This window comes from Mesocricetus auratus, unplaced genomic scaffold (assembly GCF_017639785.1).
Source record: "Mesocricetus auratus isolate SY011 unplaced genomic scaffold, BCM_Maur_2.0 Super-Scaffold_4256, whole genome shotgun sequence".
Classification (NCBI taxonomy): domain Eukaryota; kingdom Metazoa; phylum Chordata; class Mammalia; order Rodentia; family Cricetidae; genus Mesocricetus; species Mesocricetus auratus.
Genome location: NW_024429182.1, coordinates 38,824,628 through 38,968,806, shown reverse-complemented (window position 1 = coordinate 38,968,806; position 144,179 = coordinate 38,824,628). Strand labels below are relative to the sequence as shown.

Sequence of the window (144,179 nt, the reverse complement as noted above, 5' to 3'; positions counted from 1 at the left end):
GTGTGTTGAAACAGGATCTCACGATGTGGACCAGGTGACCTCAGACATGTGACAATCCCTCTGCCTCTGCTTTCCAAGTGCTGAGATTACAGATATGTGCCACTGTACCCAGTGGATCTGGAATTGTGAGCTTTTATAATTGTGGAAAAGAAACCGATTTCAGTGGCAATGTGATTGATTGTTCACCGTTTCTGTCTGCTTTCTACTTATATAACTTCAAGATACTATAACGAAGAAAATTACTTTAAAAATCAATCTCTTATGACTCTCTTTGTATATTTGCAGTATAGAACACATGCAATTGTGGTTCAAGGAGTCCCATGTTGGTTTTTTTCTACCTAAAGTAACCATCAAGTATTTTAGACCTGTTTTAGAGTCTTTTTATATAATTGCTGCCTATGAACACATAGTAGAAGAATTGTATTTAATTTATCGTGTTCTTATATCAACTATGTTGAGTTGATACCTTTTGAAAATATGTCAGTGGTATGCAAAAAATAAAAAGGACTAATTGGATAAACTGGAAACTTATTTTCTTTTTTCTATTCTACTTTTTTGTAAAAATATTTAAATTCTTTGAAAATGTTTTACATTCATACAATGTATTTTTATCATATTCCCACCTACTCCACCCCCTCCATTTGATTTCAAAGTCAGATCAAAGGGGAATAGATTTCATTTTACAGCACCACATCCTGTGTCATCTGGGGCCCTAAGTCCTGTGAAGCAATTAGTGATTTCAAATTTACTATCCACAATCTGAGAGGTCTTAATTGCTTGGGTAATTACTTATTTATGCAATATTTATTTAGTTGCTATCACTCCACTTCATGTGAGAACCTCAATGAGATTCATAAATATTAACTTACTATAATTACATTTCATTGCAAGAAAAGCATATGATACAGTTATCAGTCATTTGAAATCATTATTGTCCTGGTAGCTGATTCAAGGTGGTGTCTTATCTAAGTTATGTAGCAAAGCCATAGTTGTTTGGTGCCATTGATTGATTCGTAAATTGATAGAATTCTGGATGTCATTCCAGCACGGCCAGATGACACACAGACCCCTGATGCAAGTTCATTCTCATCCCCTTAAACACTTCCAGTATGCTTCTCTTTCTCTTGCTTTGGTTTTGACACTGGGTCTTGGTGAGTGACTAGCCATGCTGAACTGGAGCTTGTGATCTTCTGCCTCGGTTGCTCTAGTAGTGGAATCACAGGTATGTGTCACCATGCCTAGATATGAGAGACATCTTATATGAAGCACACGAAGGTTCTTCAGTATTTATTAAAGATGAAAATCAAAATTTTACACTGACAAGGTGGTTGTACTTGTTTATTTTTATGCAGAGAATAAAATTCTGACTGGATTTTTGAGTGTGTGGGATGTAGAGCATTTACATTTTTTTCCACAGTGATGAACATTTTGATTTTATAATTAAGAATGCTGAGAACTTCATCTCACATAGGAGGGGAAAATGGCAGAAGTGTGTTTAGGACCATTTCAGAAATGGTTGGAAACTCTGTACTAAACCCATCTAAATTTATTTCATATATTTGTGAGTGTTTGTGAAACTCAAGTAAGCTACTCAAAAAAGAAAAATTTAAAACCAGACATTCTAACACAATACAACCCGAAGTTATACTCATTTGATACCTACCTATTGAGGAATGATGATAGGAAAACATTAGAAGCTTTGTTTCCTGTAATTAAGCTAGTGGGAGCTGGGAAGAAGAGAGGGAGAGAAGAGGAAGAGAGAGTAGGTCATAGGGGAACAGGAAGGTTGAGTGGGGGCTGAATAGGAGGAGAACAGGATGAGAAATACCATAATAGAGGGAGTCATAGGTTAGAAGACAGATCTGGCACCAGTGAGACCTCTAGTGATCTGAAGGGATGACACCAACTGGCAAGCTAAGCAATAGTGGAGAGACCACCTTAAATGCCCATTCCTGATAATGAACTTGACGTCTACACTATACGCCATCCTAGAACCTTCATCCAGTGACTGATGGAAGCAGAGGCAAACACCCACAGCTAAACACTGAACTGAACCATGGAACCCAGTGACAGAGAGAGAGGAGCGATGAGCAAGTTGGCAAATAATGGGCTGGCAAAACCAGCAGAGACAGCTAATCTGAACAAGGGGGACCTCTTGGACCCCAGACCAACAGCTGGGAGGCCAGCATCGGACTGATCCAAACCCCCTGAATGTGAGAGTCAGTGAGGAGGCCTGGGCAACCTATGGGGCCCTGGGCAGTAGATCAGTGTTTATCCCTGACATACAAACAGACTTCGTGTGTCCATAACACAAAGAGGGATGCTCTCTCAGCCTGGACTCTTAGGGGAGTGCCTGGACCCTGCCCTGAGTGAAATGACAGACTCTAGATATCCCCTATGTGGAAGGAAATGGGGATAGGGTGGGAGGCTGGGGGAAATGATGGGAGGGGTATGGGAGGAGGGGAGGGAGAGGGAACTGGGATTGACATGTGAAGCAAGCTATTTAAAATTAAAGTAATATTAAAATAATGAATGCATTGTTAATGAAGGGAAAAAAAGCTACTGTGCTTCTGTGGGACTGAACTGTGTGTGTGTGTGTGTGCGCAGGGAAAGCTCTGTAATTCACAGTACTCAATAGTCTTGAATGTGAGCTACTTTTTCTAGCAGCACTGTTGGCACTGCACAGTGTGACACCATGCACAGAGCAAAGTGCATGAGTTGTGTGTTCAGACCCAAGGCTGAGGTAAAGTCATACAGTTCAATGTGGGTAAATGCTGCCTCTGCCTGATGGGTTTTGAATTAATTTTTGATCGTACATTCAGAAACCTTTTACTGTTGACCTCCACATTCAGTTATGTGACCCCACATAGGGTCATGGCACATCCTTTGAGAGACTTGACTCTAAATAACCTGTGTCACACTTCCTAGAGTAACCTTTAGGAGCCAGTTTACCAGGTCAACAAACAAGCAAATGTCTATTAATTACAAACACCGTGATTGGCTGAGCATAGGTGGTGCACGCCTTTAATCCCAGCGCTGGGGAGGCAGAGACAGGTGGATCTTTGTGAGTTTGAGGCCAGCCTGGTTTACAGAGCAAGTGCCAGGATAGGCTCCAAAGCTACACAGAGAAACCCTGTCTCGAAAAACCAAAAAATCAATCAATTAATAAATTAATTAAATTAAATACCACAATTTAATTAAAAGATTAACAAACATTTTTCTGTCTGGTTAACATGTTTAGACTCTGCCATTGCCCTTTCCACTGAGTCCTCTGTACACTGCAGAATTTTTCCTTCTAGCCCTCATATCTCTTGTCTGTGTTATTTCTTGTCACGTCTCAATCAGCATTCTGGTCAAGTGGAACAGCACCATATTGTGGATTGTAATTACTATCTCTGGTCATACTTTTATGACATTCTACCTTTTTTTCAACATGATTTATTATGAATGTTATTTTTAACATTTGAATGCAAGGCTTTTAAATCTCAGAGCTCCCCTTTGATGTTGTGTGTATCATATTTTGTTAGTCTTGTACGATGGATCTGTAGGGCCACAGGGAAAAGGATTTGAAAAGGGTCCGGAAATGCAGTGGTGGCTGCTACATTCTGCAGCCAGGGTGTAAATGCAGCTGCCAAGCACCACTCAGAATAGGAACTGGATTGGATTGTCAGTGTGACTCGATACCTGGTCCATTAATACTCTAGTGTCTCTAAGACCACAAAAGGGTCTCCAGCATTCTTCAAGAAGAAGATCTACTTTTCCAAAAGAATAAATAGAGGAAGAAGGCCCTCCCTTGCTTCTCTGAGCTATGCACTCTTTCTAGTAGTATATTAATTTAACAAATCAGTACCTGTACGTATCACATGCCAATCATTTTAGTCATTTACCATTTAAATGTTGATAACTACGTTATTCCAGTTATCACTATAGGACAGATGTGTTCCCACAAGAACATACTTAGATGGTTTTCTGAATGCTTCCAACCTAACATAATATTATAAAAGTAATTACATTATAAAATTACAATTCCCCAAAGGCCTTTGAATCCAGGTGGCAATTATTTGTCTTTGGTAGACCTTAGGCTCTGCAATTTTTTCTAGGATTAATTATATTGTTTGTTGGCTCATCCCATTTTCTGTCATATCTTCTTAGAAACTTATGGAACTTTCTCCAGAAGCAATGTTAGTCTGGTATTTTAAATTTTCATATTAATCTTGAGGAGCCCTCAGTGAAAGCAGGAAGGTGACCATTTTCCTTCTGTAGTTCTTTTGTTTCCTTCTTCCTGGTCCACACTAGCTAAGGAGTATACAGGAAACTTGACTAAAAGCCCTGTGGCTTCCAAGCCAGGTTTTATTAGCATCTTTATCGCTTTTACTTTTATCTGCTCAGAGACCCATCTAGCATCTACCACATGAGGGGAAAGGTGTTAGATGTAGATGCCTGTATCTTTATCCATGGTATCTGTACACACCTCCATTTCAACATGCATAAAAGGGAGAAAACAATAGTTATCTGATGTTAATTAATGGAATTGCAGTGAGAGTAAATCAGATAAGGGGTTTGAGTAATGTGCCTTTCATCTGGAAGACGCTCTGTGTGTGGACAGAAAGTTATTAGCTAACCTCTCAAATGCTTCAACAGTTCTTATTAAATTGCCTCTCTCATCCTCCTCTAGTAACTAGCAAAACACAACAAGCTCTTCTTTACTTAACAATAACCTCACTTTCAAAAAGAAAAGTGCCTCCTTCTCTGTCCCATTACAATTATACCCTATTCATCTCTCTTTGTGTAGCCAAAGAAGGATGTGGTAATGAAAACCAACGGAGAGAAATCAGGATGTTGCCTTTACTTGGCAACAGTTGACAATGAGATTTCAAATATGAATAATGTTGTTAAGCAGAGTAAATTAGAAGATCAAACTAACAAGTGATCCAGAAAAACAAGAAGTTGAGTGAAGTGTGTGAAGGTAACAGCTTAAAGACATAACATGCGGCTCAGGCAAGGTGTTCCAATGCACTAGCAGATTGGAAGATGTTGCTGGACTAGTTCTCAGCAATTGCTTAACTTAGAGGAAATGACAGCACAGAAGCCCCATTCGTGACATTGCTTAAGAATGTTCAAAAGATGTGATTAATGCCGTCAAAGGCATGAATGGGAGACCAGAACAGGAGTGACACTGATTACTCAAACACCTTTCCTGTGTGGTGTTTCCGGTTTCTCAGGGGTACCCTGAAAATCAGGCACACTGTCATTACAGTCAGATGATTTACTCAAGTCACACAGCTAGTAAGGGCAGTGGCCAGGATGTGAATGTAACCTTTCCATTTTATGTCCACCCCAATAAGGTGTTAAGGCATGTCAGTCAGTTGTGGTTGTTTTGTTGAAAATAACTTTGATTATTGATGTGTGATATTTTGATCAAATTTTGACAATAAAGCTTGCTTTGAGCAGAGGGAGGAGCTAGCCACTAGGTTTTGGAGGACTGACGACAGATAGAAGACAGGAAGCAGTAAGGCAGGGCTGAGAGAGGATCTCTGCCCTTTTGGATATAGGGATCGAAGAGATAGGGGGCCACTGGTGGCTGTTCCACTGCTACTCTGATCATTCAGGTTCCTACCCCAATATCTGACTCCCCATTTTTATTGATAAAGAATAATTAGATAAATGCATCTGATTATGCCACTTTGTAAATAATAGAGAAAGTTTTATTTATTATTTATTCATTTATTTTGTCTAAGTAGTCTTACCTAGTTAATTTAGGGAAATGCTTAGAGGCCTTCACACCAGACATGATCTTTCAGGTTCTTCCAGTCTCTAAATGTGTTCTATGTCAACAGATTTGGTTTCTGAGCAAAATACAGCCATACACATGGATTAAGCATGAGGACACATTCTAAGACACATGGCATCATTCAGTTTTGTTACACAAAGATGGCTACAATATCACTAGGTGACATAGTCTTATTGGTCCCTCATCATGTGTATGGCCCATCATTGGCAGAAATATTGATATATGGCACATGACTACATATATTCAGAAAAGACCTTGGGCAAGGACATGCAGAGGAAGACCAAGTAGAACTTGAGCCCCAGACCCTACTAGGTTTTCTTCCCTGGTAACCTAACCTCCACTTCTTTACTTCTGACCAAATAAGGTTTTACAAAGCTAATGAAAGAAAATAGGTTTGATTACAATGGTCAAAAATCACACAAACATTTAATAATCTTGCAGGAAATAAAAAAGATTAACAACAGATCTTTACACACAAAGCTACTCACATGGAGAAGCATACAGATTTTAAGTGTAGCTTGATGCATTTTTTACATGTACACAAGAATAATCACCACCATCAAGATCCAGAACATTTCTGGCAACTGCAGGGAATTTTTCCACTCTAAACTACTTAGAGGATGGCTTTGTCTGTGGACTTAATTGGGCAAGTCCTGTGTGCAGTACTTTTTAAATTTCAGGGTGTCCAGAATGATAGACATCTAAGGGACAGGACAAGCACACACTTAATATTACTTTCCCACTGTTGATCTGCCACAGCTCTCTTTTCTATGGCCTTGTAGCTGCTGTCTCTCCAAGGAGCTGCTCTGGTCCCAAAGTTTTGAGTCAGACTGTCTCCACCCTTCCAACTTCAGGACTTCCCTCCCCTGTCACAATGATAGGCAGAGAGACAGACTTCAATGTGTTGAGTTAAGCAGACTTGGGTTGAAACTGAAGACAGAACTAGACCCACCCTTCGGACTGGTGATGGATGTTGAAGGCTGGAAGATGGGAGACTTAGTGAAAACATCTTGCTACAGTGAGCAACAGACATCTGAGAGAGAGCCAGGATCAGGGAGAAGGGAGCCAACAGACCTGGGGAAGGAAAACTGATCTAGCACTAAGCTCCCGTGTCCACCCACATCTGAAACAGGATCCCTCTCTCAGCGTTTACTTTACACTGCTCAATAGAGTCTCTTAAGTAAGCTGGTTTCAATGGGGTTTCTGTCACTAGCTGTCCAGATGACCTGATGAGTATCTGAAAGAACAAACTCATTCTGTATGAGAAAATAGGGTGTTTCTTCTTCTTCTTCTTCTTCTTCTTCTCCTCCTCCTCCTCCTTCTCTTCCCCTTCCCCTTCCCCTTCCCCTTCCCCTTCCCCTTCCCCTTCCCCTTCCCCTTCCCCTTCTGCTTCCCCTTCCCCTTCCCCTTCCCCTTCCCCTTCCCCTTCCCCTTCCCCTTCTCCTTCTCCTTCTCCTTCTCCTTCTCCTTCTCCTTCTCCTTCTCCTTCTCCTTCTTCTTCTTCTTCTTCTTCTTCTTCTTCTTCTTCCTCCTCTCCTCCTTCTCCTCCTTCTTGCTCTTCCTGTCCCTCTTCCTCTTCTTCCTCCTCCTTTTCTCCTCCTCCTCCTCTTTCTTTCCTTTTTCTTCTGATTCTTTTCACCTCTTAAAAGAGAGTAGGCAAGTTGAGTGTGATGGCAGACACTTTTAATCCCATCACTGCAGAGTCAAGTGAATCTCGGTGAGATCTAGATCACCATGGTCAGTTCCAGGCCAGTAGGAGATACATAGTAAGACATTCTCTCAAAAGAGAGAGGTGGGGAGAAGGAGGAGCAGAAAGAAGATAAGGAGAAAGGGGGAGGAGGGGACAGCACCAGGAGTGGTAATTGAATTGTTTGTTGAAGAAAAGGATTGAAATTTTGCTCTTCAAAGACAAGAATGGAAGATACTGTACTCGTGTGTTTGGTTTTGAATATAAAAATCTTTCACCTCCAAACTCTGTTGTCAGTATTGTGTATGAATGCTGAGAGAGAGAAAGAGAGAGAGAGAGAGAGAGAGAGAGAGAGAGAGAGAGAGAGAGAGAGAGAGAGAGAGAGAGAGAGAGAGAGAGAGAGAGAGAGAGAGAGAGAGAGAGACTGATGAGGTGGGAGGTTCATGGGTATGAATGAGGAAGGAGGGACGAGGGAGTACCAAGTGCTACAGGACACTGACATGGCACAGAAGAAACAGAACAGGAGGCGGTGACCGTGACAATCCGCAGACTCAACACATTTAACAAGAGGAGCCAAAGCAGGTTCTTAGTTCCACAAACTCACCTCAGTTTCCCCATAAATATGTAAGGAAACACATTGGCAAAGAAAAACCAATTTATTGACAGTCTGGCCAAATTCCCAGTTCTCTTTTTCCTGTCTCACTGTTACAGTTTTGTAAAGTCCAGAAACATGCATATTAACTATGAAATATGCATTTGTAATTACATGGGCATGGGGTTCCTGGGGAAATTTTAAAATTTAATTATTTCAAGAGATTGGGCCAGGTGTTGGCCTTGGCCATGCAAGACCTCTGGGGACACAAAGGAACAATGCCAGCGACTCCACAAGCAGTGAGATGGGGATTTGAGCATCGCCTTTAGAACCAAGGGTGCAGTATGGTTTCCATTATTCCCCAGTCTGTCTGACAATAGCATTGTTTTCTAATACAGACTTTCTTAGCCAATTTTAATAAGAAGTAAAAGAGGTCATATATGGTGATACATGCCTGGATACCAGTTATTTAGGAAGCTGAGGCAGGAAAATGGTTAGTTTGAGGTCTGTCTGAGCTACATTGTGAGTTCAAAACCAGGTTGGGCTAGGTAGAGGGACTCTGTTTGATGACAAAATTTGGGGGGGACATACAGGTATATGTGATCAAGATATATAGCCTACATATATTAAACTGTCCAAGAATAGATAAAAGATGTTATATTTTAAGATATAAACATTTAAACAGCGGCAGCCAAGCAGCATAAAGTACTTGCATAGCTGTGTAAGGCCCTGTGTTCAATTCTTAGTACAAACAAAAATAATAATACCCAAAGCCCCAAGACAGAAGTATTCTGTTTTCAATGTCAGCCTGGGCTACATAATCCAAACCTAGCAAGTCCCTTTCTCAAAAGAGCAAAATACATAAATAAATATCTATATAAAAATAATAAGGCAGTTTTTTCAAAAATGTTTTGAAATAGTGAATTTCTTTTTCTTTCTTTTTTTTACTTTTGTCTGTCTTATTTTTTAAGTAAGGAATATCAGTCAACAAAAACTTCCACTTTACTGACGTGTGACGTTGACTTCCCAGCTTCAGAAAGAGATGAAGTAGTAAATCTCACTCTGAAGGGAGGCTCTGAGTGAGCCTCACCCACACCACCTGTTACGATTTCAGGTTTTGGAATCAGTTAATTCGCTGACACCCAATTATACTGTTTTCCCATTTTTCTTGCCAGGGTGGGGTTGGAGGCAGAGGGAGTAGGACAAGGTTGGGTGCATCTCCTTTAAACAGGAATCCTCTCCGGGTGTTGTCCACTTATTAATTCATCTGTAAAAGTTGCCACAACCCGGGGCAACATTATAGCCAGACAGTAGCCACTGTTACCTCACTAGGAAGAATAATGAGGGTCATGGTATTTGGTATTTGTAGTCACACAGAACAGAGATGGCCCCAGTGCTTTGCATTGTTTCTGATACAATGATGCATCCCATGGCGGAACTGCTTGGTTTTTGATGGCCACTTGCCATTCAAACCTCTGTAAATGAAGGGAAAAATGTCATCAAGCTTGTGGAGTCACGAGAAGGGAATAGTAATATTGTCTTTCAATGACCTCAAAATTCGGGTGGTAGTGGTGGCACACACCTTTAATCCCAGCACTCGGGAGGCAGAGGCAGGTGGATCTTGTGAGTTCGAGAGCAGCCTGGTCTACAAGAGCTAGTTCCAGGACAGCCTCCAAAGCCACAGAGAAACCCTGTCTCGAAAACCAAACAAACAAACAAAAAAAAATGAACCTCAGAATTGAAAAAGGTAGATTTCAGTTGTACTGATTTTTTTCCCTTTTCTTCTCTATTATGGGAAGAAAAACAAAAACAAGATCTCCTTTTCATTCTTCTGGAAGAATTTCTTCAGTTTCTCATTGAAATGACTGTGCAGTCCATAGATTTTTGCAGGCGTGAGGGAACATGTTGCCGGGCAGATTGACAGCAAGGGTCTCTGTGCCTTATTGCTTCATGGGCCGGTGAACAGAATGGTCCTCACCACATTATAAAGACCAGATTCTCAGTAATGAGATCTTCATGTTGCAGAAGCAAGTGACAATATGCAGGAAAGACAGTGTGGGCATGCCTGACGATCTGATTCCTAATCACCTACAAATTAGGAACATCAAAGGCTCTCAATTAGACATTTTCTTCTTTAGAAAAAGATGCTTGCCATATTTCTGCTGTTACCTCTGTGGAGTTTGTAGAGAGTTTGAAGACAGATCTATGCAAATTTAATCATAGCCTGCTTCCTTGATTATAGCATGCATTTGGCTTGTTTGTCACGTGAGGAGATGGAACTTCAACTTTGTGACATGAAAGGACTGGACGTGCCAGAGAATTATGTATTCTGTTATTTGCTGAAGTTTACAGCTGAGCCTCGTGCTTAATGCTGAAAACCTCTAATCAGCACGAGATTGTTCATATTCAAAGCTGTGTTTATAATAGCAGGGAGTAGGACACAGGCACCTCTGTCTGCAAACTGAATAGAAACACACGTTGCAATTGAAAGCCCTCTTAGATGTCCTCACATGATGGACTTGATGAGTTTGTTTCAAGGAAAATGAAAAGGTACTTTCGAAAAGGACTCAGTCCCAGCACTGAAAAAAGCCAAGAGGACAGAATTCAGTAGTAGGGCATTTTCTTATCATGTAAAAAGCACTGGATTCAATCTCCAACACTGGAAAACAAATTAATAAAATATAATAAAGGAGCAGGGGTTGTGGTTAAGAGTACATGCTGCTCTTCCAGAGGACCTGAGTTCAGTTCCAAGCACCTATGTCAGGTAGCTCCAGCTCCAATGGGGATCCAACATTTTCTCCTGGCCCCCATGGACACTGCACTCAAGCGCACCCCCACATATACACATGATTGAAAGCAAAGACAATTAAAAATTAAAATTAAAAAAATCAAATAATATAAACGAATATTTCCTATCTCTGCTACCAATGCTCCACAAAAGAGCCACAGACCATCTACAAACATTTTAACACCAATTATGAGAAACCCTCTTCTAAATTGTTGGTCAGAGCTGTCCAAGAGACTCTAAAAACAGGTAAGTCCCTATTGCTAAAGATATCGTGCACTTAAGACATGGGATCCAGGGACCCTGAACTGGATCTGACCTGAAAGCCTCCTGCTTAAGGACTGCCTTTCCGGGTACCTGAACGCACCATGCAATCTTTGAAAGGAGGTAAACAACCAATAATTCTACCCAGCCACAGTGCCTAGGAACCACAACAATGACTAGCATGTTGCAATTAACTGTCAGGGTGCAATAGGGGCACGAATTCATTGGTGGTAACTAGCAGCTGCGATTGGACTTAAGGCCCACTCAACAACAGGCAAACCATGCAACCTGGAAACCAACTCCCAGGGCCAGTGCAATCATGAATGTTGGAGAACTTTACTAAAGCAGCACAATCGCTAACTACATTCTCAATAGTTATCCTTGTACCCACAAACAAGCACAGTCCTCACTTCTCATCAAGGAGACTTCTTGTTGTAACAGACAGAGACCATCCAGGAAATTAACTGATGAAAGTGCAGAGTTGTGGAGCACATCTGATACATCTACAACACAACTGCAACTAATAGAATTCAAAGTCCTCTGGAAGGGCAGCCAGTGCTCTTAACCACCAAGCCACCTCTCCTGTCCCCAAATTGTATGTACAACATTTGTAATTATGCTAATCCACAAAAGAGTGGAAGAACACATCCCTTTATCCTGCAATACTTTATCAAGGTCTAAATCACTCAGTAGTTGTTATTTAATGTGCTATAGTAAAGGGTAGTGAAGTGTAGCTTCCAAAGGCATGCCTGAAAAGTTTAAGGACATCTTGCTTTGTTTTACGTTGTTTATAATCTTAGCAGTCACTTTTTTGATGGGTGATGAGGAGGATTCATTGCGTCATTTACTTTGAATATTTATTTTAAGCACAATTAAAAACCGGGAAAATGCTGAAGATGACTTTAAAATCAGCCCACTTGGTTTACAAGTCTTGTATTGCTTCTGAGGTTGTCAGTGTTTCTTTTCCCTCTGAGCTCCAGCAACTCTATTTCCACAGGCAGCCAGAGAACATCTTCCTGAGACACAGGCATTGCAGCCTCACCTGAGGAAGTGGGGTGAGGTGACTAGACGTGCGCACACTCATGCACACATGTGTGTGCACATGCACACACACACACACACACAAACACATGCACACACATATACACAACACATCATTGTTCTGGTGCTGCTTGGGTCTATGGCTTCTTTCATTTAATCTTTACTTCTGAAGTTCTGTCTCACTTGGTTAATTGGAATATGAAATAAACAAAGAAATCTGACCAGGTGGTGATGGTGCGAACCTTTAATCCCAGCACTCAAGCAGAGGCAGGTGGATCTCTGTGAGTTCAAGGGCAATCTGATCTACAGAGATTGTTCCAGCACAGCCAGGGCAACACAGAGAAACCCTGTCTCAGAAATAAATAAACAAACAAACAAATCTTTGAAATACTTTGATGAGTCTAGGATTTAAAAGGCAAAGAATACTTTTATTCTCCTTACAGGACTGAATTCATTTGTATGTTCATTTGTTCACTGGATACAAAAAATATATATACCTTGAAAAACCATCCATATCACTTGATAGACCCTGGGTGAGGACGAGGTCTTTGAGCTGACGGGGTGGAGAAGCCTGTCCTCTCTTGCTGCCTCACATCTTTGCCTTTGTGGTTTACCTGGTGGATACTTGCCTAGGAAGTGGCGGCTGGGAACTATTTGTTTCCTTAGGCCCCACTGAACGTCACTTTCCTATCATTTTATGACATGGCCCAGCAGTTATTTAGGAATATTTAAAAGTATTCTTAAGAAATCATCTGGCTGTGCTGTTTTTAGGAGACCATGGAACCTTTAGGAGGCGTAGTCTAGTTGGAGGAAGCCGGTCACGGTAGTGACCTTAAAGGACATACCTCATGTCTAAACTCTGGAGTGAGCTTTGTGATCCGGCTGTCATGAGACGACAGTGTCTGCCACACAGCCCACAGCCATTGAATGTTGCCTCACTGCAGGCACCCGAACTTGGAGATAAATAACACTGCTGGACCAAGCCCAATCCTAACAGCCTTGCTGTACCTTAATCAGGTCTGCCAAGGTCCTATCTCCCAAACCTAAGATATGAAGCAGAGTTGGAACATTAACAAATGACCCAGAGGACGAGAGAGAGGTAAGAATCAATTACAGTAAACCAGGTTCCACTTCATAACACACATCTGCTGAAAGCAGAGCTGAATCTCAATGTGAAAGCTCTTCCAAGTCCTCACTCAGGGCCTTCCAGTTTTCCCACTGCCAGGAAGCCATCTGGGGCTTTTCTTTAGGACCACAGACGCCTGGGCCACCAGTAAGTTATAGAGGTTGGCATCTAGGGTGCCATGGCAACTATCTGGGACACCTGGATGGGGTAGCACTCTCTGCAGCTTGGACTGAAGCCCAGCCAAGCTCATTCTGCTATATCTAGTCACCAGTCCTCTGTAAATCCCAATAGCGAGAATAAGACCACTACCACAATTTGGGCCAAATTTGAAGCAAGCTTGACTTTTTTTTTTCCTTTTTATTGGGGTGTATCCAAGATCTGACCAACAACTCTCTCCTAAGTCACGTTAAAGAGAGCAGTCCTCACATGTAGTTGCAAAGCAGATTTACAGAAGAGAGAAAATGGGGCAATAAGGGACAAATAAAGAAAAAAGAATCTCAAAGCACATCACCAGGTCACCATGTGATTAGGAGGGTTTAGGAAGGGCCAGGGAGAGTCAGGGAGGGTCAGTGAAGGTCAGGGAGGGTAAGGGTAGGTCATGGTAGGTAAGGGTATTCTCAAAAACAAGTCAAGGTCATATGTTGGGGAAGGTCAGTTTCCAGGAAACAGAGAGCAATTCAGCTATTAGAGTAAACAGAGACTTATTTTTAACAATACAGCATAATGGCTCCTGCCTTCAAAATGGAGTGAGGCAGGTTCCTCACCTCCAGTCAGGCGGTATGGGCTTCTGTCCCAGAGGCCTTCGGGAGTACAGCTGCTTACTCAACTGTCTGCAGTCTATTCTGCAGAATTCATGTAGAGCCAGCTGTCTATTCTAACCCCCACTTGTATTACTGTTATTGAACATATGACGAAATACCGGACAAAGGCTGTTTAAGGCCTTGAGGGTGGGCCTCTCCTCTTTAAACCTTTCTGCAAACACCCTTGTAGACACACTCAGAAGCAGGGTTCCACGGGGATTCTAAACCAGTCAGGTTGACAAGGAAGATAAAAACCCTCACACCAGCCACCCTTGTTTCTTACACCCTGCCCTTCCCTGATCTCTATTCAGCTGAAACTGTCATTGGCATCTGAGAACACTCCCTCCAAGGTCATTCACAGGTCCCAACAAACCTGGATACCAATTCCACCCCAGAGGATCATTCCCTTACAAACCTTCATACTTCCTGGTGTGATACTACTTTCTGTAGCACCTAGTGTCCTGTATAGTTAAGCAGCCCGATTCTGTAGTCATTGCCTGAGGTAAATCCTGTTCTGTGGCCTTCCAGTAAATATCTCAAATCTCAGATTACCTATATTACATATAAAAAACATATACTAATAGTTTTTCCCTTGTAGGTGTGAATGAGTTAAACCAATAACACACATAAAAGAGTTTATCGTTTTGCCTAAGATTTTCCTGAATTCCAATTTATTTGAGTTTTGGTTTTCTTCCTTCGGTATTTTCCCCATTCTCAAACAGTTCCACAAGGGACATACTTTCTCATTTCTATATCATGGGTAGAGAAACCGTCAAGTTTATACCCCAGGATCTCCCGATTATCAGGCCTCCCTGGATAGATTATGGCCACTCTGATCCCACATAACTGTTTCTAACCACCGATCAGTGAATGGTATTTATTAGTCACAACCAATTACTCAGAAGATTTTATGTAGATGTTAAATGTGTTTCAGTAGGTGGAGTGAGAACAAAAATGCATAAGTAATGTTTTTCTTCAAGACTTTATAGATGGGGTCTCAGTACACTCTCAGGCCAGCCTCAGACTCTTGGACTAAAGTGGTCCTGCGTCAGCCTCCTGAAGAGCCAGCAGCCTTATCCAGCTTTCAGAGGTCTTGTGACATTGTTGGGAAAACCAGATGTATACATATGAAAAGCAAAGTAAAATAGCAAATCACCAAATGCAAACAAACAGTGGGAGTGAAATTCATTGTTGGTTCCAAAGACCAAGAGGGACAGTTCATAGTGAACCAGAGTAGTCAATGAAGGAAGGCTTCCATAGAAGCTGCTCAGGCTTAGTAGAAAACATCCCACTGGCTATGTGTTAAAGTGTAAGTCCCCAGATGGTGGTGCTATTTGTGGAGGTAAAACTTTATTGTGGGTGGGGTCTAGCTGAAGGAAGTAGTTCACTGGTGGAAGGTCCTTGGGGTTATCTCCCTGGTTCCTTCCTGTTTCCCTCCCGTCTCTTCCTGTCCACCATGAGTTAGCAGTTACCTTCTCCATTGCTTCTACCTATGTGATTTTGCTAAAGCACACGAGACCAAGTGATCTTGGACTGAAATTTTAAAATCATGAGTTGGTATGAATATTTCCTCCCTTAAGGTGTTCTCTCAAGCATTTGGTCACAGCTACACAAAATAAACTAACATGGAAGATTTGCAAATGTCTCATGGTTGAAAAAATAGGCATATATTGAAGGAATGTCAGAAAACTGGTTTATTATGAACAAGAAAGCTACCAAATAGGAAGAAGTAACATGATGGTTCATATGAATAATTTAAAAAAGACCTGGAACACATGTATTGTCAGATACATCTAAAGCAAAACTGCGTTAGCAAAGCTCCAATGCCTTTAACTTCAGGGCACTTTTGAAAGCAGTAGCAGTTAATGGCATGGAGCCCTGACCCAGCAAGGCCACATCAAGTCGCCAGAGGGCTGACAGGAATCTTGACACACATGCTGAAATTCTGTTCTAAACAGCTTAAAGAAAAAGTCCCTGGGGAGAATAAAAATGTGCTACTGTTTCTCAACGTGTTTTGCATAATTATAACCTGAAAGTGTCTGAAAATGACAAGCTGCATATTACTAAAACAACCAAAGGCGTGGTTGCAATTAATTTTACATTAACCCAATGACTAAGCAAGTCCAAAGGTTTCAAAACGAGCCAAGGGAAGGGAAGCCAGCCATTGTGGTTGAAAATAAGGCAAATCTAAATGGCTCTTGACCTTAAACACTCTACCAAATTTTTAAAGACATTAAAAAGCAGCTTTATTAGGCTGCATAGCATGCTGGAAACTGGAGCTCATTGAACAAATGCTTTTCTAGAACAGTCCACCTGAAATAATGGGATGGTACATTTGTGGCAGTTCTTGATGGATTCCAGCACATGGGCTCCTACCTCCAGGCTGTCTGATGAACATTCTTTGTGTTCTGCATGATTAGGACATTGGAGGAGAGCGGGGAGACCAGGACATAGAAGGAAGAGGCCTGTCTTGGGACTAATAATGCAAAGCTCCAGCTTTGGGTCCCAAGACACATCCCCCTCTGTGGAACTGGGAATCCATGGGCATTCCTTTGGACTGCCGCATCTGGAATTCAGGAATCTTCAAATATTCTGAAGTGATGGGGGGTGTGTTTCTTCAGCCTTTGTCTCTATATCCGACCTTTGGAGAAGATGGTGTGAAACCTCTAGCCTTAGGTAACCAACGTCTGACTGTCCGGGGGAGGTGGACAGAGTTCAGAGGGGCAGGCTCAAGATCCAGATCACTGACATAAAGGACCTGGAGACCCATTCATGACAAAGTGTTCCTGGATGGGCATCTCCCCCCATGCTGCGGTGCCCCAACAAAAAGTAGGGAGTCTATATTCCAAATGCAAACCTGAGGCACTACGTGACTAGGAAGTGTGTCAGTGGGAAGCTTTTATCAGTTTGCTTTATGTATGAATTATAGGCTGGGAGGTGGTGGTTCCATGCCTTTAATCCAGCACTTGGGAGGCCGAGGCAGGTGGATCTCTGTGAGTTCAAGGCCAGCCTAGTCTATGGAGCTAGTTCCAGGACAGCCAGAGCTGTTACACAGAGAAACCCTGTCTCAAGCAAAACAATACAAAACTAATTATAAATACTGAGAGAACACTTAAAAGTATTTGGGGATTACAACTAGATATAAAGTATGTAGATTCCTTTTATCTTTTTTTTTCCTGGACCTATCAGTATTTGTGGCAGATACAGATAACAGAATTTGACTAAGAGCAAAAGGACAGAGAAATACTCGGTTTACTTTCTCTTAACCCAGGCGGGGCGTTCTGTGCTCTGTGTACACATGAGCATGGCTTCTGCCCTTTCTCCTCTTTCCTTTACCTTCTTTGTCACCTCATTTCTCTCCTGCAGGGACTGGAAGACCCAGCAGTGTCCACCTTAGGCATTACCCCAGTGGTCATCAGCAGATGTCAGACTATAAATTACAGTCACCGAGGCTCCCAAACACAGCAGCTCTGTCCTAAAGGCAGCCCTGCTCCCATATGGTGGGCTCATGGACTGCTCCGTCTCACAGTCTAAGGCAGCTGTGTTCCCTTTGTCCTTTACACCTGAAGCTGCCATTGAAAGCCTCTGCGTTAGTTGCACAATACCGTGGGTGATCAGTAGTCTGCTTTCAAATCTTTATCTGCTACCTTGTTTTTTATTAGTCTCTCACTTAAATAGACATTAAGCCAGAATCAGTGTTACAAATTCCTATGTCTAAACAAAGCTTTCATTTAGAATATCTGGAAGAAACTCCCATTCATTCTCTCTCTCTCTCTCTCTCTCTCTCTCTCTCTCTCTCTCTCTCTCTCTCTCTCTCTCTCTCTCTCTGTGTGTCTCTCTCTCTAAAAGTATTTAAGATTACACTTATTATTTTAATATTTATTTTATGTGCATATGTGCATGTATGTTTGCAGATGTACAAGGGAGTTAGAAGAGGGAATGTTTAAATCCCTTTGAGCTAGAGTTTCATTTGTGAACTGCCAGATACGGGTGATGGGATCCATTCTAGTGCTCTGATAGAGCATTTAGGATTGAGTGTTCAACAGCTGATTACTCTCAGCACTTTAACCAGTTACAAGTCTCTCTATTAACCAATGGCCAGTACTAATCTATGGGTATAAAAACTATTTAGAACACAGTTTGACAGCATTTCTATTTAATGCCATTACATTTGTAGCCCCCCACCCCACCCCAGGGCCTATGACCTCTTGGATCATGAGCTTTTGACCAGATTTATAGTACTAGGCATGAATTCCCTCTCATGGAACACACCTAGGATCCAATCACAAAGTAGTTGGTTGTCCCTATAACCTTCATGTCACTATGCACCTATGGGCATATCTTGTCTGTATTGTAGTGCACAGGGCCAAATGTTGTATAGCCTGTATAGCACTTGCCAGCTCTCCAGAAGGTAAGAAGCTTCCTGATTGGCTCTAGCTTGATTTCTATGTCCTGAAACCAAAGTGTGCTTTGTCTTCAGCAACAGTGTCTTACCTATGAGTTATGGTGACTGTACTTGTCAGGGTTCTCCAGAATAACAGAATTTATAGAATATATATATATATATATATATATATATATATATATATATATATGGGATTTACTAGAATGACTTATAGGCTGTGGTCCAGCAGTCCAACAATGCCTGTCTACAAACAGAAGGTTCAAGAATCAGTAGCTGAGGGATGGAGAGGAGACTCAGTAGTTAGGGCATTGATTGGTTTTCCAGAGACTCAGGTTCAACTACCAGCACCCATGTGACAGCTCACAATTGTCTGTAACTCCAGTTATAGGGGATCTGATACTCTCACATAGACATACATATAGGTAAAACACCAACGCACATAAAAAACAAAAATAAATCATTTTTTAAAAAGCTTTGATTTTTAACCTGGGCTCATAGGGGCTCACAGAGACTGAACTGACAACTAGGGAGACGATATGGGACTGACCTAGGCCCTCTGCATTTATGTTACAGTTATGTAGCTTGGTACTCTTGTGGGACTCCTAACAGTGGGAGCAGGGTCTATCTCTGACTCTTTTACTGACTTTAGGACTCTATTCCTCATACTGGGTCACATTGCCCAGCCTTAATACATGGGAAGGTGCTTAGTCTTATTGCAACTTGATATGCCACGTTTTGTTGATATCTGTGGGAGAACTGCCCTTTCCTGAACATAAATGAAGGAGTGTATTGGGGACTGGGAATGGGGTTGGGTGGGGGTGGATTGGGAGGAAAAGAGGGAGGGGAAAATGTGGCCATGATGTAAAATTAACTAGTTAAAAAAAGAGAGAACCAGTAATTTGTCAGTCCACAGGGATGGGTGTCTCAACTGATGTTCAGTATATGCTGGAATCCCAAAGAAGGTTCCTCTAATGTTCGTGAAGGAATGGCCTTGCTATCAAGGAGGGAGGAAGTAAGCAAAGAGCAAAGGCTTCCTGTAGACTGAGTTTCTGTTCTGCCTAGTCCTGCTGCCCTTCAGTCCCAAATATACACACAGAGGCTATATTAATTATAAACTGGCTGATGGCTCAGGCTTCTTACTGGCTAGCTCTCTCTTAATTATTAACCTATAGCTAATAATCTATGTATTCCTACATGGTCTTATCTTACCGGAGAATGCCCAGTATCCTATCTTCCTGGAAGCTACAAGGCATCTCCCTCGAGACTGTCTCCCTGTCCTCCTCTTTCTGGTATTCTCCTAGTCTGGTAGCCCTGTCTATACTTCCTGCCTGGCTATTGGCCTATCAGTGTTTTATTATACCAATAAGAGAAACATATATTCACAGCATACAGGACATATTCCATCAGTTTCCTTCTCCAGGTCCTTGAATATGCTTCCAGCAGAAGGGGTGGCCCTGATTAAAGGTATGTCTTCCTGACTCAAGATCTGGATTAAAGGAAAGAAGATTTATTTTAGCTTCTAGCTTCAGAAGTGTCAGTCCAATCTAGGGACAAACATGACAGAGCAGAGCACTGCATATTATGGTGGCTAGGAAGCCATGAAAAACAATAGAGAAGTCCAGGCTACATATAGTCCCCCAAGGACATACCCACAATTACCTACTTCCTTCAAGTAGGCCCTACCTCATACCTTTGATCACTGCCTATGCATCATGTTATGATTCCATCAAGGATTAGAGTCCTCATGATAGAATTGTCACTGAAAACACATCACAGACTCTCCTAGATGTGTGCTTCACTAATTCCCTAGACATTTATTAATCCAGTCAGCTTGATAGTCAAAAGATATCACTCTACCTACAGGCTGGAGGACCGTTGCAAGACCAACTGTTTCTTATTTTCAACGTAACTTACATTATTTAAAGATTTATTTATTTTTATTCTATGTGTATGACTGTTTTGCCTGAATATTTGTTTATGCACAATGTATATGTGATGCCCTCGGAGGCCAGAAGCAGGCATCAGATATCGTGTAATTAGAGTTACAGACAGTTACTAGTCACAATTTGGGTATTGGGGACCAAACCCAGGTCCTGTGCAAGAATAATAAGATCTCTTAGCTACCCAGTCACTTTTCCAACCCAACTTAATTCTTTTAAAAGCTGATTATAGATGCACTATTGTTGTAACTAAAAAAAAAAACACCATGGAGAGAAGTCATGCCATGCAACAAGGATCACATAGAAGGTTTATTTGAAGAGGTGAAAGAAGGGGCAGAGGAAGGGCAGAGAGAAGGGCAGTGAGAGGGGCAGAGACCAGTCCCTAGGGGCAAGAGTTATGGAAGAGAAAGAGGAGAGAGAGAGAGAGAGAGAGAGAGAGAGAGAGAGAGAGAGAGAGAGAGAGAGAGAGAGAGAGAGAACAGATGGGAGATGGGCAAGGCTCACCTTTTAAAAGGGAACATGGTGAATGTAGACAGGGGATGCTCTTAGTGACTGTAGCTGAGGACATATCCTGTCAGGACCCCAAGGGCAGGCCAGTATAGATGCCTAAATACTAACAACTGTCTTCTTTGATTAGACAACAGGTCCTGTGAGATAGACAACTGATTCTATTTTGTGCTTGACAAACTAAGGCCTATCAAAAGAAAGTGATTGAAGACCAGTAATAAGGGAAATATAATAATCAAAGGTGGGTCCCTGAATCCCAATCTGATCTATGAACTCCACCAAGATGAATGTCTGCAGCTGTAATCAAGTCATTGCTTACTTGTTTATCTACAAAAAGATCTTTAGAGTAAAGACAAAAGCAAGAACACCAAAACTTCAACAATTCAAATTAAGCCAAAGAAATGTTTAGTTGAGTGTAATATTTTTTAAAAAGACATTGTTTTTTGCTCAGGTATCCTGAGTAACTGCCTTATCTTTACCCTAATATTGCCCATGCTTGAACAAAAACCCGGATGATGGCTCTTGACAGCTAACTGCCCATAGCTGCCCATTCTCACTCTGTGGGAAGTGTTCCTTGAATACTTTATGACTTATGGATAAACTTTACTTTCTGTCCTTCTGTTTCAAACACCCCAAGCACCTTGTGGTAAGTACGCTAAAAAATAGAATCTATGAAAAAGGATGTTAAATCTTATGAAGAAAAATAATTTAAAATTGTGTCCTCTGCTGGAATAGTGGCACCATGATAACAGTGGTGACCAAATTCAAAAGGAATGTGTATAGTTACAATTAAGGACCATTGTAAACCCACTTGCAAGGCTTTATTGCTTTCAGTTCCAGGAACTACACATCTTTTTACCTATTTAAACTTACCTCAATTGCATACTTACTCTCACAAGTTATTTATGTGGGCACAACAAAAGCAAATAAAAATTTTGAAATGAAAGCATATAAAAGAAAACATACATATTATATATATATGTATATATATATATGTTACACAAATTATGTCCCTATCTTGCTGTCTGTAGCTGAGAAACTCCTATTTACCTCTTGGAATTCTGCTCAAATCTGTCTTTCTACTTAGCCATACCCCCCCTTTTTCTTTTTCTTTTTTTTTGGTTTTTTGAGACAGGGTTTCTCTGTGACTTTGGAGGCTGTCCTGAAACTAGCTCTTATAGACCAGGCTGGTCTCAGACTCACAGACATCCGCCTGCCTCTGCCTCCTGAGTGCTGCAATCAAAATCGTGTGCCACCAATGCCCGACTAGTCGTACCCTCCACAGGATTGTACACATTTCTGTGCTTCACCAAGTAGACTTTGTGTGATCATGTTGTGTTGAACTAATTCACTTATCTTTTGCCCCCAAATAATTTCTGAGACATTAAGTGAGGTGTGAAACAGCATATAAAATATTCTCTTAAAATCTGAACTTCATGTGATGTTTTAGAGACTTTAGTTTACCATGGCTGGAATATGACTCCAAGAACATTGACCATGCCCCTGGGCTGGCCTTCATTACAGAGATGAAGAAACAGAGCCCATCAAATAACCCAACTGTACAGGTTCCCTTGTGTAGGAAAAATAAAAGTAAGAACGACAACCCTGTCTTTTCATTCCAATCAGGGTTTCCATTTTAATTTAACCTTTAGCTTTTCACAGGATAGAAATAAGAGCATAGACCTTTGCTTCTAAAAACTCATTTATATGCATGTGTATTTATTCAATAAATATATGCCAATGAACTATGAACAATCCTCAAAAATAAAATGATTATACAGAGTAACTAAGTGGGATTCTTTCCATCACAAAACAGTAAGTTGATACAATTGGAGGGGAAAATCATGATCCTGTCACTGGACACAGAAAGACAGATGGCAGGGTGGGGGTTGGCACACACCTGTAATCTCAACACTTGGGAAGTGGAGGCTCAAGATTCCAAGGGTAGCCTCAACTGCACAGTAAGTTTGAGGCCAGTCTAGTTTCATGAGCCATCTCTCAAAATAAACAAGAAAAAACAAAACAACACATCTTTTAAGAAGAGAAAAAGCATCAAGAAAACTCAATATAACTTCATGATAAGAATACTCAACCGACTAGAATTAAAGGGCATCTTGTAAGCCTGATCAATTTACAAACCACATGTACTCAGTGTGAGAGACTTGATGGTTCCTCCTCAGATTATAAGTACAGTCACCGCTTCTGTTTAACTTTATACTTTAACATTTTTCTGGTCAGGGACTTGTGAAAGAATTAGAAACAAAGAAACACCTAGACTGGAAAGGTAGAAGTAAAATTACTTCTTTCACAGATGGCATGATTCTGCATATAAAAGTTTTAAAGAAGTATATCATCTCAAACTTCGCACTTCAGATACATCCCAAACTGAGAAAAACTAAACACCAAGTTCAGCATGTTCCAGAATACAAAATCAATATGCAAAATACAGTTGCATCTCTATGCATTAGTAAGGAAAATATGAAAGCGAAATTAAAAGCATCATTCTATTTATCATAGCACCAAGTGGAATAAAATACACAGAAATAAATTCAGCATAGGAGTACAGAAATTGTTGAAAGAGATTGAAGAAGAGATAATAAGTGTGAATGTATACCATGTTCATATACCCAAAGGCACAGTGCTAAAATGGTAATGATTTCTAGTTGATTGTGGACTATATGAAATCCCCATCACATTTCCGTATGACTTTTTGTCAGAAAGCCTAAAATTTATGCAGAAATTCAAGGAGTCAAAAATACACAAAACAATCCAGAAAAAGAATAAATTTAGAGGACTCAGGCACCATGGTTTCTAAACTTATTGTAATTCAGAAACCAAGATTGTGTGGTCCTAACTTAAAGGCAGACAGAAAATCAATGGAATAGAACAGGCTCTGACATTTAAAGCCAATTGATTCTTAATGAGGTACTGTAAGATTCAATAGGTAAAGGAAAGTCTCTCAGGCAAATAGCAGACATGTGCAAAAGAATGAAGTTGAACTTCTACCTCATGCTCTATACATAGATTTACACTATGTATAGTGTAAAAGGATTGAACACTAAAATGAAAATGCTAAAAGAATGAATACTAGTGGCCTTGGATTAGGTAAGAAACAATTTCTTAAATATAACAGCAAAAGTAGAAATAATAAAAGAATAAAAACGATTGTATTTCAACAAGATTAAGATTTGGGGTTTGAAGAGATGGTTCAGTCAACAAAACACTTGCTTCACATGCATGAAGATATTTGTTTGATTCCTAGCACCCATGAGAAAATGATACTTGTAATCGCAGCTCTTGGGAGGCAAAGACATGAGGACCCCTGAGGCTTGCTTGTCAGCCAGTCAGCCTGATCAGTGACCTTGAGGCTCAACAAGAGATTCTGTCTCAAAACAAGGTGGACTGCAATTGAGGAAGGTATCTGATCCCAACATCTGACCTCCTCACACATAAACACACACATGAACATGTACACACACATGCATACATACAAAAGCTTTTGTGCTTCACAGAATATTATCAGAAATAGGAAGGAAGCTCACTGAGTGAGAGATTTTGCAAATTAATATCCACTAAAGGTTTATCTCCAACGTATGTTAAAACACTTAAACTCCTATACATCATCTACATAAACAACAACTCTGTGCCCTCAATAATTTTCAAGGGTGCTAAGAGAGCCAAGGTTTAAAAGTTTGAAAACACATTGCTTTTAAACTTTGCTGTGCACTGGAACCAACCTAGAAAGTTTTAACAACCCCTGTTCCAGAGTTCCATGCCTATAGATCTTACATAATTGGTCTGCTGCACAACTGGGAATATGGAGATTCACTTTTAAAACTTTCAGTAAGTCTGATGAACAGCCAAGGCAGAGGACCACTGCTTTTATTGGCTTGCCTAAGGCTTTTTGTTTGTTTGTTTTTTGAGACAAGGTTTCTCTGTGGCTTTGGAGGCTGTCCTAGAACTAGCTCTTGTAGATTAGGTTGGTCTCAAACTCACAGAGATCCACCTGCCTCTGTCCCCCTAGTACTGGGATTAAAGGCATACGCCACCACCCGCCCGGCAACTAAGTCAAAGTAAACATGGTCATGGCCAATTATATCAGTTACTGTTTTGTTGATGTGATCAAATGTCATGACCAAACTTACAGAAGAATTTGTTTTGCTTACAGTTTCAGAGGGAGAATCCATAAGGGAGAAGGAGGCATGGTATCAGGTAATCCAAGCAAGAAGCTGAGAGATCACATCTCAACCACATACAGGAAGTGGAGAAATCCAGCAGAAAGTGGATTGGGGTATAAGCTCTCAAAGCTTAACCTCAGTGACATACTTCCTCCAGCAAGTCTGTACTTCCTAAAGCTTCCTTAACCTCCCCAAATAGTACTGGGGACCAAGTCCTTGTGGTTGACCTCGTGGGTGCTGGTCAGCTGTTTTCAGATTTGAGTTTTTCCTACTCACACAGCTGATATTACAAGCCTGTTTAGAAAGATGACAGTTGGTCAGGACTTCAAGGACAACTTCCCTGACAAACTGGCTCTTGACTACATGGCTAGTCTCGTCTGTGTAAAAGGAAGAACCAAGTGTGGTTTTTTTTTTTTCCGCTTGTTTGGTTTTGGTTTTTCAAGACAGGGTTTTTCTCTATAGATCTGGCTGTCCTGGAACTCTGTGGACCAGGCTGGCCTCAAACACACAGAGATCCACCTGCCTCTGCTTTCCCAGGGCTGGCATTAAAAGTGTGTCATCACCACCTGGCTAGTTTGCTTGTTTGTTTGTTTTTGTTTTAACCACTACAGAAAACAGGTTCTGTAGACTTACTGTAGAGATTTCTTCCTGGGGCCACAGCCACCTCTTTGGTCTTTAGCTAAATCATGAATATTTGCTTGCTGTCCTCAGTGCCATGGGCTTGACCTTTGAAAGGTCTGGACAACATTGTTGGTCCAGCTGATGAGTTCAAATGTGCCTGGAAGTGGGAGTGAGGATTGATAAAAGAAAAGAGACAATAAACAGTAGAGTCCAGAGGGCACTCAGTGAATACTGCAGGCATCCCAAGTTTATTAATCATAACCCTTATATATCCCCAAGCAAAAGGGGAGGGCAAAAGACTTCCTTACCACTGTATAAGGAACAAACCAATGTAATTACCTCTTCAATACCCAAAACACCTGGTAACCATGCCCTAAGTCAAACATACTATCATTTGGTCTTGAGGGTCACAATATCCAGCAGCCACACCTTAGGCCAAACATGCTGTTGTTTAGCATTGAGGAGCAAGAATAGGTTTGAAGTCTCTGACCTTAAGTCAAGATGGAACAGAGTCAATAACAATGGGCCCTGACACAACATGAAGGTTTTGGTGGGAGTTCTTAGCAGAGCACATTAAGCCATCAGGTCAACTCTACTCTGAGGCAGGCTGTGATGAAGGAAGGCATACAGGCTTTCTCCAAAGTTGCACCAGAGATAATCAGGTGTTAAGCATGTAAAATGTATCATTCCCACAGAAGCACTAATATCCCATGTCCCCAAACACCCTCAGGCTTCAGAAATTAAGACAGTTTGTCACATCACACTAGATATTTCTATTTCTAAGCTAGTTCTTGGGAGCCTAATAATCTTTGATATAGCTAAAAATTTACCCTGGGTCTCAGATAACTCCTGAGTCATGGAGAAGACAAGATTAGATACTGTAGTGAGTGAAAATTTCCAAGCTGGCCAAGGAAAAGACGAGATGATAATATTTCACAGAGAACTTGCTGAGACAAGGATAACTAAGGAAAGAAATGTTTCACAGCAGGGTGTCTTCTAAGGACAGCGAGGAGCACAAGACCATCACAAGAAAGGGGAAGAGAACAGGGGGGGCCCTCAGGAGAGATGAGAATTGGGGGAGTGGCTTATACTTCCAGTCAATATCTCTCAAAAAGAGGAATGTCTACCTCATAAAGTATCAAAGGGTCATGCTATGTGGGATTGTGTGTGTGAAGAGTGCTGTGCCTCACACCTGTCAGGCAAACACTCTGGCACAGAACGACACTCTCAGGCCCTCTGTTGGATTTTTGAAGTATTCTCTGTATGACCAGCAGGTGTCACGTGCAGTTCTGTAGGGCATGCAATGCCGGCAAGCTCTGAGTGGCCACATGCGTGCTTCTTCTGGGGCATATTAAGGCAGTGAGTGGAAAGCATTGTGTCTGGTACTGACAGGCTTCTCCCTGACAGTCTCCACCTGCCGTGAAGAAATCATTGGCATATGCAGGGCCCAAATTTGGCCTGTTTATGTTACTCACACGTTCAGACTTCCAGCCACAGACACGAGTGCATATAGTGCTTCTTTTGTTCCCTTGACAGTGACAACAACACTTTTCCCCTTGCCTCTTCAAACATCAGTGTGATGAGCCCCTTCACTTGACCTGGGGAGAAAAGTTTAACTGGAAGGGGAAGGGAATGGCAGAAGTAGGTTAGGAAGCAGAGTCGGTGATGGATCATGACTATTTAGATGAAATATTGGCACAAGCTAGGAACAAGAACATAAACTGTCTCAGGACAAGGAATTATTTTTAGGACAAAACTGTTGTCTGGGACTCAGGAGGCAGAAGCTAGAACCTGCCTATGGCAGAGATGGATATTATAAAGCTTTTATTTTAACTCAAACCCTATACCCAGTCCATCTGTCTCACTTCTAGGAATTCTCCAATCTACTTGGTGTCAGTAGGATGTGTTATCCAGCTCTCACTAAGAAAACTCAGGATAAAATCCTTGTTCTTCACTTCCATTACAGAAATGAAACCCCATGTTACTTCATTTAGCATCATCATAATAAAACATCCCAGACCAGGCAGCTTTCTAAAGAAAAGTAGCTTATTTAGCTTTCAGACCTGTAGGTTTAAGACCCACACAGTCCTAAGGTGACCCTGAGCATCACATGGCAAAGCATGTTATACACTCATGTCTCATGGTTGCCTGTGTGTGTGTGTGTGTGTATGTGTGTGTGTGTATGTGTGTGTGTGTGTGTATGTGTGTGTGTGTGTGTGTATGTGTGTGTGTGTGTGTATGTGTGTGTGTATGTGTGTGTGTGTGTTTGTGTGTGTGTGTGTGTGTGTATGTGTGTGTGTGTGTGTGTATGTGTGTGTGTGTGTGTATGTGTGTGTGTGTGTGTGTGTGTGTGTGTGTGTGTGTTCTGGCTTCTCTTCTTCTTACAAAGCCACCAGAATTTTCAGTTCTAGAGGCACCATAATCCATTTCTATTTCTAATCATCTCCTAAATGTCACACTGAGAAACACCACAGTGAGATTAAGTTCCCACCTTCCTGATGCCTCACAATGGATGGGAGTTAGATTCTCATTCATAAAACAAATCACTTCGGAATTACAATATGACCTATGGTCCACACTGGGCAATCAGATGAGAAGCGAGGACAGGTTCCATGGAAGCGCAGCCTCCAGGTCCCAGTACTCAGCACTGGCTGGTTCACCAGAGCTGTGGCCAGCAGACCCAGCACTGGCCGTTCTCAGCCTTGTATTGATGCCCACAGTCAGACCACACTGGGCCATGCTGTTATCTGGTTGTCAGGTTGTTCAACATCTTGTTTTTTTAAAGCAGCTATCCTTAAATTAGCCTGAGTTGTTTGCAAAGAATACTCCTGATTAGGTTACCACCACCACCACACACACACACAGGCTTTGCCCAAAATTGCAAATTTCTACATGTTTTCAGCAAACTCAGATCTGTTTTTCAAAATCTTAAAACACAGGCAGAACTAGTATTTATTCCCTAGAGACAAATTCTTTCCAAGGACTATTAATACTTGAATTGTAATGGCAATTCCCATTAGGATAATAGTATATTTGTCAAACTTTTCTCTTGGTGGTCAGGAAAAGAAAACATGAGTTAGAAATGTGAAAACATTTTTATTGACCCAGAGATACAGTACTGTAAGGAAAACAAAGCAATTGGCATTGTTTTTCAATTATTGTCACAGCAAGATGCCCTTGAATTGTGTATAATTGGATTGAGTGACACTGGTGATGAGTCTTCAGATATGGGCAGATCTGTCTATATGCACTAAAATTTGCAGAGACAAATCAATTTAACATGCTTTGTTTAATTTCTGAGATTAGCACGGTTCTAGCCCAACTGAATACAACATTCAGATGCGCTCTCATTTACATTTTGCCTATAAAATGCTTTCCAGTTCTGCCTCACTGCTAGCGTTATTTAGGACTGTGGCTGTGCCAGTCACTCCTTAGGTGGGAGGACATTTGTTGAACTCATTACTAGATAAATGATTCAACTCAAAAGATCATAATAAGTCACACTTGACCTAGTAAAGTGAACATTAAACTTTCAAATGCAGTCTGCTTAGACTGGGAAAAAGATGTCTCTCTTCACCCTGTTATTGTGTTCCCCCATAACATGATCTCAGTGGCATTACAAGACACGATTTTGTATCCTGTCTACAGCTGAGTGGGTGTATATGAATGCTTACATATACATATGCTTTATTAATAATGCCAGGATATTAATTATTATGTATTATTGACAAGGGAAAGTTTATATGTGATCATAAAAAGCAAAAAATGTAGGGTGGAAGAGATGGCTCAGTGGTTAAAAGCATTTTTGTACCCAAGTCAGGCACCTGACAAGTGACTCTAACTCCAGCTCCAAGGGCTCTGATGCCCTCTTTAGGCCTCCATGAGTACCTGCACTCATGTGTGCATTCAAGATGCGGATATAATTAAAAATAAAATAAATCTTCTTTAAAAATTCTAAGTGTCAAACTGTAGAGAAGCCCTCTAAGTTTAGATCAGCTTGTGCCCACCTCATAGCCACTCAGTGCAGGCAGCTAACTAGTTATTCACACAGCAAGGAAACGTAAAAGTAAAACTTACAGCCCTCCGAACAGTCTTGAGGGAGGTAGAAAGATCTTGCGGACGAAGGAGTAGTTTGGATTCACTGGACAGAGAAGTTCACTTGGTTGCCTGGTTCAGATCTAGTCCCTAGTCAGCAGGCAAACAGAATTCATTTTCCAGTCTGTGACCCCATTAAAAACAGTAGAAGAGACATAAGGAAGTCGTCATGAGGCCTAGATAGGGTTCTTAGCATCAAGTCATGGGGATGAGGCTGGCTGCCCACCCACAGTGGGGGACAGCACTCCTAAAGATGCTTTGGCACCAGGAGTTAGAGATGCCTCCCCTGAGCACAGCCTGGGCCAGGGCAGCCCGAGGCTGCTGGTAGAACAAGGATTGAGAGGCAGTTTCACCAGATTGCCAGGCCCTTAGAACTGTTGGTCTAGTGAAAGGTTCGGGAGACAAAAATCGAGACTTGGGTGGCTTCGCACTGTCCGAGACCGTTAGCCACATGACCACCGCTTTACTGATGAGGCCACGAAAGCACATAGTGCCCAGCTGCGGAGAAATCTTTGCCATGGGAAGCTGCTCTTCGGGAGCCTACTGAAGGCACCCGGGAGCTTTCCTTGGGCGCCTCTCTGGGGTCCTCTACTGATAAAACTGTACATTACACTGGATGTCAAGGAAAGGCTGTTGAGGGCTCCACTTCATCTTCACAGATGACACCAAGCAAGGGCTCGTTGAAGCAGGAGGTTGATAACTCCCACCACACTCTACTTACGGATCTCATTTCAGTTATCTATCAGACCGGAGAGAACTGTCTCAAGACGGAGTGCTTTTGATCAGTAGTTTTCTCCCGTGAGTCTGTAGGCCGGCGGAGTTCCGCTGGGTCTAATGCAATGACAATCTGAGGACTGAATAGATAGAGGCTCAGCTGGTGTACTCTGGAGATTGTTTGCAAATACGGCTCTTGCCGAGATACCTGGAAGGCAGGACTGTGTAGGTAAGAGCCCCCTCCCTCTCTCGTTCTGCCTTCTTCTTCTCTATCTTGTCTCCCTTCCCTCACTACTTTCGCTCACTCTCCATGAGATGCTAGGACTTCCTCATCTCTGTGTACCTTCTTGTATGTTCTGTCTATGCAGCTTCTTCAATAATAGGTCTTTCTTTCTCGACTTCTTAAATCATGGCTTATGCCTTCCAAAAGCAGACATTTCCAGGATTTCTCAAAGGCTTAGGCGCAGAATCAGCACGTCACTTCTGCTGGCTGAAGTGAGCCCCAGGTGTAGCCCGAATTTTGTGTGTTAGCGGACTACAGAGCAGGCACGCGAACTGGGAGTCCGGCTAGGTGGGATGCGGTCTTTGAACGACAGGTTTAGCCATCTGTTTTCTATAAAAATGAATTAATATTGCCTAACTTGCAATCATCACCATTTTTAAACAATAACCACCTAGTAGCTAAGTTTTCATAAAGATTAAAAAAGACACCAGGAAAGCCTCCCTCACCCCGCGATTGTATTTCAGTGCATCTATTCATGCCTTGGCCACTAGGTGGCACACTGGTTAAACATTATCTTCACTTCCCGTATTACTGTTGAAAAACCAATTTTACAAGTGTGTAGCAAACACTAGCTTTGTTCATTTTCAAATGATATATTTTTCCTAACCTCTGGCTCACATGGAATACTTCCCTTCAACTCGGTAAAGACTTTTTAAAATAATTTATGTTGTCCTATAATGAATGATTTAAACGAATTTCCCATCAGTGGATGTATACAAGTAAAAACTGAGCGATTATTTGGCACAGGAAAATTGGTAACAGACAAACACTTTAAATCTATCTCCATGTGTATTTTCTGAATACAAGGGAATTACTTTGAGTGTCTGGAGCAGAACAGTTACTACTGTTTTCTTACCCAAAGGTTAAACTGCCACCAGAGAGTGACATCAAGATCTTCATCTTTTTCTGAAGCTCTAGCTAAGAAGGAGTCTACACAGTTAACCGCTTAACACATGAAATTAAAATCTTAGTGTTTGTGAATTAATTTGCTTCAGACTGCACATGCCCATTATCTCCATCTGCTTCTGTGCTGACATCACAGAGCCGAGTAGCTGGCCAGCAACCCTTTGGGGTTCTCATTTCATCTACAGAACTCAAAACATGTATTCTCTGCCTCGTTAAAAGACAGATTGCAGTTCTCTGAGCTAACCTGCAAACCTTGACCAAATCTTGCTAATTGCACTACTAATGCCCCTTATGTGATCTAGGATCCAACCCAGTTGCTTAACCCCGGTTGTCTGAGAAGCTGACATGCCTTTTCCTAGATTTTTGTGAACATCAATTGAGCCAATACAATAAACCTCTGGAATGATGCTTTGCATGTAGAATCAGCATGCAGTGTGCTGGCTATTGCTACTGTTTCGGTTCTGGTTTTACTTTTCATTGTAAAATATGCATATATTTCAAAATGCAATACCTAAGATCACTGCAAAATTTAGATACTACAAATGCAAAAGAGAAGGCTGTGAGGTGAAATCCAGTCCCCGTAACTGCAGAGGCAACCACTCCAGAAAGCTGCAAGCAGCTCCATGGGAGCTACTTCTCTGCGTATGGACTTGCAGGCTGTTCATAATCTTTTGCTACCACAATTACAAAAATATTTTTGTGTTTGTGTATAGAAGAATCTCCCCCAGAGCTGAACTATAAGGTGAGAGGTCACAAGCACCTTTAGTTTTTGAAAACTGTTGTTAAATTCTCCCTCTCAGATTATTACCATTTCTGTCTCAGGGGTAACAAACAAGGACCTGTTTCATGCAAACGTAATATGCTGTGTGTGTGTTGTGTATGTATGTGTGGGTTACTGGGGATTGAAACCATAGCTTCATATATCCTAGACAAATGCTTGATTACTGAGGTATATTGCAAGGTCACATGTGAGATTATTATTTTATGGGCTTGAAGAGCCATAATTTATTTTTGATGGCTTTTATTTGTGAAATATTCCTGTGCACTGTGAATGAATATATGCCACTGTGATTTGTTTAATAAAGAAGCTTACCAGCCAACAGCTAGCTAGACAGGATAAGGCTAGATGGGAAAGCCAAACTGAGAATGCTGGGAAGAAGGGTGGAGTCAGGAATATCGAGCAGATGCAGAGAGAAGCAAGATGGGCATGCCATACTGAGAAAAGGTACCAAGCCACGTGGCAAAGCATAGATAAGAAATATGGGTTAATTTATACGTAAGATTTACCTAGTAACAAGCCTGAGTTATGGGCTGAGCATTCGTAATCAATATTAAGACCCTGTGTGGTTACTTGGGAGCAGCTTGTGGGTCAGAAATTGCTGCCTACACTTATTATTAGCAAAGATAAACACCATTTCTTTTTTTTTCTTTGTAAGCTTTATTTTATCACTCTTATCCACCATATATCAGGAAGCTACGGCCCTGAACGTGCCTGATCTCCCCTGGTAAACACCATTTCTTATGCAGATTCAACTGCATTTTTCTGTGAATTCACTGCTTCTATCCTTTCACTGATTTCAAAGAATAATTGAACATTTTCTGTTATTTGTAGACTTTATGGATTGAGAAAATTCCTCTACAACAGGAGCTGTACTTTTTTCCCAAGTGACTAGGGGTTGTTTAGCTCTGTTTATGATATTTGTGGCGTGCATTCTGTAGCTTAGGCTAACCTGGAACTCACTATGTAGCTAGGATGGCCTCAAACTTTTGGTGTCTTAGCCTTCTGAATTCTGGGAGTGCACTTGTGAGTTATTGTGCCTGTCTATTTACAATTTTGAAAAATCACTTTAATTTTGACATAATGTTAATATAATATTTATGGGCATTTTCAAATTAGCATAAAACTCTTGGATGATTATTCTCTTGACTTTGTTTTCCTCTTGGGAGGAACTTCTTATCTTGGTTTGTAATTTGCCAAACTAATTACACTATACTTAGAGCCAGCAGTAAAATCTGTGCATGTGTGTGTGTGTGTGTGTGTGTGTGTGTGTGTGTGTGAATGTGGGTATATCTGTATGAGTGTATGCGTCTGTGTGTGTGAATCTGTGTACTTGTGAGTGCATGTGTCTCTATGTATGTGCACGCACTTGTGTGTCTCTGGAATTGAGCCTAGAACCTGTGCATAGTAGGAAACCATTTCACTACTGTGCTACATGTTGTTATAAAGTATTTTGTTTTGTTTTGTCAAGACAGGCTCTTATTAACACTGGTTGGAATCTTGTGAGTTTTCCTGCCCCTGCCTCCAAAATGCTGGGACTATAGGAGTATGCTTTCATGCCCAGCATCAGAAAACATTTTGATTAGTATTTTCCTCCTTAAATGTGTTGGCTGTTTGCTATAATAACAATTAGAACACCCTATGCCAGAATCTCCCAGAGAGACACTCAAGGGAACTAAGAGTGTTTGAAACAGACATATACCACCACACAAGCTCTGCTCAGTGACTGAAGGACCAGCTGGCTGGGAAGACATTTTTGTGGCTTTCAAAGGCCCTTCTTGACTTCAAAGGACACTCATAGTCTGTTCCCAGCTGTCAGCATCCCGCGGACTACAGTCAACCACAATGAAGCCTGTAACTGTGCAGCATTCCACTTCCAATCCTAATGGAGTCTGGACTCCAAGACAAGCCAGCTGCAGGTGGGAAATCAAGTTCTATAACAGTGCCACCAAACTTTTCTTTTAATCCTTGTATGAGTAGAAAGTGCTTTGATTTGTGTAGTGCATTTGGAACACGAAAAAACTGCTAGCTACAGCAGGTGACCAGCCAGATATGAGTGCCATTCCACTTTTGTCCCAGATTGGCACTGACGAAAGGACAAAGCCACGCTGTGGAATTGCTCTTCTGTGAGCATGTGCATGTCAAGGCGTGCTCGTCAGGCATATTGCTGCGGAGGATCCTAGTAGACATGACCTGGGGTGACATTCAGTGTCCTCGGTGTCCTGAGTTCAAGCATCCTTCAGAGAAAAAACGACACTTCATCCTACAGAGGCCCTGGGATCTCCTCACACTTGGAGCTCCTCTGCTTGCTGATACTGAGTTAGTCTGGCTAGAACATAGCTCTGAAGGGCCTCTAGAGGCACGCACAGCCTTGGATCTTAATGCTACACTAACAGTGTCTAAAGAGTCCATGGATTGTCTTTGGGGCCAAATGTCCTCTTCTCTTTCCTGTCTTCCTGACTGGGGAAGAGTTCCCCAGATGTGACTGAGTAACTAAGGCTTTTACCACGTCTCCCAACACATTTAGTTCAAGCCCCCCCAGGTTTTCTTGCAACTAGTCATCAGTTCATGGAGTCATCTTCAAAAGGGCAATTACTCCTACAGAGGGAACTGGCCATTTCCTCAGCTGAATTTGCCCTCACTTATTTCTATAAATGATGGAAATAAGATTCTCACGATCTTTGTATCTCTCCCCTCCCCCATGCCTCTATCATGACTGACCCGATGTTAGGACATTTACCATAGGGAAGGAAGCTGGAGACCCCACCAATCAAAGCTGCTCTGGGACCCTGGAGAGCTAGGTTTGGGTGGCAGTTATTGTACAGGTGTAGAGGTCAGAGACCCTGGCGGACAGGGATGACATGGGAAACAGCAAAGTCCCTAAGAGATGGCTATTTTGTTGTGTAGTCTTCATTCATTTACTTGAATGGAAAATGGTATTTTAAAAGATTGGGCCAGATCTCCAAAGAAGTCAATAGTGGAGGGCACAAAGAATCTAAAGGTGCTCAATCTTGGCTCTCGAGTCTGAGCTCATCAGAACCCACACAGAAGTAGCTTGCACCACCATCAGATATTAAAGTATCTCATAGAATGTCAAAGCAACAGCTGTCTCTGTGGCTCTGGGAGCATGCTGGGAATCAGCTGTCATCTACTCAGGAACTCTACAGTCTCACGTCCCAGGGTCAGGAGAGAGCCCTGGATGGTTATGGGTAGAGGTATTTCCTTTATGACCAGTCTGTTCTTGTCACCTGCTGGTAGAAATTTCTGCAAAGTTTGCTAATAAGCTTCCTGCCCAGTGATGGCATAATGACCTTTGCTGCACACAAAACACACTTTCTGAACTCAACAAAGCCCTGCACGTTTCTTGAGTAGCTCACATATGATCCTTGCCACCCTCAAAATGGTGTGCATAAGAAACATGGTTGTAGACAAAAGTGATGCCTGCCACAGAGAGAAAATACATTATTTGTAAACATCATTTTATTCATTTAAAGAACAGAGAACCTTTCCCCTTTATCTATTTTTAATTAAAGATTTCACACAATAGATTTTGATCATATTATTTCACCTACCGCAACCTCCCTGATCTTCCCCATCTCCCTACCAACCCAACTTCATGTTCTTTCACTCAGAAAAAAAAAGCGATTAAAAAAATACCGAAACCAAACCAAACAACAAAAAAGTGGAGTTCATTTGCTGTTAGTCCACTATTCCTGGGCTTGGGGCCTGCCCTGGAGTATATTTGATATAACTGGTGACACTCCACTGTAGACAACAGATTTTTCCCTTTACCAGCAGGTATCCATTGCAAATAGCTTCTTGGCTAGGGTAGGACCCCACTTCTACTTCTGCCTCGCTATGCTAAGATGCTGTTTGGTTTGCACATGTGCAGGTCTTGTGTGTGCTGTCATGTGCAGGTTCATACGTGTATCAGTCCTGTTGTGTCTGGGTGAGGCTATTTAACTGGGCCCTCCACCACCTCTGGCTCTTACAATCTTTCTACCTCCTCTTCTGCATAAATCCCTGAGCAGTGAGGGGAGGGATTGGATAATAGTATCCCATTCAAGGCTGAGTGATCCAAAGTGTTTCACTTTCTGTACATTAGCCATTTGTGGGTTTCTGTTTAAATTAGCATCTACTGCAAGAAGCAGCTTCTTGGATGATGTTCTGATCTATGGGTGTGGCCATAGATCATTCAGAGTCATTTTATTGCGTGAAGCTTCTAGTTGGGCGCCAACTTGATTCCTCCATGTTTGATGACATAAGAAAATTGTGTCTTCAGTAATAGTACCTTACCCTTAGGTTATAAAGAGTAACCAATTGCCTTGGCAATAGCTTGCGATGCTTGGGGGCATCTATGGGACCCTTTGGCCAATGACTAACATGATGTAACCGATCTTTGCACTGTGTTTTACTTGTTATAACATGTCTAGTTGTAGCATTCTCCCAGTATATGGTGAATCTCTCTCTCTCTCTCTCTCTCTCTCTCTCTCTCTCCCTCTCTCTCACCATATGTATATATGTATGTGTGTGCACACATGCACATGCTTTAAGATTAAATATATATTTAGAATATATGCATACACACACACACTAAGAAGCATCTATGGCAGTAAGTTTCTCTATGGCTTTTCAAAAGGCCTTTGGTGTTACTTGTCCCTACATTTCCTCCTTACCCTGGCCTCCCACTCTCTCCCCATTTACCACTCCCATTCTTTAAAAGATTTAAACAAAAACCTGCTTTTGTTGGTAAGAAAAACTTGCTGTTCTGTTCCCCTGAGTAATTTCTTCATGAATCCCCGAAGTACCTTATCACAGTTCTGTATTTCTCTTATGTGTAAATCTCACTTTATTCAAATCTTTAATTCAGTGCCATAAAATAATGTTTGTGTGTCTGTTAACTGCTACTACAGAACACAGCGCCCTCAAACTGGGCATTGTTATTATTGCTAATTCATGTGCATGAAGTTTCTCTTCTGGATATTTTGCCTCGATTGTTCTTCAAAGGAAAAAGCAAAGCCAGAGTTGGATGTGGCTGTGTACTCATGTAATCTCAGGACTTGGGAAGTGGAGGCAAGAGGATCAGACTATTCTCAGGTACACAGTGAGTGTCAGGTACACAGGTCAGCCTGGGCTACATGAAACTGTCTCAACCCTCCACACTCCCCCAAAAGTTGTGTAACGTCTATCACTGTGATAGAACAGCATGACAAAAGCAGTCTGGAGAAAAAAAGATTTCACCTTGCAGCATGTAGCATATCTCCTGGGGGAAGTCAGGACAGGAACTTAAGGCATCTACCTGGAGGCAGGAACTGAAGCAGAGGACATAAAGGAATTCTGCTTACTGGCTTTGTTCCTCATGACCTGCTCAGTCTGCTTTCTTATATAACCAAGAACCACCTGCCCAGGGGTGGCACCACCCACAATGAGCTGGGTCCTCCCACATAAGTCATCCATCAAGAAAATGCCACACAGGCTTGCCCATGGACCACTCTGGTAGGGATATTTTCTTCATTGAGCCTCCCTCTTCCCAAATGACTCTTTGTGTACCCACTCCATTGTGGGCTGCAGTTCCTGGTAAATGCATGATTCAGGCAAGACAAAACCACCATACAGTGACTCAAATGAAGGGACTTTATTACGGTGGATGGTAGGAGACTATACAGCCAGAGGTTTTGCAGAGAGCAGGTCCCCCACTGGCCAAGAAAGCTGCCCAGGGTGTGCAGAGTCTTAATGCATTTGTTTGACATGTATCTCAGTTGAAGGTCCTCAGGCTTTCTACCTAAGGGACTGGATCCCTGGGCTATCACAACTCAGGAATCAGGGCCATTCCTCAATACCCAGATGCTGCCTGCCATTCCAACACATGCTACAACTGTTCTGAGGAAGGGGAGAAGCCATGAAGACTTGTCCTGAGAGCTGCTCAGGCACTGGGGATAGGGATAAATCTACAGATCAAATCTATGACTGACTTTAGACTTCATGCTGTAATTTAGAAACACGAACATGTAATACTGTTGAGAAATCATACATGGGAAGTTTTATATACAGAAGACCCTTACCTCAACATAAGATAAACCAATAAAGATTTTAATGGTTTCATTAATCTTCAGCGTGTGTTCAACTTTTCTGGTACTACCTCCTAAACTGTTTCGAATGCATATTTTTGACTCCTTTGTCAAAATAGGTATAACTGAATGGGTTTATTTCTGAGTCCTCTCTTCCGTCTCATTGGTCTGTGTATCTGTGATGGTTTGAATAGAATGGCCCCTATAGACTCACATATTTGAATGCTTAATCATCAGGGAGTTGCACTATTTGAGAGGGAATAAGTGTGGCCTTGTTGGAGGAAGTGTGCCACGGGGGTGGTCTTTGAGGTTTCCAAAGTTCAAGCCAGGCCCAATGGCTCTCTTCCTGAGGCCTGCAGATTCTGATGTGGCACTCTTTAGCTATGTCACCAGCACTATGTTTGCCTGTGTGCTACCATGTTTCCTACCATGATGATAATGAACCAAACATCTGAAATTGTAAGCCCCAATTAAATTAAATTATCTTTTATAAGCATTTCCCTGATCATGGTGTCTCTAAATAGCAACAGAACACTAAGACAATATCTTCTGTGCCAATACTTTGCTGTTCTTCTGAGTGTGGTTCTGAAGCATAGTTTTAAAGCAGGTATTATGACACCTGTCACATTGCTATTTCTACTCCAAATTGGGGCATATTATGTTTATTAGTTTAAGCTCTGTAAACCATGTTATTGAAATTTTGATGGGAAATGTATTGAATCTGGGCTTCTTTTGGTGAGTTAGTCATTTTTAGACCCTTCTAAAAATTATTTTTATTTATGTGCATGACTGTGTGTGTGTGTGTGTGTGTGTGTGTGTGTGTGTGTGTGTGTGTGTGTGTGTGTGTGTTTGGCAGGGGGCTGCAAAGGTCAAAAGAAGGCACCAGATCCCCTGGAACTGGAGTTATAGATAATTTGTGAGCCACCATGTGAGTGCTGGGAACCCAATCCAAGTCTTCTGCAAGAACCTCAAGTACTTTTTACTGCTGAGTCATCTCTCCAGGCCCTCATTTTTAAAAATTTCAAAAATGTTGCTAATCTGTGAACACAGGAAATCCTTGTGTCTTTGGGGACTTACTTTCTTCGGTGTTTTCAAGTTTTTATAATAGAGGTTTTTTAATGTCCTTGATTAGGTTTATTACTAGTAGGTTGGTTGGTTGTTGACTATTGTGAATGGAATTGTTTTCCTGACTTCTTGGTTGGTGGCTTTGTTATTGGTTTAGTTTTTATAAACCAATAATTTTGTATGTTACTTTTGTATCCTGCTATTTTGCAGGAAGCATTTATCAAATCTAAAAGTCTTCTGGTAGATTCTTTACGGTATTTTAAGTATAAGATCATATCATTTATAAATGGGGACAAAGAACTTCTATTTCCTTCCATTTATATCTCTTATTTCTTTCTCTTGCCTTATTACTTTAGCTAAGATTTTGAGTTATATATTAAATAACAGGGGCAAAATTAGAAACCCCATCTTGTGCTTGATTGTAGACGCAATACATTCTAGTTTGCCCTACAGTGAAATGCTGGCTATAGGTTTAATAAATGTCACCTTTGTTATGATTTTCTATTCCTAATTTCTTTAGATTCATTAATATGAAGCAGTGTTAAAACTTGCCAAAAACTTTTTCTGTATCTATTGAGATGATCATATAATTTTTGCTCTTGATTTTATCTCTAGGTGCTAACATGTTTATTAATTAATGAATGTTGGACCACTCTTGCTTCCCTAGAGTGAGACCACTTTAGTCATGGTTGTGTTATTGAACTAAATATATAGTATTTTATTGATCATTTTTGCATCTTTATACATCAAATAATTTGATTTTTGTTGTTGTTACCTGGACTTTGTATCGGTGTCTTCCTTCATAAAATGAGCATTTGTTTCTTCCATTTCTAGTTTATAGAATAGTTTGAAGCTCACAATTGACAGTTCTGTAAATGCCTGGTAAAATCCACCTGTGAATGTGTCTGTTCTAGGCTTTCCTCTGATGGGAGACATCCTGTTCAATCTTGCTTTTGTCAACTATTTGTTTAGATTGAGTATATATTCTTGGCTCAAGTGGTAAGCTTTATATGTCCAGAAATTTTCTACTTCTATATTTTTCCAGTTTGTGAGAATGTATAATTTCATGACAATCTCTAATGATCCTCTTGTTTTCCGTGGCATCCGCTGTAATACCTCAATTTCAACATAATTCATTAATTTAGGTCTTTTTCTTTTAGTTGACTTGGCTAAGGGTTTGTTCTTTTTCTTTTCTTCTCTTTTTTCCTCCCCTTTTAAGAATCAACTCTTTAATTGATCCTCTTTATTGATTGTTTTTGTTGTTGCTAGCTCATAAGCTTCAACTCTGATTTTTACTATTTTCTTCTATGGTTTTAGATTTATTTTATTCTTGATTTTCTAAGGCTTTGAGATGTATCATCTCAAAGATGTAATGTTAAGAGGTCCCCAATTTTTAACATGTAGGTACTCATAGTTTTCCCTTTAGATCTGCCTTTCCTACATCCCAATGAACTGACTATTGATGTGAGGTATATTTCTTTTTCTGGATTATAGATTTAAAAACATGATGAACAGAGTTGGAAAGATGACTCAACAGTTCAAAAACACTTGGTGTTCTTGCAGAGGACATGATTTCAATTCCTATCACTCACATCAGGAACCTCACAACCCCCTGTAACTCCAGTTCCAGGGATATGACACTTTCTTCTGGCCTTTACAAGCACTGGCACACATATAGTACACATATCATGCACTTGCACATACACATAAATTATAAACAAATATATTTTAAATAATAAGAAATATCAACTATGCTAAAACTGAAAGCATAATGATTTGATTCTAAAGGGATGAAAATGATAGCAGTGCAAGCTGATATAAACAGTTTAATGGAGGATGGGTTTATTTTGCTCACAGTACCAAACGTTTCAATTCATCATGACAAGGAGGACAGGGTAGGATGACTTACATCAGACTGGGTGCTGAGTGGACAGTAGCAAAAATAACATGTCTGTAGTGATCTACATCCTCCCACCAGGCCTCACCCTCTATAGCTTCACCACCTCCCAACATTGTAGTTGAATTTGAAATCCATTTGTGGATTAAACTACTCATTAGGTCACAGCCTTCATGATCTATTCATGTACTGCACTTCCTTACAGACACAATGGAATATATTTTTACTGACCCCCCTAATCAACCCAAATAAGCTGCCAGTCTAGAAGAACCATCACAGTAGCTTAATTTAAAAATCCATGTATATCCAGATAAAGAAGGCCTCACATTCTGGCCTGCCTTCCAGTGACTGGGGAAGGCTACAGAGCTTCCCATCCTGGCAGGAGCCAAACACAACAGATCCCAGGTCTTCTCTTCCACCAAGGAGACCAGGGGTCCAGCTGGTCTGGAGGGACCAGGAAAGACAGGCCCTGCATCCAGGCCTGCATTCCAGTGCCTGAGGATTGCCTGGGAACTGCACAGAGCTTCCAGTCCCAGGAGGAGCCAAGCACCCCAGATTCCAGGTCTTCTCTTCCACCAACGAGACCAGGAAACCAGCAGATCCAGGTAAACAAGGCTCCGAATCCCAGGCCAGGCATGCCTTCCAGTGACCTGGGAAGGCCACAGAGTTTTCCATTTCAGTGGAAGCACCCCAGATTCCAAGTCTTCTCTTCCAGCAAAGAGACCAGGGGACCAGGTGGGAGACTAAGCACCACAGATTCCTGGTCTACTTCTCTACCCACGGGACCAGAACTAGGACAAGAGTAGAAGAACTAATACAGTATTGGACTTGCTAGTGCCCACCGAAAGGGAACTCTGGGCCCCTAACCACCAGACCAGTAAGGGGCTCTTTCTGCACCCACTAGAAGAAGAGATGGGAAAGAGACAATAGAAAAACACACTCAGCAACAGAAAAACAAATATGACACTGCCAGATTCTAGAGACTCCACACCAGCAAGACTCCAACATTCTAATGCAAATGAAGCAGAAGAGAATGACCTTAGAAACAACTTCATGAAAATGATAGAGGCCCTCAAAGAGGATATAGGAAAATCCCTCAAAGAAATGAACAAAAAAACAAACCAAAAAATGCAAGAAATGGAAGAAAAAACAAACCAAAAATGCAAGAAATGGAAGAAAAAACAAATTAATAAAATGCAACAAATGTACAAAAAGATAAACCGAAAATTACAAGAAACAATTCAAACAGTGCAAGGGTTGGAAACTGGAATAGAGACAATAAAAAACACAATCTGAAGAAAGGCTAGAAATAGAAAAGCTAGGCAAACGGTCAGGTACGACTAATACAAAAAGCATTACCAACAGGATACAAAGAGATGGAAGAGAGAATCTCAGGTGTTGAAGATACACTAGGAGAAATGGATTCATCAACCAAAGAAAATCTTAAGTCCAAGAAATCCTTAATACAAAACATCCAGGAAATATGGGATACCATGAAAAGACCAAACCTAAGGATAATAGGTATAGAAGAAGGTGAAGAAAACCATCTCAAAGGGGCAGAAACAGAAAACATATTCAACAAAATCATAGAAGAAAACTTTCCCAACCTTAAGAAAGACATGCCAATGAAGGTACAAGAAGCTTACAGGACACCAAATAGAGTGGATCACAAAAAACAGTTCCCTTGCTACATAATAATCAAGACCCCAAATATACAGAATAAAGAAAGAATATTAAGAGCAGCTAAGAAAAAAGGCCAAATAACATATAAAGGCAAACCTATCAGAATTATACCTGACTTCTCCATGGAAACTCTGAAAGCCAGAAAGTCCTGGATAGATATTCTGCCAACACTAAAAGACCATGGATGCCAGCACAGACTACTATACCCGGTAAAGCTATCAATCACTATAGATGGAGAAAACAAGATATTCCATGACAAAACTAGATTCAAGCAATACGTATCCACTAACCCAGCCCTACAGAAAGTTCTGGAAGGAAAACTCCAATCCAAGGAAGTTAACTACAACGAGAAAAACATAGGCATTAGATAATCCCACTTTACCAACAGCCAAAAGAACAAAGGGATGGAATTCCACACATAATTCCACCACCAACAATGATTCCAAATCAAAGAAGAATGAGCAATCAATGGTCATTAATATCCCTCAATATTAATGGCCTTAACTCACCCATAAAAAGACACAGGCTAACAGAATGGATTTGAAGACAGAACCCATCCTTCTGCTGCATACAAGAAACACACCTCACCATCAAAGACAGACATTACCTGAGAGTTAAAGGTTGGGAAAAGATTTTCCAATTAAATGTACCCAAGAAACAAGCAGGGGTAGCAATCCTAATATCTAACAAATTAGACTTTAAAATAAAATCAATCAAAAGAGATGAAGGAGGTCATTACATACTCATCACAGGTGAAATCCACCAAGATGAGGTTTCGATCCTGAACATCTATGCCCCAAATACAAAGGCACCCATGTTCATAAAAGAAGCATTACTAAAACTTAAATCACATATAAAGTCCCACACACTTATAGTAGGAGATTTCAACACCCCACTCTCACCACTAGACAGGAATACCAGACGGAAACTCAACAAAGAAGCAAAGGGTCTAATAGAAGTAATGACCCAACTGGGATTAACAGACATCTATAGAACATTTCATCTACATAAAAAAATATATACCTTCTTCTCACGATCACGTGGAACCTTCTCAAAAATCGACCAAATACTTGGCAAAAATATCAAACCTCAGCAGCTACAAAATTTGGAATGACTCCATGCATCTTACCAGACCACTATGTGTTAAAATTAGAATTCAACAACAACACAAATTTCAGAAACCCTACAAACTCATGGGAATTGAATAATGCACAACTGCACCATTCCTGGGTCAAAGAAGAAATAAAAAAGATATTAAAGACTTCCTAGAATTGAATGAGAATGAAAACACAACATACCCAAACCTATGGGACACTTTGAAAGCAGTGCTACGAGGGAAGTTCATAGCAATAAGTGGCCACATGAAGAAACTAGAGAATAGGTACACTAAAGAATTAACAGCACAGATGAAAGTTCTAGAACCCAAAGTAGCAAACTCCCCCAGGAGGAGTAGACGCCAGAAAATAATCAAATTGAGGGCTGAAATCAATAAAGTAGAAACTAGGAAAACAATACAAAGAATCAATGCAACAAAGAGTTGGCTCTTTGAGAAAATCAACAAGATAGAGAAACCTTTGTCCAAACTTACCAAACAGCAGAGCATGAACATGCAAATTAACAAAATCAGAAATGAAAAGGGGGACATAACAACGGACTCTGAAGATATTCAGAGAATCATCAGGTCATACTTTGAAAACCTGTACTCCACAAAATTCGAAAATTTAAAGGAAACGGACAATATTCTGGATAGCTATCACTTGCCAAAATTAAATCAAGAACAGATAAGCAATTTAAATAGACCTATAACCCCTATGGAAATAGAAGCAGTCATCAAAAGTCTCCCAACCAAAAAAAAGCCCAGGTCCAGATGGCCTCAGTGCAGAATTCTACCAGAAATTCAAAGAACAGCTTATACCAGTTCTTCTCAAAGTATTCCATGCAATAGAAGCAGAAGGGTCTTTGCCAAACTCTTTCTACGAGGTTTCAATAACCTTGATCTCCAAGCCACACAAAGACACAACTAAGAAAGAGAACTTCAGACCAATATCCCTCATGAACATTGATGCAAAAATACTCAGTAAAATACTGGCAAATCGGATCCAAGAACACATCAAAACAATCATTCACCACGATCAAGTAGGTTTCATCCCAGGGATGCAGGGATGGTTCAACATACGAAAATCCAACAGTGTAATCTACCATATAAACAAGCTGAAAAACAAAAATCACATGATCATCTCACTAGATGCTGAAAAAGCCTTTGACAAAATCCAACACCCCTTTATGATAAAGGTCTTGAAGAGATCCGGGATAACAGGAGCATACCTAAACATAATAAAAGCTATATACAGCATACCAACAGCCAATATCAAGCTGAATGGACAGAAACTCAACGCAATTCCTCTAAAATCAGGAACAAGACAAGGTTGTCCACTCTCTCCATACCTTTTCAATATTGTACTTGAAGTTCTAGCCAGAGCCATACGACAACAAAAGGAAATCAAGGGGATACAAATTGGAAAGGAAGAGGTCAAACTTTCACTATGTGCAGATGATATGATAGTTTACATAAATAACCCAAAGAACTCTACCAGGGAACTCTTACAGCTGATTAACACCTTCAGCAAAGTGGCAGGCTACAAGATCAACTCAAGAAAATCAGTAGCCCTACTATATACAGTTGATAAAAGAGCTGAGAAGGAAATCAGAGAAACATCACCCTTTACAATTGCCACAAACAACATAAAATACCTTAGGGTAGCACTAACCAAACAAGTGAAAGACCTGTATTGCAAGAACTTTGAATCTTTAAAGAAAGAAATTAAAGAAGCCCTCAGAAAATGGAAAGATCTCCCATGCTCTTGGATAGGTAGGATAAACGTAGTAAAAATGGCAATCCTGCCAAAAGCAATCTACAAAGTCAATGCAATCCCCATTAAAACACCAGCACAATTCTTCACAGACCTTGAAAGAACAATAATCAATTTTGTATGGAAAAAACAAAAGACCCAGGATATCCAAAACAACCCTGTTCAACAAGGCAACGTCCGGAGGCATCACCATCCCTGACTTCAAGCTCTATTATAGAGCGATAGTCCTGAAAACAGCTTGGTATTGGCACAAAAATAGACAGGTAGACCAATGGAATCTAATTGAAAGCTCTGATATTAGCCCACCCGTGTATGAACATCAGATTTTTGACAAAGAAGCTAAATATATACAATGGAAAAAAGAAAGCATCTTCAACAAATGGTGCTGGCAAAAACTGGAGGCTGGCATGTAGAAGAATACGGATTGATCCATGTCTATCACCATGCACAAAACTTAAGTGTAAATGGATCAAAGACCTCAACATAAATCCAGCCACACTAAACCTCTTAGAAGAGAAAGTGGGTAGGACCCTTGAGCGAATTGGTACAGGAGACAGCTTCCTGAACATAACACCAGTAGCACAAACAGTGAGATCAACAATTAATAAATGGGACCTTCTGAAACTGAGAAGCTTCTGTAAGGCAAAGGACACAGTCAGCAAGACAAAAAGGCAGCCCACAGAATGGAAAAAAATATTCACTAACCCCACATCTGACAGAGGGTTGATCTCCAAAATTTACAAAGAACTCAAGAAGCAAGTCTCCAAAACACCAAAGGACCCTATTAAAAAGTGGGCTGCAGAACTAAATAGAGAATTTTCAATAGAGGAGTCTAAAATGGCTGAGAGGCACTTGAGAAAGTGTTCAACATCCTTAGCCATCTGGGAAATGCAAATCAAAATAACTCTGAGACACCATCTCACTCCTGTCAGAATGGCTAAAATCAAAAACACCAAAGACAATTTATGCTGGAGAGGATGTGGTGAAAGGGGAACCCTCGTCCACTGCTGGTGGGAGTGCCAACTTGTATAGCCACTTTGGAATTCAGTATGGAGATTCCTCAGAAAAATGGGAAAAAACCTACCACAAGACCCAGCAACTCCACTCTTAGGCATATATCCAAAAGATGTCCATTCATACAACAAGGTTGTCTGTTCCACTATGTTCATAGCAGCATTATTTGTAATATCCAGAACATGGAAGCAACCTAGATGCCCCTCAACCGAAGAGTAGATAGAGAAAATGTGGTACATTTACACAATGGAGTACTACTCAGCAGAAAAAAACAATGGAATCCTGAAATTTGCAGGCAAATGGATGGCGCTAGAAGAAACCATCCTGAGTGAGGTAACCCAGTCACAAAAAGACAAACATGGTATTCTCATTTATGAATTTTAGACATAGATCTGGGGAGTGTCAGCCTACAATCCCATGGCCATAGAGTCCGGGAAACGGAACCTTCATTCAGTGGCTGATGGAAGCAGAGGCAGACTCCCATGGCTAAGCACTGAGCTGAACTCAAGAAATCCAGTGACAGAGAGGGAGGACTGATGACCAAAGGGGTTAAGACTGGGCTGGTTTAACCCCCAGAAACAGCTGACCTGGCAAGGGTTAGCTCTTGAATCCCAGACTGATGGCTGGGAATCCAGCATGGGATTGATCAAGACCCCCTGAATGTGGGTGTCAGTGAGGAGGCCTAGGTAATCTATTGAGCCTTGGGTAGTAGATCAGTATTTATCCCGGGTATACAAATGGGCTTTGGACTCCCATCCAACAATGTGACATGCACTCTCACCCTGAAATCTTGGGGATTGGTCTAGGCCCTGCCCTGGATGAAATGACAGACTATGGTCACCCCCATGTAGGGCCTCACCTCCCTGGGGAAATGAAGGGTTATTGGGAGGGTTGGTGGAAGGACATGGGAGGAGGGAGGGACATGTGAAGCAACATTGTTTCTAATTTAAATTTAAATTTAAAAATAAAAAATATATTAAAAATCCATGTATAGTGATATGATGGGAGGTGTATGTTGACCCACGGCTAAATATTCTACTATTTTTTAATCAATTATAAGAAAAGAAAAAGTACATTATCAGACTCATCTTTCTTTCATATCTATAGAAGATGCAACAAAAACAGCAAACACCAATGCAAACACAAAATCTCATTTATTTTGTTTCCTGATGCACAAAGGAGCTCACTCAGTACAGTAACAATAGCAAATCATACAGATACTGAGGGGAAGGTTGTCCCCTTGACTACATTCACATATATGTATATATTCTTAAGAACAACCATCAAGAGGTTAACAATAAAGTAAGGAATGCTTTCAGATAGGGTTACTGGGTAAGAAATAGACAGATGAGTCACTGCCAAGTAACAGGTTAACAATGACATCAGTTACTTAAGTAACCTGGTAAGAGCCTGCTCAGGACTTACATTTCATTTCATTGTGGACTTGGCTGGCTTTTGCATGTCACTAAATTTGGAATAGATCCACAAGCTAACCCTTCAAACACTCGCTCTCTCACACCCACTGCTGGAGATAGGCAGTAAGGCTAGGGTAGGCTTGGAAACATGCATGGCAATGAATGTTGAGTTGTTTCATTTTCTCAGTGATTTTTCACCTGTCTGCTTCTTCTCAGGCCTTTAGAAACTTTTTCATCCCTTCTCTGGAGACACTATAAAGTGTAGTGTGTGACATCATACCTGCAGCAGCTAGTTGAATAGAAATTGCAAGCATCTCCTTTTGTTTTTATATTTAAAAAGTATTTCAAGCCATTGTCCTTGATACACTTCTCATTCTGTATGTTAGTAGCTAAGGTAACTCTCTGAAAATATTTGAATATTCCAGCAGCAGCAGCAGCAGCTTTAAAAGAGGCTTACAAAGTTCCAGAAGCAACCAGTTCTGGGTATCTCCCACATGTGTGTACACAAGGTGAACTTGACCTGATGCAATGTGCTCTCCAGCATGCCTTGAAGGCTTCCCAGATGTCTGCTTCTGAAGTGAAAAGGCTTAAAAATAGGAATAATCTGCTAGGGAGTGAAGATCCAGAACACACTGCTAGATCTCACAGTCATCAGAGCATTTGCCAGTGGGGATATCCAAGGGCACACTTCAAAATCTGCTAAGCAATGAAGAAGGGGTTTCCTACCATTTCCTTTCATTTAACTTTGAAATGTCTCACTGAAGAAGAAAGGAGACTCTAATGCTCACAGAATTAACTTAGAAAGGCCCCCTTCTGGCATGAAGGTAGATATGTTCTTGGATTGTAAAGTCTTTGACAGTGCAAGTAAAGAACCAGCTGAGATAACACAACAGAGGAGTCCAGTCTCTTTGGCCCCGTAGAAGATTAAACAACTTTTCAAGTTCTAATCTCATATTTTAAATGCCCCCCATCAAATTCAACTTGATTAGCCTATTCTTTTGGTTGCAAGAAATTTTGGAAATACATATGATAATTTTTAATGCTTTTTAACCTTTTATAATGAAGTCCATCAAAAATTCTAGAGAATTGAGATAAATGGTATAGAGTAGGAGGGTGGGATGTTTTATAACCTTCTTTCCTTCCTTCTTTCCTTGTTTCCTTCCTTTTATCTCTTTGTTTATCGCTTTCTTTTAAAGACAGCAAACTATACAAATAAAATGTGACAACTGGAATGGGCTAGGAAGAGTGCCTACCTGTAATTCAGAAAGTCAATCTACATTAGGTAAAGGCAACATTTCAAAGTGCAGGATGTCTGACCCCATGTATGGGGTGCTGAAACAGCATAAGTAACACTCAGGAACACTTCACTTGGGAAAATAGAACACATAAGTTATAAGGGATGCAGAGAGATCAAAGTACATGTAAACACTCCAACACATTGTTTTTATTAGAAGTTATTTAGCTTGTAACACACTATCAAGACTAATATGGATGCTTGCCAGGAGGGTGTCAAATGACTATTATTCCTGCTTCCAGAATACACTTACTTATATTACTAAGTGTGAATCTCAAGTTTAAGTGAAAGCCGATTTTCAATATCAAAATGAACACCCTTGAGTAGATGAGGGTGGGAGCTGCAAAGGCTGGAAGCAGCTGTCTGGCCGAGCTCTTACCCACACACACCTAAGCTACTTGGCCTGTTTCACTCAGCTTAGATGCCCTGTAATTAAGTTCCTATGGCAAGAGTCAAAAGATACAGCAGAAAATACTTGCCAACCTCAGAGAGAAATGGGGGAGGGGATTTGGCAGATCATTTTAATGTTGCTGGTGTGCTTGAAACACTGGATATTCAGACTAAGACCAGAAGTTGGACTTATTCTCTTCTATGTCACAAAACAAAAGCCTATCTTTTTTTAAAAAATAAAACTAAGCAAGACTAAATATTTGTACCATCTTTAGATGTAATGTATATACAACCAAATCTGAAAGTGCTTCTACCAGGAAAATAGATCTGGACAAATTACTGCCAAATTAGCATGCTATGTGAGACTGAGATTTACAGGACTGTACAGGAACTGTGTACTTTCAGACTTGAAAACACAGAATTAGCTCTATTGCCTAAAGTTTTTCTGTTGTAAGATAATATGGAAACTCACCTAAGTCCTGGGAATGAAATGACATGCTAACAAAACCTATTCCCTGTTTTTGATTGTTTATAGGGAGTGAAATAAATTAAGAAAAATGTAGTATCTAAGTAGAACTCATCACTGCTTCCTAAGAATCTGCCATGTGCTTATAATCTGATTTTAATTGTTATAAGGGACATTATGTTAGTTAGGAAAGCTAAAGTGTCTTCTTTTGTTTAGTATTCCTTCATGTCTAGCACAGCAAGCCCTACTAACAGAAACATTAAATGGGATTTCTATAACCTTTTCATTATCCTAAGATTCTAATGCCAGAAAAATCTTAAGGAATTCAAGTGATAATTTGATAAATTGGAGTACTTTCAATCTACAGGCCTTGCAGAGCCTTATCCACTGTTCCTTAAAGGACTTGTACTCGGCTTTTTATTTCTAGCACATTGGTAGGGGGAGAACTTCACAGCCATGATGACACACTGTAGATAGGGCGTTGAGCAAAGAACCCTGTCCTGTTACTGTTAATGGCTCCCTGGGGTGCAGTACTTCCCCAATTTATGAAGACCCCAGTCTATGCAGCAGCAGTACCTGGGGCTTGTTTCTCATCTAATAAAATAGAAGCAATTGTAACACCACACAGCCAGAAATCAAGGTGACTCTGAAGTACACAAAAACACAACTATTTATGTCATGTGGCTATAAGGATACTATCCCTAAGAGACTGTAAATCTTGAATACTCAACATCTGTCAAACACTTGGAAGTACAGAACTATATTTGAAAAGCGTGTGGCATTCGGGTTCTGACATTCATCCCTAAAGAAGGCGAAGCATAACAATAACACATCTCTGAAATGCAAATTCCATAAAGTGCAAATTTCCATGGATTAGGGTCAACCTAGAAGCACATTTTAAAACCCAGTAAGTTCTCTTTTTACATGAGTGTTCTCAGTATTTAATTTCCAAGCACAATCAATGATTTTTTTCAACATCTGTTCACAGTCTAGCTTGTGCCCTTTCATAAAAAATCTACTCAGTGGTACGCACGGAGTCCACTTAGTTCAGAATGTCTAACCACATAGGGATATTTCTTTGCACCATATTTCCCTACATGGAAAGGTTTTACTTCAATATTAGAAGCACAGTGCCAGCTGTTAACACTGCCTTCTGTATGCGCTTAACACAGATCTAAGCAGCCCCGAAGGAGGCACTGTCATGAAATTATGAATGCTCCCAACCAAAGTCGAGGAACAGTGCACTTCCTTTGCACAATTTACCAAGTGAGCACTGTAAGCAGACACAGAAACAGAAGTCATCCGAAGAACACAGCACTTTTTTAAAACATACTTTCTAACCGGCACCTGGGAACAAGGAAGATGCAGAACCATGTCATCCCAGGAGAACATCGTGGATGCCCAAGGGTCTTACACTGAGCTGGAGAACGGAACCACCTGCTTTCCGCCCACATAAACCTCCTCAATATTCCGGTCATCTCCTATAAGAAAAAGCAAAGAATCATTTGTACTGTGCTTTTGGGTCAATAACTGACTTAATTTCCTTTGAAAGAGATTTTAGGGAAAACACGTTTAAAAGAAGAAACAGAAGCAAAAAGGCAGAAGCTCAGTTTCTCCCAGATCATTTATAATCTCCTTGGGATGACTTGATCAAGCGATGACATCGTAGCTCATTGCGAATTGGGGTCTCCATTCTGTATCCTAGGTGGAAATCAACCAATGTTCAATAAACCCCTATCTCTGTGTTGAGCACATTAAGATGAGCAGTCTACAGACTGTGTCCTCTCAAAGTTCAACTTCACCCAGTACTGAGCTAACACAATGGGAAAAGAGGCTACTCTTAGACTCTCCTGGTTCAATTATGTCTCCAGGAATAGAACTCTGACTGTGAGTTCAGTTCTGTCCCAGAACAGAAAGGTTAGGGAAACAGAAGGGATGTAAGAGGGTTTGGCATGGAGCTCTTTTCCCCTCAGGAAGAGTGTACCAGCTCAGGACTTAAGTGTGTTCTTGGGGAATTGCTAGACAGTGTGCCATAGTGCAAGCTCAGTGCTGAGAACTGTTTAAAAATAAATTACCACAATTTGACATTCACAGAGTTTAATGTAATGCACCAAGAACAGAGAGTCTTGACCAAGGAAAAAATTGTATTTGTAGCCCAGAAACATAACTACCCACCTAGATAGAGGAACTTCTGGATAACGGCCTAAAATAGAAAATAAAAGTGGTAAGAAATAGTGCTTTATACATTTAGAAATGAAATATACAGGGAAATGCCATTGGCAAAAATTTTTTAATGACATTTTACATTTTAATAAAACAATCTACAAATGAATAAATGAAAACCTAAGCCCAAAGCAAGCAAACAAACAAAAAAATCACAGTCTATTAGCTATTAACAAATGTTTATTCTCACTAGAATATTATTTATTTATTGGTTTTTGACACAGAGTGTCTCTATATAGTCCTAGAACTTACTATGTAGACCAGGCTGGCCTCTAACTCAAGAAGATATTCCTGCCTTTGTCTCCTTAGTGCTAGGATTAAAGGTGTGCTCCACCATGCCCTGCCTATTACTGGAATATTCTTGACAAACAATCTTGGCATTGTCAGATGCAGAGTATTAAATAAATCAATCAATACAAAAAGGATGCAAATACTTCTAAAGTTGTATAACAGGAAAAAATGACTAAATAAATGAGATGAAGGCTATTTCTCCAACACTCTAATAATAGAACAAATTAATTTTTTAAAACATAAAGACATTTCTTATAAATGAACTAAGTGAATATAACTTACTTTAATAATGATTGTTTTAAAAATAGATCCCCCCCCCAAAAAACCAAAAAAGACAGAAAGGCATTTTATTTAACTTCCCTTTACTTACCTCAGAAATATCACCAACAAAATCCCCATAAAACAGATCAATGGGAGAGTCCGATGCTTTGGGGTTGATCAAGAGGGCGTCAAATTCCTTGCCAACTTCAAAGTTTCCAATCTCACTATCCAGCCCAAGGGCTACAAATGGAAGTGAATAGCAGTCAGAATTACCACTGATTCATTGTGATGCCCTTGCTTGTAAGGACAAACTCAGCCAACATGTACCTAGACCCTTCAAAGGTAGTATCTGAACAGTGAAGCAGAGAAGTACTCTCACACCAACAGGTCACATGACATCTGTGTAGAGAGCAGGAAGTAATTAGCCTGTTCAGCACCACTGTCACCTCAGTTTCAGCTGTCAATGTACTAAACTGAACCCTCAAAGTACCAAGGACAACACAAATCTATCTACCTCATCCTTTCCTCCTCTTCCCCAACACTCCTAGCTTTGCTTTTTTGTTCTGTGAAATAGTTAGTGGTATTTATTTTCGTTGCTGTGAACTGAACCTCAAATTTAAAAAAATCTATGCAAACATTCTAATACAGGCATACTCATCATGAATTCTTTAGTGAGTTTCCTTTTCAAAGTCCAAAGACCCTGTCACTCAAAAGTGCCAGCAATTTTGAAAGGAAGTCACTCTGTAACTTCAAAGGTTTTCTGGTTGCCCTCAAAGAGTGCTTTCCTAAGATAGGGCACAGGCCAGTAATGTCTACTGACTTCTCCCGTCTTATAGCTGTAACCCATGTCCAAAGTCACTGGATGCCAAGGGAGAACATGTTTCTTATTTTATAACACATTAAAGAATGCGCAGGTGTTGGGTTTTGTTGCCAATGATGCTGTTTGATTGACATCTCCTTAAAGCCTGTATTCTGAGAAAGACATTGAGGTCACTGATGTCACTGAGGTCACTGCTCATTACTGTACAGTCTATTCCAAGATTTACTCATACCTGATACATTTTGTCACTGCCAGGGTATTTTATGATGTGGAAATACTGCATATATTTTTATTTTCTCTTCTGGTTTTTCACAATATCTGAAGTTAGACTGCACTCTGGATTTATGTTTTCTGGATTCAAAACATGGCATACTTCACCTTGGCAGCTGCGTGTCCCTAAGATTCCTTTTCTGTAAAAATGAATCTAACAACAGTGGTCATGAGGACACATGCAAGGCATTCACCATACTTCCCAATGGAAAGAATTCAACTATCTTGGCAGTGACTTTTATTGATAGCATTATCACTCAAGAAAATACTTGACTCAATAGAAGAAAGAATTACCTTAACTCATATGCATATGGGTAGTGTAAATATATCTTAAAATAATAAATATGGCAATCATGCATTAAACACTTACCCACCAAAGTGTGAATTCATTGAAAGAAAGGCTGCAGCACCACATGGCTGTGCTTTCGGGATGTTAAATGACATGTATTGGTCATGTAGTATTTGTCTTAGTTCACTATGGTGCACCTTCATGGTATAGCCAAAGACACAGATTGGCATGGCTGTACATGATGTGAGAGAGGAAGTAACTAGTCATTACCTTGGCTTCCTCCAAGGGTGGCCAGTCTGAAGACTTCTTTGAGAGTAAGGCTTTTCTCATTCACCTTATTAATTAGGAGGATGTTGGAAACCATCACTGCTCTTCTGATGGCATCAAGCATGGAATAGGAGTAACCACCAGCCACATCTATGGTAGGAAAGACAAAGCCCACACAATAGCTTTATGAAGGATAGAATAACAGGTATATATGTTGTTTTCTTCCTCTGGTTTTAATGACATCCTACTTGTCAATTTCTAAAAGTTTTCTCATCTGTAAACATATAACTATAAGCCAACATTTAAATGAATTCAAATTTTATCATTTGAATAAAAGCAGAAGTGGTCACTATTTGCAGGAAGGAAAGGAACAAACAAGAAGGAAGCATGGGAACAAAGTAAATGACAACACACATATTAAAATGCTCTAACAAAATCCATTACTTTGCATGCTTATTTTTTTTATGGTTTAACAATTTAACAAATATTTGGCTATTATTTTTTTTTCTTTTTTTATTAATATTTTTTTTATTTTCCATTTTAAATTTAGATAAGAAACAAGGTTGCTTCACAAGTCAGTACGAGGTCCCTCTCCCTTTCCCTCCCCTCCTCCCGTGCCCTCCCCCCATCCCCCCCCGTTATCCCCTCATTCCCCCAGGGAGGGTGAGGCCCTCCATGGGGGTGTCCATAGTCTGTCATTTCATATAGGGCAGGGCCTAGACCCTTCCCCAAGAGTTCAGGGTGAGAGTGCACCTCACATTGTTCTATGGGAGTCCAGAGACCGTGTGTATACTTGGGATGGGTACTGATCTGCTGTGCATGCTTATTTTTAAAAACCATCTTTCATTAAAATTAAATATATTCTGGAATTAGCTCCTAGGATTGCTCAAAACATCACAAGTCTTATGACTTAATACAATAGAAATGAGTTCTCTCATAGTTTTGGCAGTCAGACGTCTAAAATCTAATGGTCAGCAGGGCTGACTGGGGGGGTATAGCTCAGTGGCAGAGTGTGTGCTGAAACTATTCAAGGCCAGCTCTTCAGACCCCAGCACCACTGAAAGTGTCATCAAGGACCTCAACCCTTCAGGAAGAATCCTGATTTGTCCCTTCCAGCTTCTCATACCTCATGGAGACATTGGCTTATGGCAGTAACTCCAGTCTCTTGTCCGTGTTCACGTCACCTTCTTCTCTTGGGTCTTTGTGGCTTTCCTTTTGTGTTCCTACAAGCACTGATCGCTGAGCTTAGGAGCCACCCCATTTCAGAATGAGTTCATCTTGCCAGCATTACCTAGACTATGTCTACAGAAACCTTTAGTCTTAATATGGCCATAGTTGTAGGTTCTAGTAGATTTCTTTTGGGGACCACAACTCAACCCACTATAACATCCACATGGATAATAAAGAGATGCATTTTATTTCTTGAACACTCACAGCAATTACTCAAATATGGCTGTGAAAAGTTTATAATGTGATTTAACATAAACTCACAATTGCATACATTTAAGAAAACGTCTGAGTGTTATTCCAATCTAGATGAAAAGTTTAGAAAATTAAAAACCATTTTTAAACAAAAAAATTTTAAACAATTGTTGAGTGAAGCCTTTTCCTTGCTAGCCGCTTTGGTTTTTCCCCACTAGTCGCCTGGTCTCTGCCGTGTTGTAGTCCCCAAATAACACACAAGACGCTGTTGGCCGTTTGCTTGATTTCTTACTGGCTAGCTCTGACTTAAGTATTTACCCCATAATTGTTATTCTAAGTATTTCTCTTACTGGAGAAAAGGTCTGGACTTCTTACCCCTATCACAGCTACGTCGTGACTCCCTGTGTTTTTCCTTCCCAGAGTCTTCCTCGACTCCTAGTCCCACCTATCTTGTTTTCCTATTGGCCAACAGTGCTTTATTGACATATACATAGGACTTCCCCATCAAACAATAATTCTTCAGAAAGCTTTAGAATGAACTTAGTACAATAAGTTCATTGTACTAAGTTTTAGAAGCAGTACAAAAAATAACCAAGCCTGATATGGACAGCTTCCCATACTTGTTGGCATCACTGAATGAGAAATGAGAGTTTTAGTGACTTAGATTAAGCCCCCTAGTCATAATGAATTGAAACACTGCTTTGGCAGGAACAAATGCAGGCTATGAAATGAGTTGATAGAATGTCAAGTAAGATAGCATGTTTTATTAGAGAATAGATTTTATAACTAATCAAATATCCATTGTAGTTTTAAATGTTCCTGTCATTTCTGGTAGACTTATATGATTATTTAGTGCCTATAAATACTACAATTATCAAAAATAATTGGTTATTTAGTAGCAATTCTGGATTGCAACTGAGTTTTATGTTAAACTGTCTTGTATGTCCTTAGGTAAACTTGCATGGCTTTTTTTTTTTTTGGTAGAGTATGTTTCTTTTTCTAGAACAGTATTTCTAGAGGATCATCTGGTTCCCTGAAAAGTTTTACTACAGCTACTTAAGTTATTAGTATGTATTAACAGAGAATAATCAGGGCTGGGGAGACAGCTCAGTCAGTAAAGTGCTTGTCATGCAAGCATTAGGGCCTGTGTTTGATCCACAAGACCTATGTAAAAATCTGAGTATGTTGGCATGATGGGAAGGCAGAGACACACAGTTAGGGATCCTGTGGCTTAACTGGCAAGCCCTAGGTCCCATTCAAAGACTCTATCACAGCACCTAAGGAAAGTTACCTGAGGGTGACCTCTGGTCTATATATACACATGTGAATACACGTGTACACACACACACACACACGCACGCACACACACACACACACAATAAGCACAAACACTTGGACACACACAAATAAATAACAAGCACCCATTAAGCCTTTTGTGTGTAACTATTTCATGTTAATTAAAAAGAAGTGAAATAATTATAAAATTAAAAAGCGTTGTTGATTAGGCAATTGTCACAAGCTAGTGTTGTATCATACCAAGAATCAGTATAAGAACAACACAACATTGATTTAACCAGTTCTCCACACAAACATGAAAAGTATCTACTATTATCAAATCCATTTTAGAGACAAAAATATCAAGGTCCATGGACAAAGTAACTTGCTATTAAACCAAGGTACCATGCCACACCAGCTAGTAGTAATGTGATAATTCATAAAGTTTCTAACAACAGAGGCTCTCAAACATGAGATTTGTCAAATTGTTCTTGGGACATTTTGTTAGAGGAGCTGGGATACACATAAAAACTAAGAGGCATGTGAGGCCATAGTTGAGGACAAAAATCCCTAAGGGGAGAAATCTGAAGTACAAAAAAAGATTGAATTATTGAGCTTTGGAGACAGCTTTTCCAAACAGACAGGAAGAAGAGCGCAAGATTTCAGAGATGAAAGAATGGTCAGCAACAGAGGAAGAACAAAATTTTAATGCAATTTTGCTGATTCCCATGCAGCTATTAGGACAAGGAGACGTGTCAACCACAGCAGACCACAGAGGCATTCAGTCACAACAGAATGGCCTCTTTTGAGAGGCAGCAAAGAGATCATGGCTATAGTGGGTCACAGCAAAAAACAGGATGGTCGCCTTGCTGACTGGGCAGGAATCAGGACTGGGGTGGTGGAGATCAGGAGCTGTGTGGATGTCCACACTCAAAGAAGTTTTGCTGTGAAGAAAGGCAGCAATGTGGGACAGGAAATTGATGGAGGTGTCAGGGTAAGAGAACAGTTATGTATTATGACCTAAAAGGAGATATTTTAGATGGCTGTGTATTGGTAGGGATAGTCCAATGGACAACATAAAATGGTGGGAAAGAATGTGCGTAAATTTGGTGATGGAAACTGAAACAAAGACTTATGATTTATTTTTACATCCTTGTAATGACCTACAAGGAGGCTATGTGCTAGGAAAGAGGAGGGCTTGAGCTGCAATAGAATGTTTTAGGAGAATCAAGAGAGATAAAACCCCATCTTGGATTATGGAACCAAATACTTATTAGAGTAATATAATCATCTCTGTTGCCAGTGTTGAGGGCTGCTTGGAATTTGAGCACAAAATTTAACATGAAACTCACTGTTCTTTCCAGCTACTCCTAAACACCCAACTGTAGGCATTGAAAGGGGAACTGTTGAGGCCATGTAGGTCTGGGCTTTTGCAAAGTGAACACATAGAAAATGAAGAAGAGATATTGTCATATCAGCTGGCATCCAAAAGAACTGCTTTAGGAAGAATGTAGAAAACAAGGCATTACTAGACCAAAGTCCACAAGAAGGCTGTTGCTCAGAGAGTGTTTTAGTTAGGTTTCTATTGCTGTAATAAAACTGTGGCAAAAGCACATCAGGGCTTATTTGGCTCACAGGTCATAGTCCATTATCAAGGGAAGCCAAGGCAAGACCTCAGGGCAGGAACCTGGAGACAGGAACTGTGGAGGAAGTCCTGTGATTATGTCAATAAAGCACTGTTGAGCCAATAGGAATCTAGATAGGTGGGACTAGGAGTCCAGGAGGACTCTGGGAAGGAGGAACACAGAGAGTCAAGATGTAACGCCATGGGGTAGGAAGCCCGGAACTATTCTCCGGTAAGAGAAATACTTAGATTAACAATTATGGGGTAATTACTTAAGTCAGAGCTATCCAGTAAGAAACAAGCAAGGCCAACAGCTTCGTAATTAATATAGTCTCCTGTGTGTTTATTTGGGACTAATGCGGCTCTAGAACCAGGCTGGCAGGAAGGCTTCTCTCAAGGAAAAGGCCTCCCTTTACAGGAACTAACACAGAACCATGGAGGAATGTTGCTTACTGGCTTCTTCCCCACAGCTTGCTCAGTTTTCTTTCTTATACAACCCTGGACCACATGCCCAGGGAAGTACTGCCATGGCTTCCAGAGCCCTCCCACATTAATCATTAATTAGGACAATGCCCCACAGACTTCTCTACAGGCCAATCTCATGGATGAAATTTCTCAGTTGAAGTTCCCTTGTCCCAGATTACTCTAGCTTGTGCCTAATAAAGAAAAACTACCCATCCCACGGAGTGATGGCACCATCAGGTTAGGATAGGGAACAGTCCTGGCAAGTGGGACACTGGTTCCATGTACAGCATTTTAACAAGTTTGTACCTCATACTATATGTGTTTATTTTATATATTTAAACTTTCCCTTCATGTATTGCTTGGGTCTTATTCAATGTTTATTTTGCCATTTTCTTCATATTTTAGAGGGGAGGAGTCCAATTTTCATAATTCTTCAGGTAGTTTTCTTTATACAGGGCAATCATTCTAGATCCAAAATTTTGAAATCCCAAGTGTAGGTGACAACATACTAGAAAATTTCACATCTGCTATCATGTGACACAGGTGTACTTAAAATACTTTATAAAATTGCCCCAGTCTATGCATATGAGCTATATGAAACAAAATTACCCCAGTCTGTGTGTATGAGTTATGTGAAACAAATGAATTCCAGATGAAGACCTATGTCTATTCCCCTAAATCTCTTCCTTATGCAGCATACATTACTTAAATTTTTTATAACATATTGAAAATATACAAATAATATAAGGAGTACAAAACCAAAACTCAAGAATCTAATGTTCAGTTTTAAAAATAATTATCGTGTGTTTCTACCAAAGGAAAAAATCTCTCTGACTTACCATGAGTTACTTTTAATATTGTTAACCTTTTCTCTTTACAACTTCTAAAATAATTTATGCAAGAAACTTTAGTGGCACTCTTTTGATACAAATCCACTTCTCTGAATTTCCTGTCACTGTCACTACTCTCAATCTGACTGTTCAAACCTCAATCTGAGCAGAAGTGTGTCACCTGCTCTGGTTACTGCTTTTTTTGTCATTATTGTTGACACATATTGATTGTACAAATGAATGGATTTCTCTATGGCAATTCTATATATGCATACATCTTATCAATCTTTGATCTTGTCCCTCATCCCTTCTTTTCCCACCTTTCCTGTTCCCATGATCCCTTTCCCAGACCCAAAGAGTCCATTGTATACTCTCAGACCATCTTTGGGTTTTGTTTATTTGTTTGTTTCCAAATAAATGTGGGAAGATATATGACCTTGTCTTCTTGAGTCTGTTTTCTATTCTTAGGTCACTCTTGTCTGTTTGTTGTTGGTTTGTTTGTTTGTTTCCAAATGCCGGGAGGCATGCGAACTTGTCTTCCTGTAACTTGATGCTTCCCTTCATTCCCCAGTTGTACTAACACACCTATATAATGACCCTTCATTTTGATGTATCACTAATAAAAGAAACTTTCAAGTAATTCTTTTCAACGGGGTCATAAGGAGAATTTTTCCAAGCCTTTATATAGCTGAGAAGTTTGTTGCTTTTATATCTGAAGGAGAGATGTAGATATATGAATAGTATTTTTGATTAGTAATTCTTTTGCCCTTGGTATTATTTGCACCACCACCACCAAGACAATCATCTGAAGGAAAACTGGCCTTTGTTTGTTTTGTGGTAATGTTTTATTCCCAGATTCAATGCGTTGGGAGCACGATGTTTGGTTATGATTTAGCATAAAGTGTGTGAGTTCTCATAGCACTGCTCTTTCCCAGGCTCTGACTATGACCTACTATATCTATCCCAGTTCCTCACGTGCCAGGAACTTGTCTCAGTACCATGCTTTCAGCCTTCCCTCATGCTCTTTGCTCAGTGTCTGTCTTACACACTGTCCTGTGACACTCATATGCTCTTCCTTTCTCAGTCTTATTCTCTACATCACTGACTGAATTTTCAGCAAGAATAATTTAATTCCTTCCTTAAGAACTTGTGTTTTGGAGCCAGAGAAATGGCTCAGTGGCTAAGAGCACAGGATGCTCTTCCAAAGGTCATGAGTTCGATTCCCAGCAGCCACATGGTGGCTCACAACCATCTGAAATGAGATCTGGTGCCCTCTTCTGGCATGCAGACATACGTGCAGGCAGAACAGTATATACCATGATAAATAAATAAATCTTTAAAAAAATTGTGCTTCTTAATGTCTTATATGTCTGTGTGTGAGTTGGCACATGTGAGTGCAAGTGCTGTGTAAGCCAGATGTTAGATCCCTTGGAGCTGGAATGGCCAGTTGTGAGTTGTTAGACATGGGTGCCCAGCTTCCAAACAATGAACAGGGCAAATGGCTTGGTGAAGGGGTAAAGACTAGAAAACTTCTCCCTATTTGGTTGCTGTTTATTATTAAGACATGCTCCCTAGCAACCAATAAAGCTTATGTACCTTAAGCACAAACCCTATACCTACAAGTCAGCTACATCAGAACAGTTATTCATCAATTAAGCTCCAGGTAGGGGCTGCTTACCTGTCCCCAGCCCTATCTTCACTTTATACTTCAGGACTTCAAGCACATTCAGTAAGCCACTGCTCAGCCTGGAGAGAAAGAAGACACAAGAACAAGGAGATCCGGTGATTTAATGGCATATGGACACTGTCAAAGATGGTGGTCACACTAAAAACGGGTTCTCGTCTTTATTAGCCCAAAGGCCAACAGTCAGTAAGACCAGGCAAAGAAAGTGGTGGGGCAGAGAAGATCATAAAAATCCGTTTCTTGCTTCCTGGTCTGAAGTCACTCTAGCAAGGGGGTGCAAAGAAGCAAGGAACTACATGGAAAACACCAAAGAACTATGCTTTGTAGTTAGTCTGTAAATCTAACAAAGCTATAGGCTTCCTACCTAGCCAACTCCGCCTTCTATAATAGAAAATATAAATCATAAAGCATTGCATTCCTCTATATCCTGAACAATGTACTACCCAAAGAAGAAGTAATTTGTATTAGGGAACAAAAATAATAGCCCAGTGTATGATGCATTGGGCCTTAGAAGCAGCCTCAAAAATTAGAGTATCTCTCGGACCTCCTCCCCCAAATCTCCAAACCACACAAGCCAGAATTTCTCAGGGCTGTGGTCTAACTAACTCAGTGGTAGAATGCTTATTAAGGATACAGAGGGCCCCAGGTTCATCTCCAATAACAACAACAAAACAACTAAAATTTCCACCATTTTCCCTGTTTCAAGCCGCAAACCCTAACGAGATTGTCCTAATCCTCCATCCTTGTGTCTCATGCTGGCTAGGAAGGAGTTCTCAGACATACTTTGATTCTATTTGATTCTATTTAGGAAGATGTCCTGACCCATTCACAGAAGGAAAACAATATGACACAAGGACCAAGTTGATCTGAAGATGCCCTCCCCAGTATCTCAACTTGATAACTTGCATTAGATTAAAACCTCTTTGTTCAATTACACTTCTGTGTGGTCACCATGCTCTATCACATCAAATCATAAAAACAGGGGAGAGCTCTCTGTGACCATTGGTGTTCATTTAATGGTCCAGCGTTTTGTTTTTTGCTTTGTTTTGTTTTTCAAATCAGGGTTTCTCTATGACTCTGGAGGCTGGAGGCTGTCCTTGTAGACCAGGCTGGTCTCAAACTCACAGAGATCCACTTGCCTCTGCCTCCCAAGTACTGGGATTAAAGGAGTGTGCCACCTGGCCAACTCTGAGTTTGTAACCCAGCATCTCTGGACTAGATCATGTTATCTACAACTTCCCTAAACTTAAACATTTTTATGTCTATGGGCCTTTTTGTTTTGCTGAAGATACAAGTCATAACTTTCAACTGACTCACGGTGAATTAATAATCATTAAGAAAGTAAGAACACCAGGTAGTGACACACACCTTTACAGGTGTATCTTTGTGAGTCAAAGTCAGCCTGGTCTACAAGAGTGAGTTCCAGGACAACCAGAGATATTACACAGAGAAACCTTTTCTTGAAAAACAACAACAATAACCAAAAAACAAACAAACAAACAAACCAAAAAAGAGTACATGTTTCAAATAAAGCCTTTGTATTTGGGAATTAAATATGATGAAGTTCCTCCTAGGTTCTCTTATATGAGCTGTGTCACACATTCAGCAGCATGTCCAAGTGCAATGGAGCCGTAACTCCCTTCTAAACTCTGGAGAAGACTGACTCCTTGGGACATGCACTTTTTTTTTATATTTTATTTTCCAGTTTAAATTTAGATAAGAAACGAGGTTGCTTCACAAGTCAGTTCCAGGTCCCTCTCCCATTCCCTCCCCTCCTCCCGTGCCCTCCCCCCACCCCCCCCGTTATCCCCTCATTCCCCCAGGGAGGGTGAGGCCCTCCATGGGGGTAGGGACATGCACTTTTTAAAGTCTGTTCTCAGCTGTAAAACCTGAATGCTATTGATTTTAAACTCTGTTATACTTCCCCTTGCTGCATGCAGAAATCTTCAAATGTATGCCCTGCAACAATGCCCTCTTTCAAATGCTTTCTTTCTTCACCTTCGCACAGATGAGCATCCACCTACCTGGTTCCTTCCCTATTCAATCCTACTGTAGAAATTGATCCTAGGAGAGGAACAACCGAGAAAACAGAAAATGCCTATCCACATTACACATCAATAATCTGCCAAGCAAGTATTGACTACTTACGATAGGTTAGAGTTGGGACAATGTGCAATGGATGCTCCTCGTTCGTTGAAGATGTTAAGCTCTTCTTCAGAAAGATAGCAGCCATGTGCCATGACTGTCTAGAGAGAAGAATAGCCAACATGGAGTTTACTACTAAAAATGCTTGTACTAATAATACCCATGGCTATGTACTACAAGAAGATACAGAAGCAATGGCTTGGCTACAATGGTCTTTGCAAAGACAGTTGCTACTATTTGAAAGAACAAAATCCCTGTATCCAAATGTACATCACAAAATGCTCAACAAATTTGTATGTTCTATCTATCTGCCTGTCTGCCTGCCTGCCTGCCTGCCTGTCTGTCTGTCTGTCTATCTATCTATCTTAGTAGTGTTGGTAATCAAGCCCAGTATTCTACCACTGAACTCTATTGTAGCCCTGGCTCTTTGTTTTGATTCTTTTGGCTGATTTGCAATTTAGTACAGGGTCAGCCAGCTCATCCATGGCATAGGAAATACAACCAGATTGAACACATTATGCTTTTATCATCTCTACTATAGAAAAATTTCAAGTATCTTCTTTTCTAATCTATAAAATGCACCTCTAGTAGGCTGACATTTGTCTGTATTCCAATTAGGACTTTCTAAAAGAACATGGAAGGTGTAAGTATGATTTTGCAAAGAACTATGGGTTACTTGTTATAGATGGTTTGCTTTAGAAATGGTATCCCTTTATATAGCTAAGGCTGGCCTTGAACTCACTATAGAGCCCAAACTGATCTCCTACTCAAAATTTCCTGCCTCAGCCTCTGGAATGCTGGGATTTTGGGCATAAGTCACCATATCTGAGAGAATTGTTCTTTATGTTACTAGTTTCAATATAGGTACCAATGGTTCTTGACAAAACATCAGGATATGTCATATCATAATAACTTTTAGTTAAGGAGGCAAACATTATGAAAATAGGTGCCACACATTTGAAACCTTTCCAAATTTTCATGTTGGTTAGATTTGCAGGCTTTCAAGTAATACTTAATTCTCTAAATTTCTTTTACTCTAATATAAAACCTATATCCAGTTGCTTTCTCCCTTGGGAGGCATAGTTCAATAGGCAAAAATTATTATTAAATAAAACTTTCTCAATCTCCATGCAAATAAAATTAACATGAAAATTTAAGGTTAATCTATTAATTATATGGTAATATATGTAAAGACGGATGAAACCTCCAATGTAAAATTTCCATTATTTATGCAAAGTACTAACCTTTCAAATCACTTCCATTCATATCTCCTTTTGTGTAGTCACTAAGAAATTACTCGTGGCAGTAAACTCTCAGAGTAGCGTGTTCATTTCATGGAAGGTCAAGGCCAAAGGGTATACTGCTTTAATGAGGTCTCTTGCCACTCACATTAATTATAGAAGTAATATATACTCATTTCTCTAAGCCTCAGAGTTTCAAAAATTACTTTTAACATTCACTATGTATCTCTGGACAGTTTTTATGTTTGAAAACACACCAAGACATATTCAACTATATTAAATGTTCTTCTGTGGGAGCATGCATATATTGTTCATTGTGAATGCTGGCTGGAATTCTAATAATGTAAATTCTATGATTTAACCAATTCCTTGGGGAAAGCTATTTTCATAATTTCCTGTGTTATCAGCACACCTATTTTTGGTTGTGAGCCTAGCCTTTAATGGCTGAGCTATCCCTCCAGCCCCAGAACACCTATTTTTATAATCTTTAAAGAATTATCCTTGGAAATGGATCTGCTGGCTCAAAGAAAAGCCCACTGACCTATTAACTATGAAAGCATCGTTGGAAGAAAGGTCATACTTACCATCCAATGAAAAACTTAGATTTAAGGACAGGGATGAAATATCAGTCCTATATTAACACACACAAACATGTGTACACACACACATATAGACACACACAGATAGATGATAGATACACACATATCATGCACACACGTATATACACACTTATCTACACACACATGTACACACAAACATACACACACACATATATAGACACATATATACAAACACACACATGTATAGATACACACATACATACACACATGTATACACACAAACATACACATAGACACACACACACACACACACACACACACACACACACACACACTGGGTTTACTCTAGTTTGGGAAATGCATATGTCCCGCAGAATTGTGATTACTTCTGAGATTTTGAAATTTACAGGGTACAGACTGCTTTACATAGACTATATCATGATACTAAACTTACCTTGTTTGTCAGGAGATTATTTTTATCATAGACATCTGTGTAGTTTTTGTAATCAGGGAATAAGCTTTTCACAGCTTCAACTTCTTCACGATTTTCACTTATATGGCTCTGTACACAAAGAAAGAATGGTTTCACTTTTTCTGTAAAATATTTGGCATTATATCTCATTTTTCAACATGCCGTTTCTTATTTCTACTTGCTGAACTTGCTAATGTAGACAACTATGGATTAAAAACATTAAATTCTATGCTTACTCAGGTTTAATTTTCAATTATTATAAACAAATGACTCTGTGTGTGTATGTGTGTGTGAGAGAGAGAGAGAAAGAGAGAGAGACTCTTTCCCTTAAGACTTTACTCCATAGCAAGAACAACCTATGTCCTCTTTAAAGAGCACCCAGTGCCTTCCTTGTAGCAACCTTCCTATAAGAATTCAATGGCCTGGTATTCCTGTCTAGAGGTGAGAGTGGGGTGTTGAAGTCTCCACTATAAGTGTGTGGGGCTTTATATGTGATTTGAGTTTTAGTAATGTTTCTTTTATGAACGTGGGTGCTTTTGTATTTGGGGCATAGATGTTCAAAATTGAAACTTCATCTTGGTGGATTTCTTTGGTGGATTCATCTTTGGTGATGAGTATGAAGTGCCCTCCTTCATCTCTTTTGTTTGATTTTATTTTAAAATCTAATTTGTTAGATATTAGAATTGCTAACCCCGCTTGTTTCTTGGGTTCATTTGATTGGAAAATCTTTTCCCAACCATTAACTCTGAGGCATTGTCTGTCTTTGAGGCTGAGGTGTGTTTTTGTATGCAGCAGAAGAGTGGGTTCTGTCTTCGAATCCATTCTGTTAGCCTGTGTCTCTTTATGGGAGAGTTAAGACCATTAATATTGAGGGTTATTAATGACCATTGATTGTTCATTCTTGTTTTTTTTGGAATAGTTGATGGTGGTGGAATTATATATGGATTTCCACCTCTTTTCTTTTGGTTGTTGGTAAAGTGGGATTATCTATTGCCTATGTTTTTCTGGTTGTAGTTAATTCCCTTGGATTGGGGTTTTCCTTCCAGAACTTTCTGTAGGGCTGGGTTAGTGGATACTATTGTTTAAATCTGGTTTTGTCATGGAATATCTTGTTTTCTCCATCTATAGTGATTGAAAGCTTTGCTGGGCATAGCAGTCTGGGCTGGCATTCGTGGTCTCTTAGTATTGGTAGAATATCTACCCAGGGCCTTCTGGCTTTCAGAGTTCCCATGGAGAAGTTAGGTATGATTCTGATAGGTTTGCCTTTGTATGTTACTTGGCCTTTTTTCTTTACTGTTCTTAATATTCTTTCTTTATTCTATATATTCGGGGTTTTTACTATTATGTGGCAAGGGGATTTCCTTTTGTGGTCCACTCTATTTGGTGTTCTGTAGGCTTCTTGTACTTTCATTGGCATGTCTTTCTTTAAGTTGGAAAAGTTTTCTTCTATGATTTTGTTGAATATGTTTTCTGCCCCTTTGAGGTGGATTTCTTCACCTTCTTCTATACCTATTATTCTTAGGTTTGGTCTTTTCACAGTGTCCCATATTTCCTGGATATTTTGTGTTAGAGATTTGTTGGACTTCAGATTTTCTTTGGTCGATGAATCTACTTCCCCTAATGTATCTTCAACACCTGAGATTTTGTCTCCCATCTCTTGTATTCTGTTGGTTATGCTTGTATCTGTAGTATCTGACCAGACACTAAGATCAACAATTAACAAATGGGACCTCCTGAAACTGAGAAGCTTCTGTAAGGCAAAGGACACAGCAAGACAAAAAGGCAACCCACAGATTGGGAAAAGATATTCACTAACCCCACATCTGACACAGGGTTGATCTCCAAAATTTACAAAGAACTCAAGAAGCAAGTCTCCAAAACACCAAAGGATCCAATTAAAAAATGGGCTGCAGAACTAAATAGAGAATTCTCAGTTAGAGGAGACTAAAATGGCTGAGAGGCTCTTGAGAAAGTGCTCAACATCCCTAGCCATCCGGGAAATGCAAATCAAAACAACTCTGAGATACCATCTCACTCCTGTCAGAATGGCTAAAATCAAAAACTCCAATGACAGTTTATGCTGGAGAGGATGTGGAGAAAGGGAAACACTCCTCCACTGCTGGTGGGAGTGCCAACTTGTACAGCCACTTTGGAAATCAGTATGGCAGATACTTCCAGGACAGCCTCCAAAACAATACAGAGAAACCCTGTCTCAAAAAACCAAAAAAAAAAAAAAAAAAAAAAAAAAAAAAGGAAATCAGTATGGCGAAGGAAAATGGGAATCAGTCTGCCACATGACCCAGCAATTCCACTCTTAGGCATACACCACAAAGATACACATTCATACAACAAGGACACATGTTCAACTATGTTCATAGCAGCTATGTAATAGCTAGAAACTGGAAGCAATCTAGATGCCCCTCAACTGAAGAGTGGATAGAGAAAATGTGGTATATTTACACAATGGAGTACTACTCAGCAGAAAAAAGCAATGGAATCCTGAGATTTGCAGGCAAATGGATGGCACTAGAAGATACCATCCTGAGTGAGGTAACCCAGTCACAAAAAGAGAAATATAGTATGTACTCACTCATTCATGGATTTTAGGCATGAATCAGGGGAGTGCCAGCATACAATCCTACTGCCACAGAGTCTAGGAAACAGAACCTTCATCCAGTGACTGATGAAAGCAGAGGCAGATGCCCACAGACAAACACTAAACTGAACTACTGAAATCCGGTGTCAGAAAGAGAGAACTGATGGGCAAAGGAGTTAAGACTGGGCTGGTTTAACCCACAGAAACAGTTGACCTGAACAAGGGGGAGCTCTTGGACCCCAGATTGATGGCTGTGTGGAAAGCATGGGACTGACCCACACCCCCTGAATGTGGGTGTCAGTGAGGAGGCCTAGGTAATCTATGGGGCCTTGGGTAGTATTTATCTCTGGCATACAAATAGACTTTGAGTGCCCATGCCACAATATGGGAGGCTGTCTCAGCCAGGACTCTTGTGGGAGGGCCTAGGCCTTGCTCTGGATGACATGACTGTCACTGGAGATTTACAGTGGAGGGCCTCATCCTCCCTGGGGATCAGATTGGAGATTGGGTGGGAGACTGGGAGATGTGGTGGGGAGGGCAGGGGAGGAGGGGAGGGAGAGGGAGCTGGGATTGACATGTGAAATAAGATTGTTTCTAACCGAAAAAAAAAAAAAAGAATTCAATGGCCATCGGAAGATGAATCTATGGTTCACTCAGATAAAAAAAAAAAAACTTAAAAGTTGAACAGAAAGCTGAATTCTGAGCCTAATTCTATGTCTTAGAGCAAGCCAGTTCTCTTCTTTAGCTTCCATAAATAAAAGTGTTGGCCTAGATAAGTCATTTTCCATCTCTAATGCAGATGTGTTAGTCATATTTCAGGTGTGAAATTATACAGAAGCTAGCACCAGAAGCAGAATGAAGACTGGGTTCAGGGCCTGTCCTCAGTCTGCCTCTTTTCTTGACTTTCTGAATGATGTTTTGCAGAAAAGAATATGAAAATGACAGAACTGGACAATGCTGCCTTCATCAGGAAGGAGCTCAAGGGAGTCCACACACAAGCCAAGTGAATAGACAGCCACATCAGCCTTTCATGGGGCACCTGAAATCTGAGGGGACACAAAGTGCCTTGAACTGGAGTAGCCACCCAAGCCTCTAGAAAAAAGCCATTTCAGACCCAGGGGTGATGAAAGTAGATCATGAGACCAATTCACGATCCAACAAACACTTGCTAACCAACTCTGCCAGGCCTGTTTTTCTGTGCTAAAAAGAGACATAGCAAGATCAACAAAAGAAAAGGTAAGCAAAGATTTCAACCGGTGCTGCACCTACATCAGATTCTACCCATGGTCGGGAGGAAATCCTAGCCTATCAGTGAGATGCATGGACGTAACCCAAGAGGAAGAACAACCAGGCAATTTGACTGGATAGGAAAATTAAATGTGTATCTTCCATCCCTCTAATCAATCTCCTGTTTGCCACACAGCTGTAAACCAGATTTCTAGCCAGGGATAACCTTGCTCTTCTGAGTTTTCCTCCTCTGCCTTCTGACTGCTGTGTCCCAATTCCTGGGATCAGCCTCAAGGTTTTGTACACACCAGGCAAGCACTTTGTCAACGGCCCCACATCTCCATCCAAAGGAGAGGTTTCTTCGTGTCTTTTTCATTTTATTTTCATGTAGTTTTTAATATCTCTCTCTCTCTCTCTCTCTCTCTCTCTCTCTCTCTCTCTCTCTCTCTCTCTCTCTCTCTTTTTTTAGAATAAAACATACAAATTTGGAATTTTATTACCAGAGCATAATTGTGGGGGAACTGAATCTAAAGTCCAAATATCAGAAGCCACAAACAATAATTACAGGAAAGACATGTTAATGGGTTCTATGAACGTACATTTTTAAAGTTAATAAAGTAAGGAATCAATATGCTGCCTTCACCCCAACTTTCCCTTCCCTCTAAAACCATCAGCTCTGAAAGAGGGGAAATTTTAGTGCAGTGTGTAATTAAGCTTGAGTGGGGGAGGGGAGCTCCTAATTTTAACCCAGCTGTGAGATTTTAAAAGCATTTTATTGCTAAATTGCAACAACTTAATGATAAAGGGAGATATACTTTTTATTCCTGGTTTTAAATTAAGAAACTCGAAACAAAAGGATTTTAAACGCACGTTTGTAAGGTAGAAATTAAGTTCTTTGTACTTTTCAAATAATAATTGGTTCCTCCACAAATGAAGGTCTAGAACACCAGGAAAGCATCAAATAAAAGCAGGAAGGAAATGTGTTAAACGCATTTTGTCAGGAATAGGCAGTCTGACATTGACCTTGCTATCCTTTATGAAGTTGTCTTGGCCAGATCAGAGAATATGGAGGATGAAAACAGCTTCAGGTGCCTGACCTGCAAAACTGACCAACTGGGTTAGATGACATCAGTCGGGTGCCTCCTGGTGACGTCAGTCAGGGAACCTCGTGTCCTGAAATTCTTTGACTCTAGGAGATCTCAGTAGATGAATTACAGACTATTAGAGATGATCTGAGGGTACTAAGAGATCTTGCAGGCATGGACAGAGGCACAAACCATAGAAAAATACCTACCTGGATGTGCAGGTCATGGGTCTTCGCGATGTTGCCAAGTTTACTCATCAGGGTCTCCGTGCAAGAAAGGGAAAAGCGCGGGGTCACTATGGGTTTCACCCTTGAGTACTGGAAATAATAAAAAAATTGTGAGGAAAATATGGGGATTATGAACACATAGCACATTCCATAACAATGTGATTTTACAGTTTCAATATTGAGGAACATCTCTGGTTTTTAGTAGACAGAGGTTCTGGGTTCCAAAAGACAGTTTATGATGAGAACAGTACTTTCTTCAGCCTCAAGTTCCCAGAAGAAAGTTCTATCTCTGTGACAGGCATTCCCTTCCCATTACCTCAGATGAGACCTGGGGTGGTGACACTACATGTGAGGCGGTAGCTTGTTTCCCTGCCTACATCTTGAGGGGGTGTGCTGGCTGCATCCTCACTCAGAGCTCTTTAGTAATACCTCAGTGACTTACTGACAGGATAAAATGACCCCTAGAGGGAGTAAGGAAGAGAGTCTGTAAGCATTATCTATAACTCACCCAGGGGTAAGCTACAAGAAACTCTGAACATTCCTGCAGCTTCCAGTGTAACAGTGAAGGTCATAAGGGAAGGAAGGGCTAGGTTTACTGACTTATGAGTCTGTCCTCTGGATTCATAAACCAGTTTTCACAATGCACTTGGAGGCAAAAAGTAGCGCTGTCTTCACGGACCCCGCAATGCCAGGGAAAAGCAGATGTGTGGGCCTCATGTGCCATATGTTTACAGAGCAAGGCACCCTGTAGTCAGGGCACTATGACAGAGTATAGCCTGCTTTTCACTCCACACTAGCAGTGGACAAAACCAATGAAGAAGGCCCACACGCCACCCACCTCTTTGGATCGCAGAGCAATTCACCCTCTGCAGAGACCAATGCCACAAAATTAGAAGGCCCAGACCAGGGAGAGGAAATGAAGTGAGAATGGTTAAGGTGAGGTGAGTTCAGAGGGTGACTCTTGAGGACAGTGACTGGATTGTCACACCTTAAATGATGGTTTGTATTTGAAATGTCTCCCCAAACTCATGTTGGGTGAAGGTTCTTGCCTAATAGTGCACCTGGGAGGTGAGAGAACCTTTGCGAAGTAGAGCCAACTGGAAGGAAGTAGACGGTGGCTTCCTGGCAGCCACGAGGTAAGCTGCTTTCCTCTGACGGGGATATCTGCCCTCATGCTCTGCCTAACCATAGGCCTAAAAGCCACCAGGTCAAGTGATCATAGACTAAAACTGTCTGAAGCTGTGAGTCAAGGCAACCCTTCCTTTCTTATAAACTTCTTACCTCAGGTATTTTGTTACTGTGATAGGCAGGTGAGCAACACATCTTAGACTAACCACAAGCTTAGTGAACCTGCGATGCAATCCACATACCTGACTAAACTTGGGTTCTGTGCTGCACACAGACAAGGGGTACAGGAACCAAAAACAAAAGGGTACACACAATATCCCTGAAGCTGTAAACAAATTCAGTAGACATAAAGTTTGCTGCATATTTTAATAGTGAATAATCAAATCCACCAAAATCAGATCATTGTTCCTGACTACAAAACTGCTTAAAAGAAGAAAGGTCTAAATATAGTGTCCTACGAGCTTTCCCTGGAAAGCAAAAGCCAGAATTTTATATGAATTGACCTTTTCAGATTGCACACACAAATGAGATCATGCAGTATTACTCTTCTGAACTGGGTTCATTTAATTTAACATAATATACTCGATTCATCTGTGCTGTCTCAAATAGCAAGATCTTTTTTTAAGAATAAATAGTATCCCATTATACATGCATATGTGAATAATACACACATACTCATGGGATATAGGAGACTTATTTAGGTTGTATATACATCACACATATATACATATATGTATATACAAACATGTATGTATGGTTTTCTTGTATACATATATAAAGTAAAAATAAATAAAATTGATTTTCTTTACCTATTCATCCATAGACTTCTAGGTCATTTCCATATTTGAAGCTATAGTGAATAACACTTCAGTAAATGTAGGATGCACATATCTCTCCAAGATAGCCCATTTTATTTCCTTTGATAGATACTCAGAAATGGGATCTCTGGCTCACATGAGGCAATATTGATCAAAGGGCACGTTCTCAGTTATAAAGTGAAAAGATACCTAAGGCGTTTGTGCAGTCCTGTTACTGCACATGTGCATGGATCGCACTGTGACCGTCATCCGACACTGCATATGTGCAAGAAGCCATCACACTCCACACCTCGGTCCTCACAGTCTTTGTCAGATGCTTTCAATTTTAAAAAGTCTGACCTCTCTGAGCTGAGCTCCCGGGTACACTGTGTCAACAATCATAGGTTCTAGGAAAACACCTCTTAAGTATAGACTAAGCCGTAGGTACACAGACTAAGCCATGAAATAACTTGACAGATGCTACAGCTAACAAAGCGGCCCTCTGGGTGAAAACGGAACAAATTCACTTACGTTCCTCTGAAGCATTTCTGACACGAATCTGCAATAAAGTGACAAATGTAAGGTTAGGAAAGCCAGTCGTTTTCAAACAAATGCTTCAACAGGGTGAAAGCATGATCCTTACATGTCCTGATTTGCATGAAAACATACCTAAGAGTGTGGGTTTCACCACCAATAATCAGAGATTAACAAGCAATAATTACTCCACTTTTCCTTTGGTAGCAAAAGAGGAAGAGGAAAATCACAGGCAACATTGTCCTGTGGCCTCTTGTGGGCCTGTCCGAGCATCCGCACAGCCCCCAGCCTGTGCTAGCTGCTCCAATTATGTGTAACAGAGTTACAGTGCACCGTGTTCCATGGATGACAGGACCATCGACTCTTGGGCACACACAAGCACTTAGGAGCCTTAGACATTGTTCTTCTAGTCCCCTCTTATGTGGAAGCTAAGCATGCCCATAGCATCACCATCAGTCTCTGAGGACAAAGTCTGGCAGGAGGTAGACATTGGAGGAAGGTGGGATACTACGACAGAGGTGTGAAATGTCTGTGGAACGGACGAGTGGTGAACCTAGCACTTCTGCCTTGAACAGGGACAACTGTCCTACAGAATGGTTATTCCTGCCCTGGCTGGTAAAGACTTGTTAGTAGTTTTTTTCCCTTCTGGTACTATTTCAGACTAAAGTGTGAATCGAGAGCCTGGGGATGTAGCTCTGTGATAGATACTTGCCAAGCGTGAACAAAGCCCTGAGCATCTTCAGTCCCAGGGAAACAAATGGTGAATTAAAGTAAAGAGACCACAACAGCGGTTTGTGCAGGAGCTTATCGCATGGTGCACCCCTCTTCCTCTCACCTCAGCACCTCAGAGGAAGCATACTTGAAGTGAGAGAACCCCGGAAAATAGAAGCAAAGCTGGGATCCAAAGTTATGCCCCAAAAGAATAAATCTAAACAAATTTCTTCTGTGTATCTCTTGATGTGAAATGCAATACAGTGAAACGCCCTGTTAAATATTCAAGATACCACAGGAAAGCCATCAAAGATCATGTAAGAAAAGTACTTAAACGACCAACAAATTCCCCTGGTGTTATATGCAACTGAACATAATAAAAACCCATGAAATAGCCGTAATCAAAAGCTATTGAGGGGTTGTAGATATGATCCGAGTATTTCATATGCACATACAAAAATGCCACGATGGAAGCTACTACTTTGTGCAATTAATATTGTAAACGTAATTTAATGAGCATGGCACCATACTTAACAAATCTGGTCTCCTGGAGAAGCCCTAGCCTAATTCAGGATACTAAGGGTAATTTCTGAAAATAAAGAATCCTTCATGTGTGGGGCTGGGGAGGTGGTGCAGTGGGTAGGAGCACTTGCTATGCAGGCATGAAGACCTGAACTTGAGTCCTCAGCACCGATTTAAAAAAAAAAAGGAAACAACAACAAAAAAAAAACCTCTGCATGCCTCTAACTCCAGTGTTGGGGTCAGAGCCAGGGGGATGCTAGGAATTTCATCTCAGCTAAAAACTTGAAGTTCAGTGAGAGACCCTGTCTCAAGGGTGGAGAGTGGCAGAGCAGGACACCCAACATCCTTCTCTGGCCTGCATCTGTGTACACTAGTACATGCACCTGTGCGCAAACACACGTGCAAACATGCACAAGTACATATTTTTAAAAGAACACACCAATTTTACTAAATGGATTAAGTCCACTAGAAGAGTGTTTTTCAACTTTAATTCTATGTCCTAAGAAGATTCTCGGGCTTTAAGAGAATTGCTTCGGCTGTGTAGGGACAAAAATGAGAGGCTGGTTCTAGAAGAGCTGAGAGAAACACTGGTGTGCAAGAGAGTCACACAGCCCGGGGATCTGTACTATGCGCTACTGTATCCGCTTAACATCTTTTTCAAGAATCACTTTCTTGTGAATTTAAAAGCAACCCTTCAAAATCATGCATTAAAAAATCTAATCTTTCCTACCTGACTCTTAAAGAGATTGTGCACTGAAACATATTTCCATTTTTCAAAATAGTTTTTGGTGAAGGATAATTTACATATCATAAAGTTCACCCATTTTAAGTGCTCTGTTCAATAATTGTAGCCAATTTACTGGGTTGCAGAATTACCAGAATAATACAGTCTTTGAATTCTCATCCCCTGGGTCTATAGGCAAGAGATAGGCAGTGTTGCCCTCCTCCCCAGCATGGCAAACCTCTCCACTTTTGGTCTCATGGATTTGCAATTTCTATATACTCAATATAAATGAAAGTTTATGATGTGTTCAGTCTGTTTCTCTTAGAATAGTAATTTTAAAATTCATCGTGTTAACACTTTGTTTTTGCTCATAGCTAATCAGTTTTGTATACCACATTTCCTGCATCTGCACACCATTCAGTAGACATGTCAGGTGTGGGAAAAGTCCTCCAATAACCTTGGTGACATGGCCCTGTGTCTCTCAGAATAACTAAAGAAGGGCTGCAGATCTGACACCTGGAGATTAGAGGGACTGGACACAGCCTGGGCTCTCCTGGTTCCCTCCTGAACAGGAGACCTTGTGGTTCTTTCATTAGTTTTATTCCATGTGTGTATATGCCTGCATGTATGACTACACAATCTATGTGTTATGCCTTTGGAGATCAAAGGCCATTGGATTCCCTGGGGTGTGTTTTCAGGGTTCCCTACCTTGGTGCAACATGAGGCATGAGTAGATGAGACTTTACTCATCCCATCCAGCTGTGCTGAGCCTTGCAAACTAGCCTGCCTGGAGCCCTAGACTTCTATTCTCCCCTGCTGCCTATCTGTGAGTCATTGATGGACCTGCTGAGCGTTGGGTATCCCTACACTCTTACAAGCAGATTTTGCTTGGAGTCCTGTCCTGAAACTGACACCGGTGTGCTCAGGGCACCTGTTTTGTATTTGGTATCTGTGAGTGGTGGCTTGAGGACCAGTCACATTAGAGACTTCATGTGGGCCTGTTGTGTTGTCTCTGTCCGCACCATATTTTGGCATTTCTGTCTGCATATGGTGCTCTATCCTTTGAGATATCCATGAGAACCCCAAATCAGGCTGTCCACATCCTCTGGTGAACCCACTCTATACCTAGTGGCTCTAAAACAGGCTTTGCTCTCTACCATCCATTGTCTCTCTTGGCTGTGTGTCACTGTTGAATGTGTGTAGACCTTTTATTGTAAGGGGTCTATTTCCCACAAGACCACAGATGTGGAATGAGGGTATATAAGGAACACAGCCTTCCTGCTGTGTGTCTGTGTTTCACTTCCTCAAGTAACACTTCTGGAAAGGAGATATTCTAGTTCTGTATTTGCATATGTTGTGGTCATTCCGGAATGCATGCAGATTTTTTCCCTGTCTATGGCAAGATAAAAGGATAGTTAGTGCTAGGTAGTTAGAACAGATTGACCCAATGTAAAGAACACTTACCAAGTAAAGATGTATGGGCTAAGGGGTATACTGTATGACTCACTGGGCCATACTACAGCTTCCATACCAAAATTTTCTTTTTTGTTTTGTTTTTAGACTGTAGTTTAAATTTTGTTTTGTTTTGGGGGGAAGGTAATAAGGGCAGAGGGTGGAGGTGATGGGAAGGGGAGATGAATGGGATCTGGGTGCATGATGTAAAAACCACAAAGTATCAATAAAATATTTTTTTACAAAACCAACTGAAAGGATAGAGTATAAAAATCTCACATTGGTGTCTGGATGGCTTAGCTAAAGAAAATGTCTCTGTTTTATACCTCTTTGTGCTTCTCTATGCTCTATGCCAGGGAAGCTTATACTTCTTGGTTATTGAAAAACAAAACAAACAAAACCTTTGCTTTGGTTTTTAAAGAGTGTCTTACTATGTGACTAAGGCTGGCTTAGACTCACCATCCTTCCTTCTCCACCTCCCACATACATGGATTGCAGGTATGTACCACTATGCCTGAGTCATTTTTACTGAACTGTCTTTCACCAACCTATAAATGGAACATTTCCCATAACCTCTCATATGTTTTCTGCAAGTGATTCCTCACACCATTATTCTTGAGCATGTGCACAAATATGGACTGCTTGTACATGCTGCCTGCCTCTCACACTAAGTACATCATGAGTGAGGATCACATCATGCTATAAGGAAGTCTACATTTTAAGTCATGGAGAGTTTCCACTCTGTTAAACTCTGGCTCTGGCACATTAATCTACACTAATAAAATGCTTTGGATGAGTGTCCCACAAAGGCCCACGTGCCAAAGCTTGGTCCTCAGGTCGGTGTTAATGGGAAGTGGGGTATCTTAGGAAATGGAGTCTGCTAGAAGATTTCAGGGCATGTGCCCGGGGAGACACTTTAGAATTCTCTCTCTGATTGTCCTGGCTCATGAGGTGAGCAGTGTATCCTATATTCACTCCCGCCTCATCAAAGGCATGTGGCCACTAGATCACATGCTGGAACCTCTAGAACAATAACCCCAAAGAAACCTTTTCTCTCTTTAAGTTGATCATCTCTGACATTATATCAGAGTAATGGTAAATGAACTACTCAAATGACTGTGGACAAGTCACCCAGGCAATGTCAGGATTAACTCTTTCTTTCTTTCTTCCTTTCTTCCTTCCTTCCTTCCTTCCTTCCTTCCTTTTCTCTTGTTTTCTGTTTTTCTGAGACAGTATTTCTCTGTCTTGCTTTGGAGCCTGTCCTGGAACTCACTTTGTAGACCAAACTAGCTTCAAAGTCACAGAGATCCACCTGCTTCTGCCTCCCGAGTGCTGGAATTAAAGGCATGCGCCGCCAACACCTCACTAGGCTCAGTTTTCTTATCATAAAAATAGACACCTTGTGGAGCTTTTTTGAGGGTCAAGAATGGTCTGCACAGGAAAGCTCTGTGAGCCACCAACTGTCACATGTTTGAGCTCTGTGAACTAACTACATACTGCAGCAATCAGAACAGTCTGTCACCGTGCTCAGATCCCAACTGGGTCCTAATGGTGTCAACTTGCCTTTCTGTTTCAAATGCCATCAGAGTAGCATTTGACTCATCCACACAGATGAAAAGCCCCAGACACACTACCTCTCTGTCTCCTTGACCGACTCCTCGGTGGTTTCCTTGTATTCGGGAACGGTGTCATTCGAGTCCATGCATACTTTCCCCACAAATGCTCTCTGTCCAAATTTATCTGTGAGGCACACAGAGAAAGAATCTGAGGATGGGTTTCTTTTTCAACACGTACTTTTTCTGTGGAGTCCAAAAACACTTTTAAATTAAAATTATCCTAAAAAAATGAGACTGTTAAGAATCATCTCTGCCAGGCCTGGGCAACCTGTGGGGCCCTGAGCTGTGGATCAGTGTCTATCCCTGGTATACAAACAGTCTTCGTGTGCCTATAGCACAAAGAGGGATGCTCTCTCAGCCTGGACTCTTAGGGGGAGTGCCTGGACCCTACCCAGAGTAAAAGGACAGACTCTAGATATCCCCTATGTGGAAGGATTTGGCAATAGGGTGGGAGGGTCGGGGGGAAGGGGAGTGCGGGAGGAGGAGAGGGAGAGGGAACTGGGATTGACATGTAAAACAAGCTATTTAAAATTAAAATAAAAATGATTAAAAAAAAAGAATCATCTCTGTCTTCACACTGTGACAATAATGAAGCCACTAATTTTAAAGAATAGTAGATGACTTTCACCCAGTCCCCAGCCTGCCAGAAAATAATTAGATATTTTATAATTCTTCTTTACCTTTTCCTTTTGATTATACACTTTGTCTACATTTCTACCAATGTCATAAATATCTTGACACTCATCTTCTTTCATGATACAAGAGGGAAATACCTCAGACCCTAGAAAATACATTCATATCCCCAATATACCAATTTTTCCCTTTTCCCCCATTCATTTCTCTTCCATCTGCTACTCTCCTGCCATCACTGGATCTAGTTCCTCGCCATGCATGGCATGGCCCTTTCTAGATAAAAGACAGCATATGAAATGTTGAGGATGTGGATGCTGGGTGATTGACTTGGATTTGATTCTTCTCCTCTGGGATTACCTGAGATGGCAGCTATCATCTGAGATCTAGACTCCGGTGTCTCAGAGTCCTCTGCTCTGTGCAGGATTGTAAGAAATACACAAAGAACGATGCAGAGGCTCACAGTACTCAGATGATGTGTCATTGCTCTTCCAGAGTGTAGCAGCATGGAGACCTTTATCACTGGCTGAAAGCCTATCAGCTGCTGGCAGTGAGGACCCTCAGGAGATGTTCTGCAGGACATCCTTCAAGCCATGCTATCTCCTGTCTCCATCATCAACATCTGTGTCCCACTCCTCTGTCCATCTCATTTCCTCATTTTAGCCTCCCCCCCCATTTTGTCTTCCATGCAGTTAAAGGCCACTTCCATGGAATTGTCCTAGACAGGCAGTCTTTGCCTCTTCTGAAAACTTTTGTTAGTGTTTACAGTGTCAGTCATTAGGCCTTTGGTATGAACTACCCTGGAACCCAATAGCAGGGTAAATACATCATCAGCCAACAGTGTTTACTGAGTGTCTGTTCAGTGTTAAGCACTGTACTGGGTATGTGTGGAATCATCACCCTAAATCCAGTCTGATTTTGCTTCCCAGCTCTGAGGTCTTAGATATGTGAATATCTTTGAGCTTTAGTTAACCTGTCTGTGCTATGAGGGCAGCAGTAGACATCAGAAGGCTACTTAGAGTGTTTTGCATGTTGTTTGGTACCTAGCAATAGAATCACAAGTATTACTAAACTAACACTGTGTTCCTAGCATCTAGTACAATGCCTTGAATGTATCTAACCACCAAGATCTGTTAATTATAATGCAATAAACTCTTGCTGTAGCTACAGTGATAAATGTGCTCTTAAAAAATACCCAAATCAGGCCGGGCGTTGGTGGCGCACGCCTTTAATCCCAGCACTCGGGAGGCAGAGGCAGGTGGATCTCTGTGAGTTCGAGACCAGCCTGGACTACCAAGCGAGTTCCAGGACAACCTCCAAAGCCACAGAGAAACCCTGTCTTGAAAAACCAAAAAAAAAAAAAATACCCAAATCAGCCGGGCGTAGGTGGCACACAGCTTTAATCCCAGCACTTGGGAGGCAGAGGCAGGCAGATCTCTGTGAGTTTGAAGCCAGCCTGGTCTACAGAGTGAGTTCCAGGACAGGCCCCAAGGCAATACAAAGAAACACTTTAAAAAAACCCAAATCAATATACAAAATTCAGATCTGTAATCATCATCCTGGGACCACAATCCATATAGAAATAATCAAATCATTTAAATAATAAAAGCCTACTTAGGGGTCAAGGATATTCCCAGACACTCAGTTACTTGCAAAGAGTACAAAGGCAAATGCTCAAATTCTAGATCCAAAGGCACGGCTTCCTACTGAGTAGGAACCATTACCAGGCATGATCTGGTTGTCTTTGCTTGATGTTCCCATAAACCCTGTTTTCAGCTGCTCACCTGTAATTTCCGCAAGGATCAGGGATGAGTCAGTGTGAATTGTTCCAAAGTAGCAAGCCGTGGTTGTGCCATTCTTTAGTGTTCTCCTCTAAAAATAAATCACAAAAATCCTGAATCACATGTGCTCAGAAGAGTCACATGGCACATACAGATGAAAATAGAAGTCTGCTTTTTAATTTTAAAATGTGTTTATTTAAAGGTATGCCATCTTGATGTAGAAGAGACCTCAGTAAATGGCAAAAGTATTTATATTCTAAAAGTGTGAGCTTAAGGAAAAATTGGTGCTTTAAATGTCCTGGTTGTGTGTTTCAGAGGTCATAAAATGTGGTGCCAATTAACTCCTTGTTCCTTAGGACTGTGTGAGGGTATTTGGATTTTATTTTTCTGTGAGTGTACAAATGGAATGTTTCTCTGTACGACAAAGTAAATTTATTCAACCAGACTTCTGCTTCCATCTGGCAGAACAATGATCATTCTGTCTCTTTTTTCCTTAGCAATTTTTTACTTGCACAATGATAAGTGAGAACAACAGGGTTTTTACCCCCCAAGAAAAACACAAGACGAGACAGCTGCAGAGGAGAACCCAGAGAAGGACCTGGAAGCTTTGAGAAGAGTGTGGAGCCCATGGGGGTGCTAGCAGGACACTGGCAGGAGTTATGCAGCCGCTTCCTCCTCCCTGTAGAAGTCACCCAATCACTCCTAACCTTCTCTGTGTAGTGAGTCACTCTGTAGAAACTGGCGAGTGTGGAAAGGGCACAAATCCCCCAAAATCAAGATGGGGAAGGGTTTAAGAGGAACTCTAGCTCATCTCCAGTGTCCTCAGTCACCCAAGCATGCCACTCCCACAGCTCCTGAAGACGCTGTACAATTCCTTCCCAGAGTAAATGGATGGCTAGAAGATATGATCTCACTATGACACCGGGAGCCATTCGGCCCCTGCAAAGTGCATCCTATAGTAAGGCTTATCAGTGTGAGGAAAGCCCTCCAGCCTGGGTTCTCTGTGAGGAAAAGCTTGAACTACATGAGAAGCTGTACTTTCACATTTGACTGGAATGAACTAAAAACACTCAAAAATTCATAAATCTATGCAAATTACAGTCAAGGGACAAGACAGAGAGAACACAAAGAGGGAAGAAGAGAAGAGGAAGGGGTGGGGGAGGGGAGGAAGGGGCATGAAGGAGAAATGCCAACTCTCTTAAGCAGAGGTCAACTCCATTCTAATCTCTGTCAGCATGTGTAGGCCTGCTCATAACTAGAACCATAGGGCATGTCTGGCTATATATATATATACACACTTGCCAGGAATAGACTATTTGAGCTTACTGACTTTAAATAACTACATTTATAATGAAGAAATATGTATAGACATTGCCTGAAGAATATATAATCCAAGTGTAAAGGTCTGATATAGTGGGATTTTCCCTTCCTTTCCTCTCTCTCTCTCTCTCTCTCTCTCTCTCTCTCTCTCTCTCTCTCTCTCTCTTTTTCCCTTCATTCTTCTTCTCTCTCTCCTACCCCTAACCACCTTTACAAATGTATTTTGACAGCATAATATCCATCCACATTAAGCAATGTCAGAATTAATTTTTTAGCTTCAGTATAAGGAATAGATGTGTTTTTATTCCAACAAATGTGAATCTCAAAGTCATACACAGTGTGAATTTAATTTCTGATTTCCCTGTCTACATCATGTTCTAGAAACAGAGCAAAATTTGTGACAGACTCTACCAAGAGAGTGCATTGATTTTGGGTTTTATTTCTCTATTCCCCTCCTTTTCCTTTTCTGTGATTTGATGACTCATTTTCTTTTGTTTCATACTATGCAATTTTAAGCAATTTCAACCCCCTTTTTAGAACAATGTGAGGTATAAATACATTTTGAGGATACAGATTTGGTGTCGTTAACACAATTCATTAACACAGTGTGTTAGCCAATTCATAGCCATCTTTTAGCTCTTCTCGGATTTTCTAGTGTCATGTGGATGCCGGTTAAAATGTAAGTCCCACAATTATAAGTGAGCAAGACAACTGAAAGAATGTAAGCACTCGCTTCTACTCTTTGAGGCTGGGATGACACAAGACAAAGAGCTGACAGGATGGCTAGGCCAGTTCATGTGGAAGGTGTGTAGCCAGACCAACATTAGAACACCCGTAAATCCAGTGAGTGTTCACGGCAGGAAGCAGAGGCCAGAGATGAAAAGCATTTGCATTTGACCTTTACTTCATACGGTTTTCCAGTTTCTGAGTGTACTCTTATTCTGGAGCTCGTTTTTGTGAAAGGGGAAAAATGGCCCATTTTTCCAGGCATCAGCACACAGTGGGCACGCACCGCGGCCACTGATCAGGGACAGACCTGGCTCCAGTGTTCCCACTAACACCGTCAAACCTCACATCACTTTCTCACCTGCTCTGCAGTGTGGGACTATCCTATCTTCCCTCCTTGCAAACCTCCTAAAACTACGTGGTATCCTCCCAAAAGCAATTCGAGATATAATGTTTCCTTAAACATTAAAAAAAATGACAAGACACAGCTCTTCCCATGTGCTAGGCACTACTTAAAGGATCTCAAAACTATTAACTCCATGGATTATCATAACAATTCATCACGTAGGTTCTATCATTATCTCTGAGTTTTACAGATGGGGACAGTGAGTCACAGAGCCTTCGAAAGGTCACATGGATATTCCATATGGTCGTCAGAACAGAACTATGAATTGGCTACAGTGAGAGAACACACCCAGAAGACAAGGCTAAAAGAGTGCTATAGTAGAACCCACTAGATTGAGACTAGGGTCATTACACTCACGTACTCTCCTTGCCACTGTGAGGGTGGCAGGCCAGTGGATTAAGAAAGGACCTAAAATGAATGTTGCCACAGTCTACCCCAGCTTTTACTTTTTTATAACTGCAGTTTGGTCCTAGAAATGAATGTTTGCATAGATGATAAAGCATTTCACAGCACCCACGTATAGAATACTCACGACAACTCTGGTGTAGACTTCTTCCGCAAGATCAGTGTTCTGGAACTTTTGTTCTGTAGGAAAGGTGTACTTGGTCAGCCACTCCAAAAGTGGCAGGTCTACGTTGCTTCCAGCGAAGGCATACTGAGGAGCATGGATGTGTGTATCAACAAGGCCTGGCATGAAGAACTCACTGGGAAGTAAGGAGAAGAAAATCATTTCAGAGCATCTTTAGACAAAGGTTTCATTTATTGTACCCATTTGCAACTCTAAGTTTTCTTACTTAAAGAGATCAGAAAATACGAAAAAGGTTCTACTAGAAGAGAGCACCTGAGCTGCAATGGAGACAGTGCAGGGAAGGAAAGCACAGAAGCCAAGCTGCTGTAGCAGAAGAGAGAGAAGCCATGACCATATCCTATGACAATGTTCTTACAACTGGACCAAGAGTAGAGGTGGGATTAGAGTCTTTAACCTTCAAGAACTGGACTGAGGGACAAGGACACATATCACAGAGGGGAAGTAAAGATGAAAAGCAATGACTTGAGGCTCAGTGGTCCTCTTCATCTTAGAAGTCTGCAAGAAATCCTGCCCTTTTCCATGTGCTCAAAGGCTGAGCTCTCAACAGAAACGTCAAGAACATGCCTGAGCTGCTTAAAGACACTTGATCTTTGCCAGAAAAGTGTAGAAATGAACTACTGGTCTGAAGGTGAAGCTATTGGCCGGGGGGGGGGGGTATCATGCTGTAACCACTATCCCTGCTCCGATTCTTTTCTTTGCTTTTTGAGACATGCTTTTGGTGTACAGCCCAGGCTGGCACTGAATTCATGTTTCTGCTGATTTCACCTTCTGAGTGCTGAGATGGTGGGCAGGAAACACTATGCCCAGTTTCCATTCGTGCTGCTGATCAGCTGTGCCTCCCCAGCCACATTTCCACTTATTTTTACATCAAGGAGGTCTGGATAGATATTCTTAAGTTTTCAGAAGCACTATCCACAGAAGGGAGGAAGGCAAATGCTTGTAGACATGTACAACTCATCTAAAGAGCAAATTCAGTTCCCCAGGGTATTCATTGCAGCAACTCATCCAAACACATGTCCATTAACAGATGATATTTACTACTTTCACCTACAACAACTGGAAAATCACCCATGGAACTTGGACTCAACACTTGACAGCACAAGGAAAAGCTCTTAGCCAGCAAATGAAATGCATCCATACATCCAGATACATCCATACATCCATACATACATACATGAGCAGCTTTAAAATGCTCTATGTTAAAAAGGAACTAGGATGTGGCAATGAGGCTGTGGTGCAAGCAGCTAACACTTACTGGATATGTACATGAACTGGAACTGGACACGGTTTCCTCTGAGCATTACGTCACTTATGGTGGGCAGCTTGCTCAGCAGTTACATATATGCATTCTAGATCAGCCTGCCTAAATGAGGACCACCATTAGCCAGCAGTGGTATATGTGCCATGTGATCTAGTCTCTCTTTTTCATCTTCACTATATGAAAAAGAGTGTTATGACCACAGGGTTGTGGGGAGTATGTTACTGCATACAAGAGTTGAAAGACCCCCAGAGTGGGGAGACACTCTCTCAAATTTTTGGATAAGCCAACACCCCAATAATTCAAGAGAGACCGTTCTTGGTGCAAGCACACGAGGTCTATTCGGGGGAACCAGTGCACCAGGGCCGAGCTCATGACCCTTGCAGGGGCAGAGGAGTTCAACCCCTAGTAACGGCAGTTGGGGGCTTTTTTAAAAGGAAGAAACCAAACTGGGGAGTTAAGCAAACATCATAAAGCATGTAAAGTTAAATGATAGCTTATGTCTTATAAGGAAGGTTATCTCAAGCAAGCATTTTTTAGGCATTGTACAGTTAAACATTGAGCAGGAATGTGGTGAGCTAGTTCCTGGATAAGGGAGGGTTATCTTTTAGGTTTATCTTGAGGTCTCCGGTTTCTCAGGAGAGGGCAGAAGGGCAAGTCACTCTGTGATGGGCTAGTCACTAGGGGTCTAAAAATGTTGAGTTGGGATCTCTCAGAGTGGAGCCAAGCAAATGAAAACATCGGTAATTGCCAGTGGTGGAGATGATGCTATGATCTCAGCATGTGGAGTAGGAGAGTGGTGTCCTCATTTGTATAACAATAAACATAAGCTCCAGAAATGCCCTTAGCTTGAAAAGGGAATCATTAATTCATGAGCTTTGGAGGGGCACCTTGACCTTGGCAGCTCCCCTCTAGGTTCAGCACTCTTGTTAGCCACACTCTATGTGACAAACAAAGAATGGCGACAACTTGTGAGTATGTAAGGAAGGTTATAATGTGAACTGTGTCAGTCACTGCCCTCTCTAATTACCTCTGTCCCCTCTGTCCTTGGGGCTCTTACTTCCTCTACCACCACAAAGTGAAACAGCTTTGAGGTCACATGCAGTTGGGTAATCTTCAGATGTTTCCCAAGCATGTTTAGGAAACTCTGTTAAGACTTGTGGGAAATTTATAGAGAAATAAGGCATCTCCCTGCCTTTAGAGGCTGCAAAATAGTTCAAGATATTAGGGGCATGTGTGTTTCAGAGAGACAGAGAGACAGATAGAGACAGGGAGACTGAGATCTTGTCACACAGAGGCTCTTAGTGAATAATTTCACCCCTAAGTGTCTACTCAGGAGAAATAAAATTTGAGTTTATAAAATTAGTTGTGCAAAATTGTTCACTGCAGCCTTGTTCATATTATGGCCCCAAGCTGGAAACAATATAAATAACTGTCATGGGAAAATACAGATAAACAAACTATGTCCCCATGGAATACTATTAAACAGGGAAAAAATGCAACTACTCTTACGATATTAATCATTACCAAAACATGATGTTGAGGGACCAGAGAGATGGCTCAGTAAGTAAAGTATTTTCAGAGTTCAAATCTCTAACACCCACATAAATACCAGGGGAGCATGGTGGCTCACCTTTAATCCCAGGACAGGGAAGGCAGTGATAAGGGATCCCCAGGACATGTTAGCTGAACTGATAAGCTCTGGATTTCAATAAAGGAGCCTTGCCTCAACAAATAACGTGGAGAATGGCAAACTCTGGTTTCTACATGTAGGTATGCATGTGTACATACACACATCCTTATATAAACACACAAAAAGAAGAAGAAAACATGAGTTAGGAGATTCCTGCAACCATGCACGAAGTTTCTGAATGTGTATCATGGTAATGGAAACAGAAGGCAAATGACAAATATGAGAGGAAGAATTTAATATTTTATCAGTCCCTAGGAGTAATTGTTACAAGTCAGGGAGATAGCTTGAGCACATTAGGGTGAACATACAAAGAACCTGGTTGGAGAATCAGGTTTGTAGGGTCTCATGATGTCAGCTTAAGCCAAATGTCAAAGTATGATGCAGAAGACTATTTCTTATTTCTGTAACAAACTACCTAAGGGTAGACACTTTGCTTTTAAAGGAGGTTTCTTTATATCACACTTCTAAAAATGTATGTGCATGATCTAGGAAAAAGCACACTTTCTTATATGACAACACACAGAGAACTATAAAAATAACTAGCTACATACAGAATAAGCCTACTGTATGGGGTAGAGTTACTTTAATAGAAAACACTCTCACAAAACTCCCTCACTTTGCAAGACCACCATCAATCATCTCCAACCAGGTCCCATCTCTCAAAAGTCCCACCACTTCTCAACATCTTCACACTGGATCCAACTTTCAAGGACACATTCAAAACCATATCTAGTCCCTAGCTTGTGGCCTCGAGGTGTATAAGAAGTTACTGAAGATGTGGGATAAGCGGTGACAAGAGTTAAGTGCAGGATTCAGGGTTATGAAGCTTCTCTACAAGCTGCTAATGCCAGAAATTTCTTTAGAAATAAAGAAAGCTAAATCTTGAGCAGAAGCATCCACTTATGGACAGAGGAAGAGAAAGTGATGATGACGGACATTGGCAGAACTGTTGTCAAGAAAATAGTGGGGAACTAGGACACAGAGATATCAGAGGGAGTGAAAAAGGAGGCAGGAGAGTGAGCAGTGACAAAAATAAATCTGAAGGCAAGATATGTGAAGTCTCGGAGAGACTGTAGCACCTTTGATGCAGTGAGCCCAGGGCATTCAACATCAAAGGAATTTACTCAGTCTGTGTTAGTTCTGTCCAAGGTGCTGAGATGTGATGCGCTCCAGATGTGGGTAATAGAGAGAGAGTTGGGCATATTTCATAGCAAAAGTGAGGATGGGAAGAGTACATGAGACTTCTTTTTTTCTGCAAGGAAAACCTGAGTGTCCTATCAGTAGAAAAGAGGCAAAAGAAAAGGAGGTGTTTGAGGATGCAGTCTTCAAGAGCAGAAGATGGGCTAGGAAGGACTCGCTGAGGCCTGAGTGGCTTTTACCCAATATTGGAAACACTAGGATGTGACATTAGCAAAGTCCAGATGCTCAAGAGTGAGCATTGGGTTTGCTGAGTTAAAGATGTAAGAGCATGCTGTGTGAGAGAAGCAGGTGGAACAAAGCCCTTAAGTATACCACCCCATTTTACAGACAGCAAGATGCAGCTCAGGGATGGTCACAGACTTGCAATTTGTCAATACCCTGGCCAAGGTGAAAAGTCTGGTCACTAGTCATAAAATGACTTCAGACAGAGTAAAAAGGTGGCCCACTGGCTGCACCAGACGGAGATGAAGTAGCTCTCCTCTCATCACTTTTCAACTTTTTCCATCCTATGTTAGTCAGCATAATTCCCTCAGAACATCAACTTCACATTTTATACCTGAAATAGTAGTCTAACCGTATAAAAATCAAGAAAAAGAGCACTATACAGCCCTATATACAGTAATCAGAATACCTACCTATCTTTTGTATTTTTTTATTTTTATTTAAGTTTTAAAATATTTTATTTAATTTAGAAACAATCTTATTTTACATATCAATCCCAGTTCCCGCTCCCTCCCATTCTTCCATACCCCACACCAACCCCCCATCCCAACCCCCATCCACTCCCCAGGAAGGGTGAGGCCTTCCATGGAGGAATCATCAAAGTCTGTCACATATTTAACTTTATTTTTGTACTACTGGGAATTAAACCCAATGACTTCATACATAACAAGCATGTCTTCTATCACTAGTCTACATCCACAGCTTCATGTCCCACTCCCCTCCCCCACACTTCTCTTTTTCTTTCTGAGGTGTGGTCTCAATATGTAACCCGACTAGTCTTGAACTTGCAGTCCTCCTCCAAGTGTGTTGGGATTACAGGTATGTGCTGGCCCTTTCCATGCTTCCACTCATGTTCTGAATAAATGGCAAACACCAGAAGAAGCCACACAACCAGAACAGCTCACTGCAGGCTAAGGCCCACATCACCCAGTTTGAATACCATCACTAATTAAACGAACTTCTCATTACTTCATCCTAAGGTCACTTTCCGAGTTTTAAACATATTTTCAGAATAAAAATGGTGGTGCCACTTTTATTGGATTTGGAAAGACAGTCTTCTGAAATTATATAAAGTATTTGAGCTTATAACAAGTGCTCTCATTTGTACAAAAGAAATCAGCCAGACTATGGAGACAGCCTAGCACATAAAACACATTTCATATGGATTATAAAGACCATTAAAATGTCAACTCAAATGCATTCTGTACACAGGTCTTCCCTAAGCATGCCATCAGAGTGGTTGTTTCTCAGACTGTTCCTTAATGGTTTCCCTGCTTTGTCCTCACCCTCCCATGTGCTTATATGGGGGCTAAAAGACTTGTCAAGATTTTAATAGTGCATATAAACTACCCAACAGATGTTTAATAAAGGACAGACAGCAGTCCCTGGTCCTCAAAGTTTCTGTCCTTTTCTCGCCCACTGGTGGCCAACTGCTTAACTAGCAAGCCTCCTCGGTCTCTCTATGCACACTTCTCATCACTTGAACGTTAGTTAGTACTGGCTCCCAGCAAAATGGAAGATGTTGGCAGAGACTTACTGGTGGCTCAGCTCTCTGATCTCACATGGTTTGAAGCACCACTCTTTGGCCAGTTTTTCCTGCTGAGATGATTCTTCTAAAAACACTATCTTTAAGAGAAAAAAGAAAGAATAGGATATTACCAAATTGTAACCATTTGTTGACACTAAACACACAAATGTTTTCCAAGGAGACTGTTGTTATACTGAGTGAATTTTTTTGGTTTTTTTCTAGACAGGGTTTCTCTGTATTGTTTGTAGGCTGTCCTGGGACTCGTTCTGTAGACCAGACTGGCCTGGAACTCACAGAGATCTGCCTGCCTCTGCCTCCTGAGCGCTGGGATTAAAGGCATGTGCCACCAACGTCCGGCAATGCTGAGTGAATTTTAAAAGGTATTTGGTACCAAATAGGATTGAGTTTGGTAGCAAAACAAAAATGACAGTGGTTTGCATTTGATCATCCATAAAAGTACAGTGTACACAACTTCTCCTGCAAAAATGTAGACCTGAGATTTCAAAGGTGTTCTTCTGTAGAGTCACAATAAGGGCAACAAGAGCACCATTTCTTCTTCATTAATATGGCTAAAGGAAACACTGTTGTGCAAAACCACCCAACTTCAACCTACTAAGATTGCTGTTAGCCTGTTATAGGAAACACTAACTCTCACTTTACAAGGCTACTGTGGAGACTAAGTGTGACAATTTTGGTAATGAAATTAGCTTATGCCTGGAACACAGTACATGATCAAGTGTACTGTGGCTGTTTTCTGTGTAAATAGATTTCTCAACAAGATAAGATAGGAAGTCATGAGTAGAATGCGGGAAATAGCCCCTGTCGGTTTGGTTTCTTTGCTTGCCTTGTTTTGTGGTGATAGGGCATGACGTGATAGGCAAGGTCTCAGAGCACTTCCTGTTTTCATTTTAGATGCAATATTGTGAGAAAAAAGTATTGCAGTAAAAATTAAAATTTGAGAAACCATTAGAAAATTAAGAATTGTCTACTTAGCGAAATAAGAATTAAGTTAATATACCTCAAGAAAAAATAATTGTGTAACTGAAAAAGAAGACATTGGTTTCTTTGTTCATTGAGTCATACCTTAAAATTGGGGTATTGATCAGAAGTAACTCCTAAGATAAAATAATTAGGTGATTATAGAGATTATACCTGAATCAATAAACATTTAAAAAGGAGGAATCAACACTCACCAGAGCCTATACCTAAACACCCATAAAATTAGAACTTAGCAATGCTTTTTCAGAAGTGGTCTCTTATAAACATCAGAAATAAATAGTATAACACTTCAATAAACATATTTGAAATATATTAGGAATAAATATTTTTGAGCAAAATAAAAATGGACAGTTTATTCTGGAGAGATGCAAACAAAATGGGGAAACTGAGGTCATTTTGCTACCCCTATGGAAAGCTAATGATCAACAATGACTTTCTATGATAAACACACCCTTGATGGATGCAAATCCTTATGAAATAACCTATTACATAATACATAACCCCTATACCTGACACCTTGTGATATTTCTCATGGCCTTTCCTGTAAACAGAACCAACTGAATGGCAGATGAACTAATTACTTGTCACCTAATAGAATATTAAAAATAACTGACAATACATACTTTAAATAAATAATTTAAAAGTACAAAGAATTGGTCAATAATGCTATAATAAAACTGTTCCTATCCACATTCTTCTGACTTATATGAAAATGGTTTTCAACACTGGTATCTATGAAAGTAGATAATAAAAAATTTACTTTGTGCCCACAGCCAGTAATACTCACTGACCCATTATGTAATTATAGGAAATAGCTTTTTATTTACATATAACAAATTACCTTTCAACACTTGTAACAGGCATTTTTAAATTCCCTCATGTTACTGGGAAATTTGAAATGTTTCAATTTATGCCCATGAAAGGTATAACAACAAATGTCTAATAAGACTTCCAAGAAGAAAATATACTATGTTAGATTAAAACTGTCTAAGGTATTAGACCAGGATTCATAACTCAGTAGGGAAAGGGGAACTGTATGGCATTTCAGACCATTTACAAGGAGAAAGTTCATATTTGGGTCTCAGTATGTCACTCTGGCGGGTCCAAAATTGCCATGTTGATTAGGCTAGCCTTGAAATCATAGAGATCTTCTTGCCTCTGCCTTCCATGTGCTGATATTAAAGGCACATGTTGCCATACTGCCCATTCCCCAATCCAGAACATTTTAAAGATTACTATCATGGTTTAATTTGAAGGAGTCCATATTTTAAATTTTCTAGAATTAATTGGCTCTGAATATATTTACATTTAACAAGTTATATATAGCACTAACTTTAAAAGTTTGAAACTTATACTGGTTTTTAAAATTCTTTGAGGAAGATGTGAAGTTTTCTTTTGAGTGTGAAGAGTGTTTCTCCAGGCAACTCATAGTTTCGGCATCCACAACACTGATTCTATATCTATCCTCTCTCCAAAACTTTCACTCCATGTTTCCTCAAAGCACACATACCACACACAGTGAAAGACCATATTCTCAAGGTTAGAGAAGACTAGACACGACTAAACAGAATAATGACTAAAGTAATGAAGACATATGTACCGAGTGGGAAATTATTCTTTATATAGTATTGAAGTATCTTTTTCAAAATCCAGGTTACTAGATACCATGCACATGTAATGACATTTTTGATAATAATATGGTATGGGTACAGGGATGGGTGCATACATGAACATGTGTATTGAAGGGATTATATAGGTATTAATAGTAGTTGTCTCTTTTACTTGCATATATTTTTTATTTTAGAAACAATCTTATTTTACATATCAATCTCCCATTCTCTCATCCTCCTGTCCTCCCATGCCCTCCACCAACCCCCACCCACCCACTACTCAAGGATAGTGAGGCCTTCCACGGGGATCATCAGAGTCTGTCACATCATTTGAGGGAGGGTAGTTGTCTCTTTATAGAAAAACATTGATAGTGACTTCACTCTCTTCTTCTCATCATAAAAATAATTCTACTCACACTGCCTAGGAGAATGTAAAATACGAACCCCTGACAGTAGCATCTAGTCTCCAGATGCAAAGCCTATGGCTGGGGAGTTAGAGCACACCAGATGGATGAGGAGTGATATGGACATGGAGGAGGAGGAGCATGCTGAGGCGCTTCCCCCATGCCATCAGAGGAAGAAAAAGTGGCATGGGCTGTGAGGAGCCGCCCTCGCTATCGCTATTGCCGTTAGAAGATGGCGCTGACATCCGCTGTCAGTTAGAGTTAACTGTCGCTGTCAGTTGGAGTTAACTGTCGCTGTCAGTTGGAGTTAACTGTCGCTGTCAGTTGGAGTTAACTGTCGCTGTCAGTTGGAGTTAACTGTCGCTGTCAGTTGGAGTTAACTGTCGCTGTCAGTTGGAGTTAACTGTCGCTGTCAGTTAGAGTTAACTGTCGCTGTCAGTTGGAGTTAACCGTTTAAACTGTGCCTCTCCCGTGACGTCATCTGGGGTGATGTGCAAACCACCAATCCCGGCTCTACACATCTCACTCGGAGCTCCTAGGCTTATATAAGGGGCTGGGTTTCTTAGCTTGGGGTCTCCCTCTAAGAAGCTGATCATCTATCTCTCAAGATGCATTAAAGCTTTACTGCAGAAGGATCCGAGTGTTCTGCGTCGTTCTTGCTGGCGAGACGGTAGCGCGGGACAATGGGCAGAAAAGGTCTCAAAGAAATGTCAGAATCTGAAAGTAATACAAAGGAATTGGTACTTGATAAATATCCAAGGTGGATGCCAAGAGATGGAAAGGGTAGTAACAGGAACAGAGGTGAGGTAGTGAAAAGCAACAAGAGGCACTTCAGATAAAGGTCTACTGCTGATGTTATGGGAGCATGAGGTTGGGAACTTTAATTCACAAGCCAAGTGTTTCATTGTTTTTCTTGCTCTTATTTGCATACTTGTTCATCCAATACCATCTGTGGACTGCTTATCAAGTAGCATTATCACAGGGATTGGGAGCAATAGATTCATAGTAAATATAACACCTATGACGTTTGATAGACAATAGAAAATGAATGTTGAATGGATTAAGGTTATGTGTGATGGTCTCTCAGAGAGATGCTATTTAAGCATGGATTTTTTTTTCAAGAAGGTTGGGGCGAGTAACTAGAATATTCTGAGAGCATCAGAAACTCAATACAGGATGTGTTTGCTATGTTCAGAAACACCAAACATACCAGTGGAGACTCAGCACAGGCACTAGAAAAGAGTGTGAGAAATCCAGACCAAGAATAACTAGGAGTTGTAAGCCATGTTCAGCCTTCAGACTTATCTTTAGGAAATCTCTAAAATTCGGGTGAAAATGCAGTTGATAACGTTCTTCATGATTAAATGTCTTCTCAGCCCCAGACAGTCTGGGTTCATGGTGCCATTCACTTGCTTGCTCACTCAAGTGCCTAGCATGGCCCTCAGGCCTTCCTCCTTACAGGCCACCTTCTCCATCTAAGCAAGTTGTCAATCACATACACAAATCATTAAAAACAAGGCTTCCTAAAACCAAAGAGAGCTCCAGCTGGCAGGGGCTTTCTCAGCCAAACTTAGTCTTCCAAACGAGGAACTGAAGTTCCTTCTGGTAAACAAACAAGCCCAAGTACCTCTTACTTGAAATGAGGGCTGTTTAGGATGAGCAGCATGATAATGTCAGAAACACTAAAGCCAAAAGCCGATGATGATGACTGTCAGCATACGACACAAGTCTCTGCAAGATACAGGCTTCAACACCAGATGGAAAATTTGGGCAAAATGCATGTTGCCATGGAGTAGAGTAAACTTGTGGACGATTGTGAAACAGCTCAGCTACACAGCAGAAGGGGATAGCTGTTATCTGTACTTGTCACGCAGACCTACTCAGGTGGCTGTGATGAGATAGAGGACCAGAGCAAAGGTATTCACCTCAGAGATTTCTGAGGCCCCTGGCAGAGACACACCCTGGTGTGTGAGTGCAATTCATGTCAAACTGATTAATGGGAAAAATGAGATTGGTCTGACAGACAAAAGTCAGCCTATCAAGGCAGAGTGAGGTTAAAGGTACCAAAAGGTGCCAAAGAATACCACAAAGGCCTCAGATTTTCCCATCCAATATTCTTTTTGTGAATAAGAGAGGGGAACAGGCTGTGTGACCATCCCAGGTGCAAAACAAACAGAAGTATTTGCTGTACAATCCTACTGCCAAGAGGTTTTTTTCCTGTTGATTGCTTGTCTGGTCATATAAACCAGAGCTGATAAAAAGATTTTCCCCACACATCTCTGGTGGAAGCCTCCTTCCCCACCAGATGCTAGGCCAGCTCTCTGAACCCAAGGTAAGACTGTCCCCCCACCCTGCCTGCACCTACCCAGAATAACCCCAGCCACCTCTCCTCTCCTTGTCACCATATCCCAGTCCACACCTCTGGCAGAAGACACCTACCCCACCAGAAGCCATACCAGCATCCTGAACCCCAGAGCACCCAGTCAGATCAAAGGCCATACACATTGCCAGAATGCCAGTCCCAAACTTGGCAGCAACCCCTGCTGGACCAGAAGCCATCCAGGCCATCAGAAGTCCAGCCTCCGACTTGTGCAGAGACCCTCTAATCATCATAAATGGTATGTCTATCTACAACATACTATCAGTTCAGAGAAGCACAACCTGTATGGGTATGAGGGCTCAGCTTGCTGCTCCTATCACCCTGCTGTGATGGAAATAGATTCTTATTTCTCTGGAACCATGAACCCAAATAAACTTTCTAGAAAAAAATAATAACCTCGGGATTTGTTTCTTACGAGAAACACACTGATCCAGCTATGCCAAACCCATATGCCCATATGACCAGAAAGAAAAACCCACAGGTGGGATACCCACAACGAGGAAGCAGAGTGACAGACGAGCTCCAATGCTCACAGCATTCTGGCACCAGCTATCTAAAGTCAGGCCATGTTCTGCCCTTGGCTTTCCAAGCAGGTGGGATGACGCTGAACACTTGGTGCACTTCACATACTGCAAACTGCTTTGACATACAAAATGTTACTACCCTAATTTTTGTCTCCTATATTTGGGATCCCTGGATGCCTTAACCAACTATGGAAGAAGGAAACTGCTCAGATGGCATCAAATTAGCACTGAGCACTGAGCAAAATTCACCACAAATGTCAGACACAAAGTTAAATGATACATTTGAATCCTGAAATCATTAAACAAGTGAATAAGTCCAGCAGCTGCCTCCCTCGCCAAAAAAAATATCCTCTGGAGACTATCCAGCAAGCTGCAGCTGAGAGTGAGCTAGGAAAAGCACCAAGTCTGTCACTTGAAAGCTAAATGGTGACAAAAACTGACCACAACAGTAGACCAGACCAGACACAAGGACTTTGGTGGGAAATTGGGGCTTGGATAAAAGATCCCCTTCTATAACTGCTATTATGGTCATTTTTTTAAGACATGAAATTTACCTTACAGCTCCATTTTAGGTTGAATTATGATAGTGCCCTCTTTCCAAACCTTATGTGGAAGCCCTATACCCCCAGTGAGGAATGCAACACCTTGTTTAAACAACAAGGTATTTACAATGATAATCAAGTTAAAACAAGGTCATTGGGGTGAAGCTTGTTTTAATACAACTGGTGTCCTTTTGGATCCAGAGACCTGTGGAGGCAAGATGAAATGGACAACACTGAGAGAAGCCAGCCTTCTTCAAGCAAGGAGGAAGCTCAGAGCGCATCCTTGCTGTGTGTCCTCAGAAGGAACTGACTCCTCGGACTTGGACTTCCTAGACAGTAATAGCTTTCTGTTATTTAAGTCACTCCATGTGTGATACTTAGTCACAGATGCCTTAAAACTAATACAGGCCCTACAGGAAGGTAAGTTCTAATACCAGTCTAGTCTAACAACTCAGCAAAAGATAAATATGTGGACATTCCTTTATTTCCCTGTAGAGGCCTCATTTGAGAGTTTGAGAAGGTAAAAATCATACTTAATTTACATCAGAGTGGAGGTTCTCTTCTCCACTGGCTCTGTTAACACAAGCAATCCCTCACACTTTGCATCTATTATTTATTAAAATATGATAATAACCTGCTACCTCCAGCTATACACAATGTCACTTCCTACTCAAAGGGCCATCGGGGAGGTAAGTATGGTCACAGATTCCTGCAGGATTCTAGGAGCATACACCACACCATGTTCCTGAGAATGGCTTCAATATAAAAGGAGTTGCAGTTGGGAAAGGGCAGTTTGCTCCATGAATAGCACAATCCAGCCTTTAGGACAGCTAGAAGCTAAGTCTAATAGGAGGGCACTAAACAGGTTGTAAATAAAATCCTACTTTGACATTGTATAAAACACAGGTGTACTGGGTAAATGATATAAAAAACTTGCTGAGAGTGAGGACCTTGAACTTGGGACTGGAGAGACAGCTCAGCAGGTAAAGTGCTTACAAGACCTGAATTCAATTCCCCAAAACCAGGAGTGGTTGCACCAACTTATAACCCAACACTGGGGAGACAGAGGCAGGCAGATATGTGGGTCTCTCATGTTAGATAACATAGCCTACTTCATGAGGTGCAGACCAGTGGGAGTGGGGGACTGAAGGGGGGCTGTTTAAAAAAAGAAAATATCTAGGGACTGTCATTTGTCTATAATTGGTTCCTTCTCACATGTGCGTGCCTACCTCTGTGTGTGTGTCTCTGTCTGCCATCCCCCTCCATTTAATAGACTCAAACCACAATTTCCAAAACCAGCTCCTATTGATAAAAGACCAATGATTTTCCGGTGTTCTGCAGAGGAATCTATAATTAATTCCTCCCACTCTGCCTTCACCCTGCATTCAAATCTTCTACAAAAGATTAAAGCAGACCTCACAAGCAGGATCTAAAATTCCTTCTACCAGGAGAGACATCCTCAACAGGTTCATCTTCCAGTTGTCCACAGTCACTGAAACAAGGGCTGACCTTCTTACCACTACATGCTGACGTGTCATTTTGCATACATACTGAAGTATCATTTTGTATACATCTGAAGTGTGATTTTGCATACATGCTGAAGTGTCATTTTGTATACATGCTGAAATGTCATTTTGTATAGCATGGCACCATCTATTAGAAGTCCACCACAGGCTAGGGTATGGGCAAATGCCTCAGCAGTTCTGAGCAAACACTTGCTGATCTTCCAGAAGACCCAGGTTCAGTTCTCAGAATCCTTGTCAGGTGGCTCACAGTCACCTGTAACTCCAGCTCCAAGAAGATTCATTACCCTCTTCTGGTGTCTGTGAGCACCCATACACGAGGCATGCACTCCCACATACTTGCATAAATCCTGACCAGCCTTCCCCTAGGGACTTCTTGTCCATGTATTTGACATTTGCTTGATATCTTATGTAGTTTTCTTTCTCTCAAGGCACCCATGAGACCCAACTTTATTATGAAGTTGACTGTATTAAGGAGTATCTGCTAGATTAATGAGGCATACATCTGTGTGTCTGTAAGGATGTTTCTAGAGATATTCAGATGATGGGTCTCTGGCCTGGCGAATGATTAAGCCCTTGTTGGGTTCATGATATGATGGTATTCTGAGAACTGGTGAAAGGTAAGATGGGGGGCCTTGATGGAGGAAGTAGGTGTCTCTTTCCCTGGCCTTTTTCTCTATGGCCCTTCTCTGCTTCTTATCTGCAAAGAAGACAAACTGGAGCATCACCTCCATGATGTTCTGCTCAAAAACCATAGCCCAACCGTCTGAAACCATGACCCAGATAAATCTCTCCTCCTTCATTTCTCTCAGGTGCAATGGCCAAGTCAAAGTGATTCACACAGCACCCAAGTCAGTATGTTAAAAGCCAGGAGCATGGTTTTCTTCCTAAAGCTGACCTGTTTCCACCACTCCTGATCTAGAGAACAAAACCATGGTCCACTCGGGGCCCCAGAGACCTGTGACACAGCTGTCTCTTAATCCCAGCATAAAATTTCAGTGGTTTTTCACTGCATTAGGATGAAAAAAATGTTCAAGACAGGTCAGAAATTACTTGTCTCTTTACCTGCCTCTTGCTCTCTCTGCCATGCAATCTCATTTAACACCACACTTCACCTTCATCCACACGCACTCCCCTCTAAAGTTCCTCAAAGCACCAGACGCTTCTCGGTGTCTGTCTGTGTGTGGTGCACACGTTACAAGTGTGATGAGAATGCATTCACATGATACACTCCATGCCAGAACAACATGGTGGGTGTGTTCTTCTATCAACTTCTGCCTTACTGTCTCGGAACAAAAATCTCTCACTGAGCTAGAAGCTCATGGTTTTTTTGGAGAGGTCAATTGGCCAGTGAACTATGGGGATCCTTCTGTTTCCTCCCCAGTGCTGGAGTTACAGGTAGACACAACTATACCTAACCTTTTAGGTATTAAGGGTTCAAACTCAAGACCTCATGTTTGTAGAACAATTGTTCATATGGACTGAGCCATCTCCCCAGTCCCTCTATGCCTGTTTTCTTCTCTAGAAACTGGAAATAATGCTTGTGAACATATGACAATGAAATGAGACAACACATGTAAAGTTCTTAGGACAGTGCTCATGCATGGTGGGCATTACATGACTCAGAACTTTTGATTTTTTATGCACTCAATTTCATTATTTTATACATAGGCAGAACATTCACAAGTATAAAATGCTTATTTCTTGTCATGTCACATTCTCAAGGCCTGATGCAGTCTCAACAGGTGAGAAATGAATTGTGAAAGGCTTTGGTTCTGGAAGATTTTGAAATGTAACACTAAAGTGCTTAGACTATTCTCTACTTGGTGTTGCCAACCTATTGCCTATGGCTACATGTATTTCAGGATAGCTATGAATATAGTTTAACACAAAATCACTTTACAGATTTTTTTTGTATTGTGTATGAATGTTTTACCACATGCAAGTAGTGCTTATAGAGACCAGAAGAGGCCGTTGGATTCCTCAGAACTAGAGTTACAGACAGTTGTAAACTGCCATGTTAGTGCTGGGAATTGAACCCTCATCCTCTGGAAGAGCAGCCAGTGCTCTTAACTGCTGAGCCAGATTTTTCTACCCTAAACACAAAATCATAAACTTACTTTTAAGTTTTAACATTATGAGATGTTTTGAAAGAGTTTCTGTGACTTGGCTGCACAATTCTCAAGACTGAACTTTGTAGATGACAGTTTTGAGATACAGGATCAAAAAAGATGGACACACTTCCTAGAGAGATTCAAACAAGGGTCACTATGAAAAGAAATGATTGTGAGGCAGGTTAAGAGGGAAGCTTTGGGACAAGCCCTTTGTTGACCATTTGAGTGGTCAGATGCAGCAGTCAGTGTAAAGAACAGAGAGAGAGAATAAAAAGACATCAAAATCTTTGAGTGGAGACAAAGACAGATCAGAGCTAAAGAAGGGAAAGAAAGTGGGCTGTAAGATCACCAGAATGATGGCGTGTGGAGTAGACCTAGGCAGCAGCATGTGTGACCACAGCCTACAGTCAGGTTGGAGACAGGAGTTGCCTGTGCAGAGGTGAACATGACTATAAACAAGATGTGTTACATCTAGAGAAAGGCTAAAGTAATGCTTCAGACTTAGGGCTGTGTTGGGGAAGTCTTATGTCAATAAAGTACTGTTGAGCCTATAGGGAACCAAGATGGGAGGGACTAGGAGTCCAGGAGAACTCTGGGAAGGAGAAACACAGAGGAGTCGAGATGTAACGCCATGAGGTAGGACCCCGGAACTATTCTCTGGTAAGAGACATACTTAGATTAACAATTATGGGGTAATTACTTAAAACAGAGCTAGCCAGTAAGAGACAAGCAAGGCCAACAGCTTCATAATTAATATAGCCTCCTGTGTGTTTATTTGGGACTGATGTGGATCTAGAACCAGGCTGGCGTGGCAGAGCCCAGGCGACTGGCGGGAAGGCTCCTCTCAAGGAAAGCTTCTCTTAACAAAATGGTGATCAGGAGTGGGATCATGAATTTCCACGCAAAATAACAAAAGCTTTAAAGGAATTTTAGAAACAGAAGAATGGAGAGAAGCACAGATTTTTGGTAGCAGCATTTTTCTCAGGTGTGCTCTGTTTTGCTATCGACAAGCCGAGATTCACGTGGCTCGTTTACCGGAGTCTTCCTGACTCAGCATAAAAAGAAAAAAAAAATCAGCCAGCAAGGTTGTTTTAAGAGACTCTGCTAACGATTAAAAGGGGTGTACGTACAGCTGGAAGTGGCAGCTTTTACTGGATGTCACCATGGACTGAGGCGGTAAGCTGAAGTCACGCTTACGCCCGCCATCTTGACGAAAAACTGGCAGTTTAAAACAGCCGCGGTTTTACAAATAAGACACGTGGCCAGAAAAACATAAAGATTTACAGTAAAGTCAGACTTGGATAAAGAAAAACCTCTAAAGGTTTACAGTGTGTTTTAAAATATGCGTGAGATTAAGAGAGAAAATAAAACAGCAAAGTGGTATATAAATACAAAAGCCGGCGTTGTGGTGGCGCACGCCGGTAGGATTTACTCCAGAGGCAGAGGCAGGCAGATTTCCAAAGAGAAACCCTGTCTCAGAGAAAAATAAATGAAAGTGAAAGAAATAAAGTAATAATAGATAAATAAGTAAGCCACGTAAAGATGGAAATCACACAGAGAGTCTGGATACTGTACACTATTGTGTTTTTCAGCTTTTTCATTGCTAAGGAAGGAGCAACTGTTAAAGTACACTTGATTATAAATGCTGCTAAATTAATACAACTTATATCTTTTGAAAATACCTTGACTTCAAAATTTAAGCATAAGGATATGTTACTCGGAAAAGGAGTTTTATTTATGTTTCTACAGAAAATGAAAAGCTAAGGATTCCTTCCAGGCTTTTGTGGTTTGACGAACCAAGACCCCCGGAAGCAGTGGACCAGGTGTTCCAACAATCGAAACAGCGAAGATGATGCAGTCTTACAGACCCCGAAAATATGGACTGATACAGGTTTCTGAGTTTTGTCATGATCCCCATGGTATAAACAGCGCCCCCTTCCAGCAGGAAGCAGTTTGGAATGAGCGACGTCCCAATTCCCATCTTGTTTATAAATCTTTGTTTTCATTTAAATGGGGTTGTTTATAATTGGCTAGTTATCACAGCCAATCTTTTTTAATGGTAAAAAAGGGAATTATGGTATGGGTATTGTTTTTCATTTATTGATACAAATTCAAGGTCAATCTTGTGATGCTTATATTTCTCCTCTTGATTAAGTATTGTGCTTATACTGATCTTTTAAAATGTAATGCATAATTAAATACAGATTATAGAAGTTACTTATAATAGTCAGAATTTATAGTTAGTTAAGTTAGGTTTTCTAGATATTCAGAAATATATTTGAGATAGATAAACAGTCTTCAAACCTCTCAAAGACCTTCAGAAATGGCATTTAAAATGGTTTAGGGTTTTTCTTGACAATGAGAAATGTCTGCTCCTGGCAGCACCAATTACATCTGAGAGGAAGATGGGCATCGAAGAAACTCGTTATAAAGTTTGCTTTCAACATGGAAAGATTAGCCATTTGGGCAAGAAACTGCTCTTGCCTAGATTGTTTGACTGTTGTTGTATCATCTGGACATGCAGGACCCACAGGAAAGTGACTACTGAACTCAGTCTTACAGGGTTCCCGGTTCATGAAGAGTCTACGAGACTTTCTGCAGGACAAAGAAAAATGACTGACAGACTGCCAACGCAGATGGACAGTTTGAAATTTCCTGTTTTGCTGAGAAGTGTTCCAGACACATTGTGGCCTATGGGCTGAAGATGGATGCCCCAACCTTACAGAGGAACTTCGGGTGACTGTCCAGGCAGTAAGATGTCTCTGTCAATCCTAGTGTTTATATATTATCCTTCTGTGGTCTTTGATGGAGTTGAAGACAGATAGTTATAATTATAGTTTTCCTTAGTTATGATAAGAGATAAGCTACATATAGAACTTTGGACTCACAAGAATGAGATAGATGATATTTTCTTTAAATCTTGCTAAAATATTGTAACTATGTTCTTACTTGATAACTGTTCTGTTATATACAATTTGACTATGTTAAAGTTAAGACCTTTCTTTTTGTTTAAACAGAAAAGAGGAGATGTTGGGGAAGTCTTATGTCAATAAAGTACTGTTGAGCCTATAGGGAACCAAGATGGGAGGGACTAGGAGTCCAGGAGAACTCTGGGAAGGAGAAACACAGAGGAGTCGAGATGTAACGCCATGAGGTAGGACCCCGGAACTATTCTCTGGTAAGAGACATACTTAGATTAACAATTATGGGGTAATTACTTAAAACAGAGCTAGCCAGTAAGAGACAAGCAAGGCCAACAGCTTCATAATTAATATAGCCTCCTGTGTGTTTATTTGGGACTGATGTGGATCTAGAACCAGGCTGGCGTGGCAGAGCCCAGGCGACTGGCGGGAAGGCTCCTCTCAAGGAAAGCTTCTCTTAACAGGGCTGATCTACCATTTAGAGGAGTGAAGGGAGGCAGAAGAAATGAAAAAGGTTCAGTTAGAGCAGTGAGTCACCAGCCCTATCCTTATCTAACCTAAGTCCCCAAGGAAAAGGGACAGGGAATGAGGAAGGCAGTATCAGGAGAGAAAATGGCCAAGTGTCTCAGAACTAATGTAAAACACCAACCCAAGACCACAGAAAGAAGAATAAACACTTCTCATTCTACTGAGCAGAATGAACTATCAAAAGGAAGGCAAAGAATGGACACGTCGTCTCACAAGCAACAATAGAAGTCCAGGAACAGCTGACAATGGTTTTCAACACACTATGAGGAAAACAATGGTCCTCTTAGGTTTCTCTCTCCAGCAGAACTACTTTCCAAGGACAAGAGCACAATAAAGAGGTTATTTTTAAAAAATAAGGAAGGCAGATCTGAGGTTGGGGAAAGGCAAGTGCCTACCACTTCAGCACTCAAGAGACTCAGGCAGGGGAATCACAAATTCAAGGCCACTTGGGGCTACAGAGTAAGTGTCTGGCCAGCTTGAACTATATATGAAGACCTTGCCTGAGCAAACTAAAGAAATTCTAAAGGATTTTTTGAGACCAGCAAGCTTATACATTAAAGGAATTCTAGAAGATGGATTTCAAACTATCTCCACAAAGTTAGTCCTTAGAGAATCAAAATTGATAAGCTACAAGTGTGAGGCAGGAATATTATGACTATTATCATCCATGATGTTAATGAATTAGAAAATACTAGATTAGACTGCAGAAAATGTCATGAATGGAGAACACAGAAAGATATCAAGGCTTGGTCACATTTGTAGGCTTCCATAGGCTCTGGCCTTCTGTTCCATTCTGCTGTCTGACCACCTGTCCTCCCAAGCCTGAACCACACATTGCTTCATGTCTTTGCTGATGCTCTCTCTGCCTCAGAATGCTATTTCTTACCTAGCTTTGGTCTGGGTGCAAGTCCTAACTCAGATGCCACCTTATCTGTGAGGTTCTATCAAAACAACCCGGTCAGGACCAGCTTCCTCTACTCCGTATTCCCTGGCATCTCCTTTGTTTTTCATGGGCCACCTCTGTCTGTTAAAGACAATAAGCAGGTAGACATTAGACATTCAGGGGCCCTTTATATTTCCAGTGACCCACAAGTATTTAAATTGCTTTAAGGACCAAAATTAAAAATGAATAAGACCCAAGATGATTATATTCATCATTATGATGTATCAGCATGAGTATTAAAATTGTGTATAAAGTATGAATAATATATACATTTGTATGTATACAATATACACATCCCAATTATATCTATATCATTTTAAGGAAGGCATCATGAAGGTCTTAGTTACAGCCTTATTCTATAGCATTTTTAAATTTGTTTAAAAATGTGGTCTCCAGTCCCCTAATCAACAGCATTCTGAAATAATTTTCAATTAAAATGTTTGAGGTGAGCAAAATGTCTTCATATATGCTGACTTACTTCGTCGTTGAAGTGTCTATCACATGTGGTCTACGCCATCATCAGTCAATCATATGCAACTAACTCACAGGGACTCACGGAGGGTGGGGGGGGGAAGAGTTTGTCTTGGACTTTGTAACCCTGTCACCTGTCAATCTAACACACAGTAAGCCCTCAATACCTAACTATGGATGTAAAGCTCTTGCTTATTTGTCTACAACAGTAAATGATTCCTAAAATTCAAACAAAGGGACAGGCAGAGAGATCCAACTGAAATGGCTGTTCTGGTGCCCGTTTCACTAATGTGTAGACGATGCCAAGTCGTGCTCGAATAATCCTCTGAGAAACAGAATCCCTTCTTGAGCTTAGCCACCCACCTTGTAAGCTGAGAGATTTTTCTGTATTATTTAACTTATAAACTCTCTTTCACATACAACTTGACAAAGAACCCTGTGGTTGGGTACTGAGAAAACCGGTTTGGGTATAAAGGCAATGACTAAGCTCCATTGTTCTCCTGGGCTTTCACATGCAATCCCCACTTCTCCAGGTACCACCTGCATCCTCTTGGATCACATCCACCAACCAGCATCCTACCTCTAAACCACTGTGTATAAATGTCCCATTCCAAGATCTCCAAGCTAGTCAGGAGCTCGTCACATTAGTACACGCACACACATGCACAGCAGCATTCACTAGTCAAACCCAATACATTTTTCTCGCTGATACCAAAAATGATCTTTGATGTCTAGTCCTCAATCTTAAATGAAAATACATCTTGTTGCCCCCCCCCCCGTTTGTCCCTTTTCTCTTTTCAGCCTACTTGGGGCACAGCAGTGGAGACTAACAGAGGACACTCCTTCCCAGAGTTCTGGTACAAGGGTCTTTCCTGTCTGTGGAGTTGAGTGGTCACTAGCTCCATAACTTTAAGGACTATGGCAAGCTTTCCATCATGATCAGTGTACTGGCTAGTGTTATGTCAAAATGACACAGGCTAGAGTCATCATAGAGAATGGAGCCTCAACTGAGAAATTGCCTCCATAAGACCTAGCTATCGGCAGGTATGTAGGGAATTTTCTTGATTAGTGATTGATGGGGAGAGCTCAGCCCTTTAGGGGTGGTACCATCCCTGGGCTGACAGTCCTCGGTGCTATATTAAAGCAGGATGAGCAAGCCATGAAGAACAAGCCAGTAAGCTGCAGCCCTCCATGGTCTCTGCATCAGTTCCTGACTCCAGGTTCCTGCCCTGCTTGAGTTCCTGTCCTGACTTCCTTTAGTGATGAGCCGTGATGGGGAAGCATGAACTGAAAAGACACTTCCCTTCCCTAGTTCTCTGGTCGTGGTGTTTCATCACAGTAACAGTAACCCTAACTAGGACAGTTAGGAATGCTGCCTGGGAAAACAAAGGTGGTGGCAGAGTTCCAGTGTCCTCTTCAAGAGTCAACCCCAGTGACCTGGCTCTCTGCCACTACGTACAAGCTTGGAGAGGTTCCACCAACTCCCAGCAGTGCCACCAGCTGTAGCCAAGCCCTGACTATGTGGGTACCTGTCACGCTAATCACAAGGCTATTCCCAAGTCCTCTGGAAGAAAATCAAGCATTTCATACTAGCTCATTTTTAGCTGGCAACTACATTTGAGGAGTCAAGAGACATCAGAAAAGCTAAATGTGGTTCTGTTTGTTTCTTCTCAGCAGAACTCCAAAGGCTTTGTGCCTGTGGTTTGCAGACCATCTTTAAGTCACATGAGGAAACATTCCAATTTGATCTAGGGATCTTGCTTACGAAGTCAACAGCAACTTTTAAAGAAATGTTGCTGGCTATCTATGGAGCACACCTTCAGAATAGACAAATTAAGTAAGATCATGACTCCATTTGTAAGAGAATAAAAGAATAGATTTAAAAATTTTTATGTGGAGTGTTTTGTCTGCATGTATATCTGTGCATTGCATGCATGTAGTACCCCAAGAGGCCAGAAGAGGGCACCAGATCCACAGATGACTGTGAACTGCCTAAGTGGGTGCTTGGAATTGAACCCATGTCTTCTGGAAGAGCAGTCAGTAGGTTTAACCATTGAGCCATCTCTCAAGTCCCAAGAATAGACTTTGTTTTTTTCCTGAATACTTTAAAAACAAAATAACAGAGACCATTTCCTCCTCAAAATTCGGATACAGGGAACCCTTACTTGTCATAGGGTCTGGAAGACAAGCATTATTTTAATCACGATTTTTTTCTGACAAATCTATTCCAATAAGAAATATTTCATGTTACATGATACTGTCTCCTTGTTTATGTTCTCTTCATGATAGTTGTAAAATAAGCTTGGGGCTGGGTATCACAAGATCTTTGTAGGCTAATTGAATAGCCTCCTAAATTCAACCCTGCAGCTAAGAAAAAGAAGGTCAGAACAAGCCCAGCTCCTGGCCTTGAAAATTCTTCCCCTGTCCTGACCACACACAACTTTTAGTTGACTCTCCTGCACCTCCAAAAGCTTAAGCCCACCTCAACTAACTCTAATGTCCTACAGGGGGCTCAGTGTGTGGCCAGAGTCATTGTCAAGCGTGTATGGAATCCTGGATTTATTCCTCAACTCTTCACAGTCAAAGTAAATTTGCAAAGCATATTCTGTATCCCAAATTACATGACCCAGCTGTATAACAGGGTGTGATCAATGTATACTCACAGAATCCATACACCATAGTAGTAGAGACACCCGTGAAAATAAACTACTTTTATAAGAGCACATCTTTCTTATTCACAAATTGTCTCAAAAAGGATTATGTTTCATTAAACTGCTAAGCTCTGGAGGTTTTTCAACTGGCTTTTCTAAGTGTGTGTGTGTGTGTGTGTGTGTGTGTGTGTGTGTGTGTGTGTGTGTGTGTGTGTGTGCAGATGCCCTCAGAAGCCAGAGAGTGTATATAATCCCTTGGAGCTGGGTTTACAGGTGGTAGCAAGTGCCTGATGTAGGTACTGTGACCTGAAATAACCAACCCTCTAGAAAAGCAGCAATTCTTCTTCTTCTCCTTCTCCTCCTTCTCCTCCTTCTCCTTCTCCTCCTTCTCCTCCTGCTCCTCCTCCTCCTCCTTCTTCATACAGTTATGATTTTAAAATTGTATTTATTTACCTATTTTTTTCATCCTGACTGCAGTTTCCCCTCCATCTTGTCCTCCCATTCCCTCCCCTAACTTCTCCTCCACCCCACCTCAATCCACTCCTTCTCTATTTCTGTGTAAGAGGGGCAGGCCTCCCATGGGTGTCAACAAAGCATGGCATATCAAGTTGCAGTAAGACAAAGCACTGCCCTTGTATTGAGGTTAGGCAAGGCTACCCAGTAGGAGGAACAGGTTCCCAAGAGCCAACCAAAGCATTAGGGCAGCCCCTGCTCCCACTCTTAGGAGTCCCACAAGTAGACCAAGCTATGTAACTGTCACATATAGGTAGACAGCCTAGGTCAGTCCCATGCAGGCTCCCTGGTTGTTGATTCAGTCTGTGAGATACTATGTTTCCAGGTTAGTTTCTGTGGGTTTTCTTGTGATGATGTCCTTGACCCCTCTGGCTTCTAGAATTCTTCCTCCCTCTCTTCAACAGGATTCCCAAGCTTAGCCTAATGTTTGGCAGCAAGTGTTCTTATTCACTGAGCCATTATCTCTCCAGCCCTAACACCCTCTTGAGAGTTACCACATATATGCCAGGGTGAAGTTCACAAAAGTACTTCAACTATACAGCTAAGGAGGGGACATGGATCAGCACACAGTCAAACAGAATTATATGCACTGTTTTCCAGGTTGTTCTGTGGAAAAGCCACACCTGTGTGTGACAGGGTAACACTCAAATCATCACAGCTAGAGCCTGGGAGCAGAAATGCCAAGATTGGGTGGAAGGATGATGAACATGCTCTTGGATGGATCTTTGCACATCAAGGAATCGGGGATTATTTCAGTTACAACATATGCCCACCAAACTGCTGAAAGTTCAAGCAAATGTACCAGAAGTCACCTCGAACATTTGCTTTCTGGCTGAGGAAATGAAATTCTCATAAATAGTTGAAATTGAGGCTAAAACATGGCAGCACTTTTGTATGCATCCGATTGGCATCACGGACTGAGTGAGCTGTGAAAGCTCTGAGCAAGGACGGTGGGGCGTCTCTGGGAGATGATGAACGAGGTGAGCATAGAGAAGGATGAGAAAGAGCATTGAGGGTTGTCGGGACACAGTCAAAAGAATGACCCATGGTGAACAGTACTGCAGGGAACTGTGAGACAGGCTCCAGGGAAAAAAGCAGAAGGCCTTTTACCTGAGGTGAATTTTGTTTCCTGGATTGTTACTGGAGATGATTTCATGTCTCCTGCAACAAATATTTACACTCAGTTTAGAAGATACGTTTATTCTTGTTGGCTATCAGAACACAGAGACAGCCTACTCTGGTGGAAGGATGTGCTGGGTGCTGCCCTCAGAGCACCCTGATTCTGGACATGGCCTTCTGTCTTGTTTCTATGCTTTTCCAGATCTAATCTTTAGTGTGTGCCAGACAATTGTGTTTAAACTTCCTGAAAAAGTTCTGGGAAAGGGCTGCTCTCTTAATATTTAGTGTGTGCTTACTGGAATAAATAAATGACATGTCTTCCTGAACTCAAATAACCTTCCTTGGATCCCAGCTTCCTTGGCTGCATTCATACGTAGAAGCACACTAGAGCTGAAGTAAGGTTGTCTACAGCGTTACACTGGGGTCTGCCCCATTCTTTCAGGTCCTCAGATCTGAGGTGTCACAGACAGATCTGCACAAGTCTACAAAAGTTGACACAGGGTGTGGACCAAATTATAGGAAGTTCAAAGATGTGGGGAAAACTCTAAGTTGGCACAAAGGAGTTTGCCTTGCCTGGCTTCTCACTCTCTGTCTAACCACTCGCCACTTCGAAAGCTCCCAGTCCCGTCTGGATGGTAAGATAGTTTTCCTTATTCTCATTTCAGTCGCCATAAACCTAGCACCAATCCTGTGTTCTTCCTTCTTCCCACTGACTGTTTGGACAGATGCGGGGTGGGGGGTGGTGGTAAGAAGGATTGTAGAAGCCTCCATTCATGCAGCCAAAGGGTTGCTTTCCTTCTTAATGTGAGTCATTGACATGTTGTTTTGCTCAACTGGATTAAGTCATTTTCCATGTACAGTCATCACTTGGGAGGGAGGTGGGAGAGGCTGGGGAGGTTGTTTCAAATGCTTCCCGGAACCAAAGGCTTGTGTTTTGATGAGATGTTTGTTGTCAGTGCTAAGGACTGAACATAGGGCTTGGCACATGCTAGGTGAGTCCTCTGCCACCAAGCCACATCCTCCCAGCCCTGCAGTTCTGAATAATGGAAACATCTAATTCTGCCATCCTACTTGGCTTTATGTGTTTCATTCTTTTTTTTAAAAAAATCTCAATTTTATAGAAAAAAAATGCCCGTTTGACCTTAAGAAGTGAAGCTTCAGTACTGGCATCCTGTTTTTTGAAACAAAGAAACTGACTGTATCTAGCATTCCAGTGACACAGAGATACTAAATTTTATTTCTGAGATAAAGTAGTAAGAGTTTTTACATGTTATGATGAAGAGTGCTTCACTCGAATGTACGTGATTGCCCCATAAGCATGCAGTACATGGCGCGGGGGGGGGGCAGAAGATGGTAGCCCCCCTATCCACAGGAACTGGAGTTCCAGGTGGTTGCTCACTATCAGCCTCCATGTGGTACCAGGAACCAAACCTAGGTTCCCTGCAAGAGCAGTAAGAGCCCTTAGCTGCTGAGCCATCTCTCCAGCCCTATTATTTAATTTGTAACAGAGCTTAAACTAGTTCTGAACTACGACACTTAAGTTTGTCAATGCTGTGGCATTCATTCAAATTAAATATTTATAAATGGGGAAAAGTAGCATTTTAAAATATATTTTATCTATTCTTTGAGAATTCCATACACTCATATGATGTTCATATTCCTGCCCACTCTCCCTTCCAACTCCTCCAAGACCCCCCCACCAGGACTCCCTCCCAACTTCATGCTCTCTTTTTTAATCATCTTCTTTATATATAATCTATGGAGTCAAATTAGTACCGAAAGCAGCATATTAATTTCTTAAGTGTCCTTGGAGAGAAATTTCCCTACACCACACAGGAAGGCTGAGACATATTTGTGAAATAGGACTGTGTCAAGGGAACTCATACAGGTTTGAACATATGAGTGTCTCTTGAAATGAAAAGATCCATAAAACATTAGCAGAGTATTTGAAGTCTCCGGGGCAGGGAGGTGGGTACTATGACCCCAGAATGGTGTCAGCACAAATGTTTGCATAAACATCCTCTGCTATGCCTTGGGATACTGATGTGGCTCGTCTTGTCTCTTCTGCCCCATCTATTTCCAGCCCTTCTGTTTCTTTATCATTTATTAGAAGTGCCTGGTTCCTCTTGTCTTAAAACTACACAGTATTCAGCACTTTTTCCCTTGATAGATATTAGACACTGACTTACATGTATCTGACTATAGTCTTAGTCATGGATTTATTGCCATGACCACAGCAACTCATAAAAGAAAGCATTTAATTGTGGGCTTGCTTACAGTTTCAAAAGTTTAGTCCATTGCCACCATGGCAGGGAGCATGGAGGCATGCAGGCAGGCACTGAACAGAAGCTGAGAGATACATCCTGAGAGCAAGAACTTGGGCCTGCTGTGGCTATTGAACCCTCAAAGCTCACCCACCCCCAGTGACACACCTCCTCCCATGAGGCCATAACTCCTAATCCTTCTAATCTTTCTCAAAGAGTCCCAGTCCCTGGTGACTAAGCATTCAGATGTATGAGCTCATGGAGGGCATTCTCCTTCACCACCCACTGCAATTGTTGATTTTGAGTACAAAAGAAAAAGTACTGTGTCCTTTTTGCTTATCATTTTCTCCTATCACCCTAACCTCCCGACTTTTCATCAACGATTGTCAGTCCTCAGGAACTTAGAGCATAATGGCTCAGCAGGCTTTGCAGGAATGGAAAGTATAAATGCATCTACTGAGATAGGGACTCACAATAACATCCATGGTTTTTTAAGGGAGTCTAGGCTCTCAAATGCCCACTCCCCACATGCACCTGCTGGGCTAAATAGTACAGGACAAAAATATCTGCCTTGCTATGCAGAAGGCACTAACCATGCTACTTCCTGAGGGTAAGTACACTGATCATAGCCAGCCAAGACTTGTAACTATTCCTCGTCTACTCTAGCCTTACAATTGTGGTCCATTCTATTTAATCTTTCATTTTAAGCACTTGTTGGATGCCGACTTTTTTTTAGTGTTTTGGCAAAAGCACTGTGAGATATTGTGAAGAAGAGGGGATGGCTAATAAGAGCTCCTGTTTATAGAGGGTGTACCATGTTCCAGGACCATACATTGTTAAGTGGCAATTTGCAAGCAGCACTCCAAGCAAATTGCCCTTTCATGAAAAATCAAAGCCTCCACAATAATGTGAAACTAAAGGAGTAAGCAGACTCTTGTGACTTACATTATGCTTTTTACTTAAGTCAAAAGCATTGAGAACTGTGAGGTTTTGGGGTCTAATTAAAATCTACTCTTTTAGGGGCCTTAATTATCTAACAGGACAGGATACTAGCAAGTGCTCCCCTTGTCAAATACACTGTTATTAAGTCTCTAGAGTGGGAAATCCCAGAAATTTCATTCAAATTATTTGAAAGACATTTTTGCCATTGTATATTTGGCTGATGTCTAAAGTCAACTTTTCCAATCTTGTTAATCCATGGCAGAAAAAAATCTAACCATCATTTACCCAACATATACTCATCTAAATGCCTACCAGATTCAAGCATTATCTACACAAATGTAACAAAGTCAAGGATCTATCTTCAAGATGAGGTTACAAGGGAGATTCAGGAGGTCAAAGAAAAGCCATAAAAGATTCTGAGCAGAAACAGGGATACAAATAAGCCTTGTCTGTGAACTGAAGGGAGGGAGTACTATCAGCAAGGACAGCATTACGGGAGAGACACTTAAATCAGTGGATTTTTTTTGGTTTGTTTAAGATAGGGTCTCATGTACATCAGGCTAGTCTCAGATACACTGTGTAGTTGATATTGAGGCTGGCTATGGACTCTTCCTTATCCTCCTGCCTCCATCTCCTGATTGCTGGGATTATAGGGTATATAACTAGGCTAAGCTCAAGTTGAGACCTCAAGGATGCATTCTTACAGCAGACAGAAGGTAAAGGGATATGGATAGGGCAGGTAGAAGATAAAGGGATATGGACCTTGTCTATACCTCACTATACACAAGCCTTGAAGAAGAATTCACTTTAAATTGGAATTACCTGGCCAATAAACTGAGTCTGATATACTTTTGGCTTCCCTGCAGAATTTGATGATGGAGGTTTATCAACATATTTTTAAGAAAGGGCAGTGTGGCCACAGCTTCAGCTTCTACAGTGATGCCAGTTGGAGACAGGGAAAATGGCACAGGAGGAGTTGATGGAGAAAGAGGCTCTGCTCCTAACATGTGAAGAATTATTTCTCAAGTGGATAACACTTCACAAGAGAGACTTCAACAATCAAAAAGGTTTGCAAAACATATTAGTTAAAATTAATATAATTTATCCTATCACATTAGTAAGTGAATATGACTAAGACAACTAAATAATGTTTCCACTGAAGAAAAGAGGAGAGAGAAATGTCATTGGAAGGTAGGACATAAGTTCAAAGCCACAGGAAGAAGCTCTTTTGAGAGGTGTTCACACATTATTACTCAACCTTAGAAAGACATCACAAGAGGTAGATCTATGTTTGGAATTTAGTACAAGAAGCATATGTCAATCTATTGCTTGGCCATATCAAAACAAAGAAAGTCAGTCAAATTATTATCACTGGATAGTTATCACAAAAGTAGAGTCAATACTCTAAGCTTGTGTCTTTTCTCTATTAACAGAAGAAGAAAAACATCAATTCTTCCCCAGATAGTGGCCATGGGGACTCCTAAGATACACATAGAAAGAATTCACCATGGGCCCAAAATATCCTGTATGTCCAGTTATGTCCATGTGTTATTGCTGCTAATATTATCTGTACCATCATCAGTCTGGTTTGTACCTGTGAGTTTGTCACTCAGTATCATGACCAAGAAACTATATGCAATGTTTGAAGCTGATGTGTGCACTGAATGTATAGCTTTTTAACCATGTGACTCAATGCACAATTACCCAAGATAAGAGATGTAATACTAACATTATGATTGATCTATCTCTTAAGTCTTATCTTAAATATAAAAGTTTCCATGTGGTCAATCATCAACTGAGAATTTATCTTGTACTCTTGTTTTTAATGTCTTAGGTGTACCAGGAAAGGGTGAAATGTCACTCTACTTTCTAGAAGGAAGGCCAGATGTTAAGATGATATGGCCATGTATAGGGATATGTAGTGGCCACTGAATGTATGACTGTGAGGAAGAAGGGCAGCAGTGACCACTGTGGGGCTGTAATCATTTAAGAACCAAGTGGCTGGAAGATCCTTGTTAAAAAGGGAAGAAAATCTCCCTAGCAGTAGCACCTCTATCCTGTTCATAGCTGTAGCCCTAAAATAAGAGCAGCACCCTGGACATGGAGATTCAGTCACTTCCTGGGAATAAATAAATGAATTATAAAATTCCCCAGAAATCTTTGTCACTTGGAAAGAAAAGAAAACACACAACTTCTCTCAATCAGTGATGCACTGTGGTTAGTGTTTTAGCTACTTCTCTTGTTGCTATAACAACGCTGATGAAATGAACTTAAGGATATGTTTGAGGATTTGATAGTTAGTTTTAATTGTCATCTTAAGACAATCTAGAATCAACAGTCTCAGGACTCTCAGGGAAAGATTGTCAGGTTGACCTGTCCTGTGAGCATGTCTATGGGAGACTGTCTGGATTGCAATTCATTGATAGAGGAAGACCCGCCCACTGTGGGCAGTACCACTTCCTAGGCAAACCTAGATCCTAGAATCTATAAGAGGAAAGGTAAACTGAGTGGTGGGCATGCATATATTCATTTTTTCTCTCCTGTGGACTAGATATGTCTGGCTGCTTCAAATTCCTGCTCTGACTTTCTACAGTGATAGACTACAACCTGGAACTATGAAATACAATAACCCCTTTCTTCCCTAAATTGCTTTCTGTCAGTTTTTCCTCACAGGAGTGGAAATGAAAGGACAGAGGGTATCTTCTATGTTGATGGAAATCATAGACAGGAGTGGCACGTAGCTGTCACGCTGTACTCAGAGTCAAGCAGAAGAGACAAATGAGCATACTACTTGCATTTTTTCTCTTTTATTTATTCCAGGACCCCAGCCCAGGGAATATTGCTATCCACAGCTTAAATGGGCCTTCTGACTCCACTACATCTCTCTCAAAATCCCATCAAGGATATGCTTAGAGGTGTATCTCCTAGGTGAATTTCAATAGAGACAAGTTGGTGGCAAAGACTGCCCCAGTTATATTACTCTAAGGCTACCAATTCTACCTGGTTTAGAGAAGGCTAGGATTGTGTGAAGACTGTAGTTTTTTTCATATATCCAGGTGTTATTTAGATTTGATAGTTTCTGGGAGCTGGTAGACAGGAATATCCTAACTGGCAGCAAAAGTAAACAATACTTAACAAAAGACCAAGAAAAAGGCATTGCAGCTCCAAGGAGAAAGAACCAGGAAAGAATGATAGGTCAGAGAGCTTAGACATCACTGCAGAATGAAGGATAGATCTCTCTGTCTGGAATTCACAGGTACAGGGCCAAGGAGACAGGGCTGAAAGAGAAAGTTAACATTTTGGTGACTGAAATACACCTAGGTGTGTGTGTGTGTGTGTGTGTGTGTGTGTGTGTGTGTGTGTGTGCTCATGTTTATGAGTGTGTGCATACATGTCATGAAGCAGGGACAAGTTGTAGAGGTCATATGACCTGAGGTATCCTTGTCTTCATCCTTGTTGGAAACAGAGCCTCTTGTTTTTCTGCTGCTTACAGTGGACAAGCAAGTCCTATATCTATTTTCCTGGCGGGAACCTGCTGGGATTAAAGACCCTCATGCTACTTCTTCATGCTTTTCCTAGATTCTGGGGATCCAAACTCAAGTCATCAGGCTTGGGAGCTGTGTGCTTAAACTACCAAGTTCTGTTCCAGCCCTGCAGAGGGTCTATTAAATCAAACCCAGAGAGATATGAACACTGAAGAGGAAACAGATTTGGATTCTAACAACTTCATTCTGTATCCCACTAAGAAAGCCACACCATTTCTTTGGACTTTATGCTACTTGCTATGATAGCCAATGATGGTATTAATCTTGAAGTCTAACTTTCATTAAAGAAAGGGGTAAGGCTTTTGCCTGAGTTGTAATGGAAAATCTGTATTGTACTGAAGTTGCAATGTGTTGCTTCTGAGGCATTACACAGAACCTACTTCTTTAGTATACCAACCATATAGTATACATCAGGCACATAATATCTGTAGAAGAAACTGTTAAAAATAATATATTTATAGGTATTGGAACTAAGGAAAGTAATCTTCAATTCTTATGTTGTTCCATAAAGCAAAATCATCTTAAAAATAACTTCATTCCAAAGCAGAATGGATTTAATCATCATCATGACTTCCGAACATTTATATTTTGTTCAATAAAAATCACTTCTGAGACCACAGTAAATTACATCCGATGTTTGTTCTCGCTAAGGCACAAAAGGAAGACAAATTGTGTAACAGTTGCTACAATTTTTCAGAACATTGGGTAAATATTTACTGAACACCTATACTATTTGAAAGAACCTGTGTTTGTTAGGAAGTATTGGATACTTTCTGCTTTTTACAGATGACACATGAACAGAAACGTACAGTTTGAACTAGAATGTACACAAAACAGGTACAACAAATGCATATGAATTCTTTCTCAGAAAAAAAAAACAGACAATAAAGGGCATCAAATGGAGAAAGAAGTAATTTGAAACTAATGAGAAGATTTGTGATGGTATTTGAGTTGAACCTTGCGCACAGGCAGAAGGGAGACAAACAGCTCGGAGCTGGCATCCCTTCGATCTTTGTCCATTTCTGCTGCTGGTTCTACATCGCCGTGAATGCATAAGCTATTTAAAAAGGAGACTTGGCAGAGTCCTAAGGTAGTGCAGAGCATTACAGAGTGAGACTGTGTGTGTGTGTGCATGCTTGTGTGCATGTGTGTGTGTGTGTGTGTGTGTGTGTGTTGTCTCTCACTAAGACAGCAGTTTTACAATGACAACTGTACTCTAATCTGATTCACATACCAAGGACCCCATCTTCAAAACCTTATCCTCAAATCAAGTGTCTGTCTTCTTAGTATCTCACAATAGGCATTAAACTTCAAAACATGAACCCTTAGTTTTGGAGCCTTGGATATATAAAGACATTTGTTCCAGGTAAACGAAAGAGCTGAGAGTTGAATTCACAGTCTAGCTTTAGAAGTCATTTCTCAATTAGTAAGAATATAATTATTAAAGTATATGCAAAATTATATGGCCGAGGAAGAAACTTTTATCCAGTTGGGAAATTATGGCCAAAGAAACATTGGGGAAACCAAAGGTGAGCTTTAAAAATGAGGTTTCAATTTGACACAGGTGGAGGGGAACGTGGGGTGGAGAAAGGAGGGCTATTCCAGACTGAGATTCCAGAACATGGAGACATAAAAGGACATGGTGTGCTAGGGAAATTTATCTGATCACCCTCAGTTCATGGGTGCATCATGGTGTAAACAAGTCATTCTATTCCATTTTATAGAGAGATGACACTGGAAAAATATTAGAAAGAATGCCATGTCTAGAATTCCCTCAAAGATATTTGGACCTCACAGTCAATAGTAAGCCTACTCATGTGGAAGAACTACCCATGATCAAAGAAAATAGCAGTCAGCCATGTGGAGGAAATACTGGGATAGGGAGAAAAAACAAGATGCTCTGATAATGTGGGGAGCCGCCCTCACATTCTCCGTTACAAGATGGCGCCGACACCCGTTGTCAGTTGGAGTAAACAACCTTGGTGCGCACGTGCCTGCTACTTTTCCATCCCTTACTCTCTGCCTCTCCCGTGTCCGAGGCGGGGACTGCTGAGCTATATAAGGGTTGGGCTTTTCGCTCCCCCGGGTCTCCACTCTGTAAGCTTATGCTCTCCCTCTCAAGACGCATTAAAGCTGTTCTGCAGAAGGATCCTAAGTGTGCCGCGTCGTTCTTGCTGGCGAGACGGTAGCGCGGGACATGATAATGTTTTAGTCAAGAGACAAGAGTTGAGAGAAGCGTGTTGGAGAGGAATCTGAATGAACAGCCCTGGGAAACATGGCTGTGCATGACTGGGTGTAGTATCTGAAAAGACATTGATGTTGGGGCCAGTCAGAAGAAAATAGTGGGGAAAGCAGCTATTAATCCTTTGAAAGTAATGTAACAAATGCCTTTCAGGAAGACATTCTTAGCAGAATTGATTTTGCCTTCTTTTCCCAAACCCTAACAGCACCCCCCCCAAATGTGAGCTTTGGGGGGGGGGGCTTTCAAGATGTGAGCTTTCTAGAAGTGGGACACTTTGGACTCTATCCTCAATTTAACCTTCAAAACCCTCTTTTGCTTGTCATTCTAAACCTACAGAAAGACTGCACCTGGATAGCTAAGGTATTAATTGCTGAATGACCTCTCTCTAACCTTAACAACATCCAGTGAGCCCTGAAATGCCTCTGCATTTAAAAACACACACACAATTTTATTTACTTGTCATATGTGTATGCATTCACATGTATGCCCATGCACACATACCACACTGTGTGTGTGTGTGTAGGTCAGAGGCAATGTAGGAGATTCAAGTCTCTCCTTCCCATGTTTTGGTTCCAGGGATTGAATTCAGGTTGTGAGGTTTTACAGCCGATGCCATCACCTGCTGAGTCATCTCAAAGGCCCAATGTTCCTCCCTTCTTTAGTTCTTCAGTTCTTCAGCTATCTGACAAAAATCACTTATTGTTTTATTCTCTAAAATAAAGAACTTGTGTCTAGCTGTCTGAGAAGCAGATTCAGAAGCTGACCCCAGGAGACAGATGTCACCTAAGATGTTTGGGAGAAGGCACATAGTCCAGCCAACTAGCTCCTCCCCAAGGTTTGTTGTAGCTTCCTTCCCCTACATCCCAGAAAAGGTCCTTGGGGTCCCTAAGCCCAAAAAGACAGAGCTACCATCGAGCTTCTTCATATTGGCTTCCTTCCAACACTTGTCTCCCAAGACAGTCTGGACCTTTGCCTGTGATAATAATATGACTCTTTGAGTGCAGTTGAGTAAAGACAATGAATTAAGTGTCCAAGGCTTCACACTATGATGACAATTCACTAGTTCACAAAGGAAGTATAATATGGGGATTTTTTTCAGGGTAGTTACACTCTTCAAAGGGGGCAGAGACTTCTGGGTGTGTCTGTGAGGGAATGTCTAGAGATTTAACTATGGGGGAACTCTCTTTCTGCTCCACTGCCACAAAGTGATCAGCCTTTTGACCTTCACTAACCCATGTCCCTGCAACCATAGTCTGCTTCACCATAGACCTAATGACAATGAAGTCAGCCAACTATGTACTGAACCTCTGAAACCATTAACCAAATAAATCTTTTCTTTGAAGTTGTTTTTCTCTGATATTCTCTAACAGTGATGAAACAGTCTAGTATAGTCATAGCCTAGAGGGTGACAGCAACATCACCAGGTATCCTTCCTCACAATAAAACATCTAAAGAAAGTAAGGGCTTCTCTTCCCACATCTCAGAAGCTTCTAGGTTCACTTCCTATGTATCAGGATATCATCGCCAGCCACCATTAGCTACCAAGAAAGTCGGGAATATAAGGACTTGAAAACTGGAAATACAATTGTTAGGTAGCTACATTTGTATCAACAGGCTTAGAGGCCACTAAGGATAGACCCTTGGCTCATAGTCAGCTTTTGACTTCATTGTCTTTTACTGAGTAGTATAAATTTTAAGAGAAGCATCCTAGTGGTTCCTCCTTAAGATTTAAAATACTATATGAGAGAGACAGTACCAGGGATTGTTTAAGGCCAGTTAAGAGAAATTTTTACCTATTAGTCAAAAGAAAGAGAACTGAATTCTACTTCTGGCTCTGAGTAGAGACTTGACATCCTAAACTGGCTCCAAATATTAAAACATTACATTTGACTATCTCTTCCTCTACGATATTAACTCAACTGAACCTGACAATGGCCTCAATAGGAGATACCATTCACAAAAGCTGATACACTGTGAAGACCTACTAAACAAACTGGAAGAATAATTGATCATATAATGTACATTTCAAGAACCCCTCCCTCAATGCTATTGCTTATAGATCACTACTCACCTACTTTCATGGTTCTAACCAAAAGGCATAACTTCTTCCTTGCTCATTCAATCTGTTTTGATACAAGCCTAAGCACACTTACCCTGACATACAAGATGTTCTCACTCTAGTCTGGAGACACTCATGCCACCCTACTCCAATACCCTAATTCAACAGGTACCATTATCCCTTCTTCCCAGAAGCTGTGGGAAATTACAGCATGACTACACTGTTCCTCTAAAATTCTAACAAAATGGTCCTTGAACTCCCTTCAGAATCCATCTTTTTAATTTTCTTTATTCAATGAGATCAAGAATCCACAAAAAGGGGACCACAATTCCAGGGTAACAGACTTTCCATGACTGCCTACTACCTTGGTATATCCACAAGCTAAGTACATGAGAGGCTGATCAAATTCAGGATGTATTAATTAAAAAATAGTTGTGGCTCTTGAATGAGTCACCAAATTTTTGCAACAATTACTTTCTTGTGTGACTGTGTGTAGTATGGTGTGTGTGTGTGTGTGTGTGTGTGTGTGTATATATGTGTGTGTGTTATATAAGTGCTGCTTGCAGGTATGTAGGAGCATGCTCCGTGTATACTAAAAGAGGTTCTATCTTCCTTGATCACTTTCTATTTCATTGTTTGAGACAGAACCTCTCACTAAACTAGGAATTCACACTTTGGGTTGTCTGGTCAGCAAGCTCCCAGGGTCTACCTATCTCTACCCCTGCCCCCAATACTGGGGTTACAGGCAAGTGCAGCCATGCCCATATTTTTATGTAGATGCTGGGGGTTTGAATTTGGGCAAACAACTCTTACCCACTTAGCCACCTCTCCAACCCCTGCCATGAACATTTTGAATGGAGAAAACGGCTTTAAGTCTACAGGAAATCAAGGGATAATCCTGTGATGCTCATGCATGAATGCATCATTTCATGAAACCTGTGTCCCTATTCCAGCAGCGTCATAAGGGGTGGTTAAGTCCAATTTCTCCCTTCGGGACTAGGACAATATTCTGAGTTTGTGAGTTTGGCAGGAAGGTGGATCTCCACCCTCCCAAGCAGGAGGAATGGATGACTCAGAGCCAGAGATTTGTAATTCAGACCAAGAACTCTAACAAGGCAAGAAGGCAAAGCAGTATCAGATGAAGTAGGACTTTCCCATCCTGTCAGTCTGGGGAACTGGAGAGCCCTTTGCCAGGGCTATTGACCCTTTCTCTGCGCGTTCAAGTCCTACTTTTTCTTTGAGGTCCAGCTCAACAAGTACTTCCATCATTGGGTAGATGCTGCCTCCAATTTTATAGACACACATCTGCAAGTGCTTGGTAACCTGTTGTGTGAGGCCCACATGCATTTATAGACACCACCCTGGGCTCCAGGAGTTAGAAATCAGCCACCATGCAATCCCTCTGACTTGACCTAAATAGCTCCCCACTCTGTCCACATCCATCCTCCTCCATGGATGGCAATGACTGATGGTGTATACTGGCCCTGGATAACCTGTCTGTCATGCATTATTCTATATAGTTTATGCTTATAAAATAATTTAATGCTTCCCACCACATCATGAGGTAATGATTAGAATTGTTTTACTATAAGGAAACTTAGAAATTGAAATGTTGAGTTGGCCAGATTCTTATAGGAATTCATATAGGTGACAGAGGCAATCTTAAGAGTTAATGAAACATTATGTTTTAGTTAAACCACTGTAGTAATCTCCAACTTCACTCCATGGCCTAGCCACACTCCTGTTCATTCTTTATCTTGGGGTACATTCTTTATCTTGAGGAATCCTTGTCCAATTCTACATGGTCACCACCATCCTGCTGTCTTACATTGTGTTATCCTTCTCCTCAACTACGGGTTTCTAATTATCTTTGTCTTTCATCCTTTCTAACCCCAGAACTTTTTTCACAGGCCATTTCCTCCATCTAAAAGGTACTAATTTTCTCTGAATCCAACCTGCCTATGGATTTCCATTCACCCTGCAGATTATTATTTAAATATCCAATGCGTTCAAGTGGAAAAAACTTTCCCTTTATATTCAGACCAGTTCTGTTCTGAGAAGTCACAGTGGGTCTGATATATCTCACTAGATTATTGACCTCACTAACGCTATTTTCATACTTCATTTGTTTATCTTCAGTGATGAGCCCAGTTTTGGATTCAAGATTCATTCCACTTTTATTATCACAAGTTTGGTACCTGACCTAAAATTATATGTAGTATGTGTGTCTGTATGTGTTTGCATGTGTATGTGTGCAATGAGTGTAAGTACCTTCGAAGGCCTGAAGGGGGCTTCAGATTCCTTAGAATTAGAGATACAGATGCTTGTGACCAGCCATGTGGGTGTTGAGAATCAAATCTGAGAACTATAGAAGAGCAGCCAGGCATTTAACCACTGAGCTATCCCCTGAAAGTGTAATTTTTAAATTCAAGAAATCTTTGTTCCTTAGGGAAGTAGACTGTTGGGGAAATAGAACATGGACTTTGGCCCACATTTTGAAGGCTAGCACACCTGTGGATGCACAGTTTCTCTAACCAGCTTCTTCACTGTAGTGGGAGTAACACTGACAATAATGTCCTAGTGACCTAGCAGCTAAGGCCCATGAGACCTTTGCCAGGTACAGCTTTGTGTGTCATGATGCATGAATGGCTGGCCCAATCACAAAAATGCACAGCTGAGGTCCAGCAACTGTACCTCTTCCCACAAGGTTTGATTCAGGCCTCAGTTTTCTTTTATACCACTTGGCTGCACAGGTGCCACCACATGGAAAGATGCAAAACTGCCACCATGAGCAAGAGGCTTAGGGCTTACTAGGAGCAGAGGAAAGGAAGGGGATGGAATAATCACAGTCCCAGTTCTGTATCAACTAAGTGTAGACATTGTCACACATCAGCTCACTCTGTATCTGATTCAAACCTGAGTCTACAAAGGAGGAATCTGAGGCTTGGGAGAGGTTCAGCATCTCATTTTATGATGAACACTCTGACCCAGGCCTTCATTTCTACAGAGAATTTGCTCCTAACACCCAGGGCAGTACCTCAACGTGGGTACACTTACTCTGTTTTCTGTGTGAGTGTGCACGGAAAGTTCCAACCTTGAAGACTTTTTAGAGTCAACTTGACCCTGATGTATGTGGAAAGAACTGGGTAATAGTAATATTTGAGCACACTGTGTTTCAAGATTAATGAAACACTTGAAAATGAATTATACATCTTGGGATCTTGATTTAAAAAAAAAAGCTGCAGGCTGCTTAAGTATAAAAATTCACCCTGAATTCTAAATAATAACAAAAACATTGGCTACAGAGGGATTTTTATTGTTTTGCATTTTTAAAAATTAACTCATTTTTTAATGTATTGTACTTAAATGAATTAAACACAGTCATTACCATTCTCTAATCTGAAGTCAAGTGACAAGAAATGAGAGGTTAGATTTAGGAAGACAAGGAAAGCTGTCCCTTCTCTGAGATGTTGCCCCAGACCTAGGTCTGAAGTGAGATGAGCTTTAGACATTTCACACAACAGATCCACCAGAATCACTCAGAATATGATTCACCCACTGTCTTATCCGGGTCTCCAAAGATGCCTGTAAGAACCCGACTCTGGGCCTATGCATTTGGCTTCTCTGAGGATGCTGTCACGGAGCCAGTATTTTCACAAGTCCTTCTATATACCCACAATCCATCTCAAGCTGTGTCCTGACATTAGCTTTAAGAGTGCAAATAGCCACTTTAGAAATCAATATGGCAGTTCCTCAGGAAAATGGGAATCAGTCTACCACGAGATCCAGCAATTCCACTCTTAGGCAATTGCCCAAAAGATGCACATTCATACAACAAGGACATCTGTTAAACTATGTTCATAGGAGCATTATTTGTAATAGCCAGAACTTGGAAGCAACCTAGACGTCCCTCAAATGAAGAATGGATAGAGAACATGTGGTACATTTACACAATGGAGTACTACTCAGCAGAAAAAAAAAACAATGGAATCTTGAAATTCACAGGCAAATGAATAGCACTAGAAGAAACCATCCTGAGTGAAGTAAGCCAGTCACAAAAGACAAACATGGTTTGTACTCACTCATATATGGATTTTAGACATAGATTCCCCCATGGAAGGCCTCACCCTCCCTGGAAGCACAAAAGGGATTGGATAGAGGATTGGTGGGGGGCACAAGAGGAGGGGAGGGAGAGGGAACTGGGATTGACATGTAAAAACAAGCTTGTTTCTAATTTAAAAATTTTAAAAAGTTAAAAAAAGAACCCAGTACAAATTAGAGACACTGAAGCCTGATGATCCCAAATACTAACTTACTCACTTCATGAACCTCCTAGTTTTCATATACCTTGAAATGCTTAAATAATAATGCATAAATAAGCAGAGTATCTTAGCAACCCCAAATGTAAGGCATTCCTTACTTCCACATGAGGAAATTAAATTACTGAAATATATCCCACATCCTTTTAAGGCTGGGGGAGGGGTAACTTACTGTCTTGCACCCAGGAGGGAGACCAGTGTTAACAATCCACTGGCAAGGGGTTTTTCAGCTGTAAATCTTGACTGGCTCACCTGACTGTGGCCAATTCCTAGTTAATTTTGTCTCATGTGGGAATGGCACTCTCTCCAAACTGAGAGTCTCAGCATGCTCCAAGAGGAATAGGCTCTCTGACTCAACCACTAATTGCATGTTCAGGACACTCTTATTCTTCTGTATAAACTCAAGGAAAAGATTAGTTTTCTGATAACTTTCTCCCTGTCTTATTTATTTCCATCATGTCCCCAAACCTACTGCCACTTCAGTTACACTATTAGAATTGACTGGATAGGAGGTTATTTCCAGAAAGAAAGCTATCAATCACAAAGCTCTTGTGATAAAACCAGAACCTCCTCTCCATCACCCGTCTCCCAGGGTCTGTATTTGTTTTCTTGGGGCTTACATCAGGTAGTAGTTCACTGAAACTGAGGGTCATGAGCCTACACACGGAGTGAATGTGCAGGTCCCCTGGTTTACTGGTGAGTTCTGAAACTTTTATCACCTTAGAAACACAACATCATGCTTCCCAATGTACCAACAACAACAACAAAATCAAGTACCATGAGAAAACAAGGCTTGGGAACCTGTGTGGTGGCTTAGTAGGCAAAGATGCCAAGTCTGAGGACCTGAGTTCAGTCCCTGGAGTCCACATGGAGGAAGGAGAGAACCAATTCCCATCAGTTGTTCTCTGGCCACACATTCTACTTTTCACACGCACGCACGTGCGCGCGTGCACACACACACACACGCACGTAAACAAATTTTTAAGACTCTCAGATTTGGTTTTTCCCAAATACAACTAATAATTCAATACTGTCAGTGATTCAGTGGCACCTATAGTCTTCAACCTGGCAAGCCACAAACTGGTATACTTTGAGAAACAGTTAAAAATATCCCATTCTTCCCCAAAATGAAATGACTTCACTTATCAAACTGACCAGGACATTGCTAATGTATGTAGTTGCTATCTGTAGGCATCAGACATCATGTAACACTTGTGGAGATTTGATGGAGGGGTTGTATAAAATCTACAATCCTAGAAGGCATTTTGAACTTGAAAATGAAACCGGTTGTTTTGATGCAAATGGCTGTGTGTGTGTGTGTGTGTGTGTGTGTGTGTGTGTGTGTGTGTGAGAGAGGGGGGGGAAGAGAGAGAGAGAGAGAGAGAGAGAGAGAGAGAGAGAGAGAGAGAGAGAGATTTTCCTGTTCTATTCTATCCTTTCCAGCATTAAACTTGTGTACCCTGATGCATTGTTTGATGAATGATCCTGTGAATGAGACCAGGTGCTTTTGCTTATTCTACCTGCTGGATTCAATAAACAACACTAAACCAATGATACCTCCCAGCCCCATGTCAGCTTTGTGGCAAGAAATTCAACCACATTTTCTGAGGGTTCCTACAGTGCCCTGCTAGTAATCCATAGCTCCTGACCTCGGGGGCATCATTCCACCCCAGCCAGGCTACGAACCTAGTGACCAGGCTGTTTGTATTCCCTAAGAGCCAAACGTTCAAGTTCAACTCCGGAGTCAGCTGTGCCAGAGCGGACCCGGAACGCCGGCACCTCGCCAGGGTCCCTTCACCTGTCCGCGGTGAGCGGGACCCCGCGCCCACTCACTTTGCCGCTGTCGCTCACGCCGAGGAGGTGATCGCGAAGCACCTCCATGGGGCAGGTCCAGGTGGAGTGGACGAAAGTCCCTCGGAAGATGTGCGCCAGCGGCGGCGTCCGAGCCGCACACATGGCAGCGGCAGGGCAGCGCGAGTTCACGGACCAAGGAGGCGCACCGGGCAGGAGGGCGCAGAGCGGTCCCTGGCTGCAGAGCGGGAGCTACTTGAGCTCGTTCTGCCCCCGCTTCCCCGGGCGATCGCCTGCCCCCTGCAGGCCGCGCCCAGGGGCTGGCTCCCTGCCTCCTCGATGCCAATAGGATTTTTCTCTGCGAAGTTGGCTCCGGCTCCCGTGGGGTGTGGTTTTTGTCCCCACCCCTGCGTTGGTTTAGGATGTGTTAACTCCTTGAGTTATTGAAACCAAGCTGCTCTACCTTGCCTTCATTGCACAACCAAGCGTCGTCTCTGAGCCTTCTACACTTGTAGGATCGACAGTTCATCCTCAACTTGAGCACCAGGTGCTGAACTTGCACAAATGCGGTGATTAGTGAAAGGTCGCCTGGAGCGGTCTACCTTGTGGCCAGTTTCCTTTTACGGGTTTGCAGGTGGCAGAGTGTGTTCATTCTTTGCTGGGCTTCTGGAAGCCTGCCTGGCAAGGGAACCCTACCACCAAGGGTTAATCTGGATCTCAAAGTCCCTCTAGTCCCCCCGAGGTCAGTATTTTGGTCCTTGTGCCCACCCACATGCAATATCAAGGCCAACTTTCCTTGTCTACAGTAGATGACTCGTTTGACTTATTCAGCTATACAAGAAGAGACAATGAGGTTTCCAAGCTGAACAGCAGCTGGGAGCTGAAGTGCGTGGATAGGAATCTAGAGACCATTTGCAAGGCTATGATTCTGAGATCCTCAGCTCCTCTTTCATGAAAACAGGACTCCGGCTAAGTCACTGCAAAGCCTGTCCCAGTTCCCTTTTTAGGCAACAGCCCCAGACTCTTGTAGTAAGTCCTAAAGGCAGGACATTTATTTGCCTTGAGGGTGTGGACACCAGGTTGTCACAGCAACCAGCTTCCTGTGACTCAGAATGGGCTAATTCTCTTGTTAGGGCTTTGCCTCAAATGGTAGCTCCATGTACTAACTGTCCCTGCTCAAGAGTTAGGTGTCCCCTACCAGGAAGTTCTCATTCCACTAATCCACCCTTTTCCTACTTCTTCAGTCTTCTCATCCATCCTTATGAATTTCATATTTTTCCATTTGTTTGTTACCATTTTAGTAGGTTCTCCTCTAGGGCACATGGCCTCTCTAGCAATGGGTATTTGGTCAGGTTTACAGTAACAAACCTGAATTATCTCCTATTGAATGGGCCTTAAGTCCTATTACCACTTGTTGGATACCTCAAAATGTATGTGTCACTATTGCACTTTTGATTATATCTTGCATGGTGGTCATTGTTGTAGTTTGTAGGCATCACAGCTGTATAGGACTGTTGACTGAGTTTTCTCAATTGGCAGCTTGCACAGCATCTCTTGGTACTATGAGAGCCAGTCCTCAAAGAGGAGGCTTCCGTGTCAATCCCAGCTTTATTCCTTCAACACCTGTGTCCTAACTGTGTGCTGTCTTTAGCAACAGGAACTTAACTTCAGATCTCGAGGTAGCCAGGAACAAATGCAATAACCTACATTGTTTTTGTTTTTAGGAGATCTCCTGGACTCCATGAACAACAACTTGAAAAGAGGTTTCACATTCTTGGTAATTTATTTCCATTTCTACTATCCACACGCATGTGTACTGATGTGCATAACAGAAATGCCAGATGAACAGAGGGACTGTCAATGCTTGAGTGATGACTGGTGTTCCTTGCATATTTATTAAATGAATGGGTATAATTTCCTTTTCCTGTAAGCAGAACACCAATGAAGATACATGTCTACTTTGACTCCCATAGAAAGGGTGAGACTTCATTGCAGCACCTGAGCTAGTTCTCACTGGAGTGAGCTCTTCATGACATTCAAATTATCCATGTATCCCTTTTCAGTCCCTTCACTTCCTCTCCACAAAGGAGAGGTTACAGTCTAAGGTCTACAGGTACCAATTCATCCCAGTTTACACTGACCTTCCCTGGTTTCAGCCCATAAAGTCTTAAGATTTGAGAAAACTCAGTCCCAGGCACATGGAGATGTTTGGTTTTACAGCCAGTGGCTACAGTGTGTTAAACAGTCTGAAACTTTCTTTTTACCTTCACCAAGTTACATGTAGAATCATTTAATGTCTTTGAAAATGTAAGCCTTACAAACTGTCTTATAATAAGCATTTAATTGACTGAATATAACATTTTTCTGTTCCTTAATTTCACAATAGGGGCCTGCTCTTTTCATATGCTCCCAGAAAGGAAGATGCCGGGACTGAATTCTTTTTCTATCAACCCACACTATTCTTGTTCCCTCTATAAAGGCTCTGCCAATGACTCTGGTGCAGGCTGTCGCACAAGGGACACCTCAAGTCATGAAGCAGAGGAGGTTGTTTGACAAAAGACCAGTGAAACTCCACTGAGGGATTCAGTGGCCACCATGCTTTCACTTTTAGAAGCAGCTGTTTCACTTATTTGCAATGGTTCTGAAAAAACAAAGTCTTTTGCTTTCACTTTCAGGAACCATTGTTTGCATGATGGGGAGATTTTTGCTTACACAGCCCCTGAAGAAATATATTCATGTTCCAGGAAACTTTGAAGATAGGGTCATGGCCTGAAAGGAAAGTCACAGAAGCAAGAGTCTTCCTTACGTGCCAAGGATGGTGGTACCAGTAGGGTAGATTCTGAGAAAGTTCTTGCTCAATTATGGATACAAGATGTCACAAGTATGTCCTCTTCTGTAGAGCTGCTGAGGATAATTAGGTCAGGAATTTCGCCACAGGCCCATGGGTCCCCATAAACCTGTCCCCACTATAAAGCTCCCTTCTTTACCTAGGGCATGTGGCATATAAGATGGATAGCAAGGTATGGGCTGCTCCAAGAGAGGCAAGAACTCAGGTGCTCATCTTCCTGACTTGGACGCACTGTTGCCCTATACTAGAGCCTTTATAGAGGGAACAAGAATAGTGTGGGTTGATAGAAAAAGAATTCAGTCCCGGCATCTTCCTTTCTGGGAGCATATGAAAAGAGCAGGCCCCTATTGTGAAATTAAGGAACAGAAAAATGTTATATTCAGTCAATTAAATGCTTATTATAAGACAGTTTGTAAGGCTTACATTTTCAAAGACATTAAATGATTCTACATGTAACTTGGTGAAGGTAAAAAGAAAGTTTCAGACTGTTTAACACACTGTAGCCACTGGCTGTAAAAGTAGGTCTATGTTTTGAGAAACCTAAAACTTCCAGATTTGACAAACACTGTCTGAAGATGTTGTTTCAGATAAAAACTGTTCTGTAATTTACTTTTTTACCCTTGACATTTAATGAGGATATGAAAAAGGGGATCTGGGACTCTGTTAGATGAAACCACTCTTTCTTAGAATCATAGATGAGATGACCTGATGCTTACCAAATGGCGTATGTCGTCAATATGCTATCTAAATTTGTCTGTGGTTGAGAAAGAGAGCCACTGAACCCTCAGATATGCTTGCATCCTCTTCTTCCCACATCTCCTCTTCAGAACCTACACCCTTCTGAAGTTGGACTTCAGCAGACTCAGAATTCACAACTCTCCAGGCTGACCACAACACTCCTTATGCATACTTCCTGGAGACTTCAGCCATGTCACCATGACGCTGCAAGCCACAAGTCCTCCTTGTGTCCCAATATCTAGTATACTGGAAATACTACCTCACCCTAAGTTTGTGTAAGAACAAACCACAGCAGGAAAGATGCAGAAAATGTCCGGATTTAACTCGAAAGAGGGTTTAGTGCTTCCAACACAACAGTTAATCAGTTTTTCACTGAAAGAATCTTTAGTTCCAACAGTTAAGACTAGATTTCTGACTTAATATGCAATATACACTGTACCTGGACACAAAGACTCAAGCCTGCAACCCCAGCTATTGGAATGCCAAAAGAGGAGGATCCCTTGAATATCTCAGTTCAAGACCAGCCTAAATACAATGTATTATACAGTTTTTAATATAATAGGTAAATACGTAACCACAGGTGACATATAACACCATGTTAAGTTTATAAAATGCTATCTGTGCTATAATTCAAGTCATGAAAGGCTCTGAGCATGTAGAATTGGAAAGCAATATCAGAGCTTATAATGATAATGGAATCAATATAGAATTTTGTTTTGATGCTCACTCATGCTGTTACCATGTGCTTCATAGGATGAATAAGCATTAGGTAGCTCTATATATGATGAATCTTAGCAGAAGAATGGCATGGGTCCCTGGGTGACATGAGTTAGCATCCTACAAGACAAGCTAAGTGTTAGCTCCTTTGAGCTGTGCATGGTTTGGTTCTATTCTCAGACAAGTTGTTGGCATACAGGCTCAGGGTGCAGAAACCCAAGAGCCAGCCAGAAGCCATGATCTCCCCACTCATTTCTGACTCTCCACCCTCAGATGTCGGGGCTCCCTGCAATTTTGGATCTCATCTTGGTGTTTCCAGGATGCTGAGGTTTGGAGGAAGGAAGGAGTACAAAAATATTCTGCTTGTCTTCAGAACATAATCTTAGCATCCCCAGGTTCCAAGGCCATGTGACAGCTGCTTTTATGTTAATTTGTTAATTTGACACAGGCTAGAGTCATTTGGGAAGCAGGAACCTCAATTGAGAAAAATGCCCTCACCAGATTGGCCTGTGGGGAAAAGTCTATTTGGCTTTTTTCCCCATCAAATATCAATGTAGGAGGGCCCAGCCCACTATGGGTAATGCCATCCCCGGCCACTTGGGATGTATAAGAAAGCAAACTGAGCAAGCCATGAAGAGAAAGCCAGTAAGCAATGTTTCTCCACAACTTCTTCTTCAGCTCCTGACTCCAGGTCCTGGCCTGACTTTATTTGTTGATAGACTGAAATGTGGAACCATAAACTGAAAGAAACCGGATACTCCTCAAGTTGCCGTTTGTAGTGGTGTTTTATCACAGCAATTGAAACTAAGACACCTCCACATTTCACTTTCTTCCATTAGAAAAAAGACCTCTGCATTGGCAGGGAACATTTCTGAGGTAGGCCCTGCTCGCTTTGTCAGAATCATTGCCTTCCCTCTCCCACAGGTCATGGATCTGCCCTGCTGCCCTTTGCCAGGCCAGGCGGCATCATGCCTGAATTTCTCATACCCCATCTCTAAACGCTTCAGCTGAGTTAAGCACCCCACCCTACGCATCCAGGGCATCTGTATCCCTCTGCTCTCTCAGAGATTAAGTGTTCCTTTGGGAAGCTGCTCTTCTTTCCTCTGTATCTTCAGAAGACAAGGACCATAGCTCTTCCCTTCCTCCCTGTCCATTGATCTCCTTTGGATAGTTGGTGGTCAATATGTAGTGCTTGGAGGGTTAAGTATGTGAATATTGAATAGCTAAAGAGGGCTCTGTTGCCCATGCTGTGATGATTAAATGCTATCGGGCAAGGCAGTGAGCTCAGGTTAATGGTGAACAACTCATCGGACCTACCACCAACGGCACACCTGCATTTCATTTATTCTATTTTCAGTGTTTCATAATAAAAAAATCAAATACATAAAGAACCTGAAACACGTCATTTCTCAGGATCATAATTCGCCTTAATTTACACTGAGTCAGATGTTCCCCCTAAATCCTCAAAAAGTTGGCTTAAGTGTGTTCTAAACCTTTAAATTGTCAAGGCAAAGTACTAGATTGAAGCACAATCAATTGCGACATCTGGCTAAGTGATTATCCCTGAATCTCCCTCCTGTGAGCTAGAGTCTGGATGTTTACAAAGGCTTGCCTTACCCCATTTTGGTCTCACAGCAACCGTGTGAAGTAACAAGACAGTTGTGTTTGAACATTTTACAGAGGAATCTGGGGATCCCTATTCAGTTAGCACAGAATGGACCTAGGTCTTGCCTCTGAGTTTCCTCCCAAACAGACTTGCTGTAGTCAACTGTGGGATTGCACATTCGGTCCAGCAGAAGTCCCTTTGGTCACTGTTGTGTGTTGTAACACCTCCAATTTCTAACAGTTACTAGTGACACACAGTCAGCTAGCTGGAAGGGAAACCAACGTGTGAACAGTGAGTCTTGAGGAGAACAGAATCCAGTTAGCACAGGTCAGTAGAGTGTCCAGGAAGAATAATTCATGTTTTCATGAAGTGCAGATTGAGAAGAGCAAGCAGGTTAAATGCTAGCTGCATCTCTTCTTCCATCTAGAAGGGTTGTCACTGCAGTCAAGTAAATGCCTGCCTATTTTATTTATTCTTTTAGTGTAGCTAAATCTATCAGTTTCCATGGCACCCTGTGGTCACCATGGAAACTCTGACAAGCTCATTATGCTTTAAGGGGGAAAAAAGATACACCAAAAAATTTGAGGTGGGATAAATGGATTCCTTTTAAAACTGTATTCTTTTGAGGGGGATGCGTTGATGAGGAGCGAACCATAACGCTCATGATTTTCTAGTTTTGAAGTGAGGGCACAGGTTTACCTATCCTGAACCCTTCCCCCATTACTTTGTCTGACAGTAGATATGTCTGTATCATACTTGCTTGGTTACTGCTAGGAGAGGAGTGGTCCAATCTTCACCTTGTTGGCCTCCCTACCCTGAGTACCATGCTAAGTACTGTGGTAAAAACCTGTGTATCCCAGATATTTTTCTGTCCATGTAGAATGTCCACAAGCCTTCCTTCTCTGTGCCATCTCCAGAAGGAAAATGGCTTTCTTAGTGTCACCATAGCATTGCTCTAGCACAACTGGAGGATGTCATAATATCACATATGTCCCATGCCAAATTCTAAATGACATGAGCAAAATGACCCTAACAGGCACTTAAGACTAGTATTGAAATAGCATATTGGTAACAATATAAAGATGTAATTTTTTAACATTTTAAAGAAGTCTGATGTTTGAAGGAGATACTTCATTTCTTTTGTCAAGTTGGAGTGGTGTGTATTTTTTTAAGAGTTGAGCATAAAAGAAAATGCATACCACCTCACTACCTAGATGTCCCATCTACATAAGCACCCTTATCCCTTTCTCAGAAAACGTATTTCACCCCAAGTAGAGGGGATTTTTTCCAGGCTGGAAGGCTTTAGAAACTCATTGTTGGTGAGGCTCAAGTGACAGCTTTGCCAAGTTCTGCTTATGCCCTTTCCAGTGTGACATCAAGCTTGAGGTAAATGTCATGGCTCTGGGTCACTTTGTTCATGTTTGAATTCCAACAAGGATATGTTTCTATTACTAAGGGACAACCAATAAGTAAGTAGTACCTTTGAATCCCCTATACCAGCTCAGCTACTAGCCAGCACTACTTAGGTAAGTCATTCCATGTGCTAGGTGGGTAGGGTCTGTACCTGCAAGACTGGAGGTCACATATTACCACTGGCTCCATGCACTTCTTTCTTCCTGGAACCCTCATTCTCCTTTTTCTGGCTCAGACATTACATTTCAAGAACATGTTGTCTATCCAAGAAGGTAATATAAACTAGATAAAATAGACATTTAATACGTTGGTTAAGTACGTGGTTTTTCCCATTCAGAGCTTCTGCTGGCATAAAGAAAGTATCATGTTGAGTTTGTGCAATAAATCCAAATGAAAAGCAGAGCCAATATCTTATTTGACCTTTGCAATCTACCTCTGGTTGGAAGATTTTTATCAAAGCTATGTGAAATGTTAGAATTGCCTTAGGGAACATCTGAATTTATTGGATAGTCCTCAGCATTCTGGACACTAGTTCCATAAACATTGAAGTAGATCAGGGAAGCCACTAGCATGACTTCTCACATTGTGGAGGACTATCTGTGAATCTCCCTGCCTTAGAATGGAAGAATGCATATGCTTAAAATGGAAGAATGCATATGCTTAAAATGGAAGAATGCATACACTTCCACTGTGTCACATGGATAACTGGACTCGTCACAATGCAAATACTTTGGGAGCTAAGTTTTGAGACAGTGGAGAGTGGTCACTTAGACTCAAGCATTAACCAGCTCAACCACATACATCAACTAGTTCAAGACAAAGTCATTCCATAGTAGAAGATGCTTAGCCAGCTAATGAGCTGTGGTAGCCAACATGCTGAATTGCTTCATGCATGCATCTGAACTTCACAGTCTTAGAAACCACATTGAATTTGGCCTCTAGTCTAGCAGAAAGCCAGACACTGCTGTCACAATAGAAGCTGTGGTTCAGTGCCCCCTCTGCAAAGGAAGGTAGGAAATTGATAAGGAACATGAAGACCAACCAACAGCATGATGGTTTTGTTAAAGAAGAGGAAAGGATCATAGGAATTCTCAATTTTTTTTAAATTAACACAAATGCTACATTAATTATTAAACATTGGCCAATGACTAGGGCTTTTATTGGCTAGCTCTGACTTAATTATTAACCCATTTCTATTAATCTAATTATTTCCACGTGGTCTTATCTTACCAGAGAACACCTGGCGCATCCTGTTTTCCCATTCTCACATCAAGTTTCCCTTGGCTCGCTTCCTCTACCTACCTTTCCCAGAATTCTGCTCATCATTCTCCTCATCTGGCCTAACTTCCTGCCTCTATTTGCCAAACAGTGTTTTATTCATCAACCAATAAGAGGAACATATATACAGAAGAACATCCCCCATCATCTCCTCTTTTCTGTCTAAATAAAGAGAAGAATTTTAACTTTAACATAGTAAAATTATATATAACAAAACAGTTATCAAGTAAAAACTGTAGTTAACAATATTTAGTTCATTAACATTTGGCAAAATTTAAAGAAAATATCCTATCATCTATCCTATCTTTGTGAATCTACAGTTTAATATATAACTCATCTGTTATCATAACTAAGGAAAACCATAACCATAACTATCTGTCTTCAACTCCATCAAAGACCTCAGAAGGATAATATATAAATTATAGAATTGATAGAGACATCTCGCTGCCTGGACAGTCAACTAAAGTTTCTCTGTAACGCTGGCGCATCCGTGTTCAGCCCATAGGCCTAGTCTATCTGGCAGACTTATCAGTGAAGCAGGATATTTTAAACTGTTCACCTGTATTGGCAGTTATTTTTCTGTGTGTCCTGCAGAATGTCTGGCACACTCTTCCATGAAGCAGGAACCCTGCAAGTCTGTCCCATATTGTTTTGGCAAATTCAGCAGTCACTTTCCTGTGGGTCCTACATGTCCAGTTTATAGAGCATACAGTCAAACAGTCCAGGCAAGAGCAGTTTCTTGCCCAAATAGCTATTCTCACCATATTGAAAGCAACTCCTTATCGAGTTTCTTCGATGCCCATCCTCCTTTCTGATGTAAAAAACCCTAAACCCTTTTAAATGCCATATTTACACCTGTCCATGTGCCTCTTCCTTTGCTTCTCCTTTTTTGCTTCATCTCTTCCCATTTCTCAGCCACAGCAACACCATTTTCAGACCTCTTTTTCTTTCCTCATATATCCAAAATGGCAGCCTCAGCACCTGACTTTATAGTCTGTCCAGTTCAAGGGGGGAAATATGAGGCAACTGACTTCCAAAAATTCAAAGGGTGTGTGTGTGAGTGTGTGTGTTTGTACATATTTGCACACATGTGTTTATATGTATATGTGTGCATATGTGTATGTGCTTATATATGTCCGTATAGGTTTCTGCATATGTCTTTATTTTAGCCGTCACACTACTTGCTTCAATTGGACTACATATTCAGTCCAAAAAGATAAAATAAATCGGTTATCAGTGGGACAATGTGAGTATTGATACTGTGACCTGATTACATGTCCCAGTTCTCAGTTGAAGTTGGGGTGCCAGGGGCTGAAAGCAAGGAGGGAGTTTTACCCCGGACAAACAAGGATACTGACGGTAAATAGATGCTGGGTATCAAAACCAGCAAATATGTATTAGGGTATGATGGGTGCAGGTGTCTTTGCTTAGGGTTGCTGGCTTACTAGCTGCACACAATCATAAACAAAATGAGCATAAATGCTGATAAAGTATGAAAGAACAATTAAAATGCACAAAATAGTTATGACTTTCTTTTTATCCCTCAACAAATCAAATTTTCTGTCTATAAAGTATAGTGCCATGTGCTATGTTTTGTGTAAGAAATAGAAATAATTATGAGGGAGTCTCTGAAGAAGAAGTCAAAAGTGCTGAGTGAAATGACTCTTGAAGGTCAGGTAGACACTTCTGTCCCTTTGTATCTTGGGCATAGATACGGGGTTTGGATGAGAGACTTTTTCATGGTGTCTTAGATGTAGACTCTAACATCCCTGTATTGTAAGGAACTCCTTTCCTTTTGCCATGTGCTTCTCTTTGCTGAGTTACACTGCTTTCTGTGGACAGAAATTGTAATGTGATTATTTTACTTTTCTCCATTTTGCTTTTTGTGTTTATTGTTATATTGTTATTCATTCTTTGAAAATTTCTTACATGTATGTAGTAAACCTTGATCATATCCATCCCCACACCCTTCATCCAGGTCCTGCTATGATCCCCTTTTACATCTCATTCACAACTCTGTCTTCCTTTCCTGGAATTTTTAACTAGTTTGATATTGCCCAGGCAACCACAGGTGTTGTAGATTCATATGTGCAACAGTCATGTCATGTTCAAAGGACAGCATTTCATGGCCTTCTTCCCCATCCTCTGGCTTTGACGTTCTTTCCACCCCGTCATTCATCATGATGTTCCTAGGGGAACGAGTGGTGTAGATGACCCATCTGTGGTGAGCACTCGAATTCCTGTTCATTCTCAACCCTTTGAACAGTCATGAGTCTCTGCACTGATCGCTGATCACTGCAATAAGAGACTTCTTTGACCAACATTGGGAGCAGCACAAGTTCACAGACATAAACACTAAGATTTCAGGCAGTTTGACAACATGACCATTTAGAAAAGCAACATCAATGGTTTCTCCCATAGGGTTTATGACTTTCTTAGGTTTTGACCATGTGTAGAATACCAGGCACAAAATCTCTCCTCATCCAATCAAGTGAGTGACTGAGACTTGCCACTATTGCACTAGTGGGCACATCATGCCTGCAATATTGGTTTTCTAGCATGCAGGGTCCATCCCTGGATAAGACCATTGTTGTATTTTCTCTCCCAGAACCCTGAGTAGCTTCTTCTATCAGTAAGAAGCTAACTAGAGGGAACAGAGTTTTCTGGCATATTCAAGATTGATTTCTCAGTATCCTGCAATCAAAATGTATTATGTCTTCAGTAACATTGTCTTGCCATCTAAATATCACAGACAACCAAGAGCAAATACACACTCCATATTATTTTAGGTGCTTCTGGGAACTCCCTGACTAATAACTCATAGGGAGGGACATGTGCCCAACCCTGAGATTTTATTACCCTTATCTTCTGGAAACAGTATTATTCCCTAGTGTCATACGTCTGTAAAAATATCTAATGGCCTGAAATATATAGTATAAGATATCAGTTTACATTTATCATCAATCTTTACCTCTTTTTCTCACTATATTCAAACTCAAACTACATATAAAAATCCAGTAAATTTGCATTTAGCTTAGTAGTTACAGCAAAATGCATGATTTGAATGAGATACATCAGAAACCTCTACTCTGATAATTTATTATCATTGAATTTTTTCCTGTTAGCCATAAGGTAAAGTGGAAGAACAGCAGGTCATGTGTGGTCCATAGGTCTAGATGTGCTCAGATGTGTTAGCATGAGGAAATGTGCCCATAGAAGCCATACACTGTCAAATTCATAGAAAGATAAAACAAGATGCAATGAAAACTGTACTATTAGATTCAACTTTTCCCTCAGTCAACTAAATGTGGTCAATTTACTGTCATTGTTGTGTACTGTTTCATTTCCCATCACTTTTCAATTATTTACCTTTTCATGGATTGCATCAGTGAACACTTTTCTATTTTCTGGGCATTCTACTAGACATTGGCTTTCACACTTAGAAGGCTCCCAAAGCAACACTGAAATAAACAGGGATGTGGGGAACTAAGAGGAACTGTGGGTAAGATTCGTTCCTTCCCTTCTGTGGTCTCTCACCCCCATCCTGGCATCCACCATAGCTGTGTGGCCTTTTCTCCCTTGGCCACAGAACTTAATTCAGTGTTTGGCATGCTGTAGAGACACAATAGATGATTTTAAGACCCACCAAGCACTGTGATGAGTTTTTAATGCTTATAGTATAAATATTTAATACATTCCTTATTGAGTTTTATCTTAGGAGAGTGGTTACATAGACAGAGACAGAGCTGAAGCCTTGGCTTCAATCAAGAGTGAATCTGCTCCCCAGAGGACACTTGGCAATGTCTGGAAATACTTTGATTGTCACAAGTGGGGACTGGGATTAGAATCTGGTGGACAGAAGCCAGATATGCTGCTAAGAATGCTCTGAGGTGAAGGACAGCCCTGCCATGAGCAGTTGTCCATATGTTAATACTGAGAAATCTTTGTCACAAAGATGATCCTCAGTTACCCACTAGGAGTGGTTTAATTATCTTTCAGCTGTGAGAAGGACCATCCCATCTTACAGAATGATGGAGTTGAAAATGATCAACAGGTTATAAAGGATTTTAAATTAGATTCCAGCCTCAGCTATTATGATTCTTTCTCTCATATTCTTGGAAAATAATCTGCTATCAGATTTCCAGGGCAGAAAAAAATCTGTTATTTAGGTGATGGCCATTTAATTTGTTAGTTTTAGTTTTGCTTTGTATCTTACACTGAGCTAAATATGCATTTCAAAACTGCATTCCAATTTGTACCAGTTTGGATGTGAGTGATTTTTGGAATATAAGGTTAGCTTGAGTGGTTCCAGGTGCCATGGTTTAGATATGAAGTATCCCACCTAAACAGTGGTTTTATAAGGGCTTGGGGATTGGATCGTGAGAGAGGCTAATCCACTGATGGGCTCATAGTTGACTGGGAGTCTTTAAGGAAAATTTCTCTATCTCTATCTCTCCCTCCCTCCCTCCCTTTTCCTCTACCCCTTCTCCTTCCCACTCTCAGTTTCCATGAGGTGAGTAGTTATGCTCCATACAATCTCTCCTCCATTATGTTCTAGAGCAGCAACTCTTAACCTGCAGGTCTTGACTCCTTTTGCAAACTCTATCTCCAAGAATACTTACATTATGATTCATAACAGTAGCAAAATTACAGTTATCAAGTAGTAACAAAATAATTTTATGGCTGGGGGTCAACATCTGGAACTGTATTAAAGGATTGCAGCATTAGGAAGGCTGATAACCACTGCTCTGGAAGAAGTGTGTATACCTACACTAACGTAGCAACAACCAAGTGCATCCCTGGAGCTCAGTAAATTTCTTGAGAGTCTTCAGAATTATACAATTAAGTTTCATGATTAACAACAGGTTGAGCATGGTATCTAATCTGCTATGAATGATTACTGAACACTGAAATCTGATGTTAGCTCACTCCTGTGAGAGCACACATCCTCTTAAATTAGGATTAAACAGTCACCTCAGTCCTCACAGCAGGCTCCGGCAAACACACCCTGAACACTGCAATAAACCAGAACTACACTGAACAACCTGACTACTTTGGACCCATTCACACAGTTACAACAGTGGTTTTTGTTTTGGTTTGGTTTGGTTTTTGTTTTTTCAAGACAGGGTTTCTCTGTATGGCTTTGGAACCTGTCCTGGAACTCACTCTGTAGACCAGGCTGGCCTCAAACTCACAGAGATCCGCCTGCCTCTCCCTCCCGAGTGCTGGGATTATTAATGTGGAATAACCAGCATTCTTTACTATACTGATAGGAAACCAGTTAAGGGTGCTTCCTGGTTTTCCTTCTGTTGTAATTCGAGTGAGCATCTATTCTGCCCAGGAGAAATCAGGGTGAAGGACTACCTTGGAGTTTAAAAGAAATGATTGTTCCATGGCCTGTGGTCACTCAGTTTAAGAACAAGCACATTCAGATAATCCCAAGAGTAAGTTCACACAGATAAGAGAAGTCCACGCCATATCAGCATTGTTCTGCTGATCTTTGGAAGGGGAATTTGTGCAGTAGCATAGCTGCAATGCTGGAACCTATGAATCAGTATACAATACAGACAGGGCCGGGAACAGAAAGCTCACGGATTGCTTCCTAGGCAAAAACTGCTTCTTGGATTGCTTCCTAGGCAAAAACTGCTTCTTGTTATCAGAGAGACACAGTTCTCCTGAAGTTGGTGATCAGCATGACGCACTCATTCCTTTCTTGCCCTGCTACTTGCCCTTTGTTCTTGCTGATGATAGACTTGTTCACCTGATCAGGTATAGACCGCACTCAGCATTACCAGATCTCCAAAGTGAATGCAAACTCTGGACCCCACCATTTGTACAGGGATATTGTTCCTGTTGGAGTTGGAGTGGTGAAAGATGAGGTAACTAAGAAATGTTACTGCTGAGAGTTCAGAACACCAGAACACTCTCAGTAGGCTTGATATCTCTCCTTGTTTCTCCATTCTGTGGCAGTTTTCACTTGGCTGGCTTAAAAATCTTCAGAATGATACAACAGCAAGTTTATGGTAAGAATACTGCACTTGCCACTCATTGCCAAAGTGGGAAAGGGCAAGCATAATCTTCCCTATGTTTATTGCACAGTGCTAACCTGTCAACTACCAATTATTTCCACGTCAGTGCGAGCACACCTCATTCCGTGTTCATGAGCGCATGCTCAGACCTCTCTCTCTCTCTCTCTCTCTCTCTCTCTCTCTCTCTCTCTCTCTCTCTCTCTCTCTCTCTCTCTCCATGCTCATGAGCACACGCTCACACCTCTTCAAAGTTCCTGTCAGGGTATTGTTATATCCTGTGTCATGGGAGAGTACTCTCATTTTGTCACTCTCTTATTTATGTTTCACTCACCTTGGTCGGTTCCCTTGGAATCCAGGCCTAGGCATATTCCCTATTATCTAGTCTTGAAACAAGATAAGAGGGAATCTAATTCTTTTTCCTTTTACCAGCCCCAGTATATTTTTGGGAGAATTGCTTTATTATTTAACTGTCATTTCTTGACTTGGTGTTTGGGAAAGTGATTTGTTATAAAGGAGAGAGTTCTGACCCTTTCCCCAGAGCATCTGTGGAACAGAATAGCTGCTAGCTTGTTCCACTGCCCTTGTGATTTATATAGCTTCCTTTTCTCAAATGTATGCCTTGGTGCATTTCCTTCCATGGACACACACCACAGGTCAACACTGGTGACAACATTTGCATAGCTACCTGGGCTAGCTCTAATCCACCTATCAGTTCTGAGGTGCCACTCAGTGTCTGCACTCACAGACTAATCCTGGTGCCTGTGGTCACAGGTAGGATCATTGGGTGTGACCCTGAGAAGGAGCTTAGTGTTCAGGGTGCTTATTAACAAGTCAAGTGTTCTTAGATTTGACTCTTGTTGGAGGGGGTGAGGAAGAGGTAGGAAAGACTCAGGGAAAGTCATAACTACAGGGAGCCAAGATGCTAAAGATGACTTTTCAGAAGCAACCTGAGTTGAGGGTTAGGAAATAAAATCTTTACATACCCCCAAGGTACTCAGTCATTAGTGGGGTAACCCAGGACAAATCATGAACTTCAGTGAAGTTCTCTTTCAACATGGCAGAAGGCTGACTGATAAGCATTATCTTCTGACTGGGCAAATAAGAATAATCAGGCTAGTACATCACAGCATCCACCAAACACAATGAACTTCATCTGCCATTTTAAGACATGCTGCCTTAATCCCTTTTATTTAACCCCCAGAAACAGCTGACCTGACAAAGGTTAACTCTTGAATCCCAGGCATCAGCCTGGGAATCCAGCATAGGACTGATCAAGACCCCCTGAATCTGGGTGTCAGTGAGGAGGCCTAGGGAATCTATTGAGCCTTGGGCAGCAGATCAGTACCCATCCCAAGTATACACACGGACTTTGGACTCCCATAGAACAATGTGAGGTGCACTGTCACCCTGAACTCTTGGGGAAGGGTCTAGGCCCTGCCCTATATGAAATGACAGAATGGACACCCCCATGGAGGGCCTCACCCTCCCTGGGGGAATGAGGGGATAAGGGGGGGGGTTGGGGGGATGGCACGGGAGGAGGGGAGGGAATGGGAGAGGGACCTGGAACTGACTTGTGAAGCAACCTCGTTTCTTATCTAAATTTAAACTGGAAAATAAAATATAAAAAAAAGACATGCTGCAAATGATTACCAGGTGACTGCTGAGGAAGCAGGAGCACGTAGGGTTAAATGCCATTATCTCAGGGACACATAGCTTTGGAGGCCACAGCATCTCTGAAACTACTCATCTTGGCTTTCAATGCAGTCATAGGTGATACATAAAGGAACAGGTATGGCCAAGTTCCAGTAAGACTTGACCTTTAAAAATGCGCCCAGAATTGACTTGCAGATGCAGAGTTCTCCGACCCTTGCCTTAAAGGATGCGGTTGTAGAAAAAACCTCCAAGTCAAGTGTGTTTTGTTGAAAGGATAGAGGAAGGCCACTTCTACAAATGGGTAGACAACTATGAGCTAATAGTACTGGATGAGAGCAGCAAGATCATCATGGTGACACCAACAGCAATTTGGGATGTCCAGGTATTGTGAAATACTAAGGGGATGGTTGTGAACAGGGTATGAGGTGAGGAAGATGGCGGGTGGAACTTTCTGAAACATGTTTGCCCAGTCTCCTTTAGATAAAAAGTCTGGACTATTTATTGACTCTATTTTATCTGTCCTGCTAAGACTCTGTAGTTAACCTTCACAAGTCAACTCACACCACATCGCATTTCACTCCAAAACCTTTCTCATGCTCCTGGGTACTGCCTTGTTATAACCAAGGCATTTTAGTGATAGATATGCCATCCCTAATCATCTCCTAGCCTATTCTTGCTTCATTATACAAGTAGTTTTTATCTCCCTT

General features: G+C 41.2%; 1 protein-coding gene across 3 annotated transcripts; it reads right to left on the bottom strand.

Moving 5' to 3' along the window:
* Positions 1-48,245: 48,245 nt before the first annotated feature.
* Gda (guanine deaminase) lies at positions 48,246-127,474 on the bottom strand. 3 transcript variants are annotated; one of them, XM_005063768.4, is made up of 14 exons: positions 127,233-127,474; positions 90,796-90,884; positions 84,829-85,000; positions 81,848-81,935; positions 79,452-79,557; positions 74,406-74,433; positions 71,932-72,039; positions 66,797-66,904; positions 64,545-64,642; positions 62,391-62,458; positions 55,100-55,246; positions 53,560-53,690; positions 52,851-52,878; positions 48,246-52,156 (listed from the first exon to the last, which is right to left on the bottom strand). In XM_005063768.4, exons 1-14 carry the CDS (start codon positions 127,353-127,355, stop codon positions 52,086-52,088), a joined length of 1,365 nt encoding a protein of 454 aa, XP_005063825.1. In that variant the 5' UTR covers positions 127,356-127,474; the 3' UTR covers positions 48,246-52,085. The 3 variants fall into 3 exon arrangements, with proteins under 3 accessions (XP_005063825.1, XP_040602450.1, XP_040602457.1); XM_040746516.1 differs by having other exon boundaries at positions 90,796-90,880; positions 127,233-127,351; XM_040746523.1 differs by lacking the exon at positions 90,796-90,884 and having other exon boundaries at positions 127,233-127,355.
* Positions 127,475-144,179: the final 16,705 nt, after the last annotated feature.

What these genes read in the sequence shown, in the direction of transcription:
- Gda (XM_005063768.4), bottom strand. Translation starts at nt 127,355, where the DNA reads ATGTGTGCGGCTCGGACGCCGCCGCTGGCGCACATCTTCCGAGGGACT. An exon ending in ATCAGAGAGCTGAGCCACCA is followed by an intron (nt 85,001 to 90,795) that starts GTAAGTCTCTGC and finishes CTTACTTCCCAG; the next exon opens with TGAGTTCTTCATGCCAGGCC. An exon ending in AAGTCTACACCAGAGTTGTC is followed by an intron (nt 81,936 to 84,828) that starts GTGAGTATTCTA and finishes ATTTATTTTTAG; the next exon opens with AGGAGAACACTAAAGAATGG.